The sequence below is a fragment of the Rhinolophus sinicus genome, chromosome 17 (assembly GCF_057876585.1).
Source record: "Rhinolophus sinicus isolate RSI-liver-muscle chromosome 17, RSI-T2T, whole genome shotgun sequence".
Taxonomy (NCBI): Eukaryota; Metazoa; Chordata; class Mammalia; order Chiroptera; family Rhinolophidae; genus Rhinolophus; species Rhinolophus sinicus.
The window spans coordinates 37,140,252-37,262,147 of record NC_142517.1 but is presented as its reverse complement, the minus strand read 5'-3'; the positions used below and the strand labels follow the sequence as shown (position 1 = coordinate 37,262,147).

At 36.7% G+C, this 121,896-nt stretch overlaps 2 protein-coding genes across 3 annotated transcripts; both read right to left on the bottom strand.

The window, feature by feature from the left end:
- Positions 1-781: 781 nt before the first annotated feature.
- Positions 782-27,047, bottom strand: SKIL (SKI like proto-oncogene). 2 transcript variants are annotated; one of them, XM_074327832.2, is made up of 7 exons: positions 26,848-27,047; positions 22,531-24,270; positions 11,582-11,675; positions 9,479-9,711; positions 6,296-6,537; positions 5,778-6,002; positions 782-5,213 (listed from the first exon to the last, which is right to left on the bottom strand). In XM_074327832.2, the coding sequence occupies exons 2-7, from the start codon at positions 23,627-23,629 to the stop codon at positions 5,058-5,060; spliced, it is 2,049 nt and encodes a 682-aa protein (XP_074183933.2). In that variant the 5' UTR covers positions 23,630-24,270; positions 26,848-27,047; the 3' UTR covers positions 782-5,057. The 2 variants fall into 2 exon arrangements, with proteins under 2 accessions (XP_074183933.2, XP_074183930.2); XM_074327829.2 differs by lacking the exon at positions 26,848-27,047 and adding an exon at positions 25,881-26,199.
- A 28,622-nt stretch (positions 27,048-55,669) lies between these two features.
- Positions 55,670-111,243, bottom strand: PRKCI (protein kinase C iota). The gene is made up of 18 exons (XM_019735351.3): positions 110,872-111,243; positions 97,016-97,137; positions 89,177-89,266; positions 87,479-87,529; positions 84,472-84,557; positions 82,985-83,125; positions 80,342-80,396; positions 79,200-79,258; positions 76,356-76,532; positions 75,845-75,942; positions 75,122-75,208; positions 70,818-70,953; positions 67,150-67,237; positions 66,024-66,149; positions 64,827-64,906; positions 62,605-62,694; positions 61,867-61,982; positions 55,670-58,294 (listed from the first exon to the last, which is right to left on the bottom strand). Exons 1-18 carry the CDS (start codon positions 110,970-110,972, stop codon positions 58,207-58,209), a joined length of 1,791 nt encoding a protein of 596 aa, XP_019590910.1. The 5' UTR covers positions 110,973-111,243; the 3' UTR covers positions 55,670-58,206.
- Between the last annotated feature and the right edge of the window lie 10,653 nt (positions 111,244-121,896).

Below are 121,896 nucleotides of genomic sequence, written 5' to 3'. Positions count from 1 at the left end.
GTGAAAAGGTGTTCAATGTCATTAGTCACGAGGGAAATGCAAATCCAATCACAATGAAATAATACTTCACATTCATTTGGGTGGCTGTTTTCAATAAAATGGAAAACAAGTTTTGGCCAGGATATTAAAAAATTAGAAAACTTGTGCATTTCTGATGGGAATATAAAATGAAGTAGCTGCTATGACAAAGTTTGGTGATTCCTCAAAAACTTAAATATAGAATTACCATGATCCAGCAATTCCACTTCTGGGTGTAGACCCACAATAATTAAAAGCAGACTTAAACAGGTATTTGTAAACCAATGTTCATAGTAGCATTTTTGCAATAGCTAAAATGTGCAAACAACCCAAAATGTCTAGCAACAGATGAATGGATAAACAGAATGTGGAAAATACACACACACACATAACTGCACCCTTCTAAGAGCGCTTGAGTCATCACATTCAGCTAACCTGCTCCTGGATTTCTGCCTTTTAGATACTATGTAATATTTATTTTAAACTGCTAAATTTTGGAATAATGTTATACAGTAATAGATAATACCAGAGTTGGGGGTACAGGATAACTTGTTAAAGCAAGAGTCCAAATGTCATGAAAGAGAATAATTACTAAACACCAGTATGTTCATCACCTGAAATATTGCATAAAATTTCACATTTTATAAGAAAAAAGGTTCCTCAACTCAATCACTTAGTATGTAATGAATAACAGACTTTAAAATAACAAAAGGAGAAAATGTCAATATCAAGGCACAAGTTGAGCTCACACAGGATACTAAGATGGCTTGAATCAATTTTATTGGCATTAAAAGTTTTTATTTGGAATTTAATCCACAATCTATACAATTTATTTACAAGGCATGAAAATGGAAAACAGCACAAAATACAATTGAGGTATAAGCTAAGAGCACAGTATGTCATGTTTCAATAAATATAATTCAAAATTTGTAAACTAAGTAACCAGATAGATGAGTCTTGTTTCATAGTAAAACCATATAAAATATTTATTTCACGTGAGGTAGAGGACAGTTTTTGTGTATCATGTAATGCAACCAACCACAGCAATTTTAACCATAAAACTGTACATCATTGGCAAAATGTTAAAAATTGAATTATGGTCAAGGTAGTCAACAATTTGTTTCAACAGTTACAGAACAGGTATTTCATTTACTGCCTTCACAGATTCAAAACTCAGAAATAATTTAAGACTACTGTGTTGGCTTAAAATTATTAGGATAAACAAATACCTCTAACAGAATGCTTGAAAGCAAGTATATTTTATTTCTCCCAAACTACAGTTCCCAAAAAGGTGTCCTTGATTTAGCATTTCTTTTAGTAGGACTTTTTACTAGAACTACTTTAAGTACACTGTGCTTTATTTTCAGATGAGGTATCTATATTGAAGAAAAAAAATCTTATAAATTTCTTTTACATTCAACTAATTTAATATACTATTTTGTTATCTGGGCTTCATTTTTAAATTTGTTTTTACATGTGATAATTTTCTAATTCAAAAACAGTAGCACTATATAAGACATTTAATTCTATTACTAAAAAAAACAGGCCCCAAAATTGCATTATGTAGTTTAAAGCCATTTAAAATGAAAATATTTTACAAAAAAAAAAAAGACTGTCCTTTTAAACAAGATGCAAGAAAGAATACCTATGTGAACTTTTCCAATAATGGAAATGTTTAAGTATTCTATACTAGAAAAAATTAAGCTGTTTAAATTATTCAGTCCCACAATGTATAATACAGCAGTAATGTATCCCTTATTGCTGACAGCTTCAATAAAAACTATTAACAAGTAGTTCCAAGCACAGAAATAGATGTACAGTATGAGCACAACTTTTCACTAATTTTTAATGTCCCATTGTGTGGATTAAATGCATAAAACAAATAAAAATGAGGAATCCGCCCTAAACAATCAAAACGTAAGTCTTTCATTGAGAAGACAATTTTAGAAGCTGATCAAAACCCTTTAGCACCAGCTTCACAATTAATTTTAGGGAAATACCTTGAGCATGTTTCATATTACTCAAGTTTCCTTATCATTTTATTTTCCTTCAAACAGAAGCCACAGATGTGTAAATGAATTAGTTGTTCTGTCACGACTTCTAAAATATATGGATAACCTGCAAATATCATTGTACTCTGTCTATTTCAACTACTTTAGTAACTGATTTTTAATTCAATATGTACAAATGATTTTATAGCTCACCTGGTAATATATTAAATATGCTATAAAATTAGTTCAAGAAGCATAATTCTCATGGACATAGAAATTCAAGCAAAAGAATATGCTTTACAAAACTAAAGCGCAAGCCAAACTTATGTTGGTCAAATCCTTTCATAGTGTTTACAAGTTCCATTTGTGAAATTAGGGTGGTTTCAAGCTTCCTCAATGACAGCAGATTTTACATTTACTACCTTTATAGATTTGGTACCTTTTTCTCATAAAGTTTAGGGTGCAGAAACTATCATCACCCAAATTAAAGATCACCCATCACCCAGGAAGCTAATATTCTATCTTTTCTTCCTTCTAAGGATGTTCTAACACTTTTGATAAGCCGTTCCTCTAATGCAGCTTTTTAAAGTAAATATTTTTATATTTTTCCTAAAAATAATATTACAAAATCTGCTTGCCTAAGGAATTGGCACGCAAAACAACACCGAAACAAACTTTAAGCTAGTAATCAACACACAAAATGAGCATGCAAAGAATAGAAGAATAAGTTTATATGGTAAGATATTTTAACAGAGGCCACTTTTAAAGTATTACAAAATCCCTATATTTTCAAGCTATGTGGTGCAATTTAACTTAAAATTACTTTTAACTAGAATAGTATAATATTTACAATTGACTAAAAAACTATTTTCAAGGAAGTTAGACAGAAACCTATGGCACATTGATTTATCTTCTGGAAAATGAAGACTATATAATTTCATGTGACAAGTTTTCATTATGTGAGGAACTAGAAAAAAAATATTTCTTCACTCAATTCTAAATTAAGAGGATATGATCATTTAAAGGTGTTTAAGCACTGCTTAGAATTTTTAAGTAACATATTTCAAAGACTAAGCATAAGCAGTTTATTTTAGAAGTTTTGGGCTGAAACGTAAGTAAGCTTATCATTTATAACGTAACATAAACAGAAAGATTTTTAATGAATTAGAAAAATAAATGAAATTATAGGGGCTTGAGTTTGTCTCCCAAAAAAAGTTTGGCTGTGACACAACTAATTCACAACTAAAATGAAACTATATCATAAAACACCTGTGATTTTACTTTCTCCAGACCTAAATAAAAGTTATTAGAGGATATGTCATTTTAACATTTGTTCCTCCTTGAGGAGACTCCAAAAATCAACAAATTTAATTGCAGGATTAATACAGTAAAGTTTAAATGGAAAACAAAAGACACATTTAGATCACACTCTAGTGAAGAAATTATACTTTGGGAAGTACACAAATTCATTTAGGATACATTAGTACCATTAAGCAAAATATTAAAATAACTGGTTAAATGATAACCTACCGATTGTTGAAGTTCTATACCATTAGAGTAGCTATCGTCTATGCTGGGAACAGTATATAACCTTAATCCTAGATGATTTATTTTAAAAATAAATTTAGCTCTTAAGTAATTTCATTTAGTACCTTATGTGAGAACACAAGAAACATTAAATTCATGGGATAAGAATGTATTAATAGTAGCTCAGGAAACGTTCTTTAAAGAAATGCATACTAAGAATTTTACCTTGCATCTTTTAAGCCAAGCAATAACTAATATGAAATTTGCCATTAAAGAATGACAGACTTTTCTGTGCAGAAAAAAATAAAAAGTGCAGAAAATCTTGCCCCTCTCCCAAACTATAGAATTCCTGTCTTCTAAAAAATATCTAAAAATCTTTTAGTAGCAGATAATTAAACTTCCCTATTAACCTTTCACACACTAATCAGTTCACTGTAAATTCCTGATTTTGATATTAAGTAGTAATTAAAATGGTCCATTCGAGCTAATCTTGGTAAGACTTAATATATAAACATACAGAAGCCCAACATAACCTTCAAGACATTTAATATTTTACAATTTGAAGAAAAACAAATCCACAAAGGAAAACAAATCCATTATATAAATTTCAATAAGACCCATAACTACATATTAAAAACTGTACAGGAAGATTATGGATTGTATAGAAACTGATGTATATTAACGATATCAGTTTTTCTCAAGAACATTAACATTTCACACCACTATTAACAACATAAACAAAAGTTCAGAAATTTTACATTTTATTCCCTCTCCTGAAGTTGCTGCATTAAAAAAAAAAAAAAAAAACCTAAATATAACCACATTTCAACCAAAAACCAAATTACAACTGCTTCTCGTGTTTAGCAGCAGGATTATAATAAAGCATATTATTCTTCCCCACTATGCCCATGGGGTGTGCTATAACCTCATCAATGAAATTCCTCTCCTGACAAAATGATTTTTAGGAGACATTAAAAAGAGAACTGATGGAAATTCATTCCAGAATATGAACAAAATAAAAGCAAATTTTGTATACAGTAAGCATAGTATAACAACTTAGAAAGGAGATTGTGTTAATAAAAAAAATGGAGATGCAACCTCTTGAGTAGCTCTATAGATCTGAAATATGATGTCATCATTGTATCTAAAATTGAGTCTGAAATATGGATAACAAAATTGACCACAACTACTTCCCATCACACAAAGCAGCTTTTAAAAAGTATACAACTATTAAACTTGCATTAGAAATATAAGCAGATTATCTAATAGTTCAAACCATAGAGTACTGGTTACTAAGCTGGTTGGAAAAAAGTACAAAGAAACATACATATTCATTCATTCGGAAAACGTAAGAATTTATGTACTAATATATAATCTCTTCACTTTTTCTGATCTACAAATGGATAGAACACCTAGTTATATTCATGCAGGTAAGCTGTTCAGAATTCAATTAGCAAAGCAAAGAAACAAACAAAAATAAACTCTGTTGGGGATAACACAGATGAATCTCTTTAAAGGTTTCTATTCTTTAGCAGTCTTTGATTTCAAAATTTGCAGTTTTAGCTCTTTTATCATCATCTCTAACTTCTGTCTTGCCTCTCGTTCTTGTCTGAGTTCATCTTGGAGTTCTTGCCTATCAGCCTCAGCATGGTCCAATCTCTGCCTGAGTTCTGCCAACTGTGTGATTTAAAAGACTGTGTCAGTTTTCAGTCAGTTTTGTGTTTCCATTTAATCAATTGGCAAAGATCTACCTTCCAATTAATCTTTACAAAATGAACTATTTCATGCACACTACAATCTCTTGAATATCTAATACTATTAAACTGTTTTTGACATGATGACGAATTGAGGAAAACACAAAGCGTCAAGAGAACGGACCCCCTGGAACACTTTCATTATGCCCTCTGCTTTAGCATACATACCGCTCCGTCATCCCAGCCTGCTCATGTTAATTTAAGTGTTATTTGTTCACCGTCCCCAAGTTGTAACCTACTTCCTATTCAGTTTTGCTCCAGTGTTTTTGAACATAGTGGAAAACAGTTCATGTTTGTTAATTTGTTGGTTTGAAAGCCAATATACTACATTAAAATAATATAACACTTGATATTCAGATAGCTACAGATTAGCAACCTGGGCAACTAAACTACAGAAACCCACTAAAAGTTTAAAGTAATAAAGCAATCAAAGTCAAAAAACCATCTTGGCTGAAAGGACATTATATATAAACTGAGTAGTTCTTACCTGTGTCGCATATTCAGCCTCTTTGTCTTTTTCTAAATTTGAGTCACAGGTACATTTTTGCTTCATTACCTGCTCTAATTTTTTCTCTAAGTCTTTCTGTTCAATATAAAATTCTTCCATTCTTTGAGCATGTTCATTCTGCAAAGATTCGAGCTCTTTCTGTAAATTCAGCTGTTCTTCAGTGAGTTCCTTCATAGCTTTTGAACTACTCAGCATTTCAACTTCCTACAATATACAGAATCACAACACAATTTTCACTTTATTTCCATCATGATAAAAATTTCAATTCAGGAAAAAATAGGACATACAACATCTAAAAGTCCACGGTCATATCAGTTCTATGTAGAAGTAATTATCTGGAAAAACTATTTTCTCTAAAAATTTAAAAGTATATTAAAACAGCTTCTGAGTGTAAAACTGAAATCTTAAATACATTTGCAATATCTCATTTTGACTTTTCTTAAGAATGTGCAAAAGTATCTTTTCATAATGGGCTATGACTTAGATAATAATTTTACCATCTGAAGTTGCTGCTTCTTCTGCAAAATTGAGTTCAATTTTTCCTGTTGTTTTACGTAAGTTCTCATTACTTCTTCCATGATATTTCCCTTATCATCCTCACAAACGACATCTTTGGCAAGAAGTGGAGATGACGCTGCAGCATCATGGTCAATTCCCACCTTGTTTGTGTCTCTGACTAAATTGCAATTGGCAGATTCGGGTTTCTTTTTACTTATAGAATTAATTGAAATTGATGGATCTGTAAGAGGCATAAATGAAATAACAAAGTATGAATATCACTCTGTTAAAAAGTCACCCGAACAGTCCATAAATGAAATTAACAATTCTATTTACAAATGAAATAAAAAAGAATAAAATACTTAGGAATAAATTTAACAAAAGCAGTATAACACTTAAACAATTAAAACTACAAAATATCACTGAAAGAAATTAAAGCCCTAAATAAATGGAAAGACATCATCTCATGTTCATGAACTAGAAGACTTAAACACTCCAGGGAGCTCTCCTCCTTCCTACCATGCGAGGCCCCAGTGAGGGATAGCTAGCTATGAACCAGGAAGCAGGCCCTTGCCAAACACCAAATCTACAGATGCCCTGACCTTTGACTTCCTAGCCTCCAGAACTGTGAAAAATAACTGTTTGTAGTATAAGCCACTCATAGCAGCCTAAAGGGACTAAGATAGCTGGTGATACTCACCAAATTAATCTACTTTTTCCCATACAATAATTACCAAAATCCCAGCTGGTTTTGTGGCAGAAATTGACAGGCTGATTCTAAAATTCATATGGAAATACAAGGAATCCAAAATAGCTAAACAATCTGAAAAGGAGTAACAGAGTTTGGGACTCACAATCCCCAATTTCAAAGCTTATTACAAAGTTACAGAAATCAAGACTGTGTAGTCCTGCCATAAGGATTAAGTCCAGAAATAAACCCATACTTTTATGGGCAACAGGTTTTCAACAAAGGCAGCAAGACAATTCAGTCAGGAGAGAATAGTCTTTTCAGTAGTGTTGAGATAACTATATCCACATACAAAGAATGAGGTTGAACCTGGTACAATATATAAAAATTAGCTCCAAATACATAAAAGGCATAAATGTAAGAGCTAAAACTCTTAAATGCAAATCTTTGTGATCTTGGCTTCTTAGATATGACATGTAAAGTGAGCAACTAAAGAAAAAAACAAATTGGGGGGTGGCCAGTTAGCTCAGTTTGTTAGAGTGCAGAGCTCTTAACAACAAGGTTGTCGGTTCGATCCCCACATGGGCCACTATGAGCTGTGCCCTCCACAACTAGATTGAAACAACTACTTGACTTAGAGCTGATGGGTCCTGGAAAAACACTTAAAATAAATAAAAGTTTAAAAAAAAATTCTCTCTTTAAAAAACAAAATTGGACTTCATCAAATTTAAAACTTTTGTGCTTCGAAGGACACTAACACGAAAAGTGAAAAGACAACTGGCAAAATGACAAATGATAAGGGAAAGATCTAGTATCCAGAATATATAAAGAACTCTTACAATTCAATAGTAAAGAGACAAATAACCCAATTTTAAAATAGGCAAAGGATCTAAATAGATATTTCTCCACAGAAGATTTGTAATGTCCAATAAAAACATGAAAAGACACTCAATATCATTAGTCACTGGAGAACTGCAAATCAAAACCATAAAATACCACTTCACAACCAGTAGGATGGATATAATCAAGAGAGACAATAACAAGTGTTGGCAAAGATGCAGAAATTGGAACCCTTGCTGGTGGGAACGAAAACGGTGCAGCTGCTTTGAAAAAACAGTTTGGCAGTCTATGTTAAACACCGAGTTACCACATGAACCAACAATTCTACTCCTAAATATATACCCAAGAGAAATGAAAACATATGTCCACATTAAAACTTTTGTATAAGTGTTCACAACAGCCAAAAACTGGACACAATCCAAATGTCCATCAGTTGATGAATGAACAAAATGTGGTGTATATTCATCCACACAGCAGAACATTATTAAGCCATCAAAAGGAAAGAAGTACGAATACATGCTACAACATGAACCGAGAAATATGCTTAGTGAAAGAAGTCAGACATAAGGCCACATATTGTATGATTCCTTTCATACAAAATGTCCAGGAAAGGCAAATCCATAAAGACAGAAAATAGATTAGTGGCTGACAGAGGTTGGGGAAAGGGGAGAACAGAGAGTAACTTCTAATGGAATACAGAGTTTCTTTTGGGGGGGATGAAAATGTTCTGAAATTAAGTATTTGTGATCATTGTACAACTTTGTGAATTTACTAAAAACCACTGAATTGTACAAATTTTAAGGTAAATGAATTATAACATTTTTTTTAAGGTCACTAGAATTAGTTTGGGAAATAAATATAAAGCAAATAGTACATTAGTAATTATTTATCATATTTAAATCCAAAGAAAACGGAGTTTTAAAATTCTCAAAATTAAAGTATAGAAAACCACTCAAGAATCTCAATTATTTATTAAAACAGTTCAATCACTAGAAGACTCTTCAACTCTTCCCAGAAAGCTGAAATAGTTGTCACACTTGCCTCAGCTCTAAGCAGAGTTCTGCTACTACGTGAAGGGTAATATAGGCAGCATTTAAGGGAACATATCTTGTTTGGTCCACAGTATTATAAAAGGCACTGTAACTAGGCAGCTTTTTTTTTTTTTAGATGTCCAGTCGGCATTCTGCATGTTTGCCATCTGTCTGGCTCCCACAGCTATGAATTTTCAATCCTTCCTTATTCCATGACTAAGTTTCCTTGAGTCCTGTAACTAACCACTCTTACATATACTTCTTAGCATTATTAGTTAAATGGTTTCTCAGTTCACAGCAAACTAGAAAGAATAATAAGGACCTTCTGAAGAAATCTGACAGGAAACAAAAGGCAGGAAGGTGAAAAAATGATCAGACAAAAATCACTTGCAGTATGAAGCCATATAGCCTATACATCCATCGCATTAGCCTCTATAGCCATCCTAGGCGAGTACAGCAATTGAGGTTCTTACAGTCACTCAGAGTTTTGAAATGTGGAATTTTTTAGAAGAAAAGCTTCAATTATCTGAAAAGTTCTCTTAAACAGAAATCCTCTTTGAAAATTATGGATAAATGTGTTTATTAGATATTTTATTTTAAAAAGATAATTTCTGAATACTTACCTAAATGGCTACATAATTCTCCACTGGTTTTTAAATCCATTTTCTCCTGTTCCTCCAGTGAGACATCTGGATAAGATACTGTTTTCTGATGTTTCCCACTCCTATGAGGCTTCTCTGACTGTCTTGGTATGGATCTACTTGTCTCTGTCTTTGTGACCTCTTTAGACTGGGATACAGCAGAAGTAAGGGACACATTTGGGGCAACCACTTTATCACACATGTATAAGTAGTAGCTGAAAACAAAGAAAGGCATAATAAGACACACATTACATTTAGGTAAAAAGCAAAATGTATTCCATCTATTCCTACAGTTAAATCATTTTTATACCAAAACAGACAACATAACAACTCAGAAAATAAGGGTCACAGAAAAAAGTTCTTGAAAAAGTCAGTACTTTAGGCAATTAGAGCAAAATTATGAGAGATTTTTGTTATTTTTGCAAACAGTAATTTCTAAGCACTAAAAAGATACTCACTGGGAAAATCACAGTCTCTTCTCCTTCCTTCAAAACCACCTGAGAAGTAAAATCATGAAGCACTTTACAGAGCTGTTTAACAGCTTTAAGTAGGTAGGTTTGTGCCCGAAGGAAAACAGACTATACGCTACTTTGAGGACTCGTCCTGCCTACCACCATCCTTGCTGTTGCGGTGAGGCGAATTCTGTGCCACACTGCATAGCTCTGGCCTGGGTCACCACAGGCCCAGGGAGAGCACCCAGGGCCCTTCCTGCTTACACAGCTCAAGGAGAACAGGCACTCGGGACGCTGCCCAGCCACCACTCAGTGCTCCTTGTATCAAACTTCACAGAGCAAGCTTCTGAAAATATTTTAGTACTTCCTACGTATTTCATAAAACAGCGATAACAAATTGTGCAAAACTAAGATCAAAGGGATATCTACCAATTTTGCTCCAAGTTCACAGAAAATTGTTCAGTAGATTATCTCAGAGACTCATGGAATAGATGTGAGCTAGATATTCAAGTACCATTATTAACTATAATCTGCATAACCTTCAGCCAAAAGATGCAACCATTTAACTGATATAACACTTTATCCACTAAATCCTAAATACTCTCTTCTTACATCTCATTTTCTTTGTACAGGATACATCTATTTTGTTCCTCTTTACAAATCACATAAATTCTGAAGATGAAAACTCAGCAATAGTCTGCTAAGAAAACTGACAGGTTTAATATTGCCCAAACACTTACTTCAAATCCAATAGGAATGTAGGAACTGTGCAAATGTAAGTAAGACTAAGATTCCTCATCACCATGCTTGGGGGGAATACATATTTACAGTAACAGATAAAAATTTAGGACTGAATAAGTAAGAAGTTTATAATCCAAGATGCATCTTTATAGAAAATAAGGGGCCAGCCCGGTGGCTTAGGCTGTTGGAGCTCCGTGCTCCTAACTCCGAAGGCTGCCGGTTCAATTCCCACATGGGCCAGTGGGCTCTCAACCACAAGGTTGCCGGTTCGACTCCCACAAGGGATGGTGGGCTGCGCCCCCTGCAACTAGCAACAGCAACTGGACCTTGAACTGAGCTGTGCCCTCCTCAACTAAGTCTGAAAGGACAACATCTTGAAGCTGAATGGCACCCTCCACAACTAAGATTGAAAGGTCAACAACTTGACTTGGAAAAAATTCCTGGAAGTACATTGTTCCCCAATAAAAGTCCTGTTGCCCTTTCCCAATAAAATTTAAAAAAAAGAAAACATGAAAACGACTTTGAGGAGTGTGGTTACTATGAAAGCTTCTAAATTTCAAAAAGACTTCTTTCTAAAATATCAAAGTTGCACACCAAACTCCTGAAGAGTTGGTTTACCTCTTGAAAGGAAGTAAAGAAATGAAAAAAAAATTTTCGTTTTTACTTCGAGGCAAAAAAGAAATGGCTGGTTTCTAGGAAAAAAACATAGAAACACAGAAAAAGTTACCTTAAATATTCAACACAATTAACAATTAATTTCATTGATTAATAAGAAAGCCTAAAGCTAAATAATGAAGTTCCAAGGTCTAGTATAGTACCTGACATATAGATGTTGGTTGAATGAATGAATGAATGAACAAATGAACAAACGAACAAGTTAATATCCACTCACCTGGGGTGTAAAAATGAATGTGTCTGAGAGACATGGTCACTTTCCTGCTTTATAACAGGATACCATGATGGCAATTCCATTCCTGATGGTGTATCTATCTGTAGAAAAATGCAGAAGGAAAAGGTTTATTGAGAGAAGATGTGATGATGGTTAAAATTTTAATGCGTCCACTTGACAGGGCCATAGCATATCTCTGGAAAACCCTGACAAAGAGTTACATTAATTTAAAATGCATCATCTAATAAGGCAGTCTTTCCTTAAAGAACCATGTGTAGTCACTTGAAACTCAGAGACTATTACATGAACTATCCCCATCACAAGAACAGTTTCAGTATTCGTGTTAACATGGATTACCAGGAATGATTTCATCCAATTTGATACTTATGGAATCTGTTTTTAAAATCCATTTTAAATAATAGCACTCTGCAAATGTACAGCATTGATTGAGTTCTGCTTCTTCAATCTGCTATGATCAGCTAGAATAGACCCCATCCATACAGTACGTTAGAGTATTAGATAACACTGATATACTTTGCCAAACAAAATGTGAAACCACTTTGCTAACATTTATCAGTAAACCATATTTCCTCATAAGCTGTACCTGTCAATAAAGGAAAGGAGAAAGTAACCAGCCCCTTAATGAGCATCTACCTGATAAGAACTTTATACAACCTGCTTAAATTCTAACAAATACTTATTATGTAGATAGCATTATATCTATTGTACAAATAGAAAACTGAGGTTCAGAAACTGAGAAAAAAAAGAATAACCTGTCACTACTCCCTTACTTTGGTCTGCTTTATACTTTGTTACCCCTCCCCCTACACATACATACTTCATATTACAGTAATTACCCGCTCTTTTGGGAAAGGGTACCTTAAAAGAGGGCAATACTCAATAATGGAGGAGGGGAAAATGAACTGAAAGGGGGCATGGTTCAGGTGAGCAACAAAGAGGAGGTTAACAGACAAACCCAGTGGAGTGAGTGAGAATGGAATTGGGACTGAGATAAAGAAAGGATGAGACAAAAAGGAGAACTGATATTCTTCTGACCCTGATTCCGAGAGGCTCCACTCCCTTCTGCAACTAAGTAAGGTGGATGGAGAATGACGTTATTAGATAACACATAAATGCCCCACTCAGGGGACAGCCACCAAATACCAAGAAATTAGGAAAACTATTTTGCCTGATGTCCTAATAATCCAGTACAGAACCAAGAAACTAAGTAAAACGGAACGGAAACATCTCCCCAGATGCTAAGCGGTTGTGATTAAAGCAAAACTAATTCCTAAACTGTCCATAGTTTGATTAGGGCGATCCTGGCTGATGGAGGAAACCAATGAGGACTGAAGCCACTCAGGAGCGGCCTGACAAGTAACCCACCGCCCCAACTCGACAGGCTGAAAATAGAAAGGAAACAGCTTTTGGAGCACATATTACACAACTTGACCAATTACAATAGATAATTTAAGGCCAAGTAAAAGCCATAAACAAAAATATGCCAACTTGTATTGGTAGGCGTTCGACATTTTTGTTAAAAATTACTGGGCAAGGAATTTGAAAGACTAACAAGACCACAGGGATGACAGGGAAAAGAATATTATTTTGAAAGTATTTAATTAAGAGTTGAGTATTCAAAAACTCAGACACAACAGTTTAGTGGTTACCAAAGGGTCAAGGGGGAGGGAGATGGAAGCAGAGGGTAAAGGGGGTCAAATATATTGTGATGGAAGGAGAAGTGACTCGGTGGTGAGCACACAATGTGATATATAGATGATATATTTTAGAATTGTACACTTGAAACCTGTGTAATTTTACTAACGACTGTCACCCCAATAATTTTTTAAAAAGAGTTGAGTATTCAATGAGGGCCTCCAGACTCTATACAAGAGTAGAATCTTTTTTTAAATCTCTCAATCCTGATAAAATATTCCAAAGTTCAGAATCGGAGACAAAATCAACTACTTATTAATAAAGTAAATCAATCACTTCTTTACATAGTTTCTTAGCCTACATCTTAGTTCTACCAGTAAATTAGAAAGGGAACTCACTGCTGGCAACCAAAATACTAAATGATAGTTGCCAGGTGACAGCTGACAGCCTAAGGAGAGGAGTTAATAATAAAATGTTGGGAGTTAATTTTACCTAATATGCTGTGGTAAGCCGTAAACACATTTATAACAAATTATCCTAACTGCGTGTTAAAAACAATTAAGTGGTGGCTGGATGGTTCAGTTGGGTGGAACACAAGCTCTGAACAACAGGGCTGCTGGTTCAATTCCCACATGGGTCGGTGAGCTGCACACTCCACAACTAGATTGAAGACAACCAGATGCCGGAGGGGCAGCCAGATGGCTCAGTTGGTTAGAGCGCAAGCTCTTAACAACAAGGTTGCCAGTTCAATTCCCGCATGGAATGGTGGGCTGTGCCCCCTGCAACTAAAGATTGAAAACAGCAACTGGACTTGGAGCTGAGCTGAGCCCTCCACAACTAGATTGAAGGACAACGACTTGGAGCTGATGGGCCCTGGGGAAACACACTGTTCCCCAAGATTCCCCAATTAAAAAAAAAAAACTGGTAAAAAAGTAATAATAATTAAGAAAAGAACACATTATACAACAGAACATTCACAGGCATGCCTTCATCTATTCAGCATTTGTGTCAACATACAAGTTAGGTCTTCAAAAGAACAATATAATTAAATGGGACAGTAGTGCCATTTAATTGATCAGGAATAAAAATTAAGATACCAAGAGATGAGAACATCTATTACCTTTTATCTTACCTTTCAATATGAGCATAACTTATTCCCTTTGTGTATTTAAACATTAAAATACATCCCATGACTTGGCAAAGCAGAGCAGTAGATCACTTAGTAGCTTAAGTTAGAGCCTTTAACATTTTTAAATGCTTTTATCACCCAACTTCCCCACCATTATCTAACACAAAATGAATAGATGACATCCTCAACAGAAACACGTAAGAAAAATTTCAGACATTATTTCATTCTTAAGGTTCTTTCTCTAAGTCATAAAACAACAATGTCTATGAAAGAAAAATTTAAACAATCCCAAAATGTATGGAAGAGGTAATTTTAAATAAGTAAAAATTAGGGATTGTTTTATGAAAATGTCTGTAAATTTCATCTGTGTTATGTATACATGACCTCTTGATAATCAGATTTCCTAATAAAGAACCGTTGTATTTTGGTAGTACAATACTTACTAGTGTAACAATTAAATAATTTAGAGAACTTGATTTCATTTATAAAAAAACCAATAAGCATTTTTGTCACCACTTTCTAGATATACAAAAGCAATCTCACCCACTCAGCACTGTTCATACACAAACATTCCACTTGCATTAAAAAAAAAACAAAAAAAAACTTTAAATTCCTAGACTAATTTCAGTAATAAACTTTGCTTTTAGGTGGCACTCGTTTTTAGTTACAGTAACAGATTAATATTTATGGCCTTTAATTAAGTTGGAAAGACAAACATTGATGAACTAAAGAAATCAAGACGATGCTTCAAAATATTGGTGAGATATCCAAAATCCCCCCAAAATAAGAAAACTTTTTTAAATGTTAAAAAATTTATTTTAAAAATATAAAAGATTATACATTTTGGTGTCCATGAGACAGTACACATAAGAAGGAATAATCAGTTGCTAAATTTAAGTGTATCCTAATGGTGTTATGAAACAAGAAATTAAATGTAATGCATATTAAATATACATTATCACATAAATCACTAGCAACCTTACTAAACACATGACTAAATAGTTAATCAACAACTATGTATAAAGTAAATATACCTGTCAGAATCTTTTTACTGAGTCTAGTAGTAAGACATTCAAGTGGTCAATAAATGATTTCAGAAGAACACAAGACACCCTACCAGACAGCTGCCAACAACTCTTACTGAAAGAAATTGAATCTCTCAGTATAGGATCAGGTTTCCTCAGTACTTCCAACATGTTATGAATGAGTGTGTTTCAACAACTGAAACAGGAATAGTGTTACAAGGTAGCAAACAGCTACTTAAGGGATTTTAAGGCTTAGTCTTGAGCCTCATTTCATTGTAATTATTAGAATTTATCAACCTAATACAAAACTGGAACAATCTGATCTAAGCAGCTCCACTAACTCATCAAAGACAGATCTTCAGGAGCTACAGCAATGTCTGCTGTTCCCCCACACTGAAAGATCATACCACCTACCGCACAAAGCCAATTTTACATTTAAAGTGCTTAAAATGCTCACAGGAAAAGCAAAGTCTACGTTCTTATAATGTGCAACTGTTATCTAAAATCCTTCATGGACACAAAGCCATGTGAAGTCAGTAGTATGATATTACTCCTTTTACAATTTGAAGGAAAAGGAACAAACTGATGATAAAATCTTGTTAACTCCTGGAACTTTAAAAAATAAAAATTTTATATTGGAATTCTGTGGTGTCCAATCCATTGAACATTGCAATTACCTGGAACTCTCCATGTCATATACATATTTCACTAAAATATTTGTCGCCAAGTTTCAATCTGTATAAATCTATGGTTTTGCTTTTTCTATCCCATTTCAGCATAGATGCTTTTAAAAAAGTATGATCTTGGCTTATTTTGGCCTTTGACTATTGTTAAATTGAATAGCAAAATGTAGATTAATGTACTATATGCAATGTACTCTTTTTTTACTCTATTTCATGGTTTTTTGTTTGTTTTTGTTTTTAATGCTGGTGACCCACTAAATTGATTTCATGACCCTCGGGGCCCTTTCTCAACTGGGGTTCTCAAGAGAATTAAAGCCCAAATGCCCCAGGCATCCATTATATACAATGAATTAACCTCTCTCCTCCAAAAGCATTTAAAATGGTATTAGACACCATCCTGGGGAGAAATGACAAACCATCACTCAAATCATTCTGTGTAGGGCTTCATTCTCCTCTCATGGAACCCCAGATGAGAAAGGCTACATGGGTTACACTGCAATTTGAAAAACATTGCTCTAAGTGCACTGTCTTAAAATTGGTCCAAAAATACTATTTCAACAACTAGTCCTGTATCAGTAACACTTGCGCATTCTATAGATGCTTTTGCACAGATTTACAAAGCATTACATAGGCAAAGGAATAAATTCCCATAGTTAATCATCACTCCATTGTGAAATGAGGAGGAAGTTTTTTTCTTCTTAGTATTTACTACAATGGATCTATATTGCTTTCATAATCACACCAAACTTTTTTTTTTTTAATTGGGGAATACCGGGGAACAGTGTGTTTCTCTAGGGCCCATCAGCGCCAAGTCATTGCCTTCAATCTAGTTGTGGAGGGCACATCTCACTGGCCCATGTGGGAATCGAACGGGCAACCCTGTTGTTCAGAGCTCGTGCTCTAACCAACCGAGCCATCTGGCCGCCCACACCAAACTTTTTTAACATGGAATAAAAGCCCTAGTATTATTTACCAAAATGGTCCTTCGTAAGCCTCTTACCTTGTTCCCATAAGATAAACAAAATATGCACTTTTAATGCTATTTGAAATCTCAAAATAAATTCAATATCACAAATTAAAAAAATCTTTACTTTATAACTAATCCTATCTTCCTCCTCAAAAATCACTGGTAAATTTATAGAACTATTAAGAATTTTCATTCAGTTATCCAAACCTTTCTTAAGCATCAACCACATTCCAGATTCAGAATCTAGGAGAATTCCTGCCGTAGGGCACCTCCATCAAGCCTTTGTACGGAAAAGCGCACCAAAAGGATGTGTGCACATGACTCGTATTCATTTTTTGTTATCAGTATATATTGAGTATTACGATTTTAATAGTTTTTGCCTTTCTTAAAATGTGTATACATTTTTTTGGCATCCTCTGTATTTTTGTGACCTGCTTATACGTCTAGAAATCCAAATGACTTTTAAATTAATTGTGTATCTTTCCTATTCATTCCTCCGCCTACCATGGTGCTGTGATACCTTACTTATGGGGGAAAAAATACTTTTAAAAAGGTTTATGGTTTAATTGTATATTCTTTTGGTTTTGTCTTCTAATAAAATCCTTAAATTATTTTATTAGGTTGGTGCAAAAGTAATTGTGGTTTTTGCAATTATTTTTTAACCTTTAAAACCACAATTACTTTTGCACCAACCTAATATACTAATTCTACCTCTTTACTTGAACAAATTGAGTTCCAGCTCCACAATCACTTTCCACTCCCAGAATTCTTCAAATGAACCCAATCCTTGATTACTTCCTTGTTCTCCCAAAGGCATAAATTATCATATATGCATAGCTATGAGAACACTATATATTGATTCAGGACTATCCTTTTTCTTTTTTTCCTTGAAGTTTCTTATTTTCAGAACAAAAGAATAAATTTCTAACTTTTTTTATCACAAACTTAAATGTTTTGCCATGTTTTAACGGTAAAATGAATATAAATACAGACTCTGTATTTCCCAAACCATAAGGGGGCACTATTGCCAAAGCCATTCTAAAGATTTCACTGAAGTATTCGTCCTATAACATAATTCTTACAACCTGTTTTGCACTTTCTTCTTGCACATTTCATTTCAGTAAGTAAACAAATATCCAACTAGGGTAATTACTGTGTACAAACAACTAAAAAAGAGAAATTTGAACCCAATACTTAGTTATCTTATTTGTCTTCGAAATATCTTCACATAATTCTAGGTAAGTCAAGATGTTTGCAGAAAGGGAAAAAATCCCTAAATACGTATTAGGAATTACTTCAATAGTTCAAAGTAACATCCTGCATTTCAAGACTCTTCCAAAATACTTCACATTCATTCTCTCATTTGATCAGTTATCTTACTCTACAGTTTATATGCAAATTATGTGTTTATTGAAGATTAAACCATCACTTTTCAAAAAATTCCAAATAGTCTAATAAAAGTGTTCTTTTCCAAAAATTTATTCAGTGAAAACAAAAAAAAAGATTTCAGATTGCCTGTAACGTGCCAGGTACAGTAAACTATGTTGTGGGAAAATAGGAAAAAGATTATCTCTGAACTCGTGAAGCCAGTTATTAATTTTAGAAAGTTACACAAAAATATTCGTACCAACCCTTTACATAAGCACAAATACTTCACTTGATTCTGACTTATCCCCACTTGATCAAAATTGATACTAATAACAAAATGCAAACTATACCACTGAGGTAACAAATTATCATAAAATCCTCCACAATTGTTACTGGAACACATTTTGTCCCAATACTCCTCTTTGTAGTTGCCCATTCTCTCTAGTGTATTTCCTTACTTCCTAAACAAGGAAGCGTATTTACTTCCTAAACAAAAGTATAATAACTTAAAAGAGGGGAGAAATTTTTTGTAACTATTATTATTCCAATGACTTCTACAGAAATTATGAACGTAAAGGAAAATACAAAACTAAAAATGGTGAAATATTTAATAAGCTTTAGAGGATAAATTTTTAGTCAGTATCTTTAGGTTATCTTCGGGGAGGGGAGCCAAAAAAATGTATACACATGACTTGTATTCATCTTTTGTTATCTGTATATATTGAGTTTTACAATTTTAGTGCAGTGTCTTCCTTTCGTAAAATGTGTATACAGTTTTTTGGCACCAGCTTATTTGCATCATAGATCATTATACAGTTTTTTTTCCCCTAAGCAGAATTTAAAAAAAAAACACTACATTATTTTTCTTACTTAAGAGTAGTGAAGTCTAAATGTTAGAATATAAATTTTAATTTTAAAACATATATACTTTTAAGGACATATATCATCTTTAACTTGGTGAAGACTGTCAGCCACATGCTGTAACAGTAAAGAATCATCTTAATCAATTGACTACAAATGGGCTTTTCCAATGTGCTTGAAAATAATCTTAGGTAAATACCACCCTTCAAATTTTATTTACAAATGAGCAATTTGCTTAATGACCTTTTTACCATAGAAATGTAAGATTCAACAAAATCAGAATTAGATCAAATAAATAATACCTATTGAGGATTTGGAGAAGACTCAGAAATATGATATTCTTGTATATATTTGTACACTGTAAAATAACCATTTTTCTAGTAAAAAGCACAAAAAGCTCAAGTGATATGAAGAAATAAACAGTTTAATAACACCATTTTGCAAAGCAAACTAGGCACACCTAAACTCAAGTATTTTTCTTGTGGTGACCTAAGAAAGTTCAAAATATACCTTTAATTTCTACAAAGAATACAGTCAGTATTAGAGCACTGACCTTGTAACTCTTACTTCTTCCATCTACAGCTAACTTTGCAAATTAAATATAGCTATTAGCTATGCCAATAGTTTGGTGATCATTACTAATATAATTACCATCCTCAGAAATAATTGACAGTTTCTACATTTCAATTGCCTGTTGAGTTTCAGGGGTTTTTTCCTAATCCAAAAACAATATTTGACTACATAAACACATAAAATTACATTAGTATTCACACTAAACAATGAGTCTTTTATATGAAGTTAATATTTAGTATATTTTAATTTAAAAAAAAATAAAAAAGACTGTCTACTTTTTAACATGAGCTTCCTCTGGGTCTATTTGGTTTGTTTGGCAACCAACTCACTGACTCACAGAAGATAATGAAAAATGTTCCCCAGTCAAGAGCTATCTCCTTGCCCCATTCCCAGTTAAATACCTTAGTCTATTACAAGTTAACAGAGGTTAAGAACCATTATGTGAAGCGAAACTGATTTTAAAAAGTTAATGATTCTCAAAATTTCAGTTTCTGCTACTAAATTTGCTTTAGGGAAAAGTAGTTAAAATTACTAGACTTCAAGTCAGAAGACCTGATTTCAACTCCTGATTCTACCACCTACCAGTTATACAACCAGAAGCATGTGACCCATCTGAGACTGGTTTCTCATCTGAGAAACCTTATTCAACAGACCTTCAAAAAAAAACTACCTCACAAAGTTTTGAGGAGTGAATTTTTAAAATGTCAAGTGGCAAGCATAACAAAACCACCACTCAAGTATTTATTACATGTGAACCCCAAAAAAATCTCCTTTACTAAAGGTTTGTTAGCTGGACATTTTCTTAAGTTCCCTTAAATAGCTTAAAATTCATATAAAATTGGAAACAATACTAAAAAACAATACCGAAACACTATAGCAAATACTGCAAAAAATAACAGCACAAAGATGGAAAAAAAATCTCACATCTTCCCCAAATAAAAAAATTCAAATGAATAAATTTTGAGACAATGAAGGACTATATCCAGATGAAGGATGGTTTCAATTTTATCCAAACACTAGCACCTTCAGTTTCAGTTAAGTAAATCCATCATCATTTTTTTAAACCTTTATCATGGTTCTCAGGTATTTCTTTTCATAAACAGAGCAAGAACATTAGACAAAGTAGTTTATCCTAAAAATGTTTATGTCAGAGCAACAAAGGTTGGAGCAGTATCTGGCAAATAGTGGTGCCACTTATGGCCATGTAAAGGTAGAGCCCATAAATAGCTTGAGGGAAGACATCATAAATATCAAAAGGGGCGTTCAACATTTTCAGAATATAGATAATCTCTAAGCACAAGCTTCAGCATGGGAACAGTCCAGCTGTAAGCAAGTCCAGCAAGGTGAGAACTGGATTGAAGTCAACCCTGCTTCAAAATCTGTTATAACTGCACCTGAACAATATGAACTTATCTAGTAGCCACAGGCAAGGAATTTCAACAGCGTGCTGACCCTTTGGAAGCAGCAAGTAGCAAAGTACCCTGAATTAGAGTTTAACACTATCTTCCTGGGGCTTCAGAAGCAAATCACAGTCTTAAAACTACACTGCATTTTGAGGGAAACTAAATTTCCCTCAAAACTTTAAGGTACCATAATAAAGCACAGGATACCAAATCTTTGATTCTATTCTAGCCCACATTCTAATGTTGCTGTAAATAACCTTCCCTCATTTAACATTTCATTCATTTCTTCTGTGAAGTAGCACAGAGACTATTTCAAGAAATAAAAACTAATATTGGAAAAATTAGATTCTTAAAATGAAACATGGTCAATCTTTTGTTGTACAAATCAAAAAAGTACAAGAGCTCAAGAACAATGCTTGCCACATTTCAAACCCTTAGTGTTAGCTACTATACTGATTTTAATCAAGTAGAAAAATGTATTTAAAAACCAGACGAACAAACTGAATATTTAATAACCCAAATCTTGTCTGTTATCCAGGCAAACTCTTAGAATGAAGATATTAGTTTAGCGTACCAAATAATCCAGTGGGAAAAATAAGTTTAAGATCTCTTTGCTAATAGGTTTTTGTTAACATTTATTTAGTCTAAAACAATCTTTTATTCTAGCTGTCATATTTTTTTAATTATTCCTTCCTTCAAAAAAAAAAAATCTTGGTTCCTAGAATCACAAATTCTTCAAATAAATCTTTCTTGTCCATTTTTCTCCAATACTCATCAAGCCTGAATACCCAAGTATATATAAACAATGTCAGAAATCCTAGATGTACCTTTGAAAAATGCTGTTTTGACTAGCTATTAAACCATTTGCAAATGGAGGTAACACCCAAGTGTAAATTATCTTAAATCCTAGGATAACAACAGATTTAGTCATTAAAAAGCAAGGTGTATGAAAAAGAATATGACTTGAAAAAGAAGTCCCCAATCCTCCACTCCTTGGCTAGATAATCTTGGGAAGGCCACTTGATCTCTGAGCCTTGTTCTTTATCTGTAAAATGGGAATGATCCTACTTCTCTCACTAGGTTGTTTAGAAACTCAAAGAACACACACAGGAAGTACTTTGTAGCCCATAATGTGTGATACTTATTATATAGATCAGTATTTTTGGTGGTTGCTTGAACAGTAAGTTTATCAACCCACAAGTTAAATTCTAAATAAACACTTTTGATCTCAAAGTAAACCATTACTGTTATTCCAAATTGCTATTAAAAAAACAAAAACAAAAAAACTTGCCTTGGATTGAGATCTCTTTCCATTTCTCATGCTAAATTTCTCCTTCATTTCTTCTAAAACTATCTTCAGTTTCTTTTCTTCAGGTGTCCCTAAGTATTTTTGGTTCACGTGAAGATAGCAATGCCATTTGGCTGATTCAAAGCCCCAGTGGCAAGTCCTTTTGTCAGGTGACCTGTGAGAATGCATCACAAATGTCTGGGGTGCAAACATTCCACAGCACTCCAGACACTGAATACAGGGAGCATCAGGCTGGACATAAAACTGGGGTGCAAAAAGACCCTGACATTTGCCCAAGCATTCATGTTCCACTTCGAAGGCACTGCCAGTTTCCTTTAATTGAGCCAAAGAGTTTTTAGCAGGAAGTATGCTACCATTTTGAGGAAAAGTGCGGGGCCGCAATAAAGCATTACACAGTCTTTGTGCATCAGTTAATGTAATCAGCCCACAGGATGGGGCATTGAATGGAAGTATTCCCAGGACTTTTAAAATATGAAGCTGGTCTGACGTACACCTGGAACAATATATGTACAATTCGTCACACACTGTATTTATTTGCTGGAGTGAAAATTCTCGGAGAACAGAATTTAAGACTTGGGGCAAACAGAGTCTCTTTTCTCCTCCAACCTGAAAACAAGAAATGGACTCCCCTTCCAACACCGTCTGGGTGAGTTCTGTGGAGCTATCAGAAGGGATGAGCAGTGGACCAGGAAGAACTTGAGGAGATGGAAGAGGCAGAAATACAGTAGGCGACATGCTTTCTTGGGAATAGCGAGCAGAAAATGCTGCTGGTCCACCCAGCGAGCTCTGACTACTTAAATGGAATTGTGCCAGAGTGTGTTTCAAACTGGGATTTAAGTGTAAAGGCTCAGGCACAGAGGTACAGCTTCGCTTGACATGCTCTCCATCAGTTTCCATTGGTGCTTCATAGTCCTCCAAGTGTTCCTTCTTTACTGTTGGCATCTTGTTTATCATTTTTCCATTTGCATGTCTGTCTGTCATCATTTTTTTCACTGGAGGGCTGCCATCATCTTCCATCCCATTCATTTTTTTATTTGAGCCCTGAACCAAGGAAAATTTTGTCTGTAGGTTTTCCATTGCTAAAAACTATTATGTTAAATAAGTAAATGTGAGATTTGCATTGTTAGCTGCTTATTTGAACAAAGAAATGTATACCAATATGTATAACTTACTCTCAGAGAAAATTTAAAATTCCAGAGAGAGATCTCCCTAAATTACTCAATAGACTTTGCAACTTTGTTTTGGTTCTTATACGCTAGTATAATGTCACTCCAGGTGCTATAAAATTTCTTGTCTCCAAATATAAATTTAAAGAGGCACACCTCTGAGGAAGCCTTTGTTTCTTTTAATTCTCCAGATATGTATTCAAAGTTACCAATTCTCTCAATTCAAGATTTCCAGGTTCAATGCAATGGTTTGGTTTGGTTTTAAGCAAAACAAGTGAAAAGTTTATGCAATTACTTGTGTCATCCAAACCTAGACACAAAAACAAGTCAAAATGATGCACCCAAATTTAACTTCTGGCACCAAGGACACCAAAAAAGGAAAAAAATATCTTCTTTAAAAATGATGATCTGTTATTCTGTGTTGACAAACTGAAGGCTTGCATAAATTGTCACACCAGTAAGAAGAGCCTCTGACTCCACTTGAATTTCTATAATTAAAGAAAAATTGCCCAGTTATCTTCAGGGATTACGTTCATTCTTCTTTTAATTACTCTGAAAGAGAAGGGGGATGGGGGAGAGTTACATTTGAATTTGCTCCAGAGGCCAAAGGGTCAGTTTGAAACCAGTTTCTTAATCTTAAACTGAGTTCACTTTTCCAAAGGTGACACTTGAGTGATTTCTTTAAATCTAACACCAGTTAATGAGAACTTTCATTTAAATAGGAAAGCAATTCGGAGAACAGGTAAAGGGAGCAATACCCTCAAAAGGAAGAGGAGTACTCCAACTCAGAAGCGGAAGAACCTTAAACATATCATCTCAGCCAAAACTCAGTACCAGAGGCTTCTCAGTTATGCCATTTTAACTAAAACAAGGCATTACTTCATCTCTTAACTTAAAAAAAAAAAATTTCCTCCTCCCAAAAAATCAGATACGAATTAACATATCTACCATATGTAATTAAGTTACAAGCTTAAGTGCATTGATTCATCTAGTCAGGGTGCTATTTTTCTGGAAGGACTGGAGATAAAAATTAACTTTCCTTTAAAAGGTTAGTGAATTTGCTTCATGGAAGCCAAAAGTTATAGCCTCCACGCCTGGGCATCTCCATCCTTGAAGACTAATCCGGGACAAAAAGCACAAGGCAGACAGAGACCTCACAAAGAATGAAAATGGAGGAAAGAAAAAGATTCTTCTTCTACTTCTTTCCTGAGAGAAAATCCAAAAGAAATCCAATAAATAGAAAATTGTGCCTCCCAAACTCCCAGCAATTTATCTTAAAACAAACCCAAAGGGTTAAGGACCAAGGCCACTAGTCAACGTACTGACTTTCGCCCACCACAGAAACACCTCAGCCAACGCGAACCAAGGAAGAAGGCAGGAGGCATGACCTAGAATGGGGGACTCCCCCAAACCCTGAAATCCTCCGCCCACGCAAAGCCACCCACCCGTTTCAAACCCGAGGGGGAGGAGGAGTGGAAGACAGGGACCTGGGACGCCTTGGGGTGTGCAAGGGCGCAGTGGGAAGTGGTGGAAGTGGAGTCCCCCAACCCCCACTCGCGGTCTCAGGACAACCCCAAGTGCCATCCTACCCGGCCCCACTGCGGAGGCCGCGGGGAGGACTGTGGAAATCCCCTGTGCACCCTCTGCCAGGGAAGTTCTCGGGTGTCACCCCAGGACCCCTAAGGCTACACCTCCGCCCGTCCGGGGCCAGAGGGAGAAGGGTCAGCGAGCGGGTGGGGCGCCGAGCCGGAATCCCCACGCCGCCGGGCGCCGACCAACCCGGTCTAGTCCGGGGCATCCCCGCGGAGCGCAGACTGGTTGCGGGGTGGCGGGGGGGGGGGGGGGGAGGGCGGTGTTGACGGGTGTCCCAGTCTCCGGGGTCCCGACGGCTCGGGTCAAGTGCAGAGCCCTTCTCCGGCCCACGCCCACCGACCGGAGTCAGCGAGGCAGGATCCGCCGTAGGACACCCGCCCCCGCGCCCCCCTTGGCCCCGACCCCACCCGGGACCCGCGGCATCCGGACCCCTGACTCTGGCCTCCACGCCCGGGGAAGCTCGACGAGCTTTGTTAACCCCCCACTACCCCCGCCGCTGCCGTCGGGCTCCCCGCGGGCCGCGCGCCCCCTGCCTCCCGCCGCGTCCCCACAGCAAGCCAGGGCCGCACCTGTGCCCGCCGCCGCCGCCGCCGCTCGCCTGCTCCCTCGGCTGTGCCGGCGCCGCTCCGAACCCCACACACATCGCTACACACAGCCCTCTGACGTCACCGAGCCCTCGGCCCGCCCACGTCACTGCGGAGACACACAGCTTCCCGCAGACGCCGCCGCCGTCTCCGGCCGCCCGGGGGAGAGCGAGGGCGGCGGGGAGGAGGAGGAGGAGGGGAGGGGAACGGAGCCAGCGGCGGCACCGCGCGCGCGGGCCTGCCACCGTCGCCGTCGCCTCGCGGCTTCCAGTTCCTCGGGAACGCGCGCGCCGTCTGGCCTATTGTGGCTCCTCAGGGCTCCCCCCGCCCCGTCGTCTTGCGCGCGCGCCCCTCCCCCCAGGCGCGCGCCCGGCGCTCCTGGCCCCGCGCGCCGTCTGGGCGGCTGGCGCGCGGCGCTGTCTGCGGTGCACCCGGCGCAGACAGGATGTTCCCTCCCCGCCCCACCCCCACCGTCGCCCTCTCTCCTTCCTTCCTCGAGTCGCCCAGCCGGCTGTCTGGGGCCGCCACCGCCCCGCCCCCGCCCTACCCGCTGCTCTGTGGTGACGGGCCAGACCCGGGGGCGCCCTGGCCGCTCGGCCGCCGAGCGACAGGGAGAGAGGGGGCAGGACAGCCGCGCCGTGCACTGTGCACGACCCCAGCAGCCGGCTGGGCGGAGGCAGGGCCCGCCGGGCCGAGCGCCGCCGCCCGAGGTCAGGCACGGGCGACCCTCCCCCCGCAGGGCCGCAGCTGGGCCGCCCCGCCCCGGAGGCAGCCGGGTAGCGGCCGCCCTGCGGCACCCCCCTTGTGGGCCCTGCGAGCCGGGCTGCACCCCCCCGCCCCCGCAGGGCCTCCCGCCTGCGGACCGCCCAGCCAGCTGCCTGCGCTTCGCCCCACCCTGGCGGCCCCCGCCTTGCCTGGGCAGCCTCCGCCCAGACGCCTTCCCCCGACTGACCTCCATCCGCCTTCGGGCCAGGCCGGAGGGCTGGCCAAAGTTCCGGCGAAACCGGGAGAAAACATTTTTGTCCCTACTTCTCAGCCTCCCTCCTTACCAGACTGCTCTCTCAGTTCCAAAAGGTAGAAATTACATGTTTCTACAGTGTATACTGAGGGTTTTTTGTTTTTCGTTTTGGAGGGGAACATAAGATGTGACGAGGAAAGCTACGACGTAAGCGCTTCCGGCTCTGACCCTCAGGGTGGTCCTGCAGGTCTGTGACCCTCCCAGTCTGTGTTCCCAGGATAGGCAATTAGCATATAGAACTCTGCCGATCTGCTCCGTCATATTTCGAAATATCAAGAAATCCCCTTTTCTCCACCCCACCGCAAGATCAGGAACTGAAATAGTCCACCACGTCGCAATGCACAGAATTCAGAAGAGTCGAGCTTTGTTTGCCCCTTTTTTTCTTTTTGCTCATTTTCGAACAATTTCTCCGGGTTTTACTGCTTCGAGGTCGTTCACATGGGGTCCACATTTGGAGCCTGCCGTAGTTTTTTTCCCCCCCTCTTTTCCTCCCAACGTACCTACCAAAGGCTCCCAAGCCTCTCATTACCCCCACTCCTAAGTTCCTCTCCTTAACGCCCCCATCGCAGTGCTCCGAGGTCGTGCCCCCTCTGCTACCCACCCACCCCCTTCCCCTGCGTCTTGACTGCCTCCTTTCCTGAACATGAATAATTCCGCAGCACTTCCCATCTGTTATTGCCATAGAGACAGAAGCTCGGCAAAGATAATGATGTTGTGTGCAGAGCTAGTGGGGAGAGAACAGCATCTGCGAGTCTGGGGGATAGATTTTCTAACCGCGAGAATATTCAGAGGCCCTGCTGAAGGTCTGATAGGGAAGACTGGACAGTCCTGAGACTTGGCATCAGGTCAATTCTTGGCAAGTGACTAATGTTTAGTGAGAAGAAACAATTTTTAGAAACCAAAATGAGATTTTTTTAAAAAGTGATTCCAAACTGCAATTAATAATACATGTTTAGTACTCATTTTATCGGCGATGAAAATAATTACTTGCTAGCATGTCCAAAGGCCTAAAGACCAGAATAAATTGACAGTAAATAGACTTTTAAGAAATCAAACACATTATCCCCTGACCTGTTCTTTTGATTTGTTTTCCCCAGGAATCTGTTTTTTTGAAAGAAGGATCTTTTGTGCCAGTGATTTTACGTACAATGGTTTGAGAAATAATGACAGGTAAATGTGGCTAGAACCAATCAAGCTTTGAGGGCATTTTTTTTTTCACTATTCATCAAAGTACGAAATGTACCAAATTAAAATTCACTTTGCCCTTGAATTCCCAAGGTCTTGGCCTCAAAGGTACAAGTTTGAAGCAAGTGAAACTAAACAGGATTTATTTACATAGATCTTATGCAGATGGGGAGGCTCACACATTTTTGCAGGCCTACTTAAGGGTTTTCAGAAATTTTCGGTAAATTTGATGGTGTAATGTGACTTTAAAACACTGAAACAAATGATAATGGTCTTTATCTCGGAAACAGAATTGAATGGACTCAGAGAATACAGTCCTTTGAAAAAATACGCACTGTGAGGTAATGACTATTGTAATTTCCACATACTGATGGTCTTCATCGGTGTTGAGAAGTCAACCTAAGTATTGGTTAGTAAATAGCTATTAGATGAGTTTCACATAGACTCTTACCACACTTTCTGGACTGCCAACAGATGCTGAGCAAAGCCACTGTGAGAGGGTGGGCCTGTGTGCAAAAGAGTTGGGGGGTAAAGGGACCCTCCCTACCCATTGTCTCATCTTCCATTAAGCAGTACAAATAAAAGATCCAAACTAACTGGTACTAGGTGGTCTAGAATTTCTTCTTCAGTAGTTACGGCCGTCTGGTAATAATAGAAACCAAGAATGTAGAGGTTATAAATTCCAAGACCAGTTCTGCCCTGTGACCTTAGAAATGGTTTATTTAGGGCAAATGATTTGGAGCAAATGCTTTCTTCTTGGTCCCATTTACTGATCTACTGATAATGCCCCAATATTAATAATGAACATGAAAACAAAAAGGATAGGGTAAAGAGCAACCAAAAATACAAAGTATTTTTATATTTATGAAGGAAGGGAAAGAAAAGTCAAATAAATGTTAATCTAACATACAGTTACCGGCTTGTGTTTTTGTTTACACCTTATGCTCTTTTCCAAGGAAGAGAAACCAGTTGTCACTTGATGGTTCTAGTGCTTCTCCTCCCCCCTTTCTTGATCCTCAACAAAAACAATCTTTTTGAAAAACTTTTTTAGCAACAAGTCAGATGCTACAAAGTCCTTTAATTTCACAGAAGAATCTCAACTATTTCCTTTTCCATCTCATTTTCTTCTGTAGCTTTTCATCTATTTCTACTTGTCAGAATTATGAGGATGATGATAATGATGATGATGATGACGCTTTTTAACTTCCTCATAGCACTTTAATCTTTTTCCTACCTATCCTTTTCCCAGTGCACTTTACTCCCCATATTAGTTTAATGCTATTGTGCCTGCCAGTGCAAAGTCCCTTTTTCATCATTGACTAGGCTTTCTCCTCGGGGCTTCTTCTCCTCTTAGCTGCCAAGTCAATACTGGAACTACAAGATCCCAATTCCCATTTTCATGCTTTAAATAAGATAAGAAACAGATGCTTAAAAACTACTAACCTCTTCTTCCTGAATAGTGCCACACAGCTGTTTTTCAGGTTTTAACTTGGGCTCTGTGAAATTGGAAGGGAAGTAAGAAGAAAGGAATAGCCAGAAATGGTAAAATAGAGGAAGATCATGTTAGAAATCACTGAATTTTCAATGTTTAAATTGCAATAAACTGTAAAATAAATTAACAGACACATTAAGTGTATTTCATTGTCAATTCTAGGAATTTCATGAGTGTTTAGAAAGTTTGGCACAGTTTGATTCATTGCAAATCAGGGACATTTCCTCTGTTGTTTTTTTCCAAAAATAAAGGGGAGGAGTCATAATTAGCCCTGATTGTTGCCAAGCTATGATTCGAAACCTGCAAGTTGAAGGTGTTGTCAAATATATAGTGCAGGTCTATAAGTAGCTCAAAGTGCTTCACACTTTCCTATGAGATACATACAAGAAATTCCCTTTTCAACGAGTAGAGGCGGAGTTTAGGTTGCATGCCAAACCACTTTGCTGATCAGCCGCAGAACAGGCGTTAGACCCAAGTACATTTGACCCACCTCAGTGAAATTTCCATTCTTCATTTCCTCACTGCTCTTTGTGTTCATTCAAATAAGCCATAAGGACTGATTCAGATTAGCCAAAACAGAGCAAATATTGAAATATATAGGGTAAGTAGCATTGTACCAAGCATTGTGGTATATTTATCACAACCCACAGTAATACTTATCCTTACTATGTGCAATGCCCTCTGATATTTTATCCTGCTCTATCCTGTGTTTTTGTATTTCAATTCACTACTAATGCACTGCAGCCTACAGTTTAAGAAACAATGCATGAAAGAATAATAATGTTAACATTTATATAGTGGTTACTATTTAGCTCTATTCTAAGCACTTCACATGTAAAAACTCATTTAATCCTCACAACAACCCTATGAAGTAATGGCTATTATTACCCCATTTTACAAGTGAAGAAACTGGTGCAGTTGTGCTCAAGATTACATAGCTAAATAAATCCTTCCCATTGAATTGTGAAAAATATTACACATGATTTTCAAATCTGAGTTCTACGCTGGCTCAATCTGGATGTAAAAAAGTAGGATTAAAGTATATGTTATTAAAGACCCCAAGTAGCCAAAGAAATCATAAGAAAGAAGAACAAAGCAGAAAGTATCATACTTTCTGATTTCAAGCTATACTATAAAGCTTTAGTAATCAAAACAGTATGATACTGGCATAAAAACAGACAAATAGACCAAAGGAACAAAATGGAGAGCCCAGAAATAAGTATATAAACATACAGTCAACTAATATTTGACAAGGGAGCTAAGAACACTTAACAGAGAAAAGACAGCCTCTTCAATAAATGGTGCTGGGATAATTGGATAGTCCCATGTGAAAGAATGAAACTGGACCCATATCTTATACTATTCACAAAAAGTAACTCAGAATGGATTAAAAACTTAAATGTAACACTTAAAACATTGAAACTTCTAGAAGAAAAACAGAAGAACAAAGCTCTGTGACATAGGTTTTGGTAATAATTTTTTTTTTTTTTTTTGGATATGACACCTAAAGCATAAGCAACAAAATCAAAAATAAACAAGTGGAACTACATCAAACTAAAGCTTCTGCATAGCAAAAGAAACCATCAACAAAGTGAAAAAATCTACAGAATGGGAAAGATATTTGCAAACCATATATCTGATAAGGGGTTAATCTCCAAACATAAGGAACTCAATAGCAATAAAACAAAGAACCAAATTGAAAAATGGGTAAAGGACCTGAATAGACATTTCTCCAATGAAGATATACAAAAGGCCAACAGGTACATAAAAAGATGCTCAACATCCTCAACCAACAAATGACAGGTTGCTCTTTCTTAGAAAATCTCTTACGCAGATGGAGAGTATAGTGCCAGAATCTTCCTAAGGAAGGGAACTCTCCTTAAGTATGAACATTTCTGATGCTTTGATTTGATCTAAGGAAAAAGGGGGAAGAAATATAACACGCCTAGAAGAGTGGATGGCCTTCTAGGCCTCTAGGCAATCTTTGGTGAATTGTGTTCCTCACAACTGTGCTTTGATAAGAATTAAAGAGCAGAGAGGTTATATCCTGAAGGGCAGAAATTAGATACAGCTGATTAACAACATGTGCACATTTCTGATATTTTGATATGCAGACAATCAATGGAACAGGTGTTATGGTTGACATCATTTTTTTGGAAGCAAAGAGCCAAACCAATAGAGGTGACACCAGATCTTCCAGTTTAGGTAGAGGTCTCCAAGCAGGTGTGGGGCTACTGGTGGAGTCACAGAGGGCTGTGGGAGACTGGACTCCTTTTTCTTATTTATTTTGTCTCACCATGATCTCTGCAGTATGTTTCATGGTGGGTCTTAGGAGTCTGCTTCAGTGTGAGTGATTGTTGACAACTAAGAAATTTTGTAACATTTATTGGCATGTTGGTCTCCATTTTCCTACAATTATGGTAATACAGTGTTTATTTTATTTATTTTTAAATGTGAAAACATACTGAATGCCTGGCACTTGTCCATCCAGGAGTAAGTGACTAAAACGCATGAGGAAAATGTTATATAGAGCTTTATTTGACAAGCTGATTTATTTAAAAATCAACAAAGTGGTTAATGGAACTTCAGGGCAGTAATTTCACATTTATATTAACCTTTAATGAGCCCATGTGGTTTCTTTAAAATCTATATTACCTGTGTAAAGAAAATCTATTCATTAGAAATCCAGTCTCTGATTTTCGTAACAGAGCCAATATTCATATCCCACAGAGGCCAATTCTAGTAAGCTTTAAATTCCAAGATATTTACCTTTGTGAATATAAGACTTTATTATCAACTCTTATTACCCATGCTGTCAATTGAAAGAATATGTTGACCACCTACTGTAATTAATTTAACTGGTAAATGGTTGAAACATTAATGGATAAAACAACAGTGTTGTTAATATTTTTCTTAGGAAAATGACTTTTATATTTGTATTAGACATATTTGCTAATAATCATTTTACTTCCTGAGGTTTTAATATATAACTTTATAATTTATTCATAAAGAAAAATGTATATGTCAATTCCAATTGGCCAATTCTGTATTTTTCTGATAAACTGTAAAAGGAGAAAGTCTCTTTGGCCTAATTAATTAGTATCAACCCCTCTGGGCCAGACTCTTTGGGTCATGCTATGTCTAGATTGTTGGCTGACATGTGGTTCAGATCCCCACTCCTGATGCGTTCCATGACCCTTTTGCTCAAGGAGTAGTCGAAGGATATAGCAAGGAACCGTGAGCAGCGTGGCTTCTATTAGAAGAGGATGAAGGAGTTACATGCATCATGATTGAGGTGTTTCATATTAGAAGTTTCCAATCTTTCTGTATTGTAAACAACACTGATGTACATATACTTGTTTTACATATTTTTGCATTTGTCCACTAACTTTGTTAGGATGAATTTCTAGAAGAGTAAGTGTTGAGTCAAAGAGTATGAAAATTTTTAATTTTGCTACTTATATGTTCATGATTTTACCATTATATTCCTCTTAGTCTCTTAAGATTTCACTTGTTGAACACCAAGAATATAATACTCCCTCTTTTCATGTGTGTTAATATATAAGAAATAAAAGTTTCACTTCTGTAATCAGCTCACAAAATTAGTTGAGCCTTACAACCTTGTTCTTTTCCTTGGTTTTCTGTGAAATCTTTTATGAAAGAATTTTAATTCTATTTTGGGAAATAGTCATATCTCTTTTGACTTCAAGAAAAAGTTAGGACAGCTTGACTGCTGCTAGAGAGGCTGGAAGCCAAGAGAGACGGGGAGAGAGAAAATTCCAGGGGCTCTTTTTTACTTAATTTTGCAAATTTCATAAGATTTTTTTTAAAAAAACCAAACTGCTCTCAGGGTGGTGGAACAGCTGACAAAGTTTGGAAAGTTGGGTCTGCATTTGTGCTCTGTCCTGCCTGCCCAAGTGACGGGTCTGAGTGATCCTGCTGCCATAGTTCCTAGTCACTCAGCTAGGAGAATTCTTCCTTCTCCCTTTTCTTTATACTTCCCGTGGTGTCAAGCTTCTCAAATGCGGGAAAGCAAAGTACCTGCAAATTTATTCAAAGTTCCGATTCCTGCATTCCAGCCCCTGAGATTCTAATCTGGTAGCTCTGGGACCCAAGAATCTATGTTTTTAACAAACTCCTCAGATAACTCTGATGTAGATACTTGGTGAATCCCACTTTGAGAAACATTGCTTTGGGGACTTCGTGGGTACTTTTGGGGTGGCAGGAAATCAAAATTAAAAGTTTCCTATTTAAAAAATATTTTTCTATAAAAAATTGGTTATACTACTCTTTGTTTCAGTAAGTCAGTTCTGGGTCTCATCAGACAGCTTTCTTAGAGAGGATACTGTAGGTACTCTGTCTCCCTTATACTAGCCAAACAAGAATGCTGCTGGCCCTTGCTTTTTCTATTATCCATCATTTGTTTTGTTTTGTTTCTTAGGTTTTTTTATTGGGGAAGGAGAACAGGACTTTATTGGGGATTTTATTGGGGAACAGTGTGTACTTCCAGGACTTTTTTCCAAGTCAAGTTGTTGTCCTTTCAATCTTAGTTGTGGAGGGTGCTGTTCAGCTTCAAGTTGTTGTCCTTTCAGTCTTAGTTGTGGAGGGCGCAGCTCAGCTCCAGGTCCAGTTGCCGTTGCTAGTTGCAGGGGGTGCAGCCCACCATCCCTTGCGGGAGTTGAACCAGCAACCTTGTGGTTGAGAGGGACACACTCCAACCAACTGAGCCACCTGGGAGCTCAGCGGCAGCTCAGCTCAAGGTGCAGTGTTCAATTTTAGTTGCAGAGGGCAGAGCCCACCATACCTTGCGGGACTCAAGGAATTGAACTGGCAGCCCTGTGGTTGACAGCCCACTAGCCCATGTGGGAATCGAACGTGGGAATCGAACCAGAAGCCTTCGGAGTTAGGAGCATGGAGCTCTAACCGCCTGAGCCACTGGGCGGGCCCTACTATCCATCGTTTTTAATTAACTCCATTTGTCTCAGAGTCTTCCATTCCTGACCCCCCTGATCCTTCTCTTCTTATTGGGCCCTGCCAGAATCCGTGGAGGAGCCCTAGAGTTTCTCCTGATCCTACTTTAGGAAATAGTATTTTGAAGACAAATTCCTGGGACAGGTCAGGGAGTGTGTGGGGAGGTCATTTGACTGTCTGCCAGGAACTGATAGGCTGATGTTATCTGAGTTAGTTAGAAACTGGCTCTTTGCCTTGAAGGTTGTCAACAAATAAGATCAGATCTAGTCTATGAGCAGGTTCAGTTTAACCACACTCACAGCACCTGTGTGCACTACAACGCGCATGCTGTGCGTTTTCATGGATAAAAAATCAGCATAGGGGAGGTTAAATACATAATTTGCTTACTGGATACCTTGAGGCTGATTCATTTCATCTCCACAATGGAAACAGCCTTGCTAATCTTGCTGATCAGTTATGCCTTCTGAGGAACACATGTATTTTGTAGACTTATTAATGCAATCAGTTAAATTTTACTCTGACCAGAGAAGCATTTTATCTCTTCAAAGTCACTTTGCCTCTTCCTGCTTTCCTCTGTAGGAACGGAGTCTCAGAGAGCAGTTTCCAGGCTCTCGACCTTTCCATAGAAAAGTGCTGGCTCAGGTTGCAGACGGCCGTCAGTTGTGATAAGATGGCCATCAGCTGTAACCAGTTAACCGTTAGCCACTAACATAACTGCCGTGGCTACGCTGGTGGGGGGAGAAGGGGTGTTGGTTGGCAGAGAAGTGGACAGCGGATTGTGGATCGTGTTGATCCTACTTCCTGTGTCTCCCCAGCTGCCAGCGAGACTGCGGTGCAGGAAGACCCCTTGTTGGGGTACTGGATGTTTGCTCCCTGTGTCTCCACCGGCCACCATCGAGAATATAGTAGTATGACTCTCCTATCTATAGCTCCATTGTTGTTCCTTTTTGGCCTCACCATATCCTGCATTCCTGTGCGGGGAACAGGAGTTGAGACCCTGCATTATACCTCCTTTCTTCCTTCCCTTCTTTGTTCCTTTCTTTCTTTTTGTTTGTTTCACAGGTAATTCTCATTATTCTTTATCCATCCGAATACACTTTTCCCAAGTTATTGCGTTGAGTGGGAGGTAGGGATATAGTTTACAATGACTGCGTCAGGCACTATATAGATGCTCCCTAGTGTTTTTGCACTACTCCCAGTGTTCTTATGATTCTCATAGTAACACTGCAAACCAGTTTTACTATTTGTATCTTGTCACAGGAGAAAACCTAGTTTCAATAATTAGAGAGCTCTGCTGTCCAATATGGTAGCGACTAGCTTCATATGGTGGCTTTTTAAATTTAAATCTATTAAAGTTAAATAAAATTTAAAAGTTGGTTTCTTAGTTTCACTAGCCACCATGCAAGTGCTCAACAGCCACATGTAGCGAGGGGCTTCCTATTGGATAACATAGATGTAGAACAAATCTATCATTGTAGAGAGTTTTATTGAACAACACTGACCTAGAGACAGCTATATTTAAAACAAGCGAGAGGATCCTTAAATATTTTACATGTCAAAAACAAAAAAAGATGGGGAGTTTCACTGAGTTTTGTTTTGTTTTTGGTTTTGGTTTTGGTTGAGAAATCCAATGCTACTGAGATTTGTCAGTTATACCTAAGTCAAGTGATATGTAAAATTGAAGTGGGCAGGTCTTTCTGCTACTACCCCATCCTTCCACTTCTTCCTGACTCTTTTGGTGGCAAGTAACCGAAACCCACTCTGACAAGCTCAAGCTAAGTCAACCTTGACTAGTTCAAGGTTGCAGTTGAATCTGAGGACAGGAATACAGCTCAGCCTGGAAGCAAACTGGAACTTAAGACTTGAGTCTTATCAGCACTTCTCTGCTCCACTCTTTGCATCTGCCTCATTTTGGTTTCTCTCTGCAGACTGGCTTATACTGCTTTTCCACTCCAAGATACAGCAAGTATGACCTCCAGTACTCGTGAGATCATATTTCCTCCATTCAATACACTAGTCAGGCTGAGGCTAGACTCTTTCCGTGCTCATTCCAAACATCTCTAGGAAGTGCTCATTGGCCCAGCTTGGCTCAGGTGTCTATTCCTGGTCCAACTGGCTATGATTAGGGGCAAAGTCAAACACAGCTGCATGAAGCCTTGCTGCCGTGGCCATTGTGGTTCAGAGGGTGGGACCGGAGCCAGTAAAAGACACAGAGCTGGGCAGCCAAACCCATGGGAGGCCACTACAATTCTCACTCTACCATTTGGTGGCCCAATACAACCTACATTGGTCCTTTACCTGAGCTTTCCCACCATGAGCTGTACAATGAATACACTCTACTTCTACATCCTAGAAATATAGAAGGTCTTTCTGCTACTTCTACAGAAAGACCTTCTACAGAAAGGTCTTTCTTCTACATCCTCCTTAAATCAGAGTTTCTTTATCTTGTGTACGATTATAATAGGATTCTGCTAGATGAACAATCTGTAGCAAAGCTTTCAGATAAACCCAGAATATCAGTTTTCTCATCTGATAAATGGGGATAATATTGTCTAACTTGAGGCATTGTTGTGAGGTTTGGAGATTAATTATAATGATAATAATAATAATGTTTATTCCTATCTAAATAATACATTTTCACTTTAACCTGGATATTAATGGAAATAAAATATGGGAATTCCAAACGCTATGCCAGAAAGGTAGCGGGACAGATAGAATCTTTAGTGACCCTTAAATCCTATAACTAACTTTAAAATTTTGTTTTCAGTTTTATTGAGAAATAATTGAAATATGTAAGTTTAATGCATAGAGCATATGGTTCGATTTGTATATATTGTGAAATGATTACCACAATAGATTCAACTAACATTTATTTATCTTCTCATATAGATACAATAAAAACAAAAGAATAAAGGAAAAAAATTTCTTTCCCAATCACAGCCTTAGGATTTACTCTATTAACAACTTTACTACATATCATATAGCAATGTTTTATGAGGACACAAGAGAGAATTTTCTGTTGGGTAACAACTACTTTGCCTCTGTCTTGCAAATACTAAAAAATTGTTACTAACCATGTTTTCCCCCAGCTCCTTAAGACTTCAGAATCAAATTTGTAGATTACCTCCAGCTACAGTTGTGTGTTGACTCTATCTATACCTAGTTTGATTTTATTTCCCATCTTTAATTTCTCATTGCTTTCATTTCATCCATGACACAAAGAGGGAGGGAGGGAAAGAGCGAGGGAGGGAGGGAGGGAGAGAAGTTGGAGGTAAGAGAAACAGAAACTGGAAGTTCTAGTTAACTTACGCCATTTGTTGATTCCTCTTACAAAAGTAAGGGCAATAACCACCTTATAAACACTAAGGTGACTTTCAAGGTATTTGTACCAAGAGTGTCAGAGCTGAGAGAGAGAGAGAGAGAGAGAGACAGAAACAAGACCTGTTACTAGTTCCATTCATTACACCCATATAATTTAATTAGATAACTTGGTTCAGGAACAGATATCCATTCCATCTACATCAAGTCACTTAGAGGTGAAAGATTATAGGAAGACCTGTAACCAGAACCAGAAAGTCCTCTCTCGCTCCTAGGGAGCCTGATACCACCTTCTTCATAACTTTGACTTACATGTGGCATCCTTTCACGTGAGCTCTTTCCCTGTTTCTACATTTAAATTGTGAAGAAGGAGACTCTCATGGGCTCAGAATGTCTTTTTAAGCCAGACTATGCTGATCAGGCCACACCTGGGAGTGACAATCGTGGGTCAGGTAACCACCTCTTGCCTAACCTGCTGCAACAGGGGCTGTGCACATTAAAACATGACTGCCTAGAAGAGCCTTTGAGCGAGGCAGTTTTTTGGAGGGAATGCAGACAAACAGGCACTGGAAACAACTAATAAACAATGAAAGAATTAGATAAAAAGAAGGCTCTCTATCCCCTTAACACCTACTGAATTTCAGGTCACCCTTCCCAAGCTGGAATCAATTCCCAGACCTTCTGCAATGCTGTGTTTATCTCAGCCTTTTAGAATCTTATACATCATGTCCCAGGATGTAATTTTACGGTCTTAGATCTTCATCTGTATTGTAAGGTCTGGTAGGGCAGGAAGTGCATCTTATTAGAGTCTATGTCCCCCACAGGGCTTGGTATATAGGTTCTTTATGTAGTATTCCCAATAAGTATTTGTTCTTGGCAATGCAGAAGTTGATGCTGTCAGCCTTCCTGCCTCCAAATAAATGAATAATCCTATCTGGTGAACAAGATACTGCAACACAGCAAAAATCCTGTTTTTTGGTAACAGTTTCCTACCACATTCTGATACTTTCTTTAGTATTTAGGAAGGATCTCAGAATTATTTTTAAATTGAATAAAAATCAACCAATCACAGGGAGGACAGAAGAAGTAGGTTTCTTGCCTCTTTCTTAGGCCCTGAAGCCCCACCCCTGTATTCCCTTTCAGGGTCCAGGAAAGTCTCTGGTGACTGGGAAGTCTAGCAATGCCCTTTGCCTGGAGGTATACAGAATGCCCTTTGGAGCCAATCGATGTGACCATAGTCCTGACTGGGGCACTTCTGACTCTCCAGTAGGATGTATTTCCTGAGCACACTGACACCCGTGGTGTACAGATTCTTATCATTAAGTCAACACAGTCAGGCTCCCCAAGGGACTGCCTTTTTCCTGGTAGTGCATTTCCTACACATTCTTGCTTTGTCAGTTTGATACACATTTCTTAATCCACTCTGACTAGGTACTGGAATTCTCTACAGATAGTAATCAATATGGCCAAAAGTTGTGCTTCCAAGAAAAGTCTAGATTTAGCTCAAGTATAGGTTTAGGTCTACTGCAGGGATCGTGAATTTGGCTAAAAGATATAGCCTGGAGCTGTGCTCGCTTTGGTGTCCAGGGTTCACTAGCTTCCGCCCTCCCCACCCCCTTATCATTGGATTTGAATGCCTTCAGATAGAGCATGTGTTCTTCCATTTACCATGACCTCACCACTCCCTGACACATTTTCACACTCAGCAGTTACAACCATTCATAGTGGCCAGTGCCCTTGGATCTTCTTTGGCTCTGACGACCTAGGTTGACTTCAAGAGCCCACACAGAGCAGGCACCTCCACTAGCTTCCTGACTGTTGTAAAGAGAGCCAACCAACCCTGTTGGGATAACAGTTTGTGGGACAAAGAAGGCAGGTGAAGCAAGCCTCTCTTTACTTTGGAATATGTCTCCAAACAACAAGAAGTCTTTTTAAGACACAATCACAAAGTAGTGTCATATCTTAAATAATTAATAATAATTCCTTAATATTATCAAATATTTAATCAGTGTTCACATCAAGTTTAGTCAGTTGTCTCATTTAGTTTTGCTTGTTTTTATAGTTGGTGTGTTTGAATCAAAATCTACTTTCTATACTTGGGTGTGTTTCTGGAGTCTCTTAATCTGTAGTTACTCCTTTTTCCTTGCAAGTTATTTGTGGAAGAAACGGTGTCATTTGTCCTGTAGTTTCCTATAGTCTGATTTTTGATGATTTTGTTGGCTGCATCTCCATTATGTCAATTTACCATGTTGCTGCTCCCTCTAGTTTTCTTTGTGTGGTAGTAAAATCTAGAGACTTGATCAGATCATGTGTGATTTGTTGTCAAGAGTATTTTATTAGCAGTGTTGTATACTTGCTATTTATATCACATAGGATACACAATGTCTGCTTGTTTCTCTTTTTTGTAATATTAAGATTGGTCAGTGTTCTCAGGTGTTGCCAGCCTGATCTATCTCTTATAAAGTTCCTTGTCAATTTTCAGCAAAAGTTTTCAGTAGCCATTGATGATCATTGTCTAGATCCATTGTTTCATTAGAGGTTGCAATATAATTTATTCCTTCCTCACTTATTAGCTGGAAATTTTTTTTTTTTTTTTAAAGAACTCTCCCTTACCATCTATTGGTTACCTTTAGTTATAGTCGTTTTGTTTTGTTTTGTTTTTTCAGAAAAGGCAGGATGTTTGATTCTTTACTTTTATTTACCAGTTTTCAGAATAGTGAGCATCCTCCAAAGACGATCAAGGAGTTTTGTGGTGTTTTTTTTTTTTGGTTTTGTTTATTTTGTGTGTGTCTTTAAGAACTCAAGGATTTAAGCATATTTTCCATATCTCAATCCATTATAGTTTGTTTATGCTCAAAATGCTCCACTTTTGGCAATAGGCATTGCTTTGGATCTTGGCGATGAATGACACACAATCATATGAGTGTTTACTTTCCCATATGACTAGGAGCTACTTTCCAGAACTTACAAAATGATTTTTCTGAGTTACTTAAGTCTGGCATTTTATAGAACAAAATTAATGTTGTGACTGGAGTTTAAGAGGACTCTACATTCTACCATGAAGTCCAAGTGTCATGTAGATGGTGGGAGTCAGCTCCATGTGGTAGAGGCATTTCTCGTCAGCTTGTCATTGGTGTTGCACTGGTCATGGTTTTCAGATGCTGCAATTCCTAGTATGAGGCTGCTATGACTTTTATTCTACAAGACTAAGGTTAGAAAATGTCATGTTCCCACTACCCAATATGCAGCCCTCCTAAAAAAATAACATCTATACCTTCCTTAACCCTCATAAAAAGGGAAGTAAATGAATAAAGTAACCATGAACCCACAAGAACAAAATAATTGCAAGAGACAAGGACAAAGGGAAATGCAAGACTGATGGGAAAGGGAAACCCCAGGCTGACGAACATGTTCCAGTCCAGATTAGTGCAGGAGGATGAGAAAGGACAGAAAAATGACACATTTCCTAATGTCTGAGCATACTGAGCGAGCCTTACTGTGCAGTGAGAAAGTATGAAGAAGAATGAGCGATAAATAGGTAAATAAAAAAATAAACAAAAAAAATTTAAGGTACTTATTAACTCTAAAAAAAAACAAAGTTATTCAAGAAAGGAAAATCATAATACCTCACCTGGCTCTGCGTGAATAAAATTGCCATAGTCATAGTAATGTAAATAATCTATTAATAACCAAAATTGTGATATAACTATATTGAAAGGGGGGGTAAAGTATGTGTATGTGTGTATGTGAGAGAGAGAGAGAAAGAGAGAGAGAGAGAGAGAGTTGAACTTTAATTTTGCATAGTAAGAAGTCCTTAGATAATATATAAAACTCAAAAACTTCAGAAATAGTAAAAATACCTTATTTAGTATTATGGGGGTACACATGAGAAGAAACAGCTTAAAAAGTTGAAGGTGGTTGTTCCTGGGACGTGGGAATCTGGAGTGAGAGGTGGGACAAGGGGTTTCTATTTTCATTTCTATTTGATGTTTTAAATGATGTATCTATGTATATTTATTAAGAAATGTTTTATTAAAACTTGTCACATTTCTATGTCTCTCTAATTCAAATAATTCTGCTGCCAGGAAATGAATTTCAGTCATGATTTGGATTTATCCCCCTCCCTAAGGTCATGCAAGAGATCCAGATGGTCTTGTGTATTCTAGAATATATGGAGAGGGTCCTCTGGTCTCTGATGCATGTAGGCCCCCACACCTCGCCCAAGCCTACAGTCTTCAGTTCTTGGACCAAACCTGGGCAGAGGAGTCTTTCACTGCTGCCCTCAGATCTTCACTTCTCTCAACACCTCTCATCAGAAAGGTCTTGTCACCTCTTGGGGCCCCACATGGAGTGGACTCCATGCCACCGCTCACAGAAGCTGAAAACATAGGTAAGGGCTCTTTCTCCACTTCCTTTTTTTCCTGGAGCTTTCCTTTCCCCCTTCTCTTATAAACATTTAGAAACCCAGAGCCTATCCCTCTTTACTGTAGGTGGTGGTGGTGAGAGACCGTACCAAAGAGCACCTAGGGCGTGATGTAGGCCCTCCCCCATCACCTTCGATTCAAACAGTTGATATCTTTCCAACGTTCTGTAAACTCTATGAAGAGATCTAGCCTCCGGACTAGAGCTCATTGCCTCTCACGTGGCCCCTTCTCCACTGCCCACCCTCCAACAAAATTCTGCCAGGACAGCCTACTGTTAGCCTTTTTTTTTTTACTCACGGTGTTACATTGTAATATTTTACTTCGGGTTGTACTTGTGTAATCTGTGTATTGTTACAATTTTTATGGTAATTTTGTTTCTATCCAATTATAATCACCCAGTTCCCTTATTCCCTAAAGGAGTGTGATAAATGGACCCTTTGCCTTATTGACAGCCAATTGTAAGGTAGCAGTTTCCAGAGGTACATGTATGTGCACATCCCAGGAGTACACGTGGGTGAGGGAAGAAGATATGAGGACTTCTATTCATATGTTTGCTTTTATTTTTGAGTGTTCTCTAATGTATAGAAAGTATACTTATAAACAAAAAACTTACATATTTTGGGGGTGCATTCTCAAACTTTTTAAAATTGATAAAGTATGTGATCTGAGACATTTGACAAATGCGTTCTAGGACAACACTGTCCAATAGAAACATAAATATGGGTGACGTCCAGTCACGATGAAGGAAAAGGATTTGCAGGAAGGTAAGACTCTTTAGGAACACACGTATGATGGCCATATCCTTGCTTACTTAAATCCTTTTCACTGAGTAGTCAGAATCTAAGGAGATGTGGCTCACCACTAACTTTGAACATTAACAATTTCATCCTGTGAGGACCACTAATTTTGTTAATACTGATGATGAATATTCTTGCTAAGAAGTCTTTTAAATTCTACTAATAGACAAGTGACTTTGTTTTTTCCTATGATTGCCAAATTGATTTTTTGTAATTAAAAAAATAAGCTTTTATTTATTTATTTTTAAAGATATAAATGTAAATGTGAACCACAAATGTGAGCTCTGTATGTTACTTTAGGTCTTCCACGGCCACAATTTTAAAATGTAAGAAGGGGTAGAATTAAATTTAATATATTTTATTTAATCCAATGTTTAAAATATTCTCATCTCAATATGTAATAAATATAAAAATTATTAATAAAATATTTTACGTCTTTTTTTTTAACTAAATCTTCAAAATCTGGTGTGTGTTTTACAGGGACAGCTCATCTCAACTTGAACTAGTACATTGCGAGTTCTCAATAGCACACGTGGCTTATGGCCGCCGGGTTGGACAGTGCAACTCAGGGTATTAGAGGGCATCTGAGATGCACCCTGACTTTAGAATTGCTTCTAACAGTGCAGACATCCCGGGGTTGACACAGAACTGGACCTGCTTCATATCTGCAGCACACCTGAGATAGTTACGAAGAGAACTACCCAGTTTACTGAGTATCTTACTCCACGCTTAAGCACTTTTATGTCTATTTCATTTCATTTTCTGGCACCACTTTGAGATAGAGATTATTAAACCAAATAAAGATGAAGAAACAGAGACTTGGGTTACAGAATTAGTTAGAACAGCAGCCTTCTTCATCCAAAGCCCTGAACGCAAGATTCTTCGGACCCACATGCCATTTCGTCTTCTAAAAGCTTCTGAACTGTTCCACTCTGTGTTGTGTAATGCCATTACCTGTTGAGACCGCTTTCACAGAGCAAGTGAACAAAGCCTGTGCAGTCAGATCACAGGGCAGTCACGATGCTCTCCCCAACCCCTAAAAGTGCAAAAAATGCAGATTTTATTTCAGGCCACTGGCTGCCCTCCTAGACTCTCCAGCTGTGCACTGTCAGGTTTCCCAGCGTGGCACTTTCCTGGTGAGGCTCATTTATGTGAAGTCAATCTGCAGTAGATTAATTAAACACTGTATTGATTTTCTATTCTCTGAGGTACTTCTAAAAGGGTTGTATTCTTGAAGTCCCTTCTCTGAGTTAGTAGAACATTTCCCCTTTGTAAATGTGATACTCAGAACTTTTATCACCATCCTGCCACTCACCCCCACCCAGGCATCACCTCGTCCGGAAAAGCCACTATCACTTAGCATAAAACCTAACTTCTGCTTTTCCCAAAAGACAGGGCAAGAAAATGGGGAAGGGCGTCCTGCTGGTTTTCAGGTCATGTTGATTTAACACTTCATGATTTATGCATACTGGCAGTCTTGCTTGTAGGTTTTCATTTTTGCATCCTGCTAAAATTCCTTGCAGGGGTGTTGCTCCTCTTAATTAGGTAATGTTTGTAAGGCACGTTACAGATGCAAGTGCTATGTTAGTGCTAAATATGAACATTTGGGTATCCTCAAGCTGTCCTTTGTCTGTTTGCACAGGGGTTTTCAATACATACAAATCGTGAGAGATCTGAATTTGGGAAAAGGCTGGGGTATTCCCTTCTACATTGTAGATTATTAAAATATACCATACTTGGGAATCAAGAGTGGTAATAAACACAGGGCATTTTATATTCGCACAGGTTTCTGATCCTAACAGAACAGTGCTTTCCCCACTTATTCCAAGTGCTATGATGCTGGGGAGAAAGGAACCCTCCCTGTGAATTGTGCTGCCTTATTGGTAGACCCTTCACCTTCCTGATATGTTGCAAGTAATCAGTCATTTTGTTGTTGTTTAGTGAGTGGGCGACTGAAACAATTTAGCTGCATTTCCAATGTGTCTGAGTAGGGAAAAAGATTCATTTAAAATTATAGCATGCTAAATTAAGTGTTGAGTAAATGTCTCACTAAGAAACATTTTAAATACAAGTTTCATTTGCTTTCACTAACATCTGAGTCACTAAATCTGAGTTTATCAAATTTCTAAATTTGTAACAAATCATGTTAAGCATTGTTATTGAGGTATTGATGTCAGTGGCCCATCTTTGAACACAAACAAAAAGCTTTTCTTTTAGAAGAATGAGTGGCTTTCCAGTCTTTATTGTTTTATAATCCTCTGCCTTTAAGCTAGGTTTATATTCTAAAATAAGAAAACTGCTAGAAACAGAGCAGAGAAAGTTTCAAGCTTCTGTTTTAACAGCGAGGATTTATGAAAAATGTGTCCTATCTGGTAACTTTCATTCTTTTTATAAATAAAAAATAAAATATAAACGTACAGTTTAAAACATACTTTATACTTCCTCTCAAATCCACAAAATGGCTGTTACTTGCAAGTAATTTACAGTAACGTTAATAAGTTATTTTGGCTGATCCAGATGTCATTCTAAGACTATAGCAAATTATCCATCTTTTAATTGCTTTTAAATGTAAGAAAATTCTAGGTTTATTTTTAACAATCAAAATTCCTCAATGCTCCAACAGGATCCTCAGTCAATGCAAATTTACATATTCATCTTCGAGTCAACTTGTTTTTCTATAATTAGTGCAGCTGTCACCAAGGAGCTACATTCTTGTGGGCAGGTAGCTATGGGTACAGCAGGCAGGCTTCAGTCAAACATTTCCTTTTAAACCATCCATCAGTTTTCTTCCCTTATTTCACCTAAGTTGGGTTCTGTAAAGAAGAATCTATTTCCTACCTAACAGATCTTCCTCTTCAAATTTTGACTATAATTCCATAACTTACAATTCCTTCTCCGGGTCCATTTAGCCAAAAGATATAAATAAATGAGTATCTAAAGAATTTCTTGGTCAGGCCAACTTTTAGCCTACATACATGATATTTCTCTTTATAGCTACCATATTTTTATCAAAATAGATCCTCACTTCAAAATGTAATTATATTGCTGTTAAAAACATGGCCAAGCCACATTATAAATACAATGACAAAGCAAACTTCACAATAGCATCGTAAATATCTAGCTTTACATTGTTCTGGTATATTAGTCTTTACACTGCTTTTCTCTTTCGTTTTTGATATGATCTTCCTCAGTAGTGCTATATATTCAGCTTTTTTATTTTTTTACTGTCTATCATTGCTTCATTGTAATATTTTTTTAAGGGCTGAGTAGCTAACATTTTGAATCATCTAAATCTTCACTATTAAATTTTCCCTTAAAATAACAAACGGATGAAGGAAAGTCTAGTATTGATAGAACTTAGTGAGTGCTTATTAGTTTCTGCTAGGTACTGTGGCGTAAACTAGGAAGTATATATGTGCCACAATACTTAGGAGATAATAAGATATTCATTAAATATAGACCAAGGGTTTCTAACTGAGGTGGGGAAAGGGGTGCCAGATCACCTCCATATAAATTTCCACCATTACAAGGCTGTTGACATATGTGTTAAGTGACAAGTGAAGGGTTCTGACTGAGTGTATTTTATGTCTATATGTTTTCGGAATTGTCTGAGCCGCAGAAGATTTCCAGCTAGAGAGCTCCTCCCAAGGAAAAGAAGGTGAGACGAGAGGGTGAGGCCCCAGGTCCCTAACGCAGGTACAGTCTTGAGTTTGGGGAAGCCCAAAGTTGAGTGTCTTCAAGTGTGAAAGGCACAGCTTCAAGGAGGCCACACAGCAGTCAACCAGGAGGGAGGTCACATGGAGACGAGAGAACAAAAGAAGAGACAAAAGTGTTAAAGCCAAGGGGAGACCATAAATGGCAGTGGCCTGGGCCTGGGCGTCAGGACAAGGGCTCAGAGCCCCCATTCTGTTGTCCACAGTAGGAGGAACAGAAGTGGACTCACGAGACACATGAGCCAAAAGGCAAGGAGTCCAGCACTCAGCTGAATACGGAACCAGGAAATTCGGTTGGCAGATCCTGGTAGTAAGGAGTGACCGTGAGCCTGAGGCAGGGCCATCCTGACTGGGAGTGGGGCACAGGGGGAGACCAGTGGAAGGAGCTGGAGTCCAGCTGAGCCCGGAATCACGGAAGGTGGTCAAAGCAGGACACAGCAGCTGCAGCCGCCAAGAACCAAGAGGGAGTTGTGCCAGTGACTGTCAGTTCAGGACTTCCCACCTGATCCATCGAAGCCTGAAACATGCGCGTATGCTGACGCTGCTCCAAAGAACAGTTCAGAGCTTCTCATCTGACTCGACTCAGTCTGAAAGAAACTCTGCCATAGCATTGTGGAGGCTGCTGGCAGGCCACCAAAATTTATTTGCCTCTTCTTCCTGGGTGCGCAGCTGGCTGACATTCCGCAGCTTCCTTCGCTTTAGGGAAGGCCACAGGACCGCGTTCTAGCCAAAACAATGTGAGCCTATGTGAGGCAAGTCACTTCCATGCCTGGGCTATAACATCTCCCAAAGGAGGCCTCCCAGCCTTTCCCCTTCCTATACTTTGAAGATCGTGGAGCCACCACAGCGGATTCCCTCCCAGTTCTGGCCCTGGGGCATCTGTCCTGGACTGTTAGGAGAGGAAGATGGAAACTCCCATCACCTTACCGGTCTATTTGTTAGATCAATGTAGTCTACCCTAAGTGATACTCAGTGTGGCCAGAGATTCCCAGGGTTATTATAGAGAGAATGCCCCAGGCCATCGCCCTTCTGTGTATGATGTGTATGACCACCCAAGCGTACACATGGAGACTGTTTCCATGGTAACACTAGGTCCACTAGTTTGCATATCTGTCCTTTGTTTGGAACATAGAAGATGCTTCTATAGATACATAGCTCTTTCACATAGGTGGTGTGAGAAATGACAGTTAGGTCTTCACACCTACACCTACTTAACCTACCAAAAGCAATAGTTTAGTACAGTCCACCATCATTTATAACATGTCTTTGCCTGATGTCAGAGGGTGAGAAAAATAGGAAATTGGGAAGAGGGAATCATACATGACTTGTGTCAAGGCAAATTAATAAACAGGGACATTGTAATATTACTCCAGGTTTTAAAAGGAGACAGATGCTCTTTTAGGTCCCAAAGGCCCACAAATCATACTAGCAGGAAGAGTATCAATCTGAATGTAGACCCAGAGATGTAGCCGTAGAATATTAATCCTCACAATGCAAGATGTCGGATTAAAAAAAAAAAAAAATAGAAGTCAATAAATTAAAAAACAAAACAAACAGAAAACAAAAGCAGGGCAATTGCAATTCTTTCCTCCCCTCCTCCAATCCCAGAATGCCTGTGTTTTCCTTACCCATCTTAGCAGCAGAGATGGGCTATGAGGTAAGAATAGCAGGGACTTATGTGGTAATGGAGGTGGGGACAGGGATGGTGGGGAGAGAGGAAGGGGGATTCTGGGTGGGACATTCTCTGCTATTTTAGCACCCACATGAGGACACCCAAAGGCCTGGTGGGTGAACCCCTGCAGTTGTATAAGCTTCTAGGGACAAGGATTCTAAACTACAGGTGCAATGCCCCTCTTTTCGTCGCCACCCCTCCATTCTATCATGAGGAGCCTGGAGGACAAAACTAGTTGAATATTCTTCTGGGTTCTTGGAAGCTTTGAAAGAGCTTTAGAACTAGACCCTCCACATCCCTGGCCCACAGCAAGCACCCAAGTGACCTCCAGGGAGCTCAATGCAGAGACAAAGGACACAGCGCTTAGGAATCAAGGTGGTAGAGAAAAAATGAAGTGAAGTCTCCCTCTGTGGACGAGAGAGAAGGTGCAAAGCGTCCTGTTTAGCGCCAGAGGTCATCTTGAGAAGTCATCCCTTCATGAGCTCCTCCTTCGGGGGTGGGAGAAAGGGGGATTAAGGTCCATAATTCCAGAACAATATTTCCCAGACTTGCCACCTAGATGAAACTTGATTCCGGTGGTATTTGAGTATCTCTGAGAACCAAATCCATCTTCAAAGTATGAAATGTGCTGCCATTGAGGATTTTCAATAGTATTCCCCTGGTTAAGGCAACAGAGGCAATCTAAGAATTGCCTTTGTCTTCAAGAGAATCTGAAATTCTCCTGTCCTAAATTCTTATTGAACAGAAAACTAATAATCAATTAAAATTAACTTATGCTTCTCAGTCTCTACAATATTTCAGGAGTCTCCTTTCCCTGGGTTTCCACTTATTACCTGAGCAATTGGGGCCCTTCTCTGAAAGCTTCTCTAAAAGCTTGCATCAGTGCTGGGGAATCCCACAAAACCCCAGTATGATTCACCTTCCCGACTGTAGCACAAAGTTTCTCTAGCCTCAGGTCTGCATTCAGTGTGTGGGTGAAGGCCTTTCCCTAGTGCTGTTTTCCTAACTTTATTAAAGCATAAAAATGATCTACGTGGTCTGTTCACGATACTGGTTCCCTTAGACCCAGCTCTGCTGAAGCAGCGAAAGTTTCCTTGCCAACCTCTACTCATGGAGAAACCACAAGCCAGTGGGAACTCTCTCTTTCCAAAGTACAGAACTAACAATTGTTCATTCATTTATTTATTTATTCATTTAATAAATATTTCTGGAGCGTCTGTGTGCCAAGCATTATTCTAGGTGCTGGGACTGTGATAGAAAATGAAATTGACAGGTCCCCTGTCCTCATGGAACATACAGATTGGTGGAAGAGACAGATGATAATAAAATAAACCAGCAGATACATAATTGTACATTGTGAGAGATGCCGTGAAGAAAAAAAATAAAGTGCAATGATACAGATTAGTGGAGAGACCCACTAGATAATGTGTCCTTAGGTTGTCTTCTTTATGGAAGTGGCACCCATGCCTGAAGGCTCTCAGGTGCCCACCATGCGGAAGGGGGAGGAGAGGGGCGAGTAGTTCAGACATGGGGCAGGAAAAAGACTGATAGGAAAGGACAGGCTTTGGTGTTTGATTGGACGTTGGCTCTCTGGGTCACTGAGACACTGAAGTTGTCATGGATGTCAGGCCTTAGGGTAGAGCAGTGAGCCTGGTGCCAAATCTTCCTCAGATGAAAGGAAAGTATGTTAAATGACAAAGAGGCCAAGACACCTAGCATGAACCCTGAGGAAGTAGGGTTTTCATACATAGGCAGGAGTCACATTATGCTGGGCCATTAAGGGACCAGGAGAAGTCTAAATCCTGGGAACCATCAGGAGAACGTGAAGCCTCCATGTGAGAGGGTGGCAGGAAAAGCAATGTGCTCAGGGCATAGTCAGAAGGGGAGGCAAGTGCAATGAATAGACTGAGAACACTGATGCTCATTTACCCAGGAAGGCGGGTCCCAGCAAGCGCGGGGGGGGGGGGGGGGGGGGGGGGGGGGGGGAATGTTAAGAGGGGTAGAGGGAAGGTTGAGCTGGGGAAGGTGAGAACAAAGAAGATTGGGAGGCTACTTCCTGGAGTCACATCAGCATGGTCACCACAGATAAGCGGCATATGGGTATGCCTAACTCCAAGATGTCTGTAAGAACTAACCCCAACAGTCACTCAGTGGATGAGAGGTGTGTGTGTGTGTGTGTGTGTGTGTGTGTGTGTGTGTGTGTGTGTGTGTGGTGGAGGACACCTTAGTTTCCTGGAAATCAGTAGCATCCTGGACTTTTGGGTCTGAGGGAGTCCTGGTGTTAGGTGGGGAGGCCAGCCCCAGGATTACTTCCCTGGGCAGGTTCATACCAAATGTTAGACACAGGAACAGTTTCTGGTGAGCTACCACACAATTCTGAGTGCTTGAAAGAATTAGGTCCTGGGCTGTCCGAGAAAGTGTATTTCGTAAGTCTGTGAAACGGGAAGCTCAAACCATGGAAACACAGAGGGTGACATCATAGAAAAAGGCTGAGAGGGTTGAGTCAAAACAGACAGTTGCAGAGAAGGGACAAAACAGACCCGCAGAGATGGCCATCAAGGATTTAGTTAGAAAGGCTAAGTTTGAAAAACAGGGCGTTAGTTGTGTGTAATTTCGCAAAAGGAGACTGAGATTTTAAAGCAAACTTTATATATAGTCTTGAGAGGCAATAGGCACTGCAGTCATATGGACCTTAAGTAAATTACTTAACTTCCCTGAATCTCCTTTTGTTGCATCTGTTGAACGGTGCTGATCGTACATGTTAATACAGGTTAGTGGTTCTCAAATTTTAACTTGAGACTAGCCTGAGATGCTAGTTTGAGGTCCCACCTACAGCGATGTCATTCAGCAGCTCTGCAGTGGGAGACAGAGGATGGTGAGGGTGACATGAGAGTGTGCAGCACGTGCCTGGCCCGTCGGCCATTGAAATTCACAAATCCTCTCTCTATGGGTGGACCTAACACGCAGGAGCCACTTTCTTTGGGAAACTTAATTTCCTTTGGCATCACTGAACATCAAAGCTTACCCTTCTATTTCAAAATACAAAAAGCAATTCTTATACTTTTAAGAATACTTTGTAAATGGACGGCTTTCATACTTCCTAGTTACTCTTACTACCTAGTTACAAGGTGTGGATGATAAAGTGGTGTCAACAACACAACGAATCTAAAAAAGTTGTTGATGAAAAACCTGTGAAAGAGAAGGTGTGAGGTTGTTTAATGCAACTTACTGGCACATTGTACAATCAATTATTTTGGGCAATGAAACAAATAACTGCCTGGAATTGAGGCATGGCTGAAATTAATTTTTAATGGGATTACCAGGAAAATGTCTTCCCTTGGCAAACTGATGTTTTAAACTATTACCTCCAACACAAAAGTGTTTAGTGTTTGTGAAACAATAACATAGTCCCAATTTCTGAAATCATGTTTTTAATGGATAAGCTGAGTGTCTACAAATGTTCGTGGGTTAAATGTGTGAATGACACTTTTAAATGGAATGCAACATTTAATATAAAAGTCCCACAACTAAAGAATGTGGACAATCTCTTGGGCTTTGTTTAAATTGAATACCTCTGTATCAAAATGATCAACATTAAGCCCTTGTTTTATTTTCAGCTAAAGGTATCCTTCATAGATGGAAAAGTGCCCAGACAGCATGAAATCTGACATGACTAGACTCTTGCTTGCTTTATCCCCAGTGTAGATCACACAGTAGGTTCTCATTTGTGTTGAATAAATATGGAAGGTCTAACACCCAGAATAGTTAAAGCAGGCAATTCTCCTGGGGTGGCTGGTTAGCTCAGTTGGTTAGTGTGTAGTGCTAATAACACCAAGGTTGCTGCTTCAATCCCCACATTGGCCACTGTGAGCTACACCCTCCTTAAAAAAGAAAAACAAAAAAAAGCAGGCAATTTTATGAAAACTTGCCACACTCTCAGATAACACATTTGAGATTTCCTTCAGATGAGCAATTCAACTGGTACATTGATTTTGAATAGTTCTGTAAAATCAAAATACACATGATCAGCACTGGTAAGATCTTGGTACCTCTTGGCAATCAGCCTGTAGCGACCTTATGTAGTAACTACCTCCTCCAGAGGGCTAGGGTACAGGCAACTCGGACCTTCCTTACAGCAAGACTGGCCCCTGGTGGTGGTGAAGCGGATAGAACCACCATTCTGAGAGAGAACCAGATACACTGCTGTCTTCCTCCATTTCCCTGTTTTTCAGACATCACTAGTTGGGACAGAATGTTAATATTTATTTTAATCATAGAATATATCCCCTACCTAAAGGGATAACATTCGCACAGACTTTTGTTTTAAACTGAAGCCAACTTCCTCGGAATGAATTTATTCTCTATATCATAAAATAATTCCTTACAATAGAACTTTTTCTAAATCCTGCAGAATCAACATAGTGCCACAAACATTGTAAAACCTCCAATAAATACATGAATTAGAAATGTTACCTTAAAGAAAGCATAATTTCGCAAACTAGCAAGTCTTTGGCGTACTGATTTAGATTTCCTCATTAAAATATTACTTCAAACTGGGTAAACTTGAGTCACCGTCCACAAAAGCATATATCCTTTCATGATCCTTCAATTTCTAAATCTGATTTTCAAAAAAAAAAAAAAATCTAGAGTTTCTAGAAAAAATTTTACTCAGAAAACAACTTTCTGTAAAAGGCCATGAGACGTGTTTTAGAATTAGGTTCTTGTACTGAACTACCTTTACATGATTTTACTCCTAAATAAATTATGAATAATGTAAAATGTCACCAAGCATAGCCACCCACATTGCAGATAGTTTATATTACGTAAGTTTTAAATCTGGTTCCACGGCACTACCTCTAGAAACGCAGCACGTCCCTTTTATGGAAAAAAAACCCAAAGCATCTAATTTTTTCAAGGATTTTGCTAGGGTGTTTCAATGGGCTTTTTTTTTTTTTTTTTTTTTTTTTACACAATTTGAATTTCTTTTTGACGAGCTAAACTGTTGGTGAAAATTTAAGCTAAAGCTCTCGAGTCTAGCGAATGCATTTGTCTTGGGTTATAACTTTCAGCTATCCTGTGAAGGGTCATACTGAATAAATGCTTAATTCTTAGATACTTGTAATTTCATTTTCTTCAATAAAAACATTAACAATAGTAATTGGAGTAAAAAGACAGATAATGCCTGTAAGGTACAAATTGCTACATGAAGGTAAATTTTACTGCCACATTTAACATCCAAAAATCACTCTAAAATTCTGAGCTGGATTCATTTTAAATAAAATTTCAATGATGGATTGTACAAAATCTAATCGAAGCAGAACCATCTGACAATTTTCTTTCCTATTCCCATGTAAAGTCCAATTCATATTCCTGAGCTCAAAGGCCAAAAAAATATATATATACGTATATACATAGTGTATGTTATGTACTACGTATATATAGGTATCTAAGATTTTATTCTTATTGGGCATATATGAATTCTGAAAGCTTTGTGGAATCTACCATAAACTTGAAAAATGTCTAGCATAGATCTATTACATGTCAAGTAAAACTCACGTTTCATTGGTGAAGCTGATAAACTATCATGACCATATCATGTATGTTTTGCTGCATTTTTTTTTATTTTATCACTGGACTATTTTTTGTGGAGGTGAACATCTTTTTTAGTATGTGTTTTCCATACTGAATGTCAGGGGTAAAGGTTTTGTCTTTTTGTTAGCCTTATTTAGCACCAGGCATAGTAAATTCCAGTATATTCTGAAACGAACTATGGATATAAACTACTCAAACTCATGGTTCAAACTGATCCCTGAAGTCCTAAGGCAGGGAAGGGTAAATCTATGTAGGAAGACCATCAAATACACCAAATGACTCACTGTTAGGTGTTGTCCAGAAACCAGCCTGTTGAATTTTATAGAGAGGAGACTGGCTTTCCCTTTCAGGGAGAAAGTGGTTGCCCCAGTGACTAAATGCCCAACACAAAATTTCCCAAAAGCTTCAAACTCCTCTTTGGACTCTGTTTTGGGATTTTACTAACTCAAAGAAAACAACCAACTTTATGATTCGGTACAGGGGATTGCCTGGACAGTACTTCAAATAACACTGCCTTTAACTCCATTTTGAGCAAGGTTTGAACTTAGGAGAAAATAACAGACACAGGAGATCAGGCTCTAGCTCTCTGACAAGTCAATTAAGAAAAAAGTAAAGGTACTAAAGATTTAATTCTCCTTGTGAAGGGGACATTAAATTACGCTAAAGAGGGCTATAAATATGGGACACCAGGCTCACCTTTGTTTAGATATGGGTACTAACTACAAGCAAGAAAGGACAGTTCTAGAACTTTAGATCACTATAGAACATAATTTGGAAAGAACCTGTTTTGATTCTGTTTAAATTTGCTTCAGTTTTAAAAGAAGTCAAAATGCTCTATGTTCAGCTGATTTTTTTTTTTTTTTAAGATTTTTTTTTTTTATTGGGGAAGGGGAGCAGGACTTTATTGGGGAACAGTGTGTACTTCCAGGACTTTTTTCTAAGTCAAGTTGTCCTTTCAATCTTAGTTGTGGAGGGTGCCATTCAGCTTCAAGTTGTTGTACTGAATTTCAGTCTTAGTTGTGGAGGGCGCAGCTCAACTCCAGGTCCAGTTGCCGTTTTCTAGTTGCAGGGGGCAGAGCCCACCATCCCTTGCGGGAGTCGAATCGAACTGGCAACCTTGTGGTTGAGAGGACATGCTCCAACCAACTGAGCCATCCGGGAGGCAACTTAGCTCAAGGTGCCGTGTTCAATCTTAGTTGCAGGGGGCGGAGCCCACCATCCCTTGAGGGACTCGAGGAATTGAACTGGCAAACCTTGTGGTTGAGAGCCCACTGGCCCATGTGGGAATCGAACCGGCAGCCTTTGGAGTTAGGAGCGTGGAGCTCTAACCGCCTGAGCCACCGGGCCGGCCCCCAGCTGATTTTTTCACTGCTTTGTTTTCCAATAGAAGAGATTCATGTAATAAGGGCAAGTTTAAAAATATACTGAATATTTTATGAGTGAATGTCTACAATATGACATCAGTAGTACTACCAGACTGCTGCTTTATGTACAGCAAAATTCCAAACTAAAATTCTTATTTTCCTTTTTAAACAAATTTTGATACACCTTAAGCAAATTTCTGATGTTAACATATTAAATAGGTTCCAATCTTGATGGATATTAAACATTTTATTTAAAGATTTTAAAGTTAAAAAAAAAGGTATACAAATACAGAATTACAAGGCAGTATTCTACATGACAAAAGTCAAAACAAAAATTTAAAAGTAAATGTACAAAGCAAAATACCTGATATCCAATTCAGGCTGTGTACCATAAAATGATCTGACCACATGCTTATACAAAATAAAAACTTTTTTTTAGAACACCAAAATTCCAACCATTCTATCAACTGCCTTATTCCCCTGGTGAGCATTTTGAGAAGACTTCTATATAATATAAAAAGAATTGGCATGGCACTTAAAGACTACAAAAAACAGAACACAATTAAAAATATTTGTAATGCAACTCTGTATAAAATATACACAGTAAATCTTGTTAAAAAAAAAAAAAAAGGTTTAGAAACAAAAGACCACCCTGAATAATGGTTAAAGCCTCATCCCAGAAAAACGCTCATTTGTATGTAATATAGAAAACTAAGGATTTTTTTTTTTTTTGAGAAGATATCTAACTTGAAGAAGTCAATTGTTCAAAATTTATTTAAAAGTGTAGGTAAGTTGGTAACTCACTGCCTACCCCTTCTCAAAATGTTTTATTGTGAATACTCTTTCTAATATTTAACTACAGGACAAAATAAAAGAGCAACTCCAAAGTGTTTCTCGAAATGCAATTCATTCAAGGACCCAATGGAATTCTAACGTGGGACAGTAATGGTGTTTTTTAAACAAAATTCCTAGGTGATTGATTATTCCATTCTAAAATTTTAGAACGAATGCCCTAGGGGAAACAGCAACACTTAAAAGCAAGATCATAAACATATTCTGACATAAGAGATCAGAATTTTCTCTAAGTTTATGATTTGAAGTGAATACTGTTTTTTTCTTTTAAAACAAGTTTCAGGTATTAAAAGAAACATATATATCTCTTAAATAAACGTGAATGCATATAAACATTTTCGTTTAAGGTTTTCATTGCTTTCAGACTTAGTTATTTGAAGAAAAGAGAGTATATGGTCAGGAACTTTGGAAAAATTACATTTCTAGTGAAATGTAGCATGCAAAAAAAAAAAGATAAAATTTTAAATGCCTACAAATTTTAAATCACTCTAAGTTTAAGACTAGATAGCTTTCCCCAAAATTAAATTTTACTAAGATTGGGCAATTATAAGTAATTTAGATGGTTATGGTTACTTTTTAAGTCCCTTTTCATAAAAAAAATATTTAAACAGTAGAAGGATGCTATGTTTGGCATCCCGTTAAATAATGCATTGCTAAACACTAATATTAATAAAAAAATCATCTGAAAAAAATCCGCCCTTGAAATGTATTGTACTCTGTATCACAAGTGTTACCTACTTAACAACCACTCACTGAAGGAGCTGGAACTGTGAAGTGTGTGAATGTACGCGTATGTGCATGTCCTGGACATTTATTCATGCTTATTATTTTTCTTGGATTTCATTGAAGACTCCATAAACATGGTCCAAAAGTATAGATAATGTGGTTTGGGGGAAGAGATAAGCATGGTTAACACATTGTGTGGAAGACAAGTTCTTTTCCTCTGTACTAAATTATAAGGAAAAAATAGCATACATTCTGTCTCCACTGGATAAATGGAATGCTTTTACAAGTCTGATAACAAGTGAGTGCCTTAATATTTAAATCAAATCACAAAAGGCAACTGTGGGATTTACTTTCCTGTAAGAAATAAATATTACCATTGTACTTTTCTGTATCTGTTTTAAATTTCCATTTTTTCCTTTCTACATACTGAGAAATTTTTCATTCAACTGCATCCTGAGTCCTTTGAATTACATTTGTTAACATTCCAGTTCAAGTTCTGGCTAAACGGACAAGCTCAGAAGACAATCCCTTAGTATTTCAAAGAAATCACTTGTATCATCAGTTTTTTAAAAAATAGCTAATGATTTGGAATCTAATTCTTAATAAAATATGCCTATTTTTTTTTCCTCAAGAAGAATCTGTGTTCTCAATTCTAAGCAAGCAACACCTTTTAATACCAATTTTGTAACTGTTGCCTTAAAAATCAATAATATAATTATCCAAGGCAATAAAATTTACAGCTGAATTTTTAAACACAAAGAATCCAGAAAAAGGTAATATAACAAGTTGCCATATTTTGAATTAATCTTTTATTCCAAAATAAAACACTTAAATGACTTAGGAATAATGAAATCATGGGAGGTTTGTGATGTAATCCCACCATGTGCCTTAAGCAACACACACTCTTTTTAGAAGCAGTGGTATTTCCTTCAAACAAAAAAGACAACTTCATTATTCATCAGTAGGCTGCTAGATTACCAGAATAATGAAATTTTGACACGATTCTCTGGAAACTAGTCTTAATTTTTTTTTCATAGTTAAACTTAGATGTAATAATTGACTCTTACAGTCAAAAACAGAAGATATTGAAGTGCTTTTTTATAGGTGGCAAATATAAAATAGTTCATTGTATCCAGGCTGATAACAACTTTTCCATGCATTCAATGGCAATACAACCAAAACGAGGATCAGACACATTCTTCTGCTGACATCAAAAGAGGATTGATATACTCAAAACCTTCAAATTCAGACTGATCAATCTTCCTCACAATATCACTGTTGGGGAAAAAATTAATTTTCATAATCAAGATTTCTTCAATTTTTAATTTAAACAGTAAAATAAGATTAAGAAACAAAAAATAAGGCTAATTTATATAAATTATGGGAAAAGCTTTTACAAGTTTTAAAATTAATGCCATAGCATTTTCTAAAGGAATCAAAAGTACTGCAAAGTAAAAAAAGGACTAATAAACTCATAAGCAAGTTTACACCAAAAGGTAGTCCAAAACTGAAGACAGGGAATAAAAAAGGCAAAAGCTGTCACAATTCTAGTTTATCTGAACTTTTGACCTGAACAACATTCATAATTACAGGTAAACATCCAGGTCAGAATTAGTATTAATTTAGTAGTCACCTCAACAGCCAGATGGATTATGATGAAGAAAAGGCCCAGAAGTTAACCAAAAGGAAAAGGCAATAGGACAAACACACTGAGAGACCTGGAATAAGGAGAGAATCCCACAGACAGGTGATGGGTCACAGGTGGAGAGAGGAGAGGCTGACATCCTGTTACATGGCTTCTAGTCAATACATGATGAGAGTGAGTAGTACTATCGAGTGTTTTAATACTTAAAGGTATACACAAAGTTATACAGGATATAATAGACCCTTCACTCAAGGAAGGAAGGTAGCTCATGTAACAAAGCTACCAGAGAAAGCAGTACCTGCTAAGTTTCAGACAGGACAAGCTAAGTCCTGTTCTCACTATAGTTCTAAAGAAAAGGGTGACTTCTAGTTGGAGAAATCAAAAAAGGCTGCATGCATTCAAACTCTTACTGAATGGAATTCTGAAAGGTTTTGTTAGGTCTGGAGAAAAAGCACGTAATTTACTAGAGTTGGAGTACAGGAATAAAAGGGTGGTAAGTGGCAGATGATGCTGGAAGGAAGGCAATGGAAGCTCAAAGAATCCAGCAATGTCTACACTAAGGAGTTTCACCTTGATCCATCAAAGATCAGGTTGCATTGGAGAAAGTTCTGAAAAATGGGGACGGTTTCAACAGATAAAAATGAAGGAGGAATATAGGGGAAATGGCATGAGCAAAGGTTAACAGCACACTATCTGGGAATGGTGAGTAACGGAGACTGATCAGAACACAGCATTCGTGTTAATGAACAGGGACAGCTATGGCTAGAAAGTCAGGCTGGAGCAGAGGGTGGGAGGTCTGAAGGCTAGTCAAGACAGCAGATTTTATCTTCTAGGCAATGTAGGCGTTACTAAAGGTCTCATGAGGTGTACGAAATGGACTGCAGAGTAAAGAAGGAGCCCAGTTAGGAGGATAGTGTAATATTCTAGGTATGATTTGAAAGAGGTTTGAACTGGGCTTACGTAAATGCAAAAGGAAAAGAAGGATCTGATGCAAATGATGAAATAAAGAGAAAATAGACCGAACTTGGCAGCTAAAGGTATTACATATAGTTTGTTAAGGAAAAGGAGGAGTCAACAGCCACTGATATTTGGAATCTGAATGCAGAAATACACGGTAATGCAATGAGCAGAAAAAGGTAAATAAAAATAAGGAACTGATAGAGAACAGAAAAAGAGAACATGAAGGGTCATTACTTTGATTTCAGACTTCATCTGTTTGAGGTGCTTCTGTGACAAGCTAGGGGAGCTGTTGTCTGACAAACGGAAATGCAGCTCAGGGCAGATACCGAGGTTGGGGCTTTAGAAGCCATCGTTCATTTATTCTTCACAGCAACATCGTGAGGTAGGCAATACAAGAAGAAATAGGCTCAGAGAAGTTATGCAATTCACACCAGGTTACCCCTCTGGTATGAGGTGGCGTCTGGATTCAAATTCCTATCTTTTGATTAAATCCAATGCTCTCTCATACATGATGCAGTCGGAAATAATGATTTTGGTCCATCTCTCTATTCTCTAGCAGACAGTGAGCTTTTTGCAAAATTGGCTAAGTCTTGATCATCTTTGAATGTCTAGTACTTAGCATAGTGTCTTCTGCTCCCTAATTGTTTGCCAGTTTAACTGGGAGTCACTTAAATAGCTGGTATCTACACTACAGGGCTGGCTGAAATCTCCAAGGTGCACACTGCATTCAGCAAAGAGAAGGCTGTCATGAGCAGAACCTCAGAGCATCCTAGATACAAGGGGCCAGGGAAAAAAGATGACAAGTGGTCAGAGAGAGAAAGTAGAACCAGGATGGATAGTGCCAACCAAAGCAAAGCCAGGAGTATCAAATGCTTTATAGGCATCAGGGGAGATGGGAATTGATCAAAAAATGCCTGAAAATTTAGAAATTAAGAAGTCATTCCACCTTCAAAAGCTGAAGCAGCAGGTTAAATTGTAAGAGGTTAAAGTGTTGGCCATAGCCATCAAGGTTGGCTATAATCAATGTTCGCTACTCTAAAGGCATTTGATAGAGATAGTGTTTATTTATTTTTCTTTTACCACGAGCACCTGTTAACTATTTTTTAAAAAGCTCGATGATGAAAAGAAAATGAGAAAAAAAATGTAGTTTAAAGAGGTGCTAAGATTCAGGGGGAAAAATAGAATATCTGAGCATGCAGAGGGAACGAAGCTGAGAAAGAGGAATTCAAAGTGCTGCAAGAGGGCAAGTGACAAAATGAAATCCTGGAGGAAATAAGGGAATGGGACTAGGAAAATAGAAGGGCGCACCCTGCAAAAGAAGGACAGCCTTCCACGCACAGGGAAGAAGAAAAAGTTTGAGAAGAGTTAGCGATTCTGAGATGCAGGTGTAGTGGTGACAAGGTTGCAGGCTCACACCACGGAGGTGTCCGTCCCTGCAGTCATGTGATGGCAAAGGTTCATCCAAGAAGAGGGATGGGAGTGGGGGCAGGATTGAAGGCTGCTGAAATGTACACAGTTTGGAACAGCTGCTGTAAGGAATGGGATAAGAATTAACAAGATGTAAATGACTGCCAAGCAGTAAGGGCCTCCTTGAGATGAGAGAATGAATCTATAATGACAGGTAAATGATCAAAATATCCCCAAATTATTCCAAACCACATTTTTAAAAGATGTATGTAACATAAACACAAAAGATACATCGAATCACTGCTGGCTGGACTTGGTATGTTGATGTAATCTTTTAAAAAAGCAATTTGGCAATGCATACAGAGAGCTTTAACATTTCACACCCTTTGACCTGATTCCCTTTCTAGGACTCTATCTCAAGGTAGCACTCAGGAACTCAGACAGAGGGTCATCACCAAGATGGAAAACAGTGCAGCAGTGGAAAGAGCACAGGCCTTAGTCACTCAGATTGGGGTCTAAATCCTGCCTCTGCCACCTGATACCTGTGTAACTTTGCTTAACCTCTCTGAGCCTCGATGTTCTTCCTTGTAAAACGAAGATGGCAATAACTAGGTTGATGACAATTATTAGGTTGCTGTGAGAATTAGAGATAACGCATGTAAATCAAAGTAGAAAATGGCAGTTATTGTTAGAATTTTTAATAGTATAATAGATTCAAATATCCTGTAACTGAATGGTTAGATAAAGTATAACCTGATAATGAGACATTGTATAACCACTAAAAATGGGACTTCCGAAGAACTTCAGAAGTATTTCAGTCTATAGAATTACTTACTCATCATCTGGAGTGAGCTGGACAGGTTCATTAGTAAACTGAGAATCAAAGTTGTCCAAACCAAATTCCCCAGAAATATTTGGTTTAAAGGGAGGTACCACCTGTTTTTGCTCCATCTAGAAAGACACATTAGATGACAGCTCAGGCTGCATTCTTAGAAAAGTCCACCTCTACAGTTCTCCTCTGCCCTCAGGTGTTTCCCAGTCTTATTAAAGTGAGCTCCCTAGGCAATGTTCTACAATATTCACGATGGAAATAATCTACAAATCTGAACACTGAGACAGGTCTCAATAATATTACAATCTGCTCCACTAAATTAGTGTTCTGAGCTTTTTTTTTTTTTAATTTTATTGAGGAATATTGGGGAGCAGTGTGTTTCTCCAGGGCCGATCAGCTCCAAGTCATTGTCCTTCAATCTAGTTGTGGAGGGTGCAGCTCAGCTCCAAGTCCAGTTGCCGTTTTCAATCTTTAGTTGCAGGGGGTGCAGCCCACCATCCCACGTGGGAATTGAACCAGTGACCTTGCTGTTCAGAGCTTGCGCTCTAACCAACTGAACCACCCAGCTGCCCCAGTATTCTAAACTTATTGTTTTAAAAGCTTTTTGAAAAGCACTTTAGAGACTGGTTTTAAGTAATTTAAGCTGTGATATACTAGTTTTCCAACATTCTTTTGAGATAATAAAATTTGGCCCAAGATTCTAATGAAACGTAATTTAGAAAACAATCAAAATTTACATACCATATCCCAATCAACATTTTTGAAGAATGGGTGTCCCTGAATATCAGCAAATCCTGTTTGAGGATGACAACCCAATCGTTCCTTAGGGTCCTATGGTGGAAAGAAATGTTTCAAAAACTGGGTGAATATGATGCTTTAGAATACATCATCTTTGTGACCTGTGTTTTGTACCTATTATATGATACCTTTATGTCTGAAATCAGAATGGTCTACCTTCCATTTCTAGAAGGTACAACACTAGACTCAAATGAGTATCTGAAGCTTGTGACAAGTAAGATTGCCCCATGGCTCTTTCTCCAGCAATCATGTAATTAAAGTGGAGCTATGTCACCACTCCTTGCTAAAGAAAAATGGGAGGATAAAGAGAACAGAATCATTTGAGCAGCATCTAGCTATTTATTTGGCACTGATTAGAGAGACAGCCAAAATATGCAAACCCCCAAACTTCACAAATTTCTCAGCTTAATTTAAAAGCCCTATGCTCAGTTACAGAAACAATCCATAATCTGTGCACAATAACGACACAACCATTATCTGAATCACTGGATTGAGAAAGGGCCTGCAACTTGTAAAAAGTCTTGGCTTATTCATTACTGTGGATGAGAACAGGTTCCTATTTTTCTTTCCAATAAAACGCAATTTATTTTGCATATTAACACCTCTTACCTTCATTTTCCACTGTTAAAGCTTAAGTTTCCAGTTAAAATCTTTCCTCATATGAAGTACTCATTTAAAACAGGCTTCAATTCATTTTATTTAAATACATCATTGTTATTTATTTACCCTATTCAACCTACATTCTAACCTACCATTTATTTAAAATAAGATTTATGGATGCCAAGCCCATTGTGATACAATAAAATTACATATTTGGCCTTTGGCCCAGGTTCCTGACAGAGAATTTCTAAAACCTGTGTAATTTCCTGAGTGATAGGAGTGTCTTTTGTTACTCATGACAAGTTCCTTTCTATCGTACCTGAGTTTATGCTAATAAGGTGACTCTTGGTGAGCCTCTAGATAGTTGGACAATGGGGTCTGGTTGCCTGAGGAACCAACCATGTGATGAAAGGATTGGAACTTTCAGTCTCATTTCCAGAGGGGTTGGAAATTGAGTTCAATCACCAATGGCCAATGATGTAATGAATCATGCTTATGTAATGGTACCTCCATAAAATCCTATAAACCATGGGGGTCAGAGAGCTTCTGGCTGGTGAACACATCCCTGTGCTGGGACGGGGGTACATCCCAACTCCACAGGGACAGAAGCTCCTGAGCTTGGGAACCTTTTGGACCCCTCCCAATGTACCTCTTCATCTGACTGTTCATTTACATCCTTTATAATAAACCACTGATAATAGGAACTTTCCTAAATTCTGTGAGCCATTCTAGCAAATTATTGAACCTGAAGTGAGGAGAGGGGTTGTTGGAAGCCCCCACTTTGTAGCCAAGTCAGACAGAAGTGTGGGTTCCTAATACTTGTGACTGGTGTCCGAAGGGAGGGTAGTCTCGTGGAACTGGGCCCCGATACCGGTGGAGCCCAATGCGAGCTCCCGGTGGTTAGCGTCAGAAATGAACTGAAATGTAGGACACCCAGTTGGTGTCTGGAGAGATGGAGAATTGGTTGGTGGTATGGAAAAACCCGATCCATTTGGTGTTAGAAATGTTATGAGTATAAACAGTTCAGAATCGTAATTTTAGGTAGATTCTAACACTATGCTAGCCTACCAACTGCAACAAATTGAATGACGTTCAAAGCGTTAAGAGCCAATGAAAGCATTGCATTTCTTCTGAATTGTATCTAATTACAGGGTTTTTGACATGAGATTTTGTAAAGAACACTACTGCCAAATTGCTCAATAAGCAAAGAGATTCTATGAATAATAATCCAAAGAAAATTGAAAATTAGAGCTGAAAGTATAATCGAGACTATCTCTAAAAGTGCAATTTTTCCCTAATTAAATATATGGTACATATGTCATTTATATTAAGAACATCATATGTAATATATAACTGGAAATAAATTATATTGGCAAAATGGAATGGACAATTCATCTCAGAATCTAATGTTGTTAAATTACTCGTTGGTGAAGAGACAAATTCCAGATCTAACTGAAAAAAATTACATCTTCTGATATTTTGGAATTTTACGTTGCTTGAACCTGTACTTACCAGTTTTACTTTTATAGAGATAAACACTAAAGATTTTTATACACGATTTATACCTTGTTGAGAAAACTCTTCAGGACACTTGCAGCTTTAACAGACAGAGAACGTGGTATGCGAATTTGTTTTTCCAAAATAACTAAAAAGATAAAATTAATGGCATTATATTTAACTTTTACATGGCTTCAATCTTTACATTTTTATTGAGATATTTAAGGTATTTTAGCAGGAAAAAATTAATCATTACAGACATTACTTAAGCATCACGTGTACTTTCCCAGTCCTATTCCTCTCCTTCCTTCTCAGAAATAGCCTCTAATCTGAACACTGTTTTTATCATTTATATGCATATATTATTCTGAGTACCTTATTGTACCTTAGTTTCCTCATCTATAAAAATAGAATAAAAACAATACATGCTTCATAAGGTTGTTTTCAGGTTTAAATGAGTTAATATCTAGAAAATGTGTAGCATATATTACTGTATTAGATTTTATTGGACATTGCCAAATTATTCTCCAAAGATGGTGTATCAATTTTCACTCCCCCCAGCAGTCTAAGCGAGTTCCAGTTACCCCACATCCTCAACAGCAGTGGTATTATCAGACTTCAAAACTTTTGCCAAATGGATGGATATAAAATAGTAGCTCACTAATGTTTTAATGTGCATACCCTTACTTACTAGTGAGGTTGAACATCTTTCCAATATTCCATGTCCATTTGGATTTCCTATTACGTGAAATATCTATTTATTTTCTGGGATGGCCTTGATTATTAAATGTGGAATTTAATGGCCATCTTCATACTTCTTTGGACTGTGTGTTAGGGTCCCAGTGCTTATCTACTTGTTTCTGTTCTGTTCAATTCTTTTTATTCCCAATTGTGGGGCTTTTATTTTTTTTCACCTTTTGATTCCTCTTATCTTCCTGTACTCTGCTTTTTCCCCATAATGTTCCTGAACTTAACCACTCAGCCTCGGGTCCACGTGAAAAAGACTATTCTCCCTAGCCACAGGGGCTATTTGTAATATACAATCTGAAAGAACCTCTTTGCTTCTGAGAATAAGAAGATAACTGGAAATGGGACTGAAGACTACAAAGGTAGAAAGGGTGTATTCCAAAAAATTAAAGCCTTACATATTAAGAAGTGCGTTGTCCAGAATTTTCCTCTTTCTTAAAGTAATAACTTGTGCCGTCCTCATTCATGCTTTAGAATACATTATTTATAGACAATCTCTATAAAATACTGCAGATTACCTTGGAAGAGATAATCCTCTGTGTTTTGATCAGGGTTATCAGAGCTTCCCACAATATCAAAAGGAGACCTTCCTGCCATCATCTCAAACATTAGTACTCCAAGAGCCCACCAGTCAACACTAAAACCTACAAAAAACAAATTTCAAAGAACAAATTACCCAATCTGCAGTCTTGAAAGTCAGTAATCTCAGATTCATTTCATTACATAATGAAAAAATAAACAATGAAAAAGTAAACTCTAAATGTATTTTATAACTCTCATAGTAGGCACTGAGGATTACAGGAATATTTTATTTATCAAGAAGGGAGGTACCTAAAAGATAACTTTAAAAATAAAATATGAAAAATGAAACCTAGGTTTCTTTTCCCAAATAAATCTGTAATTTCAGGTTCATGGCCTGTATCTAATATTTTGTTTTGGGGATACAGTTAAATTGCATTGGAGAATAACTTTCCTTGATCCAAAAACTTGACCTTCTATTAGCTGATCAAAGATCCTTGAAGGAATCAGATTATTAGCATTTATCAGAAGGACCCATCCTCCTTTACGCCTGCTGAAATCAGAGCACCGGAACCCAAGCAGTCATGTTTTCTTAAGATAACCATATCCTCTGGTTCCTGACACGCAATCAACCTTTCCGCCATCTTTCAACATTCCTGGGGGAAATATCCCAGGAAATTTGAACAGCTTTGTAGAGGTTTATGACTCTGCAGTTACATGGCTGAAGTTTAAAGCCCTACTCTGTCTGCCATATTCTAGTGGTATGACTTGGGGGAAGTTATTCAAACTTTCTACACATTAGTTTCCTCATCTATAAAATGAGAATTAACAATGCTTAATAGGATTATTGAGAGAATGAACTTAGATAATATATTTAAACTGCTTAGAATCTTTAGTGCTCTTTAGTGCTTGTCACTAATAAAATAGTAAAATTTGTACACCCAAATCAAGGTCCCACTGTCTCTGACTTCAGTTTGGAGTTTTCATGTAGGTTTTAAGGGGATGAGGGGAAATTTATATTAATAAGATCAGTAATGAAATACTACAGTGTATTAAAATGCAATTTGCACCACATTTAACCATTCTTCTAGCATATAACTAAAATACCACCTATTAAGTTATTACCATAATCTTCTCCTCTTAAAATTTCAGGAGCAATGTAATTGGGAGTACCACAGAAAGTGCTGGTTGTATCTCCTGGCCGTAATCCTTCCTTTTATAAAAAAAAAAACGAAAGAAAGAGAGAAAAAAGAAATAATAAATACCAAAATTCTGTTTTAAATTCACCTCTTTTATTTCATCTATCATGTAAGCTCAGCCAACTGTAGGTAATACATTAAGCTTAAATAAAATATCACTAGCATAGTAGCCTTTATTATTCAAATTATGGATTGCCACTAAATAGCTTAAAGAAAACCTATCCTCATTAGATGTTGGTAAAGAGTCAGTTCGATTAAGATAAAAATTACAATTAAAATAATTTATATTCAAGTAAAAATTTAATAGAAAATTTTAATTTATATAAGTAAAAGGAATCATAGTTTATGAAGAAAAGAAGCACTTTAAATCCCACCTAATACAACCACTGTTGGCATTATGTTTCCCTTCTGGTTGTTTCCTAAGGCACACATTTTTTTGATTTTGTATTATAATAGCTACAGGATGGAGCAAATTAAGGCAAAACACACTAATACATAAAAATAGAGAAACTGCACAATAACAAATGGAACAATCACCAAAAAGTTATAACAAACTTGTATGCACCTAACAACACGGCCTCAAAATACAAAAAGTAAAAATACACAAAATTATTATGAGAATTTCACAATCCCTGCTATGGACTGAATGGATGTGTGCCCCAAATTCATGTTGAAGCCCTAACTTGATGGCATTGGGAGGTGGGGCCTTTGGGAGATAATTAGGTCATGAGTCTGGTCCCCATGATGGAATCAGTGTCCTTATAAGAAAAGAAAGAGAACTAGCCCTCTTTCTCTCCCTGCCATGTGAGGATACAAGAAGACAACCATTTGCAAACCCTGAAGAGTGTCTTTACCAGACACTGGATGTCGGGGTACTTCGATCTTGGACTTCCCAGCCTCCAGAACCATGAGAAATAAATGTTTGTTTTTGAAGCCACCTTGTCTATGGTACCTTGTTTTCACAGCCCAAATTGATAATACAATCTTCAATCATGACAGGTGATTTTAACACATTTACATCAGAAAATGATAGGTCGTACAGACAAAAATTAGTAAGCAGAGAAAGATTTGGACAAAATCTAGAGCTAAAATAATATATAAATTATATACATAGAGAATGTGTGTGTGTGTGTGTGTGTGTGTGTGAGTGTGTGTGTGTGTGAGAAAAGGAAGGAGGAGAGAGGGTGGGAGAGAGAGTGTGTGACAGATAGAGACTCCTTGTATGCAAAATACAGATTATACACCCTTTTCTGTAAGTACACACGGGATATTGACCAAATACTAAGGCAAAGGAAATCTCTATACATTTCAAAAAACCAGTATTATTCAAACCATTCTCTAGTCACAAGGCAATTAAGTAAGAAATAAACAATAAAAGGTACTATAAAAACAAGCTGAATATTAAATATACAACTAAGCATCTGCTTTTTTTTACTTCATAAGCATGTAATTTCCTACACAATTAAAGACTTGTTATTATTGAGTATACAAAATTCAACTGAACTGTGTACCTAGTATTTAACCATTTCCCTATCGTTAAATTATATGGTATAAAATTAAAAAAAAAAACCCCCAAAAACAGGGGGAGATATACTCGTACATGCAAATCATACCTTCTTCCCATTCCTGTCCCTGACACATCCAGTTCCATATCCCTAGAGGCAACCACTGTTATGAGGTTCTTATGTGTCTCTTCAGAGATATTTTGGTCATGGTGTATGTATTTTTCTTTTAACTTTATTATATATAACACATCTATAAGAAATATTTAGTAATATGTTGTGACTCCAAGGATTTTTGTGTGTGATTCCTAATAGTGATATATAAATTACTTTTGTATACAAGAAACATTACTGTGACTTAAGTTGTATTATTGGCAATGGCTTGACATACAGTCTAATGATAAATGACATATACTTTCACCACAAGAGTCAGAAGCAAAGGATGTAGTTTGTTAACTTGTAACAGAGCTATGCTAAATCATTCACTTGTTGACTGACTATCTGAATGTAGGCCCATCAGCTAAATTATCTACAGTGTAACAGAGATGTTATTATTAAAATTTCCCTGATTAAAAAAAATAGAATTAAAGGCACATCAATTCATAAAATGGCCAGTTCTTCAGTCAATAAAATCAATGTTCATAAAATATTTCAAACATAAACCTGAAGATATTAACTGACGTTTTTATAGTCTTCAAGTCTTCACTATCTTATGTACTCTTTATATAAAAGCATCTAGTAAGAAACTGAGGAAATTAATTAAACCTCAAGGAAATATTCTGGAGAAACTATGAAAAAAAAGTTTAGTGTTTTAGATTTCCCAAGGAACTGTTATAAGGAAAAGAAATTCATCCAATATTTGCCAGAGGTCCGACTTTAGGTAAGTTTAAATACTGACTCTAAGTCCTAAGATAAGAACATTCCTATTTCTGGGGGACTCATTTCCCATAAGGTTTAACATCACAAGTGTGTAAATGTGTTAGTGAGAGAAGAGACAAAGTACTGTTAGTAAAGTGTTTGAATAGAGTCCTTGTACCCCCAAATACTGCCAAGGTTCCACTGTCATTTTTCTTTTGAAATGAGGAAAAATAATCCACTGGGGAAAAAAACAATAGAGATCAAAAGGTATCACAAATCTGAGTGACGGATACACAAGATCACCTACTAGATCTCTACTTGTTTATGATCAAAATTTGTATAACAGAAAAATGTAAGGAAATAAAAATTTAATATAAGAAAAGATAAATGTCTCAATTTTGTACATCAAAGCAAAAATCCTTTAGGTGAAGATTTTCTTTTCTATCGTTGATGAACAAATAATAAGGTTAAATCTGCAGTCCTATTAGACTGTCTTACTTCATGTTAGCATTTAAATAATCTCCAGGCTCTGGAGGCACTTCTCTCAGGTGAATGGGGGAATGCAATTCACACATTTACATACTTGTTGCCATATTTCTGTGTGAGAATAATTCTGTCCCAAATAATTTAACAAGGAATATAGCTCCCTACACATTTTGTGGGGGAAAAATTGGGCCCTTAAATGAAACACTGTTACAAAAAGAATAAAACACCAAGAAATAAAGAACATGTCCTGAGAATAACTAAAATTCTTATTTTGTTCTATTGTACTTTATGTCAGATATTTAAATTTTAAATATAAGAAAAATGTTAGCATTCCTAGGAAAATCTTTAATGTATTACTTTTACGTATTAATATTTATTTTATTTTTAAAAATGTATTATTAAGAGTTACAATTAAATGGCAAAAAACTGTATGGTTACATACAAATAGTTGTGCTAAAGTTGTGGGACTGTAGACGATTTTTATTTCTAAATTTGTAATAGTGTCACAACTTTCAAGACAAAAAGCTGCAAACAAACAGAAATTAACTCATAGCACATATAACATTCATAGAAAATATGGAATTTCATGAATGGTTAGGAAATAAGTACATATGTGCGTGTGCTAGAATTCAAAACAGTATCCTAAACAAAGTAGCAATCATTTCCCCCTCTTCAAATATGAAGTTATTTTACCAAAACGGTTTTATGAGCTACTGACACCTTTTGAATAACTAGAAACTTCCCTCACCTTACACATGCCGTAGTCAGTGAGTTTAATGTGTCCTTCCGAGTCCAGCAATACATTGTCCAATTTCAAATCTCTATAAATTATCCCTCGTTCATGAAGATAATTTAATGCTAGACTGATTTCTGCAGAGTAAAATCTAAAATAAAATGAAAAATAACTCATTTGATTCAAATTTTTAAATTGTGGTAAGTTTCTAGAGGAAGGTATTTAAGTCCTACTCTCATCTGCAAACAAAAACATCAAAATTATGTCAAAAAATTTTTTTCTCCCAGTGTTTTCAGGAATAATACCAAACACGAATTGAAGTACCACTTTAAAATATCTGAACCCAAAACACAATTATAAAAGTTCCAGTATAAATTAAACTCACACTTCTTACAAAGTCATTAATTCGAAAGTCTCAAATGGGTTCTTAATCTGGGACACTGGATCTTCAGGCAGTCCATACTCCTAAAAGTGGAGCTAAGGTTGTATGCACATGTGTACATTTACATCTTCTATAGAGTTTCCATAGCTTGCATCACTTCTCTAAGGTTTCAATGACCTCTCAAAATGCTAAGAACCACTTATTGGTCTAGAATAGAAATAATACTAAAAGTTCACTACTCAAACCATAAAATCCATACCAAAATTCTAGAAAAGGAATTAACAGAAATTATTCTACAACCACAACATTTAATATTAAAGAACTTTTAAAAACTGCCACCAACAAATTGGTGATAGCCAGAACGTTTAACCTGAATAATGAAAATGAAATACCCAAGCTGGTTTATGGATGCGTTGGTGACTGTTATCAAAGTCATGTTTGGAGGTTCCTAATGCACACCTTCTAGCTACTTAATTCTATGCGTAGGGAACTTGAGCCCTTATTCTGTACTTCGGTTCCTAGAAAGGCAAAGAACTGGCACTTTAATACGGTAAAATTAGACTACTTTCCCAAGTCCAACTGAACAAATAAGGAACAAATACTGGCTATGTTCACAATTCAAAGTATCATCTTTGGAGATGTCTGGTCAAGACGGTGGAGTAGGTAAACACTGTGTTTACCTCCTCTGATGACCACATCAAAATTACAACTAAACTACAGAACTCTCATTGAGAATCGCCTAACGGCTAGCTGAACCGAAGCCCTACAACTAAGAACATACAGAAGCAGCTACCTCAAGACTGATAGGAAGGGCAGAGATGTGGAACAGGCTGGTCCCACACTTGCATGTGACCATTAAAAATCAGGAGGCATAATCTCAGCTTGGAGGTCCCATTGGAAGAGCGAGGGGGTCTCAGCCCCACACCAGGCTCCCAAGCCCAGGGTTCCAGTGCCAGGGAGAGACGTCCCCATAACTCTGGCTGTGAAAGAAAACCAGTGGAGTTTGCTGCTGAGTGAGACAGAGGGCAGCTAGAATGCCAGGCAATCCTCTTAAAGGGCCCACACATGGACTTACTTGCTGATGGACTCATTCACTCTGAGCTCCAGTGCTGGGGCAGCAGCTTGAAAGGTGCCAGGGACATATGCGGAGGAACTAAGTTGCCTGACTTTAGGATGAGGGCTGGAGGGGGCAGATTTCTCCCAGAAAGAAGTGCTGGTAGAATCCATTGTTTCTTTGTTGAGCCCTCCTCTCTCCCTGCATAAACACTGGCGGCCACCATATCGGAGTCTCCATCAACCTAGCTAACACCATTTTCTACCCATCCTGGTGGTTTCCTTAGACCCTGCCCCACCCAACTTGTGGGCCCACACAAGCCACTTCCAGTGGCTTTTCTGTACAAATGGCCTGTCTTGGCTCATACTACAGACTTTCCTAAAATCTCTCAAAGGATCACAAAACCAAAACAAGCAGCATCTGACTTCAGAGTGTCCCATAGGTACTGCTGACCAGCCCTAAGTCTGGCACTAATGAAATCTGGCCTCTTGAGGCACCTCCAAGCCCAGTGTGGGAGGCGGCCATCTGTGGACTGCTTTGTGGCTCATGCAAGGTGACCCTGGGCAGGGCACAGGCTGCAGCTGAATTTGGCCTGTGGTGGCCAAATTTAGAATCAAAAGATAGATAAAGAGTTTACTACACAAGAAAAAGCTAAAGGAGTTCATCACCACCAAACCAGTATTACAAGGAATGTTAGAAGGACTTAACACTAAAAAAAAAAAGATAAAAAGTATCAATAATAAAATGGCAATAACTACATGTCTATCAACAATTACTTTAAATGTGCCAATCAAAAGACACAGGGTGGCTGAATGGATAAGAAAACAAAGCCCTTACATATGCTGCCTACAAGAGACTCACTTCAGATCCAAAGGCACACACAGACTGAAAGTGAAGGGATGGAAAAGATATTTCATGAAAATGGAAACAAACAAACAAAATCAGGGGTAGCAGTACTTATACCAGACAAAATAGACTTTAAAACAAAGGATATAACAAAAGACAAAGAAGGACCCAGTAATTCCACTTCTGGGCATTTATCCAAAGAAACCCAAAACACTACTTCAAGGAGATGTGTGTATCCATATGTTCATTACAGCATTGTTTACAATGGCCAAGATGTGGAGGCAGCCTGGGTGTTTGTCGGTGAATAAATAGATAAAGAAGAGGTGGTATACATATACATTGGAATATTGCTGGGCCATGGAAGGGAATGGGTTCTTGCCATCTGGAACAGCATAGATGGACCTGGAGGGTATTGCGCTGAGTGGAGTATGTAAGACAGAGAAAGACAGATGCAATCTGATTTTGCTTGTATGTGGAATCTAAAGAACAAAATAAACAAATGGAACAGAAAGAAACTCAATAGATACAGAGAACATTTTGATGATTGCCAGATGAGAGGTGAGTTAGAAGGGTGTGTAACAAACGGGAAGAGACTAAGAAGTCCAAATTGATTATTACAAAGCAGTCACAGGATGTAGGTTATAGCATAAGAAATGTAGTCAATGATATTGTAATAACTATATATGGTGTCAGGTGGGTACTAGTCAGGGGGATCACTTCTTAAATTATATAAATGTCTAACTACTATGCTGTACAACTGAAATTAATATTGAATGTCAATTGTAATTGAAAAATTTAAAAAGGGGGGAAAAGGTGAAGGGGAATAAGTTCAAATTTCCAGGTGAAAACAAGTAAATCACAGGGATGTAATATACAGCTAGGAAATATAGTCAATGATATTGTGATAGCATAATACGGTGTCAGATGGTTGCTGGACTTATCATGGTGATCACTTCTTTAGGTATGTAAATGTTGAATAACTATAATGTACCCCTGAAACTAATATTGTATGTTATCTATATTTTAATACAAATCTTAAAAAAAAAACACAAAAAACAAAATATTGTCTTTGGCTTTGCTATGAAGAGCCTAAATAAAGACCATTTGATAAAGCCTAAATAAACAATGAACATACACTAAATTAAAAAAAAACAGTTTGGCCCTGAGATTAGATTAGTACAATTTATACCTTCTTATGAAATTGAAGGATATTTCTCTTTTTGACAAGGAAAAAAAAAAAAAAAAATCAATAAACTAGCAAGATTTCCACTAAATAATTTATTCTTAAAAAAATAAAATCTCTAACCTTTGTTACAGACAAGTACAAACTCATACCCTTCGTTTTGGCATTATTCTTATGAAGTACAAAAGGGTGAGAATTACTGCTAACTATGAGTAATAAAACATGGCATTGATGAATTAAACTTCTTATCCAAGGCCATGACCCTTCCCTACCTAACTCCACCAACATAAACAATTTACAATTTGTATAATATCAAAGTAAGGGCACTAAACAAACAAATAAATAAAATTTGCTCTTACTCATCAACATGTATGGTATGAAAGGGAAAAAAGTCAACAGCAGAACAATTCAGAAATTAAAATGACAAGAACAGACAGAATTACATAATAGCTTAAAAGGAATCATTTTATTACTAGAATAGTAATCTTCTAATGAAAAACTGTCAGAGATCACTATAAACCTGGTAAGATTAATAAGTGTTTGTAAATTTATCAATTTCAGAGGCTGATGCTGAATAGACAAAATATTTGAAAATAATTGGGTTTAGTAGACTAAGTTTCCTCTTTAATGCTGTTTATACTTTCCAACTGCTTCTAATTATATCAATATATATGCAATATGTTATATATATTATAATGTAAACTAACTTTTAGCTTAGCCTCCATATGACTTACAAAGAATTAACCAGTATCAAAATAAATAATTTAGCTACTATTTTCAACCACTGGAACATAAAAATCCCACAGCTCCCCTGCCAAAATCCAACACAAACAAACAATAAACTAAAAACTTACCTGGCATGTTCTTCAGGAAGTTTTCTTTGTCGCTGCATATGAAACATTAGATCTCCTCCATTTACATACTCGATGACAAAGAACAATCTAAACACAGGAGAGCACACATGAAACCAACATCCAAAACAAGGCAGTGTGATTCTGCATTTTGAACACTAGAGACACCAGTCAAAACAGAGAGCGCACTCTACATGATTTACTCTTAATAAAAAATCTCAGGAATTTGGTGGAAACAAAGGGTACTTGGAGTAGAAAGCTCTTTAATCACAGAAGATAAAAGAAAGTAAACCAGCATAACAATTCTGCAATCTGTTACTTCTAATGTAGTAGTACCACTTGCAATCCAGAGCCTATTATCCTCCCCCAATTTTAGCATTTTCAAAATACGTCATTTTCAACTGTCAGAAGTTAGGATTTCTCCCCCTACTCAAACTCTGGGAAACTTTAAGTCCTAAAACCAAAATCTTAGGGAATTTAAAAGGTTGGATTTCTATTACCATAATTACGACCTGGTTATTTTTTTTAAGCAGGTAATTTCCTCATGTTGATCCAAATTGGTATCATTGATTGGAGTATGAGTGTCAGGAAATCATAAGCATAATATGTTGTGTCTGTCTACAAGACTTCCACTTCAGGAATTATAGTAGGAAGGGTTCTTATTGTGTAATGTACCAAAGTGTGTAAAGCCCAGTAATCATTCCATTAATTATCTTTCAATCTTACCTGCTTTCTGTTTGAAAGCAAGAATGCAGCCCAACAAGAAAAGGATGATTGGATGCCTGCTCAAAAACATGCTTCTCTGTCTGTACCCAATCAATGTCCTATTTTAAAATATGAAAGAAATCTATGTCACACTAAAATGATATCAAAACTATAATAAATCTGTTCTTAGAAATTCAAAGATCACAAATGCAATTATGAACTAGGCGAAATATCAAAAGCATTGATAATCATGAAACAATTTATATACAAAGGGAAAAAAATCACCAGTGAATCTTTCAATGTTATTAAATAATCTAGAAAACTTTTACAAAGCTTAACCAAGTATTTTCCCTTGATAATATAGTTTGATTTTTATTTTTAAAAAATCTAACCATCAGCTTCCTTTAAATATAGCCTATATAAATCTGTTTGAGGCATATATTTAGAAAAGTAGACTGAAGTAATAAGGTACAAATATTGCAGTTTTAGCTGAACTGGTACACTTAAACCAATTTAACATCATTGTGCTTACCTCATCATCATTGACAAGCTCTTTTTTCACAACTTTCATTGCATAAATCCGATCTGTTTTTTTCAGTCGCACCAATAGTACTTTGGCATAACTTCCTCTTCCTATTACCCGGAGCAAATCAAAATCCTGAAGACCTAGACTGGATGAAGCTTTGCCACTTTCCCTAGTGTTCATTGCCTGTTGAGAACATTTACATCAAAGAATTATACCTAGAAGTATTTTGCATAACAATTATATTTCTAGCACCTACTTATACCTATAATGATTTAAAAAATATTTTCTGATTTAAGTTCTTAACAATTCTTTTCTAACATCATTCCAAATGATACCATCTAACTACTCAAGAGGTAGGATGAATTCATGAGTTGCAGTAGAGGGGTGGTGACAGGAATGGAGAGGGAGCTCAAATTTGAGAAATGTTAAAAAAAAAGTCTTAAAAAGGATCTGATCACTTTTGGGTATGAAGGCAATGGAGATGCATGAATTAAAAATGACACTAACTTTGGTGACTGGGAGATTGGAGATAAGATAATATTGACAGAGTTGTTGAGATAATGAGCTTGGTTTTTCATTTTGAAGTTAAAGTTACAATGAGATAGCAAGATGGAAGGGTCTGCTAGAAGCTTGATATGTGAAATCTGAACTAATGAAAGGACACATTCAGAAATATTCTTGGACGCTATAGGCAGAAAAGAAGCATGAGACAGTTCAGCCAATGGAAAACATTATTTTCTACACAATACCAAGGCTCCTTTAGAACGATAAACTCAGCCTTATAATTCATTCACAACTAAAAACTTAGGCTTCTGGTAATTTACACAGAAGACTGAACATTATCTTTTATTAGATAGCTGCAAAATCTTCAGCATACAATCAATGTATGTACCCATGAGAATTACCCATGAGAATTAAGCATGAATTTTCTGAAGTGAAAAATATCAAGGAAAGCAAAGAGCAAATTTTGGGAAAGATAAATTAGAAGCACAAAACAGAAAAAAAAAAAGGCATTGTGAAAACTGAAAAAATGATTATTCAAAAGAAGGGTCATACATGAAAATTTAGAAATAAATTTTCTAAATTATATGATTTGGTAACAAGGATAAATGAAAATAAATCAGATTAGGGTAGGTTAAGAAAGCAGAGAATGGTTAGAAGATAAGGCAATGTACAAGCTTTAAATATGGCTCACTGGAAACTATAAAATAGAATCAAATGGAACAAAAGCACAGTACCTTCACAAAAATAAGATTGAGTGAAGTGACAGAATCCAGAAAATGGAGCCTAAAAACCCCCCTGCTGACCTACACTTTTATATCCCACAAAACTAGCCTTCAAAATAAAAGCGAAATAAAAACATTTTTTTTGACGAACAAAAACTAAGGAAATTCATCACTAGTCAATTCTCACTAAAGGAAATATTGAGTCCTTTAAGAAGAAAGATAATTTCATATGGAAGGGCAGACACACAAAAAAGGAATGTAGGACAAAAAGAGTAAAATGTAGATAAACCTAAGGACTGACTTTAAAAACACAAATACACACACACAAATAGCATTTTAAAATATTACAAAAATAGCACCAAAGGCAGGAAGGGAAAGTGTGTGAATTTAAAGTGTTCTAAGGTCCTTGCACATTATGAGAAATGGTAAAAGTATTAATAATTTGTATTGAATTTAAGTAAGTTAAGGATGTACTGTGTTTCCCTGAAAATAAGACCTAACTGGAAAATAAGACCTGGCATGAATTTTCAGGATGACATCCCCTGAACATAAGCCCTAATGCATCTTTTGGAGCAAACCTTAATATAAGACTTGGTCTTATGTTTGGGGAAACACGATAAGACAACCTCTAGAACCAGTAATAGAACAGAAAGGCATCTCAAGCAAGCTAAAAGAAATGAAAAAGGAATAATAAATAACCCAAAAGAAGGCACAAAAATTAACAGAAATAGGCGAGATATGGAAAACATAGTAAAATGGTAGATTTAAATACAGCTCTGTAATTAGTTTAAATATAATTACAAAACATCACTGGCCACGTACTCATCATTGTTTTAACTGGGTAATGGAACAGGGCCTTTGTTATACTATTTTGTTTTCTTCTATTTGTTTGAAATTTTCCATAACAAAAAATTGTTTTTTTTTTTAAAGGTAACCAAGAATAATACATAATAAACTATTAAACATTAGAAAGAGAAGGGAAAAGCAGGAGGTAGTATGAACTAAACCTTTCATGCCCAGAAATATATAAAGTTGAAATACTGCAAAACATAAGTATAAACATTATGGACACAACTAGAAATGATCAAAGAGTTGCCTCTCAGAAGTCAAAGTGGAAGCGGAAGGTATGAGGAATGATAAATGTTTTACTACAAGCTGTTTTAAAAGAATTGGTTATCATTTCAATTAAATATTTTTAATTAAAATTTTATTTTGTTTTAATAAGTGATAAATGTTTAATAGTAAGGAAAAAATAGTGGCAGTTAAGACCCTTAATCATTTATACTTTAAATAACAATTAGCCCATAAAAATGGAAGGATCTCTATTTTAAAAAACACTGCCAAGTATTCTAAACATCATTCTTAATTAAGTACTTTATAATTTTTAGATTATGCTATCTTATAAATGAAAATAAGTTATTCTACCAGATTATTTCTTATTTTAAAGAAATTAGTAATTAACTATTAGATTAAATCAGAATAAAACTCTAGAATCATTAAAAATTATTTCTGCATTTTACCATTATGATCTAAAATCTAAGCAAGTCAATTTGTCATATTTTTACACTGTCAAGTCGTATTAAAAAGCTAATGGCATAATGTACAATAAGACTAATTATCTTACCTCCTTTTCTTCACCAACTTGGTCCAAACTCTCATGACTTGAAGGATTATATGGAATTACTAAAAACGCAATCCCAAACAAAACAAAAAGAAGAAAAACACAGCATCCATTAACTGAGTTTCACTTAAAATTTTCTTGATTTTTTTTTGTGTTTTTATTTCTGAATACGTCTTCATCAAAGTAAGGATCTGTCCTACTAATAACACGTTGTATGTAAATATGAGTTAAATCCTAATCTTTAATGACGGTAAAGAGAGCAAGAACCAATCAGTAGCCAAGTACTGATTTTAAATGACATTTTTGCTATTTTAAAAATGTTTCTTTTCTTTACAAATTAATCAGTTCCTTCTGTAACGGTGACTCTATAAACCCTATTTAATTATTTTAGTATGACTGAGGCATGGAGATAGAGGGTCTCTGATTTTCACTCCTCACTTCCTTCATACTCAAAATGTTCCTGACCACTATACCACATAAGTTAAGAACTTACAAAGATTGGACTCTAGGCTTCTATTCCTTGAAGTTATTTGAGGCAAAAAAAGAAAAGTCTACATTTCATATAACCAGCTTCTTCCATGACCAAGAGCCTGCATTCTGTCCTTTCAGAAAAACTCCTTGCCTTTCCCGATTCATCCCAGATCAGGCAGCTCTATCGCATTTAATTGCTCTTTACATTTCCCAGATATATACTTAACGCTTTGTCTCTATTTAACACTTGAACTCACAAGTTCTTTTTTTGAATTTTCTATACTGTATCTCTGTATCTTTTACAGATGTACTTTCTAAGTCTGATAATAAAGATTTAATAAAAACAGGTCACTTTAACATAGTTGACATGGCCCGCAAAATCAGTATGTTTTCATTACTGAAAAAAACTAAGTTTGCTGAATTTAAAGGGGTCTCCAAACAAATTATCTAAATTAGAGGAAACAGTCATTTGTTGTAGTTTATATAGTTGTCTTTTTAAAATGCCAAACACATATGTTAAGTACTGTGACGATATTATCACTACGAAATATGGTTTCCTAACTTTTATTTGGGAAGGGCATAAATGTTTTTAAACTTGGGTGGAAGAATGACCTAAAGAAGTCTTAACATGATACTTTGTTATTGGTAATGAAGACGGTGTGTGACATTCTTACCTGTCTGTGCATGGTCTGAGTGCATGGCTGACTGATCCATGTGCATCATTGGTTCCTACAAACATTTCCAAAGAAACCGTAACTCAGTGGATTCGTTTTAAATCCCAATACCTCTATACATCCAGAAGCAACGTTATTGTGATGAGACACAGCATATTAAAATTTAAATTTGAAAGAATACACTTAATAAGTGAGAATTGTATTACTACATTTACTTCTAATTTTATTACATGAAACCAATATAATATTCCTGTGAATGAGGTAATGTTAGTCACATTTTACAGATAACAGAACACAAAACTTATTTCAGACCATCAATTATAAATCAAATTAAACTGTGATTTTTTTCTCTTCTATACTATCTATTCTTCGTTTGAGCTACATATACTCATTTTAAGTCTCTGGCAAGAGTCTCTAGTATTTGACTTTAGCTGAAGTCCAGAAATAAACTTCAAGATGTCTATAAACCTCTTGAAATTATATATAAAATTTTGTGGACTTCCCATTTCTCTGAAGTTTCTCAAAGGTGTCAGTGACCCAAAAAAGAAAAAGAAATCCCTTCTAGAAACTTACTTAACCAACTGTCTAAAACCTCAGGATAAAGCTAATTCAAACCAAAATGTTACTAATTCATTGATCTTGGAACCAAGTTTAGAATACCAGCAAGAAAGGGTAAACTTGAGAAGGCGCATTAACACGTTGCGTACGGTGGGGTTTAAATCCCTCGCTAAGATTCTCGTGATCCGTACGCAACGTGTTAATTATACAATTATAATTTTAAGGCTGCCTCTTCAATGTGCTTAGTACCCATCCTAAATATAACTGTTAACCGTGTTCCTCTTTTCTGCTAATTTATAAACTCATACAAGTCATCCATCACCTAACAATACTCACGAATATCAACAGTAACCTAGATAAATTATGTTCACAATTTTTGGCCTTCTGTTTTTCCTTAAGATTGGATTTTCACCTCTTTAAGTACAAACCCATTTCTAAGCTTATATGAACTAGCTAAATAATTCTAATACCAAAGAGCTACCAGTAACAACCTACTTTCATAATGTCCAAAGAAGATACTACTATGAGTAAACATGCTATAATCATTCTAGAACACAATTTAGGAAGATCCATCCAGATCTTTTTAAAAACGCATATTCTTTAACCAACTACTTCTGGATCCTTAAGGAAATAATACGATTTATTTATACAATATATATACGGAAGTTCATTATGATTTTCTTTACAGAAAAATTTAGAAAACAAACATTCAATTATGGGCACTACGTTGAAAAAATTATGGTATAGACATGTAACAGAATATTATGCTAAAAAATGATAAGGATATAGATAGCTGGATATAGAAAGATGACCAAAATACATTGTTGAGTAAGAAAAATGGGTTAGGAAACAGTACATATATGATCTCACTTTTGTTAAAAAGTATGTAAAAGAACGAGACATAACCAAACTGATGTGTCTTCTAAGAAGTAGTCTCAAGAATAACCCACAAAAAAATAAAAACCAGAATCCAATCAAACTTCCAGATCCAACTACAATATACAGAAAATAAAAAGGATATAACCATGGAAAAACAAAGAGAAAAATTCAGCAACACTTTAAATGACAATGCAGTTTCTTCTATAATTAAATTGTAAGGGAAAAAAGAGAATAAGAGAGCAAGGAGGGTGGGGAGGAATCTTAAATTAAAAAATATCTAAGACACAAATCAACAATATGGACTTCATGGGATCCTGATTCATAACGAAAACTGGAAAAACAAAATCATAACATTTATGAGACAACTGAAATTTTGAACATTGCCTGTATGGATATTAGCTATAAGGAATCTGTTTCTTAGAGTCCCTACCATTTAGAGGTACATACTGAAATATGTCTGGGATTTCTTTCAAAATAATACAGGGTGAGGGCACGTTAAATGGGTAGGGGGTGGGGGGTATAGATGAAACAAAATTGGTCATGAGTTGATAACTGTTGGAGCAGGGTTACTTATTGGTATATGGAAGCTCATTATACTGTTCCATCTTCTCTTATATGTGTTTAAAATTTTCCCAAATACATATAAACTTGCACTGAAAAAGTTCTGGAAGAATATACACAAATGACAATTACCTTTGGATGATAGATTTGGTGGGGGATTTTTATTAATTTTTCTTTATTCATCTGTATTCTCTATTTTTTCTATAATGAACATGTTTCGATTACATATTTAAAATAAAAAGTGAAAAATAAAAATTTTAAATGTAAACTGTCCCCAGTAATCCGACACTTTAAAAAGCCTCTGACTCTTACCGGATCTCAGCTTAACGTAGATGTGAGAATAATGGGAGCTACAAACCGAGTTTAGCTTAAAGAAGAGAAGAACAACCTCTTAAATGGTTCTCCCTCCATCCTCCTAATTTACACCAGAGGATTTTGTAGCAGGTAGAACAAAAGCGTTAACTATACAAACAAATTTGTAATAATTCAAAAATTCACAATACGTTAACAGGACTGTAACGTATTCCTACCCACATCCTATAACAACGCTGCTGTGATTCTTTACCACCACCCTATTTCAGCCCTCTGTTCTAGTAGTAGTATCAAAGAGCCTCTATTAAAAACAAATAGACAAGTGTGTCTTACCGGTGGCAAAGAATGCCGTCCACATTCAATTGTGACGAGTTTGTGGCACTTCTTATGAACTAGGAGTTTGCAGTTGATACACTTATATCCCTGGCGCCCAAGTCCCCAGATTCGGTCAGTGCAGATGGCACAGTGGGCACGCTGGAAAGAGTAATTGAACAGAATTGAGTAACAACAACAAAAAAGGTCATACTCATTTCCCAACAGTTGACTCCTACATTACAAGTGGCTTTCTTCTCTAACTCAATTTTTTTCATCATACATAACTTTTCCAAGGCTATGAGAATCAGACAAAAATTAACAGAAAAGAGGACATATTTTAAAGGGACAGTGAAATTTACAACCATGTTGTTTTCTGTGATAAATCCAAGAACTTTCAGTCTTCACATAATTAGGTTGAGAGTAATAAAAATAGGAAAAGTGAATTAAATTTGAAAAATGTCAGAAAAAGTTGTATAAGGATTCCTAAGCAAAAATGAACCTTCCAGACTGTTCAGAGGTCAAACCAAAGCCCTGCTCTCTTAAAGAGCAATATCTGAAGTGACATTTCATTTCAAAGCTTTTTAAGTATCAGTACTATTGGGAACAAGAGTTTAGGAACCTCGGGTGGTGGCTTCCATTTACATTAATGAATTCAAAATATGGTACTAGTTTTAGAATGGAAATGGTTCCATGAATTTATAGTTATCAAGAGTAATCAAAAACATGAACTTCTGGATAAAGACTGCTTCAAACCTTGACTCTGTCACTTACTAGCTGTGTCACCTTGGGCAAGCTACTTCTCTGCCCTGCACCTCAGTTTCTTCATCTATAAAACGGAAACAGGTTGTACCTATCTCACAAGGTTGGTGTAAGAATTAAATGAATCAATATGTCAAATATTTGGAAAGGTGCCTGGTACACAGTATAAGCTAGATAAGTGTTTGCAATTATTTTCTAAACAGTGAAAAATTAAAATTACAATATTAAGTGGTTTGCAAAATAATCCTAGCTTATTTTCTGGCTGTCTTCAATGACACATTTCTTTAAATTAAATTTATTGGGGTGACATTGGTTAATAAAATCATATAGGTTTCAAGTGTACAATTCTATAATACATTATCTGTATATTGTATTGTATTCACTTTAAAAAGGAATATTTGTAATGTTTCTCCATTTAAATTGATTTTTACTCAAGTCATTCTTAATTGAATTAAGTTCTTTTTCATTCCAAGTTTCTAGGACTGCATTTATTTTTTTGTCTTGAATGATATTAAAAAATCCAACTTTCTTATAGCTAGGGCAACCATATAATGAATGCAATCGGAACATTTTTAAGAGTGAAAGGAAACGCTATTAAAAATTACCTCAAGAAAACAGGTAACTGGGAATGTTAGGTAACCCTACTTACTCCTTTAAAAGGGAATAACAAGACTACCCTTTCTTCATAGTTGAGAGGAACAAAATAGAGGTCTCATATTATCAACATTCAACAAATCAAGGTTTACCCTGTTGAAACGTTTGGCTTGAAAAGTGTGGCCATTTGCACAATAAAGCTTTCTCCAGCGGCGTGCACCTCTGCGGTAGATGGATTCTGAAGAGAGATTAAAAGTTAAAAAAAGAGCATGTGTGAATAAAAGTCACTTTATTATAATTAAGTCTGTGGCTGTTTTCATGATATTCTTTGCAAGAAAAAAACCATCCTGATAAAAACCTGAAAGTAAAAAAATAAAACATTCATCAAGGGACTAGGTAAAAATAAAGCCCATGGAGTATAAATGTTTGAGTAACTATTATTTTCATTTCCCCCCAACTTTTAATTTTGGAAAATTTTTAAGCCCACAGCAAAGTTGAAAGAATAGAACAGCTGCATCCTTTACCAAGATTTATCAATTACTAACATTTTGCCACATTTTTGCTGTCCCCTCTTTTTACACATACACTTTTTTTCTGAATCATTTAAAAGTAAGTTGCAGACATTTTGCATAATATGAATATTGCTGCAACAGCCACTACTCCAGACCTCTTCAACTTGGGGAGAGGATTAAATGCTAAAATAATGTCTGATACAGAATGTATTTTGAAACATTAACTTAATAATAACAGTGATAAAAATGACGGAAAAATATGGGTCCAATCATTGATCTTTTAAATTGAGACTAAACTAGATCAGAGTTGAAAGTGGCAAAAAAAATAAAAATAAAGGTAAGTTGCAGACAGTATAACACTTCACCCTTAAATACCTAGGTATCCATTGCCTGAGATTAAAGACATTCCCATTAATTTTACATAAGCACAATACCATTACCATGTCTTAGACAATTAACATTAATTCAGTATTACCTAATATACAGTTCATATGCAAATTTCCATTTTTGCTTTCAAAGTGTCTTTCATAGTTTTCTTTTTCTCCAGAGGATCCAATCAAGATTCAGGCATTGTATTTTGGGGCTAAACCTTTTTTGTCTCTTTAAGGTATGCTAAAACATTCACTCTGCCTTACTTGTTGTTTATTTTTTTAAAAAGCAACTTAAAAAAAAAGAAGAATGTAGGCAGTTGTTTTATGTTCTACATTCTGGATTGGTCTGTTCCTCATTAGTCAGTATTAAGCACTTTGGCAAAAATAATATATAGATGATGCGTATTTCTTATTGCATCACATCTAGAGATACATAAATGTCAGATTGGTGACTCCCACTACTGGTGTTTACTCTGTTAAAGGCAGTGATTGCTAGTTTTCTTCATTGTAAAGGTACATTTTCCTTTTTGTAAATACTTTTACAAATGTCTAAGGGACATTTGGTAACCACAAGAATATTCTCTTCCCCAACAATCTTACATCTAATCATTTTTATATTAATACTTTTCCTAAACAAATTAAGAGGTTCCACAAAAATTAATTGTAGACTACCTGTGTAATTTTGGTTTCTAAAGGTTTCTAAACTCATTTTAAAGCAAATGTAGCACTGGGTTTGCTGCTCAAAATTAAAATCGAAAAGACCAGTTGAAATGCTCTAAATTATAAATCTTAAGATAGTATAATACAGAACTAAATATAGATGCTTTTATTTTTAATTATTTATTCTGTTAGGAGTGACCAAAGCAGAAAGTTACTGTTAACCTAAAAGAACACCCTATTTCAGAAGCTTTCATGAACTATAACTTGATGTATCTTAAATTTAAACATGTTAATGTTGCCTAGGACTTAAAAGAGCCAAGACCACATTCATGGTTATTAATTTTCTTCCATGCTCTAGTTTAGTAATATTTATCATACTGGGGAAAGAAATCTCCACCAGCAATTTTTATAGAGGGAAAGTGAGCATGCAATATAGTGAAAAATTAGGAAATAATAGTTTACCTGGGAAGTGTGCTACAGACTCATGACAGATTTGGAGACGGGACTTGAGCCAAAATCTGCTACAATGGCAAGTCTTTCAAAATTCTGACTTGGCTGAAGAGAGAATAGCTGCTTCTCCAACAGCTCTGTGAAGGCAGCCTACACTGACTTTAATCCATCTGCCATTGGAATGCCAGCAAAATATTCCTCGCTGAATCCAAACCTAAAGTTTTCACTACTGCTTCAGAGTTCTCCTATTCCTTGTATTTCCCCATCTTCCTATATAGTACATGGCCCCCATTCAACTCTGTAGACAAACCCACAGTTCTTTAATTTTTCCTTTTCGCCAAGGTGTGTGAAGAATCACAGAATTAAAAGTGTAGAACTCTTTCACTTAATTCAAAGCACAACATTTACCACAATTCCTTCCAACATCATGGATATGCGCAGAAGCTACAAATGAAAATGATTTGCTTACTATCCACAACTATTGTACCATATATCAAAAGCAGTAATTTATGATCATGCATAAGTTTCATATTTAAATTACATCAAACCAAACAGCTGTTTGACTCTTTCAGTTCATTCATTAATGGTAACCACTAGCTTACATAGACAGTCAAAAGAAAAACCCGTAACAATTCCTAAGGACGCGCACTGAAGTATTTAGAGGTGAAGTGTCATGACAGTTACTTTCCCTCAAACAGCACAGCAAAAAAAATAAAATAAAAATAAAACAAGTGTGTTTGTTATGTATACACATGCATGCAGATGAGTGCACACATTCAGATATAGAGTGAAAGCAAACAAAATACTAAAAATTGGTGAATCTAGGCAAAGGATATATGGGTATCTTTGTTTTCAATGTTGTTTCAACTTCTCCTTAGGTTTGAAAATTTCCAAAATTAAAAACCAGAAAGACACATGACTTAAAATTAACTTAATTTTCCTTTAAAATACATAATAGACAATTATGTCAGTACGTTGTAAATAAGAACTGCCTGATTTTGATCTGGCAAAAGTAGAGTTTAGGCAGTTGCTAACATGTTCTAACTTAGAATAAAACATGGAAAAGAAATCAAATGAATTAAAAGTTCCATTTCTTATTTCCTTTCACTTGTGCCATTATATGATAAATAACTTTATTAAAAAGTATCAAGTATATAAACACTCACTATCTTCTCCTGGGCAGGGCATTCCAGGACGTTCTGGTACACAAGGAAATACTAAAAAGAAATAAACTAAAATTAATATAGCATATTTAAAACATGCAAATTAAATAGAATTTTAAACTCAAATATCACAAAAATTGACCCAAATTTCAACCCCACCCTCTCTTGACACAAGATACTTAGCATACGATATGATCAGTATTATTTTTTAAAGAGATCCATTTTACCAAGGCTATCTAAAGGAATTTTTATGAATGTGAACATAAATAAGTCATTAGAGGCTCAAATTACTCATTCTAGCCCATTATGTCTTTTATTGTCTTTAGAGAAGTCATTGGTACTATTTACTTAAATCCTTGTTGTAGTGACAAGTTTATTGCAATGAAGAATTAAATTATAAAAATGTATACAAATATGAACATATACCATTATAGTTTTTAAAAGATGTATACTAAACTTAGGAATAAATTAACACCAGAAACAGTACCCAATTCCAAAATGTAAGTTTTATCTTAGGAACTATATATTTATAAACAAGCGAATTCAGATCATTTTTATAAAGAGATAGTATGTTTATGAATATCTTGTCAATTATCTGTAGTCTGTGATGTACAAAAGGACATGGTCTAAAAGAGCACAGAGCATGGGAAGCACAGTTCTTAATATATTTTTGAAAGTTGAAATATAAGCTAACTTTTGAAAACAGAACTGCGATATAGGTACAAAAAGCAATAAAACTTAAAAGAAACGGTTTAGTACTACTACAGAGCAGTCATTTCTTTAAACATTCATTGTAGTTTTATTCTAAAAAGAGATGACCCCAAAAATGGAAGACTTGTAAAGTTCTGCTAGGATTACTGATCCCTTGGAAGTCACTACATCAAATTGTAAAGGTAGAAAAAGATGAAATTGTTGTTTTTTTAAAAAACACACTGTATAGAAAAGTACAGGGAATTATAACGAGGTCTTGAAATGATTCATTATACTTAGGGAATATTTATATCTGTTTCAAGTTTTAAAGAGTTCCCTAGGTCTGGTCTCATAAAGCTTTCAGAAATGTTACATAAAATATTGCCAAAGTACTGCAATTAAATGCAATACATTAAGTGGGTTCTACAAGGCATAAAAATTTGAGGGGCAGCGTGGTAAAATGAAAAGAACACAGATTAAATCGGAATACCTAAATTTACAACCCAGATCTACACTGTGCAAGTTACATGATGGCTGAGTTTAGGTTTTTTCCTTCTGTACTATTGTCCACCTCTCAGGCTTGTGGACCTTTAACACACAAATGTCTATAATAATTATGTAAATAGTTTCACTGTTACCCCTTCAACAAAAGAAAGTACATTTAAGGTACCTTACCTTTGGAGATCATTATTTGCATACATTGGAAAACTGCATGAGGATGACTTAGGTTCAACTAGGCTTTCGATTCTGAAATTCTATCCTAAACTCTGCTGTGAAACACTGAGCGATGATCACAATTTAATATCCAAGAAGGCATATGCAAGTAACAAATTTCCCAAGATTGTAAGAAGCTGATTGAGTTTATCTTCTCTAGCAATTGAAAAACTACTGAGTAAGGACAATTACATAGTGATGAGGGATAGAAATTAAGAAAATGACATCAGGATTATATTTTACAATGGTCAAGAGTATAGGGTTACTTCAAAAAATAATAAATGACTGCTCCTTTACCATGAATCAAGAGTTCAGAATCCTTGTTTAGCTCATAAAGCCTAAAGGCTTCTTCTAACTCCAACTGAGATGATACTGTACACGGGTCTCCTACAAAATATAAAAGTAAAGCTCACTTTTAAAATCCTCTAAATGTGATGGTTAGTAAACAATTTCCATTACATAAAAGCTTGAGAAAAAAATTACATACATATACACATAGAGAAATATCTGACAAAAACAAATCTTGAGATATTTCTTTAGACAACTCTATTTTCTAAAGTAGGTAATATAATTTCCATTTCTATTTCTACAAAATATTATGGGGTTTACAGGTACTAAATTTTACACATATAAAACCATAATTCTCAATAATGTATATATTAAAAATATAGCAAACAGAATCTACCATTGACCACATTTTCGACTGCCACTGCAGTTTGACTAATGGCCAGGGACAAGCTTTCTGTTACCTGTTTCTTTAACAGAGCAAGTGAAAGTAGTTCCATTGCCACAATATAGTCTGTTAGAGGTCTCCATGTAACCATTTTGTCAAATTCTCCCTTCACCTGAGAGCCTGCTCAAGAGACTCACGGAAAGGAAGCATGGCTAATAAAGTACTCTGGACTGAAGAGCAAGTCCTATTTGAGCTTCTTTTCAGTATAAGTGTATAGTTTAGTGAACTTACACAGAGAGAGACAGGAAGAAACCCCTCGCTTAGTCAACCAGCCAAAGCACTGAGTCATCCTTGGCAATCAGTGAGATGACACATCTCTCGGGAGGATGGCATTCCTCAGTGAAAGTTATTCTGAACATAGCTGGGCCTGAGCTGGGGCCTCCACAACTCCATTCTTTTGCTCATTCCTGTGGTTACACCAAATGTTACCACACACTACATGCCACCAACCTTGTTCAAACCTCAACCACTCTCCACAAAGAACTTGGTCTACTATTTGAGAAAAATGAAGTCATCTCCTTTCCTGTTGTCTCAGAGAAATGAGTGCCTCTGTTCTTTTCTCCAACTTGGCCACTGAATCCCTGCTTCCTTCTATCTTCTCTATCTTCTATTATTCCATGAGTCCTCAGTTTCATTTTCATTTTTGCTTTCCTTCCACTAGCTCATCTCAGGCAAAGGCATGGTTGAGTTTCTCTCTCAAAAATCTCTCTCCTGCTCAAGTGGTCATTGTATTCATTCAGTAGCCACATATCTCAAGAGTAAATTGTAGACTCAACCTGGAAGGAGCGAGTGAGAAGAGAAAGAAAAAGGGACAGAGGGTCCTTGATTTTTCACTTCATACTTCTGTACTTTTTAAATCACAAGTTTATAATCTTTTAGACTTATTAGAAATAACTTTTTTAATATCAAAAGTGATCCCACCCTGCTTTCTCCATATTCCTATCTTCCATGTATTTCTCAAAATTCTGCTATCAGGTTTTAGTCCAAATACTCAGCTAAAACAGCTGCTGAAATCAGTGGCATCTTTTCTGCTTTAGTCTAGTTGACTTCTTCGTAGCATGTAACAAAGTTGCCCACTGATTATAGAAACTGTGTCTGCGTTTCTAAAACACCATTTTTCCTGGCTTACCAATTCTTCCTTTTTTTATTTTGGGAGTTTTCAAACATGTTACCACATCCTGTATCACCTGCATCCCCACTCACTGATTTCCCTCCACCAGATCATTGTGAGCATATCCCTGTAACTCTAGACAAAAGTTCCTTAACATAATTACAATATCATTACATAAACCTATAAAAACTAATAAAAATTCACTATAAAATATCCAAACATAACCATATGCAAAAGAATGAAATTAAACCTTTATCTTATACCCTAAGCACAAATTAACTCAAAACAGATCAAAGACCTAAATGCAAGAGCAAAAACTATGAAACTCCTGGAAGCAAACATAGGGAAAAAGCTTCAGGACATTGGATTTGGCCATGATTTCCTGGAGATGACACCAAAAGCACAGGGAAGAAAAAAATTGATAAATTAGTACGTGTCAAAATCAAAAACTTCTGTACATCAAAGGACACTATCAACACAGTGAAAAGACAACCCACGGGAGAACATATTTGCAAATCATGTATCTGATAAGGGATTAATAGCCGGAATACATAAAGAATTTCTACAACTCATCAAAAATGATGACAAAAATATTAAATAAAGAGCAAAGGACATTTCTTCTCCAAAGATATGAAAAGGGCCAGTAAGCACATGAAAAGATGCTCAATATCACTAATCATTAGGAAAATGCAAATCAATGAAATACCACTTCACACCTATAAGGATGGCTATTATTGAAAAAAAAGAAAATAAGTGTCGGTGAAGACGTTGAGAAATTGGAACTCTAGTGCACTGTTGGTGGGAATGTAAAAATAGAATTTCTATATGATCAGCAAGTCCACTTCTGCATATATATCCAAAAGAATTGAAAGCAGAGATTCCAACAGATATTTGTACACCCCTGTTCATGGCACCATTATTCACAATAGCCAAAACATAGAAGCAACCCAAGCATCCATCGACAGATAAATGGATAAACAAAATGCAGTATCTACACACAAAGGAGTATTATTCAGCCTTCAAAAGTAAATTCTGATACATGCTACAACGTGGATGGCCCTTAAAGCCATTATGCTAAAAGAAATAAGCCAGTCACAAAAGGGCAAATACCGTATGAGCATGATTCTACTTCCTCGTAAGCATGTTACCACCACAACAAAAAAATATTAAAGGGAGTATAGTAGTTCTTATTCCACATGAATAGAACTCAAGACATAATCCCCAGTGAAAAAAAGGAACTTTCAGAATTATGTGAATAATGCCAGTTATATGAATTTAAAAGCACATAAAAACACCACACGTTGTCATTTAAACACATGGAATAATGACAGAAAGCAGATCAGTGGTTGGCTGGGGATGGAAGCATGGGAGTGAGAGAATAGTTTGGATTATAAACTTACCCTATGACGATAGTTGCCTCTTAGAGAGGGAAGGGATACAATGCAGATATAGTCATTGGGAGATAGTCAGGCCAGTGAGGACCTTCCCAGAAACCTGAGCGTAAGCTGGAACCTGGGAGCCCTGGTGTCCCATCAGGCTCCTATGGCGGCTCTTGCCTCACCTCTCAACCCACCCCACCACACCACTGCAAGGTGTTTCTCCCAGGTGGGCCCCAGTCTGATCCTGTTGCCTCTCAGGCATCTACACAGCCTGGTGTATAAACAGTAGTGGCCAGGAATGACTAGGCAGAATGTCTGCAGCACAGCGGAAGGGCAGAGGTCAGAACTCAGAGAAGTGCTTGGGGACTTCTCTAAATCAGTTGTCTTCTACATGGGGTACTCTGTGTCTGGGAGTGCAGAAAGACTTTCCAGGGACTACCACATATGGAGAGTTTTTCAAAAGTATCAATTTCCAGATCCTTAACTTACATATAAACTCCTTCCTAAAAACCATCTGCCTGAGAATGTGCCTTGGGTGTTGCACCCCACCTCATCTTTTCCAAATTTTTCTTTTCCTATTTTATATTTTAAAAAACCCCAAGCATATGCTATATATTCTACTTCTATAATACAGAGGGTGACAAAAAAATGAATACACATTTTAAGACAACATCTCTTAAAATGTGTATACCTTTGGCACCCCTGAAATGGCACCCCTTATACATATATCCATACAAAGACTTGTACGTGAATACCACAGCACTTTTATTTGTAATAGCCCCAAACTGGAAACAACCTCAGTGTCCATCGACAGATAAATGATTAACAAACTGTGGTATATCCACAATGAAATACCACTCAACAATAAAAAGAAATAAACCAATACACACGACCCATATATCAATAATTATGATGAATAAAAGCAAGACCAAACAGAGAGAGAGAGAGAAAGAGAACATGCTATATGATTCCATTCCTATAAAACTCTAGAAAAGGCAAACTAATCTACAGTGACAGCAAATCAGTAGTTGCCTGGGATGGAGGGAATTACAAAGCACAAGGAAACTTTGGAAGTAACGGATATGTTCTCTATCTTGCTTGTGGAGATGCTTCCCTAGTTGTCAAAACTCATCAAAGTGTATACTTTTAATATGTATCATTTGTTGTATGTCAATTATACCTCAATAAAGCCATTTTTAAAAAAAGGTGAAATAAAGACATGAAAAAGCTGAAAGAAATCATCACCAGCAAACCTCCACCACAAGACATGTTAAAGGAAGTTCTCCAAGCAGAAGAAAAATACCAGTTATAAAATGAGAACTGCTCAAAGGTACTTAGATTTTTTTTTTCTTATTGATGTTGATTTTCATTTTTAAATTTTCAGGTTTGGAGCCATAATGCTGCTATCTAAGCAACTGAAATAATGCTGAATACACATACATTCAGTCAAAAAGTTTTCCCCTTCTGTTTTTTCTGACATGATTACCATGGTTAGTACATAGTGTTGGGGGGATAAAGAAAAAGTATGAAGAATGATTGGCTATTTTAGTTCTTAACACACCAACTAAAATTACATCAGACTACAGATCTTTGGAAAAGACCACACAAGAGAAGTATGTTTCTTACCATCCTACGTATGGCTTTGTCACATATTGGGACTCAATTTGCCCCCCTATAACATATAAGATTTTATAACGCAAGTCAGGAAGGAGTTTAACCTCCCAGAATTCAGAAACACTCCATACTCTTTATGTCAAAGAATGCTTATGGTCACCTTAAATTTCCATGAATCTCACTTATTGAAACCAACAGGACATGAATTAAAGAACTATATCTAAATAACACCTTCTCCCACTATCTGCAAATTACATACACTTTCAATGTTTTCTCTCAGACTTTTACAGAGTGTAAAAAAAAATTAATTCACATGTGCTATTGGTGAAAATATAACAAAAGATACAATATTCTTGGAGGTCAATGTAGTACCACCTATCATCAGATACATTTCATTTCAGGGAATTTACCTTCCAGATAATACAGCACAGATGGCCAAAAAAATACACACACAAAGGTATTCTCTGCATCAATATTTCTGATAAACTGCAAATAATCCAAATATCCATCAAAAGAGAATTTGTTAAATAAATTAGGGTACAACCATTTTACATGACACCACGAAACATATAAAAGGAACAAGACAAATCTACATACACTGATGTAGAAAAATGTCCACAAGACGTTAAGTGAAAAAGCAGATTAAATAACAGCCTGTACAACATCAATCTATTTTTAAGAAAAAAACTGTTACCCTGTCCTTCTAGTTGTATAGAAAAAGACATCATCAGTTTGTTTATAGCAGCTATTTCTGGGGATCTGAGGATTCCCAGAGATATTTTTTCTTTCAAATAAAATCAATTATTTTTGTAAAAACCATGTACTATTCTTAATAAAAACTTTAATAAGAAACAAAAGATCCAAAGGCTACTTTATAGTAGAAGAGTGAGAAATGACAGAAAAGGAACATGGTTAAATCTAAACCAGGTAATCAGACCCCGAAAAAATTAGAAATTTGTAAAACAGAAATTTCAGAAACTACTATTAGGTTGTAAATAGGGGAATATGATTGCTACAAAATTACTATTCATTCTAAAATCTTTAGTTACATTAAGCAAACCAGTTTTTCCACATGTACATCAAAATAAATCAGTAGAACTGGTTTTGAACACAAGAAAAAGGGCGGTGGTCAAGAAATCTGTTTAAAGGAATGAAGTAAGCTTATGATCCTTATTTGCTTTAATATAAAAATCCCACAATTACATGTTTAGCTTCTAGAATAGTGTTTCTCATAAACCAGAGAATTGAAATTATAGTTGTCTTCCGATTCTAGAGAAAATTTTTTCTCCAGATAAGCATGCCTTAATGTCTATATGGCTAAAAATAAAGGTGACAAAATTACAACTGAAAAAAATAATTGTAAGGAACTTAAAAATAATTACTGGTGTCTAAATTTAAGAAAAGACTGGTATCAGAATTAACCAAGGTAAGAAGGATCACATGGGAATCAACAGACTTTAATGGAAAGTTTAACATTTTACTTAAATGAGGCAAAGGCTACAGTTTTGTTTTCGCCGAGAAAATTAGGACACTTAATAGCTATTTAAAGGGAAAGAACTACGAATTACATTATAAAAAGATATGACTGTTTCATCAGATAATTAATTTAATTTATTATGTGAATCGTTAATTAAAATATGCTATTGTTAAGAAAAAACAGAATAAAACACAACTGCCAATACTTAAATCTTCAATAACAGACATAAAATAAAAACTACACGTGGAAAGGCTTGCTACTAGCCTTCTGTACAATTCAGTCTTTTTGTGCATACTAGTATTGAGTATTACTGCTTCAAGCACTGGAGGTCCCTGGTGAAAGACAAGACCTCTGCTCTCAAGGAGCTTACATTCTACCGGGCAAGTAAGATACAAAGTGAATGGGGTGGAAGCTTTGGAGGACGTGACGTTTCAGTTAACACCTGAATGACAAGAAAGAGACAGCCATGTGACACTCTGGGAACAGGACTCTCCAGGCAAAGATAATACAAAGTACAACAGTACTATAACATTTGTTAGTGGAATGTCTCTAAACCAATTTCTTTTAATAAAATGAATTATCTAGTGACTCCTATGTGCACTCTAGTTGGAATACCACTGATTGCAAAAACCTTAAATGGCAAATAAATAGCATGAAATGATCAAAACAGGATTAAAAGGAAAACAACACCAGTTCATGATGAGCTGCAGTTACTGATGCCAACTATGTTTTATGCACTTAGCTTTAATGGCCTCATTTTCAGGCTAACGACATAATGTGAGACACCTACACCATTTATAATTAAAAATATGTAAACTAACCTGGTGATAGGTCAAAAAGTGGTTGAATAAATAAAGATACGCAGTCTTTTTCTTAAATGATACAAAATATAAAAAATACCAAGCTAGCATTTCACTCATTAGATTTCAAAAAGTGTCAAGGACTCGTAACCCCTGAGGATGGTGAGGGCAAAAGTGAAGAGATGGTCTCATTCAATGTAGTTGTACCATAAGTTGGTTTAGCTTTTTTTGACAGCAAATTGTCACTAGCTACCAAATTAATGATGTGCACGTTCTGTGAATTTGCTCAACAGAGTCCCGTACAATAGCACAAGATTACATATAAAAATGTTCATTATATTCTGCTCATAGTAGTGAAAAACTGGAGATAATCCAAATGTACATCAATAAGGGATTACATAAATCAATCAATCAATCATGAAATATCTACACTATGGAATACTATGCAGTGTTAAAAAAAGGTAATGATGCAAATTGATACACCCTGAAATGAAAAAATGTCCAATATACAATGTAAAAGGAATATATTGCTTAACAGTTTGTATATAATTCTTTTCTGTGCTTGTCATAAATAACATTGGAAGTAAGAATGTTTGTATATGTATTGAAAATATCTAGACTATATAAGCTGTTACCAGTGGTTTCCTCTTATGACTGGGATTGGTGAAAGAGAAGAGAAAGAGCAAACAAAAGACTTCTTTTTAAGTTCTGTACTACTTTTTGCCCCCAAAATAGTGAACATAGGTTACTTTAGAGAAACTTTAAAAAATATCTTTAAAAAATGAGATGGTTACTAGTGCTGGGGAAAAAGTCATGTTAATTTCACTCTGTTTTAGGGTAGAAAGGGCGAAACAAAGATTGTACTCTTTCAATTTAAATACTTGAAGAAAAATAAGAATGGCATCAAGTTTCTAATATACCTTTCCTCTCTTAATTAGGATTTTTATTAAATTTTAAAAACAAATGACAAAATAGTATCTTAAATTGAACACTTACACAGCAGTCCACTCTTTACCACTCACCTTCTTCATCTATCCATTTCATGGTGAAAAGCTGTTCATTGTCAAAAGAACACATGTCTCGAACCTCATTGCAAAGGCCCTCAAAGGAGATTGACGGTTCAAAATGTGTTATCATGATATCCCTGAAAAAGAAAGGGAATTGTAAGTTTGACAATGACTAAAACTAATAATGCTCTACACATGACTGAATGCCTGACAATTTGATGGACTTCAGCTACTTTGTGTGTGCAGCAACACGTGTTGCTTCCAGTGTCAAAAAAAATCCACGTTAAGTTTTTAAAAAATAGTGGATTTGTGAGAAACCTTAATTCAATCCCCCCTCCTCACTCAAGAAGTCCACCCTGTGCTCTGATGGTAGTGCCACCTTTGCTTCAGTATTAGTTATCAGAAGATGACTCTTTTGTAAAGCATTGACTCCACAGATGAATAGCTCTATTATTGATAAGCTTCTGCCTTATATTTAATGGAAAACTCTTCTAATCACTAGTCCCAGGTCTCCCCTCCACAAAAAATCTACCCTTTTGTCCAAGAGATGGGCCTTCAACAATTTGACAAAGATTTGCCATGCCCTCTTCACCAGCCCTAACTTCCACAGATTAACCACCCATAAGACTGTCAACCATTCTTTGTATGGGATGCTTTTTAGATCTCACACCTTCATTTTCACCTTTTCCAAAAAGAATTCACATTTACCAAAACTGCTTTTAAAATGATTCATACTTTGAGGTAGATAACCCCCAAAACACAGGAATAGACATAAATGTGTAAGCAACTGTATTTAAACAAGTCCACCTAGGAGCTATTCACTATAAAACTTAAAATTGCGACGAAATGTTTTAGAGCGGAAGCCTGGGGTTTCCTCCAAGGAGCTATGAGAAGGCTCCCTATGATCTAATCACACAGTAGCTTGCCACAGCCATCCTTCCAAAAGTAGGTCAAATAAACAGATGAATCTAATTTAACAAACACTTTATAATGATCTTTATGTGTTAGACTCTAAAGCAGGGGTGTCCAAACTTTTTTCAACGGTTTTCACCAAGGGCCATATGCGGTAAAATACACAAACAGCCAGGCCACTCACTCGAGGTGAAGTACGTATTGCCTCACCTGGTTTATTTAAGTAAACTAAATGTATTTTTGGAATTTGCTGTGGGCCAATTAACAATGGATCACGGGCCGCAGTTGGCCCGCGGGCCGCAGTTTGGACACCCCTGCTCTAAAGGTTTTACAAAACCGATGTTGTTCATGTCTTTCCTGTTTTACCCTTTTCAACCTTTGCCTCTCATGTAGAGTAAAATCCGAAGTGCCTAGCAGTCTATAAGGCCCTGTGTGAACTGGCCCTGGCTACCTCTCTGACCTATCTGTTCTACCACTCGGCAGATAAACCAGTGTTTATAGCCCACCACCTACCGCTGCTAGAACGTAAGCTCAGTGAAAGTAGGGATTTTGTCTTGTTCATTATATTCCTAGTGGCCAAACGCAGTGCCTAGTACAGAATAGGTACTCAGTAAATGTTGATGAAAGGAAGGAAATGACATTGTTAGGAACAAACATGGGTGTTGGAACGTAGAGCAGTAAATAAGAAATTTAAAATTTTAGCCACCTGTAAAAAGAGTTAAAACTGCAGTCTTAGGAGCTATTGAGGTTTGCGGAGAGTCAAGCATAAAAATTGAATGACCTTTTCTTGATAAGCATTCTCTTCCTAAGCATCTCATCCCTTTCTGCCCCTTCCTCTTATAACCCTCTTGCCTGGCTTTTGTAACAGTATGTTTCCCTGGTTCTCTTCCTACTATTCTGAACACTTAAGTCTCCCTTTGTCTTCAATTACAAGACATTCTTTACACTGGCTCTCATATTCATTCTCTGTCTCTCACACTTTCTCTCTGAAACCTATTTCACATCCAATGTTTTAACTATTATCACTATGTAGGGGTCTCCTAAATCTGTAATTCCAGCTCTCTGTGTGGTATTTAAGACTCTTGATAATCTGGTTGTAATTGCTCTTCTCAACTTCATCCTACCATTCCCAACACAAATAGTCCACTACAGATAGCTGGTTTACCCCCACACATAAGACCTTGATGATCCAAGCTTTAATCCTGATGTTGCCTTAGTTTAAGGCTCCATTTATGAAGGTGGGGATCAATCTTTAACAGGCACTTCAACACCAACTTCCGTTAAACCTTTTTCAATCACACAAATCCAATGGTCTATACTTCTAAACCTGTTCAACATGTATGTTATGTTTCATCTTTTGTTATTCAACTAATTATATACTGATAACGCATCCTCAACTAAGTTGTAAACAACTGGAAGACAAAAATTCTTGGCCTTTTAATATATTCATATAACTATTAACATAATTGGGACTCAAATATTTAATTGAATGTAGAAGAAACACTTTCCAGGAAAAACCAATCTTCCAGAAAATGCACTTTTGACAAGAAAATATCACTATTTATATTTCCTTTGTCTGTAAACATTTATGGAATACTTACTATGCTCCAGGTATTTAAACAAACTTCATCTTACATGATCTTCAAATGAACCATCAAACTAGATATACTAATCCTATTTCACAGATTTAAAAAGTGAAACACTTTTACCTCTGGAATATCTGCCCCAGTCTCACAATTGGAAAATAGAATATGAATTCAAATCCAAATCTAATGACTCCAGTGGTGGGCGCTGTAATCTGACATTCTCCCTCTCCCCCGACCCCCAAACCCCCCCATTAGCAATGAAGTATTTATTATACCAACTGACGGGAGCAGTACCAGCAGACAATCTCCAGTTGTCAGCCTCCTTCAGAGATTCGATTCCTCAGTATGGTCACACCCCCTTCCTAGAGCTGCTCACAACCAATGAGTGATTCAATGTGGGGGTATAAAGGTCCTAGATGTGACTCTGGAAAGCTCTGAAGTGTCAACTCATCTTCAGAACTCCCTGGAGGGTCCACTGAGGTTTCTGTTAAGACTTCAGGGCATCTTGATGTTTTCCTCCCTAAGCTTGCTCCCTTCCTTTCATTTCCTTTCCCTTCCCTTCCACAGCTGTCCATCCAGCACTCCTGAATAAACCTAATCTGAGATACCACTTTCCACAGCAGTGTCCACACAATGCATAGCTATTATCAGATGATATTTTTTGACAAAAAAAGCATAATGACACAAACAGTCAATCTCCCTTTTAAGAGATTGGCTAATGATATATAAATGTAATCCTTATTTTAGAGACTAAATTAGTCTACATTATAGTACATGAAGCTAGTTAATTTTTTTGTTTATTTGTTTAGAGAAAATACATTGCCAGGATATATAAATTACACATATTTTAAGTCTGTCTCCCCGGACTAAGTGTAAAATCCATGAGAAGAGGCACTTTATTTTGCTCATTGCTGTATCACCAATAGCTGAAGCAGTATCTGGCCCAGAGTGCACATTCTGTGAGTAAATTAGGTGAATGGAGGTGTCACATGTTGGACTCTAATGACAGCTTGGGAAATGTGAAAAATAACAAGCATTCCAGAAAGGAGGAATGGCACGTAAGAGGCAGCCACAGTATAATGGTTAAGACCATGACAGTTAAAGCTGGGAAGCTTGGGTTTGAATACTGGCTCTATCACTTACCAGCTATGTAACCTTAGGTGAGTTACTTAACTTCTGCGTGGCTCAATTTCCTCATCTATAAATTAGGAATAATAATATCTCATGTGGTATTACAAGGATTTAATGGATTAGGTGAATTAATATTTATAACACTTAGAATAGTGTCTAGCATATATACTCTATATGTGCTTAAAAATTTTTTTAAACATTATATATTCATATAACACTGTAAATAGAAGTGAAACCTCATTAGAGAGATAAAAATAATCCAACCTTCTAAAAGTAACACACAGATGCTTCTGGTTTAAGGAATGCACGTCTATATCCTTTCATCCTAAGGGCATTTGATAATGACAAATTATTGAAGTCTTAGAAAACAAAAAAGGTACCAGCATCAGACCAGAAAGTATAAGAAAGTCTTAGATGATTGAAAACAGATGGGTTAAAATTGACCCAAGAAACATACCAGCCCCAAACAAAAAAAAAGTTAAGAGGAACCTTTTAAAAAGAGACGTTTAATTAACCCAAGATTACTTTTCCTTCTCCAAGTATCTAATTAGACCACTTGGCTCGTCAAGTGCATTGACACTTAACATAAGCATTCAATATAAATGCCTTTTTAAATCGCTTTAAAGAAAAAATTACGAGTTAAAGAATAGAATGTTATAAACCTTTACAATATAGAAATTACTAAGGAAAAAATCAAGATGTGGAGAAAATGAAAGGAAGTGTAAATTCAAAAATGTTTCTTTTCCTAGTGAAGAGTTAATGCTCTATCGAAAATTAATTAATTTTAAAATTAAAGCAGGGAACAAGAAAAAAACAAATAACCCAAGTAAAAAATGGGCAAAGGACTTGAACAGACATTTCTCCAAAGATGATATACAAATGGCCAACAAGCTTAGGAAAAGATGTTCAACATCCGTAATCATTAGGAAACCGTAAATCAAGATCATAATGAAATATCACCTAATACCCATTAGGATGGCTACTATAAAAAAAAACCAGAATAACAAATGTTAACAATGAGGTGGAGAAACAGGAGCCTTGTGCTCTGTTGGTGGGAATGTAAAAACAGGATTTCCGTATGATCCAGCCAGTCCACTTCTGGGTATATATCCAACAGAACTGAAAGCAAAGACTCCAATGGATATTTGGACACCGATGTTCATGGCAGCATTATTCACAATAACCAAAAGGTGAAAGCGACCCAAGTGTCCATCAAAGACAAATGGATAAACAAATGTGATATATAAACACAAAGGATTATTCAACTTTAAAAAGGAAATTCTGACACATGCTACAACATGAAATGAATCTTAAAGACATGCTAAGTGAAAAAGGCCAGTCAAAAAAGACAAATATAATACAATGTGATTCCACTTATATAAGGTATCCAGAGTAGTCAAATTCATAGAAACAGAAAGTAGAACAGTAGTTGCCAGGTGTTGTTGGGGGGAGGGTAATGGGGAGTTGTTCAATAGGTATAGAGTTTCAGTTTTGCAAAATGCAAAGTTCTGGAGATTCGTTGCACAACAATATGAATGCAGTTAACACTACTGAAGTGTACACTTTAAAATGGTTAGGATGGTAACTAAATTTAATAGTTTTGTTTCTACCACAATTACAAAGAAAAAGAAAAGCAGGAGAAGGTATATCATTGAAATTATATGTTTAACCACAAGAGAAGTAAAAATAGGAGAGGAGGCAATGAAGAAGTGCTAAACTTCTCATCTTTCATCTTGATCAAAACAAAACAAAACTTTAAAAGTAGTTAACTCTGGGTGGTAGACTGGGGATTGGAGTAAGATTACAGACGGAAAGGTGTACTCTGTACTTGGATCCTTCTGAATGGCATAGATTATTAACATTCCTGCCATGTAAAGGTTATGATTATAAAATTTACTCTCTAATAAAATACGAAACAAATTTTGAATGACTTCTATAAATAAAATTGTTTTCAATATTTAAAGTTTTTTACTAAAAAATAAAAACAGAAAACTGTTCTTTTCTTCTAATGACATTAAGGGAAACTGCTTATCTTAAATCAATTTTTCTTTCAAAATACCCTCGAGGTTACTAGTACGAGGGGGTAAGGGTTGGGAGGAATGTATTTTAGAATTAGAAGAAACAAAAGGCTCCCACAGACTTTCTCTGGCAAAGAACAAATGTGACATTATCAATTTTGAGTGCAAGGGGAAAAAAATTAGTATGATCAGACACCCTCAAACTATAACTTCCTTATTAAGGTTTGCATGGAGTTACAATTAACGCATATGTAAGCATGTCTAGAAACAACAGGGATTTTTCAGAAATCTTATTTTTCAAGAGTTAAAAATATTTATCAGAACATATAAATATTTTTTAAACATCTGTGTAATCCTTAAACAACGTTAAGTGCATTCTTCCTAAAGAGACTCAATGAAGGAGTCATGCTTTATCAACTGCCACTCCTTAAGTTCCAGGAACTAAAACATTTAAGGGAGTTTTATATAAACACTTCTCTAAGTAATTGGGAAAATATCATGTTCACACACTACACAATCACCAGATCCTTATTATAGTACCAGAGCTAAAAATGAGCTGCAAAATAAAGATATTACATTTAAAAGGTATACAACAAGTTACGCAAGAAAGATTTTTTTTCTGGTTTTAACTTCACTGTTAGCATAAATTACCTTACCACTGGTCTTCAACAGACTATAGTTGGCTTCACCACAAAGATTCCCAAAATGACAAATTTAGATATAGTTTTAGCTGGATTTTATTTTTTAAAAAGGGGGAAAAAGCATTTTTAATTTTGCTGTTGGATTTCAGAAGATAAACTGCTTCAAGCATTCATTATGTTACTATGTTCTAAAATACAGAATCTAAAGTTTTTCTTTAGGGCTAATTGCTTTTAGAAATAAACCTGAAAAAGAATCACATTCAGCCCTTCTGCTATCTCAACATAACCTTGTCTTCTAAATTAAATGTATAATCAGAAAAAATAATTCTATTTATTATCACCAATATAGTAGATTTAGGCAGGATTATCCATCGATGGTAAAAACTATTGGGTGAAAGGTTTTGGAAGAGTAGAATATTCATACATTCTTAAAGTATCACCCATTAAATTAAATGTTAATTATAAAAAATAATAGAGCAACTTCCATTTTTTAATCTTCTCTATCAAGAAGACAGAAAATTGACTCAAAAAGAATAAATGAAAAATGAATGACAATAAACCAAAAAGTAATCTTAAAAAGCCGCTTCAATATAGTAAAAAGGAAAAGAAAAATTTCTCTGAAGGGTAAGACTCAGCCTTGTATTGTGGCTTACTAAACCCCAATGTTATCATCCATAAAATGGAGATAATGATATCTACCTCTGAATACTATTGTGAAGATTAAATAAAAATAAGTGCCAAACACTTATTACAGTTCTTGGAATATGTGGGTACATTATAAAAGTTCATTTCTATGCTCTTTAACATACTTCAAAGGGAGACAGAAGACTGGGTATCTTTGAAGATAATTTATGAAATTTTTCTAAGTATTGATCATATTTCATTAAATAACTGATCACTGCTAAAATATAACACTGCCTGCAAAACTTAGCCAAATGGTTAAGATAAGAAAAATAAATGAGCTACATAAAAAAGAAGAGGCAAAACTACTATTTGAAGATGTCTTTATCTACCTATAAATTCTAGGACAGTTAACTAAGAAGTTATTAGAACTAAAAAGGTGACCAATTCAACTTAAACATACAAAAATAGATGGTATATAATAAGCCTACAAGAATAAAAGATCCCATTTATAAAAGCAACATAATTATGAAATATCTTAGAATAAACTTAACAGGAAATGTGTAAGACCTATGAGACAGGAACCTTACTGAAAAACATGAAAGAAATTAGTAAGTAGGTATTATACCACACACTTGTAAGGCAAGGCTCAATATTATAAAACTATCAGTTTTCAAATTAATCTATAAATTCAATGCAATTCTAAATCAAAATGCCAATACGATTTATTTTCCTTTGGAACCTATAAAAACCTTTAAAAATTCATCTGTAAGAGAAAATATACAAGAATAGCCAAGAAAAACTGGAAATAGAGAATTAATGAAATGGGCCTTTCTGCAACATATATCAAAATTAACTACAGTATTACAATAATTAAACCAATGATGGTAGATGTAAAAGTAGATTTCTCTCCACAAAGCAACAGAAAAAGAATAGAAAGTACTTATGCACATCTGAGTTCAGTATGTAACAAAATTTTTTCAACCTATTCAATACTGGTATCGGTAGAATACATTTTGAAAAAAATTAAGGTGTATCAGTACCCCACAAATAACTAATCCCCCAAATGCCAGATTTATTGAAAAGATCATTTTAAAAGCTGCACAATTAATAACAGAAAAAATAGAGCATTTTTAGATGAGAAACACGTCTACCTAAGAGAACAAACCCAGAAAAGGACAGATGTGATTAAATAAAAATGAAAAACTCCAGACAAGTAACAAGTTACAGAAATGCAGGCAACTTTTTAAACAAAATATCAATGTCTCTTCAAACAAACATATATAAAAAAAAGAATCGAAGAGAAAAATGGGCAAAAGACATGAATAGACAACCCACAAAAGCAACACAAATGATCAATAATGTATAAAAAGATACTTGTAAAAAAAAGTTAGCGTTTTTTGCCAATCTTATTAGTAAGTAGTATTAGTAAGTAGGCAATAATTTAGAAGACTGATAACATGCAACAGGAGCATAAGGAAAGCTTCATCCATAGAGTTGTTGAGAATGCAAATTCATAAGCTTTTGGAGGATAACATCAAGTTTTAAAACACATATCTTTGACCATGTTTGCAAGAATATATATTAAATATAAGGCTGTTCCTTCAACATGATTTGAAAGACTGATTTAATGAAAGCAACTTTATGTGTTCAAACCAGAAAAAAAGGTTAAATGCATTATATAACAATACTGTAGAACACTATGTACCAATTATAAAGAAAAAGGTAGATCACTCTATCTTTATGTATGTATCTATCCATTTATCTATCTGTCTATCCTGACATGATGACAAAGATGACCATAAATGAAAAAATTCAAGTTGCAGAAACGTGTAAAATTATGAACTCATTTATTGGAAAAATAAAATGGTCTGTCTGTGTGTATGTATATACACGTATCTATACTTATAGATAGATATACTGATATGATGTAGAATATCCCCAACTATTAACAGTGGCTACCCCTAGGAGGTGTGGGTGAAAGGCTATAGGGAGGGGGAACTTTCAACTTTATGTATTTCTGTATTTTAAATTTTTAGCTTTAGTCCCTTGCCCTGTGATCTGTATTAGCCCATTGATGGCATTTTTGTTTCTATCACCCTTCTCATCCACATTCCTACATAGGTTAGCTGCCATGTACAGTGCTTGGGATACAGAGCCAGCACACAGTGATTGTTCAGTTAATTCTGGACATTTCCACCTTGATGTCCCCAAAGCACCTTGAGCTCAAAATTCAGTTATTTGTTCCAGGTAATCCAGATGTGTACCTTCTCCTACACATCTCTTTCTTCTATATTCCCTAGTTTCTCAAACAAGACACCGATGAGTTGTCAGACCACACCCCTTCCCATTGGAAATCGGTCTGTAATTCATTGCCACTGAATCCATATCCTCTTTTCTATCCCCCTTATAATCTCTCACCTGGACTACTTCCAAAGCCTCCAAATTAGTCTCATCCATCACCAATTCAATTGCCATACTGGCTCCAAGAGCGATCTGTCTGAAACGAAAATCTGTCTGTCTCTTACTGAAAACCTTCACCAAAGAAAAAAGTCTGAAGCAAGAGTCTTCAAAAACTAGCACCTGTGACCCTTCTTAACACCTCACTTCCCATCAGTGCCCACTTCATACTTAGGCACTAATAAGGAATGCATATGGGTCTAAACAACGAAACTGATTTTAATTCCCCAAACAGAACACACAGTGGTGTAATGCCTGGAACCATGCCCCGCCCCCCACATCACCCCCACCAACAAACCTACTTCTCCTCTAAAAGGCCTCAGACATTTCATCCTCTAGGAAGGCTCCCCTCACCCCCGACTTCTCCCCAGTATCCATCCCTGCAGTGCCACTGACACACACACACACACACACACACACGCACGCACGCACGCACGCACGCACACACACCTCTACCTTTATTAACTCTTCCATGTCTTTCCTCCTACAAGTCTCTTAGATCCTCAAGGGCAGAGCCTTGGATTAATCCACCTCCACACCCTCTGTACCCACCCCAGCACCAAATGCATGGCCTGTCGTAGGTGTTCAACAATATTTATTAAACCGAGTTTAAACACACTTAAGTAATATGCAATATCCTCAGCAAGACTGAAATTTTAAAAATTCATGTTTTAATTAGGCTCATGTCAACCACAGAAAAACGGACACTCAAGTTATCTTAAAAAGCGGCTGGGAGTTGAAAGCTATCCTGGACCTCTGCGGAGAATTTTCCCGTGGAGAGCTAGCTACTTCTTTCTCCTCCGCATCCTCAGACCTTCACTCTGCACAGGGTCGGTCCTGGCCTTACCAGCCTCTCCCTCGACTCTTCAGCTTCAGTCCTCACAGTTAACAAGCCATTTATCTTCATATTATCTCATTCAAATTTCTAAGAGGGCTGTTTTGGTTTGGTTTTTAGCACAAGGCCACAAAGCCCTTTCTCTCCGCGAACGCTATGGATCAGTGCCCTGTGGTTAGGTGCTGTGTCAGAAGCTCTAGCACCAATAACTAACATTCCCCCAATTCTCCACTCAATATACTATTTTTATTTCCTTAGAACCATTACTAAAGTATATCACTAAAATTATTTTGCAATGCTTTTAAAAACAAGTCTTGCCAAGACTTGTTGACAGTAAAAAAAAAAAAAAAAAAATCCTGCCTATTTCTTCACTGAACCAGCTATACATTCCAAATGTGCAGGAGTTAACAATGTTTTTATTTGTACATGTGCACAGAAAAAATCCTCTGGATTGCTATAATTGTTCAACAGTAGTGGCTTAAAAAGCATTTTTTACAAGCTTTTTGCAAAATTTCCCATACACTTATAATGTAAAGAAATGAGTAGTTGAGACGTTTCTCTGTTAAATTCTATCCCATAATATTAAGCAACTTTATATAAGGATAATCACACACAATGGCAATCTATCAGTAACCAACAAAACTTGTTTCTCTTCCTCCAAACCAACACGACTAGGTAATGATTGAAGAAGGAAGGTCGCTCACTGACAAGCTACCGTGGCGAGGAAAGAGGGGTACAGGCTGTGACAAGGACACTCTTAGACGGTCTCCAAGAAAATCAGATCCTCAGTGCTAGTATTAACCTCTTACTAAAAAACTAGAAAAAAATCTAATTAAATGTCTGCTATACCTAGAGAGACACATTTGCAATAAAAACAAATTTAACAGAAATATAACTTTATGCACATCTTTGAAAGGAGAAGGCAATTTATTCACTAAAAAGTGCTGCTATTCCGAGGATCAACATTCACTGCAAAGAAATATTGTTAGAAGGGTATAAGGAGAAAGCTTTCTGATAATGGCTATTCAGAAGATCTAACGAAAAGAAACTTTTTCCAATGCAGATTGTCCTTCCATTACTTGATGTAAAGGAAAGATTTTCTATTTTAAAAATCAGGTAGGTGTTCTAGTTAGCCAACCTGTTTATTCACTATCCTCACTGGTGACTCATTTTAGTTTCATCTGTAGTAATGAGCAGCTGACTGTGTCATATCGTAACCATCAGTTTAGACCACTGTTAATAAACATATAATCTTAACAGATCTAATTTCAGAGGACAGAAATTGGTACAATTTAGAGTGCTGATGTTGTCTTTAAGTGAGGCCTGAAATGAAGGCACTATTAGAAAGCTTTCATTGAATTAAAGGCACTACAGAGCAAGGGGTTCTTTCATTCCTTAGCAAAAATTCATAGGTTTTAAAAAACAAAGAAAATGTTAACTTTAATGTCTTGGAGAAATTTTAATCACGCACTAAAAGGATTATTATCTCCTCATTCCTTTTTAAATAACTGGAGCAATGAGCCAAGAAAATATGATAATACATTCCTGAAATATACCAGGCTTTGATTTCTTTCCAAAGGAGAAACTTACAATGATTTTAATTTACTAATTAGGCCTATTTACATTTGTCAAACTAATAAAAATGGGAACAAAAGAAAAAGGCACTAGTTTCTTCACCTTTCATAGTTGGAATCACTGGAAACTATCTAAATTTAATAAGTCAAGAATTTATATTACTTAAAATCATGAAGGTAAACTGGAAAACTAAAAATAATAGCTTAACAATCAAAAATTGAGAGACACTAGGAGGAGAAAAAGCAAAAGGCTGTATGCACCCAATTTCTCATCTTTCAGAGTATCAACAGATACTATCTAAAGTTGACATATCACAAAACAGAAGTATAACTTTTAAAGTAATAAAGACAACCTCCAGAAGAACCAGAAATAAACTGTCAATAGTAGTTGCCTCTGGAGTTTGGGAGGATGAGATGGGGAACACTTTTTATTTTATACCTCTGTACAATTTGCACTCTCCTACCATGTGTGTACACGTATATTCATTTTTAATCTAGTTTTTAAGTTGTCAATAATCAGACACCTTAAGAAAAAAAGAACATGTACTGTATTTCATTCTCTGTACCTAACAACTCATGGACTGTCAACCTTATAAAATGGAACATATTCTAAAGTGAAATATCTCATCTATCAAACAAAAGTTAAGGTAAAGGGAGGAAAACTTTTTTCCCATAGTGCCAAGTTCATAGCTTACCACCCTTAATCAAAACAGCTCTGTGACAACTACAAACTTTTTAAAAACCTACACACACTTCTTGGTATTGTTTTAAAATCAAGACCTCCTTGACCAATTTAAGCAAAATCACTGATACTGTCCAAAAGATCTCCTGTAAACTACTCCTGAATGCAGTCAAGCTAACACAGAGGTCAGAGGTTTCATGGAGCAAACACACTAAACCAGTATGTCCTTACATCAAATCAATACGACATTTAGGGGCTTATATTTTCTTTGAAATAAAAAAGAGAGGCATTTTGCAAGTTTGCTATCTTCACTGATACTCTCAGGAATGTAAAAGTATGCATTGCAGTTTCAACCTCCTAGTGCTTGAGTTTTTTTTAAAGCAATTTACTTCTGCTTCGACAAGCACTAAGACAGGCCAAAGCTGTTGGGTTTTCTGTTAACCCTTAGTTTCAAACCTTTAGGCTCACAATAGCATTTCACTGTTACTAATGCTCCTAAATATAATTATCCCAAAGAAATTTCAAACCACAACTGAATTCAAGGGAAGAGGGGCACTTCACTTCACTGATTATGGAATATGATTGAACATAATGATCTCAGGACTGGATTACTTCTGGTAACCACAAGAGTTATAACTTAGACAATAAATACTATGAGTAAAGACCACAGATTTTCAAGCTTTGCCTAGGCTCATCGTCTTCTCACCTTGCATTATCTCACCCTACGGGACCATCCTTGAAGCCACAATGACAAAGAAGTATTCACAAAATTTTACTTTACACGTACACATCTAATCTTGGAGAAACGTAAGTACATAAGGTACATCCCTGAAAACGCATCAACTTCACTCTTAAATAGTAACTCCTACGTCTAATTTACTGGCAGATTGACCACAGTCCAGATACACTTCGTGAATTCTTACAGGTGATGAAGATAAACCTGACTTGGAGAACCCAAGGCTTTAGGCCTGCTGGAAATTAAAAGGGCAGCAAACTGAAGCAGTCCTCTCGTTTAAGCCCATAGCAACTTAAGTTAACTGAGGCACCACTTGGAATCAACTCTCACAACCCCAAATACATCCAGACCTAATGACGTAAACCCTTGTAAATTTCTTAGTAGGCGAGTCTCTCGAACCCACCAGGTGGACCTACTCTATTTCAAGGCTCCTCCTTCGGACTCTACTCTGGACACTCAGCCACGCGATTCCCGGGTGCCCTGCACCACACCTTGGGGGTGCCCCGATCCAGCGCCCCATGCTCCTCCCCCGACCACTCGGTCACCCATCCCGAGTCCTCAGAGTCGCCCTCCCAGATCAACCCTCCACAACATCTCTCCCTCACCCACCCCTCCGCCAGGCCAAGTCCAGCTGGCCTTCCCCCTCCCCTCCTACCCCGACCCCCGGACACTCACCCGCGGTAGTAAGCTTTCACCCGGACCTGGTGAGAATGGTCCCCGCTGCCGCCGCCTGCGATCGGGTGAGACATGGTAGTGCTGTCTCTCTGGGTCGGCATCTCCTTACTCCCCCGCCTCAACGCCGGAGGCCGAGGGTGCCTGGGGCGCGCCGGGGGGCTCCGCCGCTCGAGCCTCTCCCAGAGCCGCGGCAGTCCGCTCCCCTACCTGTTCTCCTCGCCCGCGGCGCCGACCCAAGGGTCGCCTCGCCCGGGCAGCCGGAACCGCGCGGCTCCTCCCACTGCCCACAGCCGCCACCGCCTCTACAGCCGCCCGGGCCCAGCACGCCTCCCTGCCTCCGGCCCTCCCACCTCGCTCGCTCCCAAGGCCCACATTCCGCGGGAGGGCGGGCACTACCACCTATCCAACTCAAGGAGCCTCAATGCCCGGCTGAACCATTCTTACGGAGGGCAAGGAAAAAGGGGGAGAGAGAATGGGAGACGCTAATGATCACATCAAATACGCCGGGAGGGAGGTTTTCGTGGAATCTGTGACTGAGAGAATGCGACGGTTCGGGTAACTATAGTTCGGTAAAAAGCCCCCTCCCTATAGGGAAAATGGTAGGGGACAAGCGCTGCGGCATCTCACCCCAGTTTCCTAACTTGGTCGCGTCCGCGGCCAGCCGATTTGGGATTCGGCTAGATTTGCTGTGCGGGTTTCTGGGATTTGGAGTTCCCGGGGGATTCTGGGACTTGAGGTTCCTTACGTGTAGAACGCCCCGCCTTCTCTCTGACAGTGTCTCCAGCTTGCGCCCCAGGAACTGTTGGGGTGGAAATCCTGAATCCAGCTTGGGCATCTGAGGTCACTGGAAATGACTGGGCTTCGTCACGATCTAGACTTTGTTCTCTGATGAATTCTCCCTTCCAATTGCATAAATCATCTCAATTATACAGTGCCTTTTTTGGGAATAAAAATTTGGTTACCTGTTTAGCATAGACTCTTTTATGGGAACAATGAAATAATGTAACAAATGTAATAAAGGTGGAAACTCAACTAGAAGATGCGATGAAAGACTGATTTTTCTTCCTCCGTGGGCCCCATATCTGCGCCCTTGTATGTTGCCATTGCATGGAACAAGTGTACGATGAATATTTATGCCTGCGGCCATCCATCCATCCATCCATCCATCCATCCATCCATCCATCCATCCATCCATCAGCATTGTTTCTGTTGACACAGGCTAACCAACGATTATAAAGAATCTGTCCTTGTAGCGTAGTCCCTGCCTTTCCACTGGTCTTGGCTACGTCACACACCGCAATTAGAGGTAGCATGAATCCAGCCCCTGCGTCAGTCTTGGTACCAACCCATGCTAAAAGGGTGGAATAATCAACGAAATAACTTTCTTTACTATGATAAAATAGGCTTATGGGATTGACTCATCAGAGATATTTGTGACAGTTAACCTGGTATAATGTTATTCAACTGCTACAAACTTGGATTATATGCTCTTAATAAAAGTCCTCCCTTGGTATCAGGGTTTTTGGCAATTGGGGATGTGCATCAGCGTGTTAAATATGAATCAGTTAGCTATGGAATATAAACTATTTCTAAAATGAGATTGTGAAATTTTAATTGGACTAATGGAAAAGTTAGTATGCTTGTGACAAATGTGAAACATTATATGCTCTAAAAAAGGAAATTTATGCTATATGGGAAGTGAGATTTTAGAAAGGTAAGGCATGAAACCGTTTTATTTTGGATACTGATTCCTTAGCAGTTTGAAAAATCCTTTATCATTGGCCTCATAGCATCCTTTGAAGGTAACCATTCTCTTAGAAAAGGCTTATTGTTTACTTTGTCATCAACAAGAATCTATAAATATTTATAGTTTGCTTCATCCCACCATATAAATAAGTTTTCTTTTTCTGAATGATGAAAGCTTTTAGTTGTGATTATCAAGCAAAGCATGACCATAATTTTTTAACAGCATTATTGAGGTATAATTCACATACCATACAATTCATTCATTTAAAGTATATAATTCAATAGTTTTTACTGTATTCACAAAGTTATGCAATTATCTCCACTATCTAATACCAGAACATTTCCATCTCCCCAAAAGGAAACTATATATGCATTAGCAATAACTCCCCATTCTCTTTAACCTCTGGTAACCACTAGTGTATTTTTTGTCGCTACGGATTTTTCTATTCTGGCCGTTTCATATAAATGAAATCATACAATGTGTGGACTTTTGTGTCTGGCTTCTTTAACTTAGCTTAATGTTTTCGAGATTCATCCATGTTGTATCATATATCAGTTCTGCATTCCCATATGTGGCTAAATAATATTTCATTGTATAAATATTCTACATTAACGATGCTATGAACATTCATATATAAGTTTTTGTGTGAAATATGTTTTTAATTCTCTTGGGCATATACGTAAGAGTAGAATTGCTGAGTCATACGGTGGCTCTATGTTTAACATCCTAAGGGAATGCCAAACTGTTTTCCAAAGTGGCCGCACCATTTTACATTTGTACTGGCCTTGTATGAGGGTTCCAATTTCTTTACGTCCTCACCAACACTTGTTATGGACTGTGTTCTTTGTTATAATCACCCTAGTGGTTGTGAAAGTGGTATCTCATTGTGATTTTGATTTGCATTTCCTTAATGATTAACGATGTTGAATCTTTTCATGTTTTATTGTCCATTTGTATATTTCCTTTGGAGAAATGTCTATTTAAATCCTTTGGCCATTTTTAAGTTGGGTGCCCTGTGTCTTTTTATTGAGTTGTAAGAGTTCTCTATATATTGTGGAAATAAGTCCCTTATTAGATGATTGCAAATATTACCTATTCTGTGCATTGTTTTTCCATTTTCTTGAGTGTATCGTCTGCAGCACGATAGTTTTTAATTTTGATGAAGTCAGATGTATCTATTTTGTTGTTGTTGCTTATGCTTTCTGTGTCGTGTCTAAAAAGGCTTTGCCTAAACGAAGGTCATGAAGATTTTACAATGAGTTTTCTTCTAAGACTTTTATAGTTTAAACTCTTATGTTTAGGTCTATGATCCATATTGAATTAATTGTTGTGTGTAATATAAGTGGTCCAGATTCATTTTTTTGCATATGGATATCCAGTTATCCCAGTACCATTTGTTGAAAAGCCTTTTCTTTCCCCATGTAATTGTCTTGCACCCTTGTCAAAAATCAATTGACCAAAATGTAAGAGTTTATTTCTGAACTCTTTAATTCTAGTCCATTGATCTATATAGCTATCCATAATACAAAAATCACAGTTTTCATTACTGTAGTTTTGTAGTAAATTTTAAACAGAGAAATTTGAGTTTTGCAACTTTGTCTTTTTTAAGATCGTTTTGACTATTCTGGGTCCCTTACATTTCCATATAAATTTTAGGATCGATTTGTCAATTTCTTCAAACTAGTCAGTTGGGATTTTGATAGGGGTTGTGTTGAACCTGTAGAGCAGCGTGTGGAATATTGTCATATCAACAGTATATATAGCCTTCCAAGCCATGAACACATAATGTCTTTTCCCTTTATTTAGATCTTTAATTTCTTTCAACAATGCTTTGTGGTTTGCATAGTATGTTTTGCATTTCTTTTGTTAAAATTATTCCTAAGTATTTTATTCTTTTTGATGCTATTATAAGTGGAATTGTTTTCTTAATTTCATTTTTTTTAACTTTTTCATTCTATTATTCTAAATGAGCATTCTAAATGCCGGGAATCCTGAAATGTTTGAGAAATAATTACTTAAAAGTGTGTTAATTTCATGAAGTTTTAGAATTTTATTTCACCTATCAATACAGACACTAGTGGCTTTTAGCTCTGGCTACACATAGGAATCACTGAGGAGCTTTTTATAAGCTATTTTGGTGGTAGTGGGAGGGCATCCCAGATCAATTGAAACAGAACCTAAGGGGGATGTCCTGGAGGATTTCTTTCCTTTCTTTCTTTTTTTTTCTTTCTTCTTTTAATTGAGATATAAAAGACACATAATATTAGTTTCAGGTGTACAACATGATTCGATATATTTTGCAAAATGATCACCACAATAAGTCCAGTTAACATCCATCACTACACAGTTACAATTTTTTTTCTTGTGATGAACACTTTAAAGATTTACTCTCTTAGCCACTTTCAAATATATAATACAGTACGAGCTCTAATCATCATGCTGTGCATTACATCCCCAGGACTAATCTTGTCTCTGGAAGTTTGTACCTTTTCACCACCTTTACTCATTTCTTCCACCCTCCACCCTTCACTTCTAGCAACCACCAATCTGTTCTCTGTATCTGTGAGTTTGGCTTGTTTTGTTTTGTTTTTGTGTTTTAGATTCCACGTTAAGGGCAATCATAGGGTATTTGCCTTTGTCTGACTTATTTCACTTAGCCTAAAGTCCTTAGGTCCATTCACATTGTCACAAATGGCAGGATATTTTTTAATGGCTGAATAATATTCTTTTTTGTGTGTGTTTATACATATATATATACATACATATATATATATATATATATATATATATATATATATATATATATATATATACACATACGTATCACATTTTCTTTATCCATTCAACCATTGATGGACACTTAGGTTGTTTCCATGTCTTGGCAATTGTAAACAATGCTAAAAGAACATGGTGCAGATATCTTTTTGAGTTGTGTTTTTGTTTTCTTTGAGTAATTACTCAGAAGTGGAATAGCTAGAGCATATGATAGTTCTATTTTTAATTTTTTGAGGAACCTCTATACTGTTTTTCATAGTGGCTGCATCAATTACATTCCCATCCTAATTTCATTTTTAATTATTCATTGCTGGTGTACAGAAATGCAATTAATTTTGCATATACCTTGTATCCTACAAGCTTGCTGAACTCATGTTTTAGTTTTAATAGTGTTTTTAGTTTTAATGGTGAATTCCTTAGAATTTCCTATATGTAAGATTTTGCCATTTTAGAATACAGATTGATTTACATCTTTCTTTCCAATCTGGATGCCTTTTATTTCCTTTTTTTACCTGATTGCCTTAGCTAGAACCTGTAGTACTATGTTGAATAAAGAGGAGAGTGTGAACATCTTTGTCTTATTTTCAATTTTACATGATAGTTTTCAGTCTTTCACCATTAAATGTGATGATTAGTTTAGTTTTGGGGGGTTTTTTGTTTGTTTGTTTTTGTTTTTGTTTTTTGGGTTTTTTTTTTTGCAGATACCCTTTATCAGATTCAGGAAGTTCCATTCTATTTCTAGTTTGTTGACTATTTTTCTTATGAAAGGGTGTCGGGTTTTGTTTAGTTCTTTTTCTGTGTCTATTGAGATAATCATGTGGTTTTGTCCCTTATTCTATTGATATGGTATGCTACATTAGTTGTTTTTTTAACGTAAGCTAACCTTTCTTCCTGGGACAAATCCCACTTGGTTGGGATATATAATCATTTTTATATGTTGCTAGATTCAGTTTGATAATATGACATTGAGGAATTTTGAGTTTATATTCATAAGCATGGTTTCCTTTAGTTCTTTGAACATATTTATAATAGCTGCTATGAAGTCTTTGTCTGCTAAGTCCAACATCTGTGTCCTCTCAAAGGCAGTATCTGTGTGTTATGACTCCCATTTGTCTGTTTCTTTGTATGCCTTATAATTTTTTGGTTGCAAACTGTACATTTCCATTATAGCAACTCTAGAGATTGATCCAGACTGGTTCCAGAGCTTGTTGTTTCTCTTGTTGTTTGCTTGTTTATTTGGTTAGTGAGTTGGCCACACCAATTCAGTAAAGTCTATTTCCCGCACAATGTGCAGCCTCTGAGGTCCCTCTTCAGAGGGTATAGCTTTGGCAGGTACATTGTCATCCTGACTCCTTCTTAGGATGGCAGTGGTTTTAGTCAGCTTCTCTGTGACAATCTCGTTCTTTCATCTCCCTATCAAGCTTTTGGCTGGTTTGCCTTTATTGATATTACACCCAGCTGTTAGCTTCCACTAATTGGCAACCGATTGCCCAGTGTTTTTGACAATGCCCTACGGCGTAAATTGCCTCACAGTCTGAGCTAATTTTTTTTTTTCTTAAGCAATAAAGATTTATTTCTCACAGGTCTGGAGGTTGAGAAGTCCAAGATCTAGGTGTGGCTAATTTTTAAAAAAAATAATTTTCACCAGTTATGGTTGTTTCATTAAGGACACTACACAGGGAGCTCCTCATGGAAGTGCTCTGATATTAATTTTTAAAGTCAATATGATGCAATTAAAGGAGATAAAAGGCATACTTATGCATATAGGATGATCAGGACACAGAAATTGTTATTTTTAGTAACAAAATACTGGAAACTATTGAGCCATCTCTTTGTTTTAAAGAAAACAGGAGTCTGTAAAAGGGTTTAAAAGGAATCTGGCATTCCATTAATTATATCTTTAGGAAAATTTGGCTTCCTTTCTGGAGATTGAGCTGCTATAACAAGACAATGACTAATCAGAAGAGGTAGACCTTTTTACTCAGTCTTAACTGTCCTCACTGCTGAGCCCTGTAGCCAGGATCAAATATAAAAATGTGTTTGCCATGTTCTTTGTGACATCTAGTAAATCCTTCTGCTGGATCTTTTGTGCCTATTCCTCAACTGAGAATCAAATGATATAAAATGGGAAGTCAATGAACAAGCCTGCCCCAGTCCATTTTCTTTCTGTTGTGCTTAAAATGGGACTTACTAATAACCTCAAGTTTGGGTGAGCCTGCTGCTCTTAACCTAGGATTTTTCAGTGGTTACGCTGAACATGCGCTAATGTTGCTAAGAGGAGAGAAAAGTGTTTAAACTGCAAGTCTGGATCATTTGGAGGGACTTTGTGACCTGTGGACATAAACATTGGGTCCTGGGGTGAATTATACTTGCCTTTGGCTCACTGCAATAACTTTAATAGGAAAAAATTATTTAATGCTCAAATCCACAAGCATAAGGGATTTAAAATGTTTTTGGCCAACATTCTCTCATTTTGACATCATCAGAGTGCTTGTCCCAATGTGGAGCAAAGAAATAACCTGTTTGGAGAATGGTGAATGACATAATAAATAGTAGACACAGGTCCTGTGTGATCATGTCCTAATATCACATTGTTTTACTTAAACTTCAAGAGCAGAAGCCATAACCAAAACTCCTGATTGGAGTCCTGACAACTGAGGTAAGTAAGAGAGTTTAGTTTTTTATTGTTAATTAACCTTCCTGAGTTAGCATAGCTACCGAGCAATACCCCCCTTACTTCCCTTTCCCCCTTCTTTCTCCTGTGCCCTCTCACTGCCCCATTGACATCAGGCCAACTTTATCTGGGTACTCCCATCACTGCAGTCACACAAACTTATTTCCATTGTAGTTCCCCAACCTCACTTCCACACTACAGATAACGACATACAGCAGCTTGGGCCTTAGTTTAGTTTGCCTTTGAAATAAAATGTCTTCACTTTGAATTTAAAATAATTTTAAAATTCATGTCCTATGTTCCCTGGTAACAACAGAAAATGAAGCTCATTCATTGGTGCCAATGACGAGTACCCATGTCTTTGTATATGTAGTACCCTCTGCTTAGTCTGAAATGCCCTCCCCAGCTCAGTCCCCACCACTCCTGGCTGATTTCCACTCTCCTTCTCTAGGAACCTACAAACTCACCTCTGCTCCCCAAGCTGTTAGGTACCCATTCTCTTCACGTTTCCTCTTCCTCTGTACTCCTGCTTTATGCTCTGTTTATATAACAGCACATATTGCCCAGTATCATAGTTTATTTTCTTGCTGGTACGTTCATAAGGTTGGAAATGTAATTTCTTTGTCTCTGTGTTCCCTGCACCTACACATAATAGATTCTCAATGTCTGTTGACACTAAACAATACGACTTTGCTTCATTTTTTTTTAATCTATCAGAAAAAGGCTCAGCATTTGCTTTACTTGATCAGGATTTCCTAAGAATGGACTTGTTGTTTAATTCTTAAAATGTAAAGTAGCTCACTGTTAATACAAAAAACACGTCAAAGAAGATGTTTGTTTTAATGAACCATCAATGGAGAGTTCCATTAAGCAGAAGAGTGATGTCGTGCGGGGCGGCCTGTGGGGTCTCTGGTCCCGCTCCCCACATAAGAACCCCAGGACATGGTGAGGCCAAAAAGGAACACCCACGGAGCCATAGATAGGGGAGTCATACCACTATATTCTCGCTGGCGGCTGGGTTGGAGACACAGGAAGCAGGAGCCACACTATCTGCAACCTGCCATCCACTTCTCTCTGTGAACCAACCTCACATGCTAGCTGCAATCTGCCGTGCTAACCACAATCCACGCTTGCTGGCTCAGCCACCATCTTCTTGCTAGCCCCCCATTTTCTGCTAGCATAGCCACAACAGTTATATCAGTGGCCAATGGCTCACTGGTTACAGCTGATGGCCAACTAGCCACAGCTGATGGCCATCCAATCACAGTTGATGGCCATTTACTACCAAAGCAAGCACCTTTCCACATGAGGGCGAGAGCCTGGAAACTGCACTCCTGGCTCTGTCCCCACAAGTCAACAATAAAATAAATTATAAAACATTTACTTAATGCAAGTCACTAAATAGTGAGAGGTCTAAGAAACCTCAACATAATTAACTCCAATGGGGTTAATTGGTGCCAGGCACTGTGCTCCCTTCTTTTCATGAGAGTTACAACCCAGATAGAATATCAGGATATACACCAATAAAAAGGAAAAAAAATGCAGTTATGTGACAGTAAATGAAGAATAATTGCAACAGCTCCTGAATACTACCTTGTCTTCTTTGGGAACCACAAGGACCCACATATGTCTAGCTAGACAGAAAGGCACAAAGTTGACGAGCAAAATGATGTTGAAAGAGCCTCCATCAAAACATAGAAACTTCATTTAGAAGTGTCATTGTTCAATGACATTTGCACATTAAGTATGCTGTCATTAATAGCAATCCACCATCCAATGTAAGCTACCCTCCAATTTGAAATGGCAAACCTGTTCTTGAGGATGGAATATTCAGTTGAAAATGTAAACCTTTCTAATAAATTTTCCCTGCTCCAGCAGTTCACCCACCCCAGCATTCTAGTTCAATAATCTAGTCCTCTGTAATCGCCTCTGGAGTGAACCCCTCACCCCCATAACGTTACCAACCCTTCTCCACCCACAGAGGACCAGCTCATTTCTCTACCACTTCGACCTGCTTCCCACTGGACTCAAATATTTTCATATGGAATTTCTGCTGACCTTGAATTAAACCACCTCCTATCTGGGGCCACAGAGAAGTCAGGAGGAAAAGCAGAGCTCAGGGTCTATAATGATGCCTGGCTGTTTAATCACAGCACAATATCAACTGGAACAGCACTCCAGACAGAGATAAAGCTGCCTGTTCGTTCACCTGCACATTGTACTTATCACCCTGCGACTTGAGCACGAGATATTTTACTGCCTTGGTATGGCTTGCTATTCCAGATAATAGCAAATCAGGCAATAATTAAATCAGCAATGGGCTCCAAACACTGAGATGTTTCAAGCAAAACTACCATACTCATTAGGTGCCTTGGCAGTAGGAATCTTACCTTTTAAGTACTTTTTGGCACTTAGAAAATTATAGGTATGCAAAAATATTACATTATTTTATTTAATATTTAAATAGTTTTACGTTGGCTTATGTCCACTTAATATTAAAATCAATCTTAGTGTGATAGGAAGGAAGCTGGTGAAACCAAACAAGCAGAGCGAGTCTTTATTTTCTCTTTGCCTTGTTAAACCTGTGACCTGAAAGTTTAGTTCAGCTTGCTTGCTGAGCAATTCGTTTACTCAAATCAAACACAACTCCTAAGGAAGTGACTCTTATTTTCCCTAACTTGGAATCTTTCAACTAGAATCATAGGATGGTAGAATTTACTAGCTGGAAATTACTTTATGTCATCTAGGACAGTTTACTCAAACTTGAGCATGCATAGAAATTAGTGGGGATTTTGTGAAAATGAAGATTCTGATTTAAAAGGTCTAGGATGGGACCCAGAGTTTGCATATCAAACCAACTTACATGATGCTGATTCTGCTGGTCCACTGATGATAATTTGAGGAGCAAAAAGTCTAGGCCTCATTTTACGAATGAGGTCCAGAGAAGTGAGATGATAGTGGTTTTATCATTGTTCCAATGTTTTTCATTCTTTAACATAATTTTTAAGTACCATGAATTTGAAACAGGCACTAAGTGATTCCTGATAGATGAGGAAAAACATTAACCTCAGAAAATTCTCGGTTTTGTCTTTGTTTTCCATGATCTAACCACATGCTAAAATGTTATCTGCAGTCATTGTTATTAGAGAATCACTTTAGCCCACACATGATTTGTTCTTATCGTGATAAATTAAAAGGCTCATTGTGTTCCCGTAGAGGCATAACAGTGTACTGAGTATCATGTCATGACTTACTCATTCTTTCTCATTCAGCAACCTTTTATTTAGTCTAAACTTTATCTTAACTCAGTCAAACACCTCCAAGGTTTCTGGTTAGGTTTTGCAAGGCACTGTTCAACATGAGGCTAAATTATTCCATCTCCGTCCTTCACCTCATAACCAGAAAGAAAGCTTGAGATAAGAAGAGAAACAGGATGTCTTTCTCTACTTTCTGACTCAGTAATTTAAAACTACAACTTGGAGTTCCCTTGAGACTCAGTTTAATTGACTAGGCTCTTGGGGGAGTTCTGCCGAACTTTTTTTATCCTTTTAATACAATTTTTTAAACTTAATAGTAATTTTAAGAAATATTTAAATATGTGTTATATGTATGTATGTATATACTAATTATGAAGTCTCTAGTCCATCTGTTCCTCTAGGAAGGCAAGTAGAGGATCACGAGAAAATGAGAGAAGGTACTTCTCCTTTAGAGCGTCTCACCATGAGCATCTAAGAGGAAGTTGTCTTATCTATGGAAGAGGGAAAACAGAATGAAACTTAGCTTCTTATTTTAAAAATGAATTATCTAAACACACAAATAACATCAAGAA

Excerpts from the sequence above, each read along its gene's own strand:
- SKIL (XM_074327832.2), bottom strand. The coding sequence starts at position 23,629 with ATGGAAAACCTACAGACAAAATTTTCCTTGGTTCAGGGCTCAAATAAA. Across the intron at positions 11,676-22,530 it reads GAGATCTCAATCCAAGGCAA|ATACACCATCAGGAATGGAA; the intron begins GTTTTTTTGTTT and ends TTCTACAGATAG. Across the intron at positions 9,712-11,581 it reads CATTCATTTTTACACCCCAG|CTACTACTTATACATGTGTG; the intron begins GTGAGTGGATAT and ends CTTTGTTTTCAG.
- PRKCI (XM_019735351.3), bottom strand. The coding sequence starts at position 110,972 with ATGCCGACCCAGAGAGACAGCACTACCATGTCTCACCCGATCGCAGGC. Across the intron at positions 97,138-110,871 it reads GTGAAAGCTTACTACCGCGG|GGATATCATGATAACACATT; the intron begins GTGAGTGTCCGG and ends TTTCTTTTTCAG. Across the intron at positions 67,238-70,817 it reads CTGACTACGGCATGTGTAAG|GAAGGATTACGGCCAGGAGA; the intron begins GTGAGGGAAGTT and ends TTTTTATAAAAG.